The sequence below is a fragment of the Pelobates fuscus genome, chromosome 6 (assembly GCF_036172605.1).
Source record: "Pelobates fuscus isolate aPelFus1 chromosome 6, aPelFus1.pri, whole genome shotgun sequence".
NCBI classification, from domain to species: Eukaryota; Metazoa; Chordata; class Amphibia; order Anura; family Pelobatidae; genus Pelobates; species Pelobates fuscus.
The window spans coordinates 169,952,201-170,096,379 of record NC_086322.1 but is presented as its reverse complement, the minus strand read 5'-3'; the positions used below and the strand labels follow the sequence as shown (position 1 = coordinate 170,096,379).

General features: G+C 41.3%; 2 protein-coding genes across 2 annotated transcripts; one reads left to right on the top strand and one right to left on the bottom strand.

Moving 5' to 3' along the window:
* Positions 1–34,588: 34,588 nt before the first annotated feature.
* On the bottom strand, positions 34,589–54,503 carry ABCE1 (ATP binding cassette subfamily E member 1). Its single transcript, XM_063458474.1, has 17 exons — positions 54,329–54,503; positions 49,324–49,453; positions 47,829–47,914; positions 46,934–47,031; positions 45,391–45,508; positions 43,993–44,130; positions 43,383–43,452; positions 42,194–42,290; positions 41,853–41,942; positions 40,590–40,711; positions 38,848–39,069; positions 37,721–37,780; positions 36,625–36,683; positions 36,271–36,524; positions 36,068–36,190; positions 35,795–35,906; positions 34,589–35,031 (listed from the first exon to the last, which is right to left on the bottom strand). Exons 2-17 carry the CDS (start codon positions 49,424–49,426, stop codon positions 34,984–34,986), a joined length of 1,800 nt encoding a protein of 599 aa, XP_063314544.1. The 5' UTR covers positions 49,427–49,453; positions 54,329–54,503; the 3' UTR covers positions 34,589–34,983.
* A 92-nt stretch (positions 54,504–54,595) lies between these two features.
* On the top strand, positions 54,596–141,567 carry ANAPC10 (anaphase promoting complex subunit 10). Its single transcript, XM_063458475.1, has 5 exons — positions 54,596–54,704; positions 58,698–58,818; positions 60,454–60,544; positions 62,886–63,006; positions 141,027–141,567. The coding sequence occupies exons 2-5, from the start codon at positions 58,704–58,706 to the stop codon at positions 141,255–141,257; spliced, it is 558 nt and encodes a 185-aa protein (XP_063314545.1). The 5' UTR covers positions 54,596–54,704; positions 58,698–58,703; the 3' UTR covers positions 141,258–141,567.
* Positions 141,568–144,179: the final 2,612 nt, after the last annotated feature.

The following is a 144,179-nucleotide window of genomic DNA, read 5'->3' as shown; positions in this document are numbered from 1 at the left end:
CCGGGCCAGGAGTTTTAAAGTTGGCTAATTTATTTATTGCTTCTGTTACTTCATCTTTGGTAATGATCTTATTTAATAATTCTAATTGATCTGGGGATATTTGTGGTAATTCAAGATCTTTTATATAATTATCTATTGACTCCTCCGAAGGTCTATTGGGCAAGTTGTAAAGTAGCTTGTAAAATTGATTAAAGGTCTCTCCTATTTCTTTCGGAGCTCTATATGTGTTGCCTTCATATATAATTTTATCTATACGATTATCTGCAAAAAATTTTTTCAGTTGATTTGTTAGGATTTTATCTGCTTTATTTTGTCGATAATAGTATCTCATTTTTAATTTAATTATTTTCTTTTCTATATTTTCTGATATTTTTTTCTTAATAATCTGTTTGATATTAGCTATTTTCTTTTGCCCTTCTATATCCGGATTTAGTTTGTATTCTTTCGAGATTTTAAATAGTTGAATATATAGTTCTGATAATCCTTTTCCTTCTTTTATTCTGACTCTCTTTTTGATGTTTATACAGTGTCCTCTTATAGTCGCTTTGAATGTGCACCAGGTATTCCAATCTGAAGTATCTTCCGGTCTATTTTCCTCAAAAAAATACTGTGACCATTCTTTTAATAGCTCCTGGTTTTCCATACTAAATAGTATTGAGTCGTCCAATTTCCAAGTAGTTCTAGGGTAAGTATATTTTCCATCTTTTAAATCCATCAAAATAATATTATGGTCTGACCAGACCATTATTTTAATCGCTATATTAGCTACTTTTTCTATCGCTTTCGGGTCTCCTAGGAAAAAGTCAATTCTTGAAAATGAGTTATGCGGCCAGGAGTAAAACGTATATTCTTTGGCCGTAGGGTTCCGGACCCTCCAAATATCATAGAGGTTATTTTTTTTTAATAGGTTGTGGAACATACTTGCATTTCTTACGCCATTTTTATCGGAAATAGTCTTGTTGTTATTACATTTATCTAATACTGTGTCCAAAACACAATTGAAATCCCCTCCTATTATCACATACCCCATAGAGACTTTTTCAAGTCGTTCTAAAATATGGGCGAACAGTCTCATTGGATTACTATTAGGTAAGTAAATATTCACAATTGTGTACAGATCCTCGTTAATTTCACAAATCAGTATTATAAATCTACCATCTATATCAGTGTCCTCATGTTTTATTACTACTTGGAGTGATTTTGAAAAACAAATAGCCACTCCCGCTTTCTTTTCGTCTTTTTTTGAGGAGATTGATAATAGTGGAAAATTTTTACCGAGCCATCTAGTGCTATCTCCTAAGGTCCAATGGGTCTCTTGTATCAGGACCACTTGAATTTTTTCTGCTATTAGGTACTCGTTAAAGGCCCATCTTTTGTGCGGTCGATTTAAACCTTGGATATTAATTGATGCAAATTTAACCATACCCTTGTCTTGTCTCTCTACAGTTCCCCATTTCCCCGCTGCTCACCGCAAAATCTGTGTATGCTAACACAACTGAACTATTCATACTCATCCACCATTTATACACATTCATACTCTCATCTTTATATTGGTCTCTAATCTCGAGAGGCCTTCTTGCATACATAATTTGATGCCTTATCAAGGCAATCACTAAGTTCTACTTAGAACTCATGGGCGGGGTACGTTGGTCGATTGTGGTGGCAGGGGGAGGAAGCATCAAACTTTTACACAATTTCGATTTCGTTCTCTATTAGTACTCTAGAATTCTTATTTCATTATTGCTTGAAATCTCTGATAGCCCCTTCATTATTTTACCGTGTTCTAATCATGGGAAGAGAATATTAAAAAAAAAAAAAGGCCCCTCAATACATGAGTATATATATATTGGTCAATTGTGGTGTACTTTACTGTTTGTGCCTGTATGCTTGTACTAATAAATACTGTTGGTAAAATATGTTTGTGTTATGTTTGTATCATATATCCATTGTGTATCCGTTTAGTAAAATGTTATTTATGTGTTAGTACCTCAGTGGAGCTATTCAGCTTCTAACTATTTCCCCGTGCTAACACGGTGTGCAACATTACTTATGTTTAAACCTATCCACAACTTAAATCGTGTGGATTTGCATATCTAACTACATCGTGGACCCCTATTACGTCGTGCTAATTGCTCTAAGAATTTGAGTTAGTGTACATAGGCTTATCTTATCAAAAAATTACTATACAAAAAAAAACAAAAAAAAAAAACTTATTTCCCTTTATTTCCCTTTCCTCCCCAATCCCTCCTTCTTAAGGGCTTTTTCTATTACGTCAGCTTCTTCTCTTTTAGCCACGCCATGGCTTTCTCTACTGAATCGAAAACCTCCAGCTGATCGTTTATATAAATTCTTATAGCGGTTGGGAAACCCCATGTGTATTTTATCTTATGGGTTCTTAGTATAGCTGTAGCAGATGCAAATGATTTCCTTTGTGTTCTAGTAAAGAAGGACAAATCTGGGAATACAATTATATCTCTGAATTCTTCTCCTTGTGGTTTCTTAGCTCTGCTTACTTTCAGAATTTCCTCTTTAAATTGAAAAGATTGAAAACAGCAGATTATGTCCCTTGCCTTGGTGTCTGGAATATTTTTAGGTCTATGCAGTCTATGGTATCTTTCTGGGGAATAGTTAAATTTCTCTATTGATACCGGAGAAACTGACGGAAGCCAAGCACAGAGAGATGGACACAGGTTTCTTCAGGAAGGAAGAGATTCTTTATTGGATCACCGATCGGGACTCAGAGGGACTAACGTCACCAAAATACAGCAAGTTCTGAGCCCCGGACAATAGTGCAGGCTCCTTATATAGGCACATAACTCCTCCCATATTAAGCTCCACCCGCACATTCTCTTAACCAATCAATACAAATAAGAATTAACTTCCTGCTTGACCGCATGGCTTGTCCAGCACAATGGAGGAGGGGGAATACTACATCCTGTATTCTTGCACATGCTCCGTACACTACTGATCGTATCTTGCCTCGTGCAACCAACTGATCGATACGTCAGCATATGCACGTACACATGCCACGTGGTAATCTCGGCCTACTAAATTTATTTTTACCGAGATTCCACCACATTCCCCCCTTTGATGCCTCTTGATATTTCACAATTACTTGAGGCATCACTTAACCTTGGTTTGCATACACCGCAAGTTACCTTGAACCAGACCAGACTTATCTTATGATGTGAATCTTCAACACTCCTCTTCTTGCATTGGTTCTCCCTGATCTAGAGCCTTATACTTATAAATCGCCATTATCTGTGCAGCAGCCTTCCTCTCTGCTATGTTTTCTATCAGGCTTTGCACAGACCTAACTACTAAGGGTATAAGACACGGCAGGAGTAGACACAACATTAAAATCAGTAGGACTCCACCTACCACTGCCTTAAGCCCTCCAAACCACTCATACCAGCTACCAAACCAACTACTTGGATTATACCCTTTCCATACCTGAGTAGGCACATGCGCTAGTTTAACCATATGGCTAGTAAGCTCAGCTATTGCTTGCCCTTCGTCATCTATTTGAAGACAGCAATTGCTCAGGTTAAACTTCCCACATACACCTCCCTCTACTGCCAATAGGTAATCCAAGGCTAACCTATTTTGGTAGACTGCCGTCCTCATCCTGGTGTTATGCTTCGCTAGAAGATTGAGCGCTTGTGATGTTTCGTTAGTAATAATCTCAACCACCGCCTGTAATCTTATAATACGGTTGAGCATATAAATAGGGGTTCTGTAACCAAAGGTACCGTCCTCAGCCCACGTGGCTGGCCCATAATAATCTATGATACGCTGGGGAGGCCATTCATTATCTTCCCAGGCGCCTATCTCTATGGGTCCCCTTTTCTTCCTATGATTCACATCATACACTTTAACACCTAAAGTCTCACCTGTTTCAATCGGTAACAAGAAGAAGGATGGTTTGAGCATACCCAACACACATGCCCCTTCCCAGTCCTGTGGCAACTCCGAATAGGCTTTCTTACCACAGATCCAGAACAAATTTGCTGGGGCTCTCCAGGTAGATGTGATGGATAAATCAAACCACACATCCTTTAAATTGGCGTATCTAGCAAACGGGTTAGATGGTTCTGAGACATTTGAAGCCGACCACCAAGTTGTATTCTTTGTATCATCATCATAAGCTTTTTGCCCTAGACAAGTTAATTCTCCTACAGAAGTATTATACATTATTCCTTTCCTTGCTATGCAAACATAACCTATGATGGAGGTCTTTAATCTCCACTCAGATTTACCTCTAACACTCATATGATAATCGGCTTGTGTAGATATCAGTTGGTCAACTGCCTCAGAACCGGACATTACCTCCTTTGCTTCCCAAGGCCATTGGTCTCCCATGTTAGTACCTCCACACACATAGCAGTTGGTAACATTAAGACTACCGGCAATACTTTCGGCTAAATCAATAAACAGGTTTTTAGCATTATGGGGGATCTTATTATCTATACTCATCTCTTCATAAAAGGAATGGTATACTTGATGAGTTTGGGAGGATACCGTATCAGTCTCTATCCCTATAAACAATAATGTCCCAGGATCTAAACCCGTCCCGTATATCTGAAACCCAAATAAATTGCCATATTTGTCTAAGAACTTATCGGGGTTATTTATAAGTATATGGATGGGATTACATTCCATAGACTTACAATATGGGCTAGTCGGCAACTTAGTCACTATCATGTCTTTGTCTACTGTCTGTCCCCAAGTCGCCCACCCCACACAAGACCAATATGGGCAAAAGTTATAATCTTTATTTGGGCATCTAGGACTCACATATTTATTTTTACTACTGTGACAAATATATTTATCATTAGACCCATACGTCCTCTCCCATCTAAGATCCCCACATACATTCCACGGCTTTCTACCACTCGATATCGCTTTACACGCATCAAATAGCAGAACACCCGAAGAATGTACGGATTCTAACACCGTCTTATTAATTAGGGTCCCCTGAGGATCTCCATTCCTGAGAGTCAACCAAATTGTACGAGGTTGATACTCCGGACTGAAGCACTTAGGTTCTCCTACTCCTAAATGGCACACACTATAGTCTATATTTAAGTATCTACATCTCGATACATCTCCTTTACACTCGTATTGTGAATGCCAAATTAGGGTTTGGGAAATATGGTTACCTGTTCTCGTAGTCTTAATGCATACCTCACAGCTAGGAGTGTCGGTACCTCTACCTTCCTGAATATAAAAACACATATAAATAAACACTATCAAAAGCACATCTTTCGCCGTCATCCTCAGTCTTCGTCCGTGCGAAGGCACCTCAGCTTCCAGGATGTGAGGGCTGCAGGGAATGGAGTTCTGCTCGTCTTCACAGGTGTCCCTTCGAGACTTTCCTGGCTTATATACTATGTGTTGGTAAGCGGACAGGCTTTATTATGGCCTTCTCACTCACGCACCAAATCCCTGTAACAATAAAATTTTGTAATCCACACGATTCCTCGTTACTCCGACTGAGTAGTGCGTTTTAACCGGATCTTGCAGGGATTCTCTGGATCTGCTGTAACTTGCCAAGAATCGACTGCTGCTGGTTTAACCCTGGAGTGATGTATCCACGGAGGCACTTCGGCTACTTTTATCGCTGTAGGGGTAGACAAAAGAACAACATAAGGACCTCTCCACTTGGGCCCTAACGGTACATTATTCCACTCTTTAATCCACACTTGATCTCCTGGATGATAACTATGAACAGGGGGATAAATATTCACAGGTAATCTATCTTGTACCCATTTCTGTACCTCCTCCATAGTCTTGCCCAACTCTACAACCTGCTGCCGGGTAATTCCTTCTCCCAACTGACTCAAATCCCCCCTTAAGTTACCAAGTACGGGAGGTGGTCGCCCATACATAATTTCAAAAGGAGAGAGGCCCATCCTTCTGGTAGGGGTACTGCGGATTCGCAATAGAGCTATGGGTAAGAGAACGTTCCACTTAAGTTGGGTTTCCTGACACATTTTAGCCAACTGGTTCTTAATAGTTCTATTCATTCTCTCTACCTTACCAGAACTCTGGGGTCTATATGCAGTATGAAGCCTCCACTTTATACCAAGCATATGAGTCAGTTGTTGTAGGCACTGATGAACAAAAGCTGGACCATTGTCCGATCCTATAGAACAGGGTAGTCCATATCGGGGTATTATTTCTCGTAGCAGGAATCTTACAACTTCTCCTGCTTTTTCTGTACGAGTAGGACATGCTTCTACCCAGCCTGAATAGGTGCACACAATTACCAACAGGTAACGATGTCCACCCGATTTAGGCATCACTGTAAAGTCTATTTGTAGATCGGACATGGGGAGTCCCCCCATAAACTGGACTCCTGGTGGCTTTACTGGTCCTTGTCTTGCATTATTTTTAGCACACGTTACACATCTTCGTACAATGGCCTGAGTCAAGTTGGACAATCTTGGTATGTAGAAATGTTTTCTGAGAGATTCTTCAGTACTGTCTCTCCCAGAATGTGTCCCGTTATGATAATTTTGGACAATTTCTACCGCTAGTGATGCTGGTATGACTATTCTTCCATCTTCTAGCTGATACCACTTATTCTCCAAATACTTTCCTGGTTCAGTCTTTAACCACTCCTCTTCTTGAGCTGTATAAACTGGAGTCCATTGGGACAGAGGAGTTGGTATAAGAGCAGCTATATGCCCCACATACTCCTGTCTTCCTGATTCAGCAGCACGCTTAGCTGCACTATCTGCCATCCGATTTCCCTTGGTTACATCACCATCTCCTCTCAGATGCGCTCGACAATGTATGATACCGACTTCTTTCGGCTCCCACACTGCTTCCAATAGTTGTAGGATTTCAGCTGCGTATTTGATTTCTTTGCCTTCTGAATTCAGTAGTCCTCTTTCTTTATACAAAGCTCCGTGGGCATGAGTGGTTAAAAACGCATACTTAGAGTCCGTATAGATATTCACTCTTAAACCTTCAGCCAATTGTAACGCTCGTGTTAGTGCTATTAATTCTGCCTTTTGTGCTGATGTTCCTTTCGCCAGTGGCCGAGCTTCTATCACCTTGTCTATTGTTGTTACTGCATATCCTGCATAGCGGATCCCTTCTTTCACATAACTACTGCCGTCGGTATAATATTGAACATCGGGGTTCTGGATGGGAAAATCACGAAGATCTGGTCTACTTGAGAATACTTCATCCATTACTTCCAAACAATCATGTTGACTCTCAGTAGGTTGTGGCAAAAGGGTAGCTGGATTTAAGGTGTTTACAGTCTCTAAATGCACTCTTGGGTTTTCACACAACATTGCTTGATACTTGGTCATACGGCTGTTACTAAACCAATGATTTCCTTTGTAATCCAACAACGTCTGTACTGCATGTGGGACTCGTACATAAAGTTCTTGACCCAGAGTGAGTTTATCGGCTTCAGCTACTAGCAGGGCGGCTGCAGCTACTGCTCTTAGACAAGGTGGAAGTCCGCTGGCCACTGCATCCAATTGCTTAGACATGTAGGCAACAGGTCTTTACCATGATCCCAAGTACTGTGTCAATACTCCCACAGCCATTCTTCTTTGCTCATGTACATATAAGTAGAATGGTCGTGTGTGATCAGGTAGACCTAATGCTGGGGCACTCATCAAAGCCTTCTTCACATCTTCAAATGCCGTTTGCTGTTCTTGGGTCCATAAGAAGGGGTCGTGCTCTGTACCTTTGATAGCTGCGTACAGAGGTTTTGCCAGTATCGCATAGCTGGGAATCCATATCCTACAGAAGCCTGCTGCCCCCAAGAATTCTCGCACTTGTCTTCTATTCTTGGTTATTGGTATTTGGCAGACAGCTTCTTTTCTCTCTGGCCCCATAATTCTTTGACCTTCAGAGATATGGAATCCCAGATATTTGACAGTTGGCAAACACAACTGAGCCTTCTTTCTAGACACCTTGTATCCCGCCTTCCAGAGAATGTGTAGTAGATCGTGCGTTGCTTGCTGACAGATTTCTTTTGTAACTGCTGCTATCAACAAGTCATCTACATATTGTAACAATACACACTCTCCTGGGATGGACTCGAAATCCAGTAGATCTTGACTTAGGGCTGAACCAAATAGGGTAGGTGAATTTTTAAACCCTTGGGGCAGTCTTGTCCAAGTCATCTGGCGTTTTGAGCCCGTTACAGCGTTCTCCCATTGGAAAGCGAAAATACATTGACTTTCCGCGGCAATTCGGAGGCAAAAGAAGGCATCTTTGAGATCTAAGACTGTGAAGTAAGTAGCCCCGCCCGGAATTAAAGCAAGCAGGTTATATGGATTGGGTACAACTGGATGTATACTAACAACCGCATCATTGACTGCTCTCAAGTCCTGCACAGGTCGATACTCATCTGTACCGGGCTTTTGAACAGGCAGCAATGGGGTGTTCCAGGGGGAAGTACAGAATTTTAGGATACCATACCGTATGAACTTATCCAGATAGGATTGGATGTTCTTCTTAGCCTTCTGCGGGATGTGGTATTGTCTTAGGCTCACTGGATAAACCCCAAGTTTTAGTTCAATTTTTATAGGTGGAATATTGCGGGCCAGTCCTGGTGGGTTGTTCTCTGCCCAAACTCCTGGTATGTTAAATAATGTCTCATCACTCCTAGGGTTTTGGCTAGTCAACACTGTATAAAGTCGCCACTCTTCTTCCTTTGGTACGGATAATGTCATGATACCTGAAGGTCCATTAAACTTTAAGGATGTTATTCCGTTTGGTAGGAACGTAATCTGCGCTTGTAATTTTGATAGCATATCACGTCCCAGCAATTGGACTGGACATTCAGGCATATAAAGGAATTGATGTTTTACTACGTGGCCTCCCAATGTACAGAGTCGACTTTTAAGAACCGGTTTTTCAGCACTTCTTCCAGTTGCTCCTATCACAGTAATAGTCCTTCCAGATGGAGGAGCAACTAGATTAGTAACCACTGAATGTTCAGCACCAGTGTCGATCATGAACGCACTCCTTTTCCCCCCTATTGATACATCGACCATAGGCTCCGCTCGACCAAGGGGGATGGAGCCCGGTCGGTATCAATAGTCCTCCATGACCGTGTCAGCCAATCCTACAAAGTCCCTACCTTCTCTATCGCGGGACCTTTGCGCTGCTGGAATATACCTGTCTTCCCTAACACTTCCTCTGTTCCCATTACTCCCTCTATTACCATTACTCCCTCCGGGGCCTCCTCTACCTCTCGCTCTGCCTCTAAAGTTTCCGTAGCCTGCCCTGGGTAGGTCTCTCTCGTACTGCTCTCTTTGCGGACATTCGTTCCTCCAATGCCCTTCTTCCTTGCAATACGCGCACTGATTCCTACTCAAAGGCTCCCTACTCCATCTACTATCGCCTCTATCTGGGCCCCGTCTATCTACGCCTGCGATCGCTACCGCTAGCATATCAGCCTTTTTACGCATCTTGCGCTCTTCCTCTTTCTTACTTTCTGTTTCCCTATTCATATAAACCTTATTCGCTACCTCCATTAGTTGGGTGATTGACATACCTGCAAACCCTTCTAACTTTTGTAGCTTGCGCTTAATATCTCCGTAAGCTTGGCTGACAAAGGCGGAGTTCACCATTCGGGAATTATCTGCGTCTTCCGGATTAAAGGGGGTATACAAGCGGTATGCCTCCAATAATCGGTCATAAAAGACACTGGGCGCTTCATCGCTTTTCTGAATCACCTCAACTGTCTTCGACATGTTAATAGCTTTTTTTCCTCCGGCTTTCATGCCAGCAATTATAGCGTCTCTATAGGCTCTGAGTTGAACCATATCAGCACCATTTACATTCCAATCGGGATCGGTGTTGGGATAATGTGTTGCGGCCCATGCTGCTGGATTAGCTTGGTTCAAAGTACGGGCTTTATCCTCTAGTGCCTTAATGGCTGCTTGATTAATCCTTGTCCTTTCCTCATTGTTAAATAAAGTCATTAATAACTGCTGGCAATCAGCCCATGTCGGGTTATGTGTCTGTACTATTGAGGTGAACAGATCAGTCATAGCTTGTGGTTTCTCAGTATACGAGGAATTGTGGGTCTTCCAGTTTAAAAGATCGGTTGTCGTAAATGGGACATATACAAAGACTGGGTCAGCATGTGCCATTTGGCCTGCGGCATCGATATAGGCTGACCCAGGATTCAGACGAAGAGGCATCTGATAGTGTTTTAATTGTTGGGCACTGGTCAACTGTCGGGTCTGTATGGGGCTACGTGGAGGGGCGTCAGTCATAGGTTCCAGTCGGGGAGAAATAGGGTATGGGGATATGGGAGCTTGGTTTTGGGAAAAGGTTGTAAATAAAACACTTCGAGCCGAGCTAGATGAAGCTTGACCGGAAGTCTGAAGTGGCGCCAAATCAGGATATTCGTTTTTAATGGGGGTTGGTTCTGATTCCGGAAGGGGAGATTTAGTACGAGGGGGGGTGGATCCTGTACTGGAGGAGGAAGCGGAAGTGGATGAGGGTAATGAGGGGAGGGTTGCAGGACTTCCTGCATTCGCGTCACTTCCTCTTAACGGAAAGTAAGGGGGCGGCAAAGGGATCTCGGACTCAGGGGGCGTGTCCAAAATGGGCCTAGCACCAGTCCTAGTGGACGAACAAGTCCTAGCTACCATGAGGCGACACTGCTCCTCGTGGCATGTCCGGAGCCATTTTGGCGAGTCATTTACGGCCTGTCTCCAACAATCAATATAAGGAAACTGGCCGTAAAGTTCAGGCCTACCCGATACAGCCACGTGTAAGCGCTGTACCAGAGTTGGATCCAAACTGCCACGTGGCGGCCATGCCGCAACCAAAGTAGGCCACTCCCTAGTACACAAAGTGACCAAACGTACAGGAGACATTTTAACCCCAAAATCACAAGTTTTAAATCCCTTTTTAAAATTCTTCACCATACAATCTAAGGGATCCGGAATCGTTGACTGCGACGCACCCATACTTAACAATGGAACGTCGTCGACAATGAATACTATACACGCGTACTATTCAACAGTCACACCAGTTTCCTCTGGCAACAGCACCACGTGGTACGGTTACCAAGTGAAACGTACACAATAACAATAAACACTCAGGGAATTCCCGTACACACACAGCTGTTACACCAGTCACTATATAATCAATATTATGCCCTTTGGCGTAACTATACAGTCACCCACGCTATAATTCTCTATATACGAATTACCCGTCTATAACACACCCCAGTAACATCGTCTTTTACAAATAGCGGTTACAGTACGGTTAGCATAGGTCAAAGCACAAGTTAAGGTCACAATACAATTATTAGTGGTTATGGTGTTAAACATGCAATGGACGACAATGATTAGTACTTATATACAGTGTCAGTAAATATACAGGGTTATGGTACCGTGCACTATAATACAGCAACACACTATTAACACTCTCGCTAGACGGCTGAGCTCGCGCTATCTAACAAGATATACACTTTACTAAACAATCGTTAACACATTTACAATCCCCAACTAAACTATTGGCCAGTACCTTGAATGGACTACCTAAAACTATATACACCCGTTTTGGTTAGCCACACTGCCCAATCACCACATATAGCGAGCTAGAGAACCGAATTTACACAGGCGCCTCTTAGTCGCACTATCAAAAGTCTAGTGGGTTCCAAATTTACACGCCTTCCCACTTAGCCCAGATAGGTTGAGAGCTAGCGAACCGAATTTACACAGGCGCCGCTTAGTCTCCCGGTCCCTCCGACCTAGCGAACAAAATATACACCCTAGAACGCTAGTCTAGACAAGACACCGGTGTCCGGCTAGGGCTATTTACACCAGGACCCCGCCTGACTAACAAAATCAAACGGTCTGACTAAAGAGCGTTCGATCGAGCGGTACGCCTTCGCTCCTTCCCTCCGACAGAGGGGGCAGATACACAGATTCAAACCCCTTTGGGCCTACCGCACAATCGGTATACCCCTAGTGGGTCCTGCCGTCTAAAACAGCAGTTGTCTTACCTCCTCGTTCCTGAACCTGAGTTCACACTCATCGACGGGGACACCCCAGCACTTCTCACGTAGAGGCCGATGATCTCCTGGACAACAGACCAGTGGCGCCGAGACGAAGGGAGGTCCACGCAGAAGTTCAGGGGTGCAGCCGTAGAGAACGTGGGCAAAGATAGACCGTCTCACGCCTCTGCCTCTCAGCTACCGTTGAACGATGAGCTTCCCGGCCAATGCACCAAATGATACCGGAGAAACTGACGGAAGCCAAGCACAGAGAGATGGACACAGGTTTCTTCAGGAAGGAAGAGATTCTTTATTGGATCACCGATCGGGACTCAGAGGGACTAACGTCACCAAAATACAGCAAGTTCTGAGCCCCGGACAATAGTGCAGGCTCCTTATATAGGCACATAACTCCTCCCATATTAAGCTCCACCCGCACATTCTCTTAACCAATCAACACAAATAAGAATTAACTTCCTGTTTGACCGCATGGCTTGTCCAGCACAATGGAGGAGGGGGAATACTACATCCTGTATTCTTGCACATGCTCCGTACACTACTGATCGTATCTTGCCTCGTGCAACCAACTGATCGATACGTCAGCATATGCACGTACACATGCCACGTGGTAATCTCGGCCTACTAAATTTATTTTTACCGAGATTCCACCACACTATCTCTATCCCCCATGCTTTCCATAAGTTTAACAGGTATTCTGGAATCTTATCCTGAGTTATCTTTTCTGAAATATTCCTCAGTCGCAAATTATTGCGTCTAGAGCGATCCTCCAAATCACCCACTTTTGTTTCCATCTCTTTGATTTTTGCCAATAGTTGGTTATTTTGATCTTTCATCAGTTTCTCTTGAAATTCCAAACAATTAATTTTTTCTTCAGCCATATTAATTTTTTCAGTTAGGAATTTCATTTGATTTAAGATCTCCTCTGAGTTCTGTTTAATTTGTTTCATTATTGTTTCTGACTGAGTGTTTAGACATCTCTCCAGGAACTCTGTAGTGACTTGATTACTCAGAGAGTTTTCAGAGCTGTCTAATGTCTGCTCTAGCCTTGATGTCTGTCATTAATGAGTCCTCCACTGTTTTTTTTTTTCTATTGACTGGTGAGAAAAAAGCTTCCTTTTCAGGTTTGGAGTTTTTCTTTTCCCTTTTTAGGGTTGATTTCTCCTGTGGTTTGGAGGCCATTTTCTTAGACAATTTATCAAGACCAAGATGTATTTATTATCTGTAAAAAGGGTATAGTTGTCTGGAGAAAGGAAATGGGTAGTGAGGTAAACCTTCTCCTTGCTTGGGATTAGAAACCAGTCTGACATATATATCTACTCTTCTCTTTTTTTTTTCCACTCTCTCCAGTTGTCTCTTTTTTCCTTCCTCCCTTTTCCCCTTACCCTCTCTCTTCCTTTTCTAGCTTGGTTTCTTTTCCCTCTCTTTATGCGTTCTTTTCTCTTTTTTTCCCCCTTTTTCTTATATTATGCCCTCCTTTTACAAAAGCATAATTATGCCACTTTATCACTTATCTGTCCGGGTGGTTTTGTCTCCAGTGACAGCCTCGCATCCGCTTTCACACTGCGTCCGTCTGTTTACTGCACCAACCCGCCGGACCTCGGGCACGCTCTCCGACGCTGCCAAAAGACCTGTTCTGCTCTGCTCTGCTACTCGCTAGTTCAACGCTTCACGGCTTCCCAACTCCGGCGCTCACACTCCTGGCATTTCTTCTTACAGTGCCGCAGGCCAGTGTCTGCAAACTATAAAGAATTTTAAACAAGTGGACACTGCTGTAAAAGTTGTCCACATAAAGGTGGTAACCCTTATTGAACAAGGGGAACAGTAGGTCCCAAACCAGTTTCCCACTTGTCCCCAGAGAGTCAGGACAGCCAGGAGGGTTCAGTTGAGCATCTTTCCCCTCATATATACGAAAGGCAAATGTGTAGCCACTTTCGCTCTCGCACAGTTTGTATACTTTAATGCCATACCTAGACCGCTTTGAGGGGATATACTGTTTGAACCCTAATCTCCCTTTATATTTCATTAGGGACTCATCAATAGATAAATTTTGTTGGGGGGGTATAAACTTCAGAAAATCTGTTCTGAAGATGGTCTACCAGAGGGCGAATTTTATAAAGCCTATCATATTGAGGGTGATCTCTGGGGTGACAGAGCGTGTTGTCGTTGAAATGTAAGTATCTCAGCAGCAGCTCATATCTTGGTCCAGGCATTGTTTGGGAGAATATAGAAGTCGAACAAATTGGGTTGTTGCTCCAGTAAGAGTGGATTGATGGCTTCTTTATTATCCCCATGAGCATGGTAAGCGCCCAGAATTTTTTAAGTTCAGGGACATCTGTGGGATGCCAAGCATGCTCCCTGACTGTATAGCTACCTGGATTGGTCTCAATAAATTGACTAGCGTATAAATTAGTCTGGGAAACAATCTCCTCCCAGATGGTATCCCCTAAAATAGCTCCATATATTGTGTAGGGGAGAAGTCAACCACATTCACATTAATGCCTGCGTTGGCACTAAAAGGGGGGATGTTGGGCTCAGCTGACTGTGGAGGTACCCAGTCCTCCTCCACATTTGGCGTAGCAGGGGGAGCACAGCTTCTTTTAGCAGCTGGCTCACACACAGATGACGACATGTCACTAGATGTGCTGCTAAACTGACCTGGGTCAAAATCGGACGCAGTGTCAGTGGCGTCAGAGTCTGACGCCAAGAAGGCATATGCCTCCTCCAAGCTGTACATGCGCTGCATGTTTCACACTAACAGACTAAACTAACAAAATACTAAACACAATTTATTTTTTTTTTATATATTTTTTATTTATTTTTTAACACTAAAACAGACTAAAACAGTAATCCCTAAACTAACTCCTGTTACAAAAATCTAATGGAGATTTGGGGGAAGGAAACTGACTGACTACGACAGACTACGACAGTCTAAGACAGTCTAAGACACAGATCTTTAAAATAAAGTTAACCGTTAAGGGCAAAAAAAAAAAATACAGACAGTACAAATGCACTGTCTGTAACAGATCTGGCAGGGAAGGGGTTAAAAAGGGTTGTTTTTTTTTCACTACAGATACTTTTGACAACTCTGGAACACCTGCTGCAACAATATATCACGATCTCTGTCTCTCTCGCCTCACAAAACGCTACAGAGGGGAGAGTGGCAGAGATCAGTGTCAAAGTGAGTGTTTGTAACACCCACTTTGACACCAGCCAATTGTGAGCGATCGCGGATCGCTCACATGCCGCAATTGGCGTTTTCCGTTAGGACGGTTCAGGACCGTCCTCGGTCGGCAACGCAAAAATGCCGAGGACGGTCCTGAACCGTCCTGCGTCCTTAAGGGGTTAATATAGCAGCTGGATTTTCTTATTCCTAGGCCTCTGTTATGCCTTTTAATGCCTTCTATTACTTTGCGTCTGTGTCTTTTAACCCCTTAGTGACCAGACCGCTTTTCAATTTTCTTACCGTTTGGGACCAGGGCTATTTTTACATTTCTGCAGTGTTTGTGTTTAGCTGTAATTTTCCTCTTACTCATTTACTGTATCCACATTTATTATATACCGTTTTTCTCGCAATTAAATGGTCTTTCTAAAGATACCATTCTTTTCATCATGTCATATAATTCACTATATAATAAAATGATGAAAAAAATGTAAAAGAAAAAATCACCTTTTACAACTTTGACCCCCAAAATATGTTATGCATCTACAATTGCCAAAAGTTTCTAAATTTCATCCTGAGTTTAGAAATACCCAATGTTAACATATTCTTAGCTTTTTTTGTTTTTGTTGCAAGTTATAGGGCAATAAGTACAAGTAGCACTTTGCTATTTCCAGACCATTTGTTTTTTCTTCAAAATATAGCAAGTTACGTTTTAACACTATTGGTTAGGAATCCCTGAATAACCCTTCACATGTATATATTTTTAAAGGATTAATTCTCCCAAGTACAGTGATACCACCCATGTATAGGTGTGTCTGGTTCTCTGGGGGCTAAAAGACCGTATTTGGAGGTTTTGCATTCCAGTTTTCCAACTTGGAATTTCCACAGCTGGTCATCATGCACCCATGTTCTATTTGGGACATTTTTGAAGCCGACCAATGTAATTTACCCCCATCAAACCATATATTTTTTTAAAAGAAAACACCCTAGGGTATTTCAATGGTGGTATTTTAACACTTACCATGCAGTAATTCTACCACCAGTCTTTGTCAAACTTTTGGGTAGTAATTCTTTATTTTCCTCTCACATTGTACTTTAGGCATGGATTCTCAGTTCCTGATGTGTTACTGACAAAGAACACCCCAATATGTGTTCAGTAACATCTCCTGAGTACAACCGTGCAGGTTTTATGGGTTTTTGCAAACTTGCAGGTGTCAAATGTAGGGCTTTTCCATGTTTGCACATTGAAATTTGCCAGATTGGTTTGCTGGGCCAATGTATCATTTGAGACCGTATAATAGCCCAAGAATGAAAATTAACCCCATCATGACATACCATTTATAAAAGTAGACAACCCACGGTATTCAAAATAGGGTATATCCAGTCTTTTTAGTAGCCACTTAGTCACAAACCCTGGCCAAAATTAGTATTTACATTTGTTTTTTTTGCATTTCTCACACATAAACTGACATTTTACCAATGATATTATCAGTAGTATAATACATTTTACTGCTATAAAACACTCATTTGTGTAGAGTAATGTCTCAAGAGTACAACAGTACCCCTCAAGTACAGGTTTTATTGTGATTTGGAAGGTTACAGGGTCAAATAAGATTTGCCAATTTCTGTTTTTGTAAATTGCTATTTGCCAGATTGGCTATGTTGCCTTTGAGATGGTATGGCAGCCCAGAAATGAAAATGAAACCCACCATGACATACCATTTGAAAACGTAGACAATCCAGGGTATTCAAAATGGGGTATGTCCAGTCTTTTGTAGTAGCCACTTAACCACAAACGCTTGCCAAAGTTAGCGTTCATATTTTGCATTTGTTTGTTTGTGTGGTTTTTTTTTTACACAAAAACTGAACTTTTACTGGTGATTTCATTGTCGTGATACGTTTTTACTGTTTTAAACATATTTGTGTTGAGCGAAGTCTCCAGAGTAAAACAATACCCCCCATGTTACAGGTTTTATGGTGTTTTGGAAAGTTACAGGGTCAACATAGAGCTTGCCAGATTGGTTTGCTGGGTCAGTGTTGCTTTTTAGGCCGTATGGTAGCCCAGGTATGTGAAATAACCCCATCATGGCATACCATGGCATTTTAAATGTAGACAACCCAGGGTATTCACTTAGTCACAAACGCTGGCTGAAATTAGCTTTTTATTTATAAAGGTACACTATAGTGTCAGGAAAACAAACTCGTTTTCCTGAAACTATATAGTCCTTAGGTCCCCCTCCCACTGGGCTGAAGGGGTTTAAAACCCCTTCAGCCACTTACCTTTATCCAGCTCCGGGCTTCCTTGGTGCTGGTGACCTCTCCTCCCCCTCCGACGTCAGCTCCCAAGGGGAGCCAAATGCGCATGCGCAGCCAGAGCCGCGAGCATTAAAAACGCTCATAGGAAAGAATTTCTCAATGCTTTCCTATAGACGTTCTGCCTGCTCAATGCGATTTTCGCACTGAGTGTCGCAGAAGTGCCTCTAGCGGCTGTCAGGAAGGTCCTAATCTAACAGCCTAAAGTCTGATTTTATGAGATGAGCCCACTTACTTTGGGAAAAAATTTCATCTGGGGCTCTGCAGTACAAGGCTAAATAGGGCCCTGGGATGAGGCACCTGTGACAGGGAGCGGTGCAAAACCAAGCAGTTGGCTAGACTTCCAAATATATATGTGTATTTATGTATGTGTGTGAAACCAGGGGGCTGCACTCACCTGAACACCCGGTCCAGTTCTACTCTCCTCTTTCGGAAAGTTTTGATATTGAAAGAAGGGCGTCTTTCAGGTGCAGCAATTAGTACCCTTCTGAAGGCCAGGGAAAATGTATATCCTCGGCTATACTTACAGAGTTGGGATGCCTTTTTTCCTGGTCTATTTCTAATTAGTTAATCATTCAAATTCCTTCTACCAAGGAGGTTCTAAGTTCTCCAATCCAGGACTTGTCTATGACTTGGCCACATCACCTCAGAGGTACAGGTCTTAGCACTCTCTGTCAGGAGCTGCAGGAAAGGCAAGTTACAGCTCTCTGCCAGCCCCCCTCCTACACAGCCCATCCACTGGACCACCAGGGAATGAGAGCCCCCTCCCTGGCCAGCTAACTAGCAGGGAGGGGGGATGGAAATAAATATAAATTATTTAATTAATTTAAAAAATATTCATAATATATTAATGCCCACCACCCCCACCAAGGCTCTGTATCACACACACACCCTGCACTCATACACACACACACACACACACACTGCATTCATACAAACATACTGCATTATATACACACACACACACACACACACACACACACACACACACTGCATTCATTATATACACACACTGTAAATAAATATTCAATTATAATTTTTTGGGGATCTAATTTTATTTAGAAATGTACCTGTTGCTGCTGCATTTCCCACCCTAGTCTTATACTCGGGTCAATAAGTTTTCTCCGTTTTTTGGGTAAAATTAGGGGTCTCCACTTCAGGTCGACTTATACTCTAGTATATACGGTAGGTCTATTGGTGACATAAGCATTGGGCAGAAGGATATCAGATCTTCAAGGACGATTTGGCATAAAACCCTTTACTGTCTTTCACATATGGAATAATCCTCAATCTGTTAGTGAATTTAGTCATACAGTGGCTTATTCTCTCCATATAAATGAAGAAAGTATTCTTCCAGCTGTAAAAGCCTATTGATTGGAATAAATACTCCGTAATTAAACTTTCTTCTCTTGTCCTAGATAGGTCTTAAGATCTATTTCTATAGATTTACTATCTTGCTTTCTACTAGTAATCTATTTATCTTAACTAATGCACCAGGAGACGTCTTCATGCCTCTATATAAGCCATCAGCAGAGTGATAGTCTTGGCTGTTTTCAGGCTACCAAGCCCTAGGGGTTACAGTACCTGAAGGTCTGTTGGCTCTCCACTAGAGACATTCTCCCTCTTGAGCATCAGTGGCCAAGTTTTCCTGGAACTCATAGGTTAAATGCCTGCTTGGTCCTTAACCAATACTTTTTTAGACATTTTCTTTGGTACATTTGAGTACGTCAATCTGGTAATGTGGCAATAGTGGGTAATCGGTTTTTAATTTCCAATGTCCTTATGAGGTGTGTGTGTGTTTTCCCTTTGCATTCATAATCTGTGAGTCTCGTGTATTTCTTTCCCTTCCTTGGTTATTTCTTGGGCATTACCCATTGTTGTGCTGCCATGGATATGGCCAGGAAAATGGAAAATGTAACCCTAGTTAACGTAATTTTCTTTTCTGGGTCATAACTCATGGCAGCACAAAGATCCCGCCCTGGGATATTGCTGGAAACAAGACTGAGGTTAGGAGGGGTTACTTATACCTTCTGTTTCAATTAGGTTCCTGTCTAATTAGGGATAGGGAGGAGCTACCCATTGTTGTGCTACCCATGACCAGGAAAAGAAAATTACGGTAAATAGGAATACATTTTCCTTTACATGCTGTTGGTTAATGGAAAAGAGCCAAATGAGGATAGGCTCAAAAGCAGAGGTGTACTCTATTTGAGCCTATCCTCATTTGGCTCTTTTTAATTAACCAACGTGATACATTTTAATGTTTGATATAGCAGGTGAGCTTACACCTAATGGCCATTAAAGTGATACTAAAAACCTCCAGTTACTTAAATGTAAATATGGATTTGGGATAGCTCTAGAGTAACTCTCTTCCTTGGTTTTAATTGTATGTATTGGGGCTGATATGTTCTATAGTCATTGCTTCTACACCGGAGTAGTGGGAATTTGAGTGCTGGGCTCTTTTTGTATAAGAAATTGACAATTTTTCTAAATACCTCCGCAATACTGATGATGAATGGCTGCACATTTCAAGTAGGTTTGAGAATATGGCTAAAACTGGACATCTTCACTGGTGCTGTCATTTTTCTCTTGCTTATTATCTTGATTGATTAATCTAAAATTCTGGTCATGTCCACACATTGTTATTTATATAGCGCCATCAAATTCCGCAGCGCTTTACAATGGGTGTACATGGTTTAGGAAACCTGTAATTTTACCTACTACAAATTATTATTTTTCTTTAATAAAAGCTGCAATACTGACAACTAAGTACCGTATATACTCGAGTATAAGCCGATCCGAATATAAGCCGAGGCCCCTAATTTTACCCCAAAAAACTGGGAAAACGTATTGACTCGAGTATAAGACTAGGTCGAGAAATGCAGCAGCTACTGGTAAATTTCTAAATAAAATTAGATCCTAAAAAAATATATATTAATTGAATATTTATTTACAGTGTGTGTATAATGAATGCAGCGTGTGTGTGCATGAGTGCAGCGTGTGTGTGTATGTGTGTGTGCTGCAGAGCCTTGGTGGGGGGCGGGCAATTTTTTTTAATTTTATTATTTTACATTTTATTATTATTTATTTAATTTCATTATTATTAGTTTTGTATTATTATTTCTTATTTAATTATAATTTTTTTTATTATTAATAATTTTTTTTTTTCCGTCCCCCCTCCCTGCTTGATACATAGCAAGGAGGGGGGCTCCTTCCCTGGTGGTCCAGCATTGGCAGTTCAGTGGGGAGAGGAGGGCTGGCAGAGCTGTAACTTACCTGTCCTGCAGCTCCTGTCAGCTCCCTTCTCCTCCGCGTCGTCCGTGCAGCTCCCTCTGTCAGCTCCCAGTGTAAGTCTCGCGAGAGCCGCGGCTCTCGCAAGACTTACACTGGGAGCTGACCGAGGTGCTGAACGGACGGCGCGGAGGAGGAGAGAGCTGACAGGAGCTGCAGGAGAGGTAAGTAAGATCTCTGCAGCCCCCACAGCCCCAGTCTGTATTATGGCAATGCAAATTGCCATAATACAGACTATTGACTCGAGTATAAGCCGAGTTGGGTTTTTTTAGCACAAAAAATGTGCTGAAAAACTCGGCTTATACTCGAGTATATACGGTATTCCACTTCCTGTGGACAAGTACTCAACGAGCTGAAAATATATTTTTAGAAAGCAAGTCACTCCCTGTACTTTAGTGCTATAAAAATATCACTAACTTGGGAACTAGCCCCCAGTTATGACCAGACAACAGAGTATGACAGTAGATTTAATTTTATCAGATAACATATCGGTAATAGAAAAAAGGAAAGAGACTAGTACTGCTGCTGTTACCAAGCAAAATATTTTTTATGGTAAGTCAAATTACTAGTTTATTTAGTTTTTGTTTTTTTAAGTGTAAAGTGGCAATACTAACAAATGGGATGAAATAAGTCAGAATTGGTGGGTAAATTCTGCTCAGGCAGCCACCATCTGCAGCACCTTGCAACAAAACTGTATGTATATTTAGAGGCTGAGATGGTGTGCCTAATCATTAAATTCATGACACCAATATGCAAAAAGTAATAATCAATATCTAATAAGGTTTAACACGATATGGGCGGGCCCATAACCCAGTTCAGCATGAGTATCTTGAACCATAGGAAAGAAATCACACAGAGACCAAGTTGAATATAAGAATTCACACCACACTAGATTGTCCACAAAGAGACCCAATGCAAAATAAGTTTTACTCATTTAAGTTGTTGCATGCATTACTTCAAACAGCTCAGTATCTAGATATATCCGCTTAAGTATACATCACAATTACAGGGGTTTGGTTGTCTCCTCGCTGCACACGACTGGGGGAACTCAGGCAGTCAGACTTGGAGGGACCCTCTCTTCTGGGAACAGCAGAGACCAGCAACGCGCGTCCTTATTACCGGTGGTTAGCTCTCCAAGGGAGTGCCAAATTCTCTCTGTCTTTTATACCTTTTTATGGACAGTCTGTACTTTTCCACCAAGGTTCCTTATCAGTGCAGCCCAGCAAAGACCTTGCACAAGCAGCTGACCAGGCTGTTTAGGACCACCACCAACAACGTCATGTCAGGTCTGTGCAGTTAATTATCTCTTATCTAGAAGCTATCTCTGTACTATTCTCATGATGGTACACATGAGTCTTCAAACAGTTTGTGCTGTGCATTAATAGCTGTGACATCCAGGACTGCATCTAGTGATACTGCCTGTGTGTGCTTATGTGCTTACTGGTGCCATTTTAACTATGAGTTTATTTTGCTCAATAGTGATCAATCAATCATTCCTAATTAATATGGAATATTATCACAGATGGCAACCCTGTAATACTTAGTTGCTTTAAGCCCAATGACCACTTTGGTGATTTGAAGTGGTCATGGTTCCTGGAGTCTATATGTGCAGCGTTTAGCTATAAAATGCTGCACATACGGAGTTTAACCTCTTTGCTTCAAGAGCATCATGATCCAGCCCCAGGACAAGTTTACTGGTCTGGCTAAAATACGTTATATTCATATTCCTGTGAATAAAGAATTGCTTGATTATCCAGCTTCTGCAGCTCTGCAGAAACTGGATGCACATTGCCAAAAAAGCAATGTGCCCAGTGGGGACCCATGTAAGAGAGCAAAATGATTTCCCACATTACTGGGGAACGGGACCATGGTACTGTAGTGGTTATGATGTTTGGAATAACCCTTAAATAAAAGTAGTTTTAAGTAAAATTCCAAGTAGCAACCTTGCAAATCTATCCTGGAATGGTTAAAGCTTTCTCTGTCTGAGAAATAGACATCGCTTCGGTGGAATCGGTGTCAAAGAAGCAATTTAAAGCGGAAATATCACTTTATGGAGATTTTGTATAATTTTTAAAAACCCACGATAATGACATCGCAACTGGAGGGCCGGTGGCTAGAGGGCAAGCAAAGGGGAATTTTAATGATCCTGTTCCTCGTCCATGCTGCCACAGTCTTCCTGCTGGTCGTCTAGGGCCAGGAACTGACGTTACTACTGTACTCTTGAGTATGCGCAAGAATACAGCATTGAGGTTTATGGAGGATCCCACCAGACCGCAGGATTCTCTATAGGTAGAGCCAATTCTTTGCAGCAAACCTGGATTACAGCTGATGGATTGATACTTCTTGACCGGCAAAGTAGTCTCCATATATTTTTGACTGGGTTGGAGTCTGTGAAATTCCAACACTGTCAATAGAAGTAAACAAGGGTGAACTTGGTGGATAGTACCACCACAAAAAAGATCACTCAGTGGAGCGCTAAATTCAATATCTTACCCCTAATAATAATTGGGGAAATCAAATATCGCTTGTATGTATGACAATAGGTATGGTGAAGAGCCTGGAGATAGGCTCAAATCACAGCAGCTTGGGTGTGTATATATATATATATATATATAGAAAACACAAAATATCCTAGTGCCGATATGTATATACAAGTGGGCAATCAAGAGCAGCAGTTCATGAAAAGTGCTCACCTGAATTGGAGCCTGTTATACTAGGCTCTATGTGTAAACGCCAATGTGCCTTTAAGGGAGGCATTACCCCTCTTGAATCAGGATACAGGAAGCAGTGTGTGGATCTTCCACTGCTTCCCACTTGTTTATACATATCTGCACTAGGATATTTTGTATTTTCTCTCCATATTACATCTGTGAGCTGTATATCCGGAGGAGGTTTGGTATAACCATATATACCCAAGCTGCTGTGATTTGAGCCTATCTCCAGGCTCTTCACCATACCTATTGTCATACATACAAGCAATATTTGTTTACCCCAATTATTATTATTATTAGGGGTAAGATATTGAATCTAGCGCTCCACTGAGTGATCTTTTTTGTGGCGGGACTATCCACCATGTTAACCCCTTTTTTGCATCTATTTGTGTAGGATTGTGATATCTGCACGTGTGTTGAGCTGCTTATGTTTTTATATGTATTAAGGCTGTTTGGCCGGGATTTGTGGGAGGGGCTTAAATTAATTCACTCCCCTATATAAGGGACACCCCTTACCTGACTCATATCGCTTGAGGTCAGCATCAGAATGATTTCCACTTCCGGGTCATCCAGACGCCATTTTACCTGATTACTTCATGAGGTTTTCTAAGCTGAGCTGTGTCAGGAATCCAGCCACAGGCTTTACCGGCCTACCACCTTCTTTCTTTAATCCATCGCCGTGGATGGTGTACAAGTGACTCACAAACCATAAGTCGACCTACCCGTTACGCCAGGCATCAGTCCCACGGCAGCATGCACGGGTCAGGTCCTCACTTTACGGCTGCATTTTGTCTAAGTCTGTTCTAAAACCATTGCATTTTCATGCATATCATTCGTTTAAACTCACTTGTTTATATCTGTCACTGGCTCATTTCGAGCATTAGCATACTCCCGAACGGGAACACATTCTGTTTCAATTGCCTAAACATACTAGGCAATTCTGTGCGTGCATTTCGAATCTCACTGCTCGTTTCGTTTTGTTTCCCTGACATACCAGGCTCACGGTTCGTGCAATTTTCTACCAAACGGGAACTAGTTCATGCATTTACTATTGTACTACACACACGTTTCGTGTATTAACAACCCACTAACAGAACTTTGGTTTGTTACAATTAATGTTATTAAGCTATTATGTTCACATATTGTATATTGTCAAACGGGTTTGGATTAAAGGGTATTTTTACCATACAATCAGCATTTCTGACCCCTACTGGTCAACCGCAAAACTATCTTCACATGTCATATACAATTTACCAGCCAATATAAATTACACATAAGATTGTTTTAAACATAAACCATAAATTAAACTCCAGCACGGGCTCAACTTCAGGTTTAATTCACAATAATTTACATTTCACATCAAGACCAACAGTGGTTCTATCAACACTGCCACCTACAGGTCTGTCAAGTACATTGACAATTTTCATGGGGTTTTACAAACACCAAAACACTGACACCTATAGGTCAACAGACAAACAACATTTCACATACCAATCAGTATCAAACTACACTGCCACCTATAGGGCACTCGGCAGATCTCCAGTGCACTTGCATTTTGCAACACCATGTTCACTGACCCCTACCATTCAATAAGACATACAACAATTCACATAGCAAGTAGTATATCAACATCTGGTATAAAAAACATATAATATTACACAGTAGCAGACGCATCTGGATATATGTAACTGGTAATATAGTTCACATACATTTTTCACAGCACGCTGCTCACACAACAGACTTTCCCCTAGCAAGGGGACATACAACATACAATGTGGGGACAGACCACTTTTTCATTTGTACATACGGCACTTAATGGGTTAAGATTGATACATATTGAACCAGTATGGCTACGATGTTTAATATTAACATCACGACTAGTGATGTCGCGAACATAACATTTTCGGTTCGCGAACGGCGAACGCAAACTTCCGCAAATGTTCGTGACCGGGCGAACCGCCATAGACTTCAATGGGCAGGCGAATTTTAAAACCCACAGGGACTCTTTCTGGCCACAATAGTGATGGAAAAGTTGTTTCAAGGGGACTAACATCTGGACTGTGGCATGCCGGAGGGGGATCCATGGCAAAACTCCCATGGAAAATTACATAGTTTTACACAATCACATGGTTTTAATCCATAAAGGGCATAAATCACCTAACATTCCTAAATTGTTTGGAATAACCTGCTTTAAAACATCAGGTATGATGCTGTATCGATCAGGTAGTGTAAGGGTTACGCCCGCTTCACAGTGACAGACCAAACTCCCCATTTAACGCACCGCAAACAGTCCATTTGCACAACTGCAAACTCCCCATTTGCACAAGGTTGGATACCAAGCTAGCCATGTCCCGTTCCTTGTCCTCACTGATGTCATTGAAGGTCTCTTCCTCCACCCAGCCACGTACAACAAGGGTCCCCGAAAGGTGACAACAAGCCCCCTGGGATGGCTGCTGTGTTTGGTCTTCCACCTCCTCAAAACTTTCACCTCTTCCCCTGTTAGATTCCCGTTGTGCTGTGACATCACCCTTATACGCTGTGTAAAGCATACTTTTTAAATTGATTTAGGAACTGCTGCATTCTTTTTCCGACTTGCCGTAATTCGGTAACATTTCAGGCACTTTCTGCTTATACCGGGGGTCTGGTAGCGTGGACACCCAGTACAGGTCGTTCTCATTCAGCCTTTTTATACGAGGGTCCCTCAACAGGCACGACAGCATGAAAGACCCCATTTGCACAAGGTTGGATGCCGAGCTACTTATGTCCTGTTCCTCGTCCTCAGTGATCTCTCTGAAGGTATGTTCTTCCCCCCAGCCACGTACAACACCACGGGTACCAGATAGGTGACAACGAGCACCCTGGGATGCCTGTTGTGGTTGGTCTTCCTCCTCCTCCTCAAAGCCACATTCCTCCTCTGACTCCTCTTCCTCACAATCCTCTTCCAGCGTTGCCGCAGGTCCAGCAAGCGATGCTGATAAGGCTGGTGGTGATGGTGATGGTGATGGTGACCACAACTCTTCCTCTTCACGCTCATCTACGGCCTGATCCAGCACTCTTCGCAGTGTACGCTCCAGGAAGAAAACAAATGGTATGATGTCGATGATGGTGCCTTTGGTGCGACTGACTAGGTTTGTCACCTCCTCAAAAGGACGCATGAGCCTACAGGCATTGAGCATGAGCGTCCAGTAACATAGCAAAAAATTCCCAGCTCCGCAGAGGCTGTCCTAGCACCCCGGTCATACAAATACTCGTTAACGACTTTCTCTTGTTGGAGCAGGTGGTCGAACATTAGGAGTGTTGAATTTCAACGTGTCGGGCTGTCGCAAATCAAGCGCCTCACTGGCATGTTGTTTCGCCGCTGGATATCGGAAAAGTGCGCCATGGCCGTGTAGGAACGCCTGAAATGGCCACACACCTTCCTGGCCTGCTTCAGGACGTCCTGTAAGCCTGTGTACTTATGCACAAAGCGTTGTACAATCAGATTACACACATGTGCCATGCAAGGCACATGTGTCAACTTGCCCAAATGCAATGCCGCCAACAAATTTCTTCCGTTGTCACAAACCACTTTGCTGATCTCCAGTTGGTGCGGAGTCAGCCACTGATCCACCTGTGCGTTCAGGGCGGACAGGAGTGCTGTTTCGGTGTGACTCTCTGCTTTCAGGCAAGTCAACCCCAAGACAGCGTCACACTGCCATATCCGGGATGTGGAACAGTACCTGGGTAGCTGGGGGGGTTGCCGTTGATGTGGAGCAAGATGCAGCAGCAGAAGAGGACTCAGCCGAGGAGGTTATGGAAGAGGATGGAGTAGGAGTAGTATGAGGAGGTGGCAGCAGGCCTGCCTGCAAGTCGTGGCGGTGTCACCAACTGCTCTGCAGAGCCACACATTCCATGCTTGGCAGCCGTCAGCAGGTTTACCCAAAACATAGCCCGCATCCGCCCCTTTCTTACGCAAGATGCTACCAAGGAGCTTGTCCATGCTCTAGTAATTTCCCGCATGGATTACTGTAACCCTCTCCTGATTGGTCTTCCCAAAAGCCGTACTGCCCCGCTACAGTCTGTAATGAATGCTGCAGCTAGACTGATTTTCCTATCCAGTCGGTCCTCTCACACCTCGCCCCTCTGCCAGTCCTTACATTGGCTCCCTGTATCCTATAGGAGTCAATTCAAAGTGCTAACCCATACATTTAAGGCACTGAACAATTCCAGCCCCTCTTATATCTCTTCACTGATCCAGAGGTATGCCCCTCCTCGTACCCTCCGTTCTGCCCGCGACCACCTCCTGACCGCTGCTCGCACCCGAACGGCCAACTCACGCTTGCAGGACCTCTCACGGGCGGCTCCTCTCCTATGGAATAACTTGCCTACTGCCATCAGACTCTCCCCTAGTCTTCAATCATTTAAGAAGGGCCTTAAAACCCATCTCTTCAGGAAAGCGTATGGCCTCCCAGAGTAATCTCTCCCTTACATACCTGTCGCTTGCTCTCCTATGGGATAGTGCTTTGCTCTCTCCTCCAGCTCTGCTTCACTCCTACTTGATATTTCCTATCCTAATGTTTCTAATACCCCACCTCCTATAGACTGTAAGCTCATTTGAGCAGGGTCCTCTTCAACCTATTATTCCTGTAAGTTTTCTTGTAATTGTCTTATTTATTGTTACATCCCCCCCCCTCTCAAAATATTGTAAAGCGCTACGGAATCTGTTGGCGCTATATAAATGGCAATAATAATAATAATAATAATAATAATAGGTGATATACCTGCCCTGACCATGCTTTGCAGACCAGGTATCAGTGGTCAGATGGACCCTTGCCCAAACACTGTGTGCCAGACATGCCATTGCTTCCTTTTGCACAATCGAGTACAGGTTGGGGATTGCCTTTTGTGCAAAGAAATTTTGTCCAGGTACCTTCCACTGCGGTGTCCCAATAGCTACACATTTTTTTGTATGGTAAAAGCTGGCGGGCTAAGAGTTCAGTCAAGCCAGCTGTCAGACGCCGGGCAAGGGGGTGACTTTGTGACATTGGCTTCTTACGCTCAAACATGTCCTTGACAGACACCCGACTGTGGGCAGATGAGCAGGAACTGCTCAAGGCGAGAGACGGAGGGGCGGATGGTTGAGAGGGGGCAAGGAGGACAGCAGTGGTTAACGTGGCTGAAGATGCTGGACCAGGAGGAGGATGGCGGCTTTGAGTTTGTGTGCTGCTTGTACTCATGTGTTGATCCCATAGGCGTTTGTGATGTGCGATCATGTGCCTTCGCAAAGCAGTTGTACCTAGGTGGGTGTTGGACTTCCCACGACAGTTTCTTTTGGCACAGGTTGCAAATGGCATCGCTGTTGTCAGAGGCAGACACACAAAAAAAATGCCACACTGCTGAGCTCTGCAATGACGGCATTCTGGTGGTGGCAACAGCATGCGTTGATTGGCGTGCTGTCTGGCTGACCCCGGGTGCCGATGCATGCTGTCTGACTGTGCCACTAGCTCCTTGCGACGACCTCCCCCTGCTTCCAACTCGTCTCCTCCTCCTCCTCCTCTGTCTCCCAATCTGAACTTTCCCCCTGTTCTTCTTCTCTTCTAGCGGGCACCCACGTGACATCCACGGACGCATCGTCATCATCAACCGCTTCACTTGTATCTGACAACTCAGCAAAGGAAGCAGCAGTGGGTACAACATCATCATCATCACTCCGTACGTGTGTAATGCTGCCTGACTGAGACATATCCCTGTTATCTACATCCTCTGGCAATAATGGTTGCGCATCACTCATTTCTTCCAACTGATGTGTAAATAACTCCTCTGACATACCAAGTGAAGCGGCTGTGGTGCTAGTGTTGGTGGTGGCGGCAGGCGGGCGAGTGGTAACTTGAGAGGTGCCCGAAGCTAAGCTGGAGGAGGATGGTGCGTCGAGGTTCCGAGCGGAAGCTGTAGAAGATTGGGTGTCCTGTGTTAGCCAGTCAACTATGTCCTCAGAACTTTTCAAGTTCAGGGTATGTGACCTCTGAACACTGGGCATTATTCTAGGGCCACAGGGAATCACAGAACCACGACCACGACGGCCCCTGCCTGTCATTTTTTTTTCGATTAGTGGTACTATGCGTGCAAGCTACTGTGACAACATAAATGAGTGGCACTGATGTGACACTGTGCCCTGGCAGGCCCTGAAACGCACATTCGTGAAGGAAACTGACTGCTATGATATTACAGTCCAAAAAGTTTCATTTTTTTTTTAAATGCAAGCTATTGGGACACCAGTGAGTGAGTGGTGGCACTGGGCAAGTGGGCACAGTATACGCTGCGAGCCTGACACACACGCTGGCAGACAACTAACTGCTATTCAATCTATTACAGTCAAAATTGTATTTTTTTTTTTTTTTTTTAATGTACACTACTGTTACACCAGATATGAGTTGCACTGGTGTGACACTGTGCCCTGGCAGACCCTGAAACGCACACTAGTGAAGGAAACTGACTGCTATTATATTACAGTCCAAAAAGTTTTTTTTTTGTTATATGCAAGCTATTGTGACACCAGTGAGTGAGTGGTGGCACTGGGCAGGCCCTGAAACGCACACTAGTGAAAGAAACTGACTGCTATTATACTACATTCAAAAAAGTTTTTTTCGGTTTAAATGCAAGCTATTGTGACACCAGTGAGTGAGTGGTGGCACTGGGCAAGTGGGCACAGTATATGCTGTGAGCCTGACACACAGGCTGGCTGGCAGGCAGGCAGGCAACTGCAATTACATTACACAGAAAAGAAAAAAGCAGACTGATGTTCTAGCCCTAAATAGGGCTTTTTGGGGTGCATTCCTTACAGCAGAGATCAGATAAGTCCTTCAGGACTGTAGTGGACACTGAATACACTAGCCTAGCTATCAATTTCCCTATCAAATCAGCAGCAGCTACACTGTCCCTACTCTCACAAGAATGCAGCTTCGCAATGAATGTAAAATGGATGCTGTCCAGGAGGTGGGAGAGTCTGGGAGGGAGGGTCTGCTGCTGAATGGCTGGAATGTGTCTGCTGACTGTGAGGTACAGGCCAGGGTCAAAGTTTACTCAATGATGACGAATAGGGGGCGGACCGAACAGCGCATGTGTTCGCCGTCCATGGCGAACGCGAACAAGTGATGTTCGCCAGGAACTATTCGCCAGCGAACAGTTCGGGACATCACTAATCACGACACTTTACTTTTCACATATACTGTACGTATTAATATAAGCTTGGTCTATGCCATATTTCCTTATGCCATACGGTTTTATCCATTCAGGTTACAGATACTACTAAAAAACCTATACGGATTGTCAGATTCAATACCATACTACCAGGTACATACACCTGCTCACGTAGTTATCCATCTCTTACCTTCCCTGGAATAGTAATAGCATACTGGCAATTGGGGTTCTAGGGCCCGATAGGTATTACCCCCTTTTTTCTCTGCATTATGCTTCGGTTAGTGGTCCCGCGAGGCCAACACCCTGCCTCACACTCGGAGGCATACACCCCTCGGGCCACTCGTGAGCTAGCCGCCTCGCATTGTTTCACAGAGAGGGCCTCACCTGTCACTCCCCTTCCTATTTTCTTGTTACAGTCACCGAGAGGCCAACATCCTGCCACAACGTTCGGTGGCCACACAAAATCCCCTCGCGCCAAGCATAGGTAGAGCCTCTCAAGCCACTTGGCAACTAGCAGGGCCTCACCAGTCACCAAAAACCACCAAGCCTAATCAGCCTTACGGCTTAGCTAGCAAGCCAGTACAAGACCCCTGGGTACAAATAATAGTTTAAATCTTTATTGTTATTTAAGTATTTCTCAAACAGATGGTGAAGAATTACCTCTTCCTTGCACCCCGGCTAGAATTGATACACCTTCAAGCAGAGGAGATGTTGCTAGTCTAGCAGCAATCAGATCCTGGACGATCCCACACATTACCACCGACCTAAGGAGGGGACAAATCCCCTACCCTGCCACAGCAAGGAAAGCAGAGTTATTCAAACTCCTCCATACATCAACGGACAACACGGAGGCAGGGGAAGGCCCAGCTACACCAACTCAGGTGACACACAGGCCATGCTAGCCTCACTCATAAACTCATGAGCCAAAAAATTTATGACAGACTGGCAATCTCGAGTCGGTCACCATAGCCCTCATGCTACTGTACAACCAGCACCAACCGAAACTCGGTTACCTGGTACAATCAATTCTTATGACACACAAGACGTTAACCCTGCACGTATGATCCCAGCACATTGGGGAAACAAGGCATATATATGTGTGATGGTCAGATCCAGGGATTCCAGGTAAATCGGGAACTGACCATCCCTTGGTTGGGTTGGCATTTGGAATATGTAGAGATGGTTATTTGTGCAGGTACCCATACAGAAGGGATTTTGTCAATGCCCTGTTGTAGTTCTTAGACCCTTAAGTGTGCTATATTGCTCCTGATTGTGATTTGCCAGTGAACCAGACCTTGCTAGTTCCATCCTTGCCTTATCCATTTGTTCCTATTTTCGTGTACCAGTCCTTGCCTAGTTCCTGTTATTGAGTTTCACTCCTGACTCCTTGCTATTTTCTTCTCTATGTTTCCTGGCATGTATTCATTGTCAACCTAGTATTATCCTATCTGAGCATTAATCCAGACCATAATGTCTGGTAATACACCTTATTTGTTTCCCACTGTGCCTTTTGTTATGTTGAAGCTTGTACCTTACTGATAATCCTTTCAGCATCCGGGCAGGTTTTGTGCTTTGTTGCCACATTATATGGTATCTTCCTTCATGGCAAATCGAGAAATATTTCAATCCCAGCCATGCAATGTACTAAAAATAATTTTATCTGGTCTAATGTCTCTGTCTGCCTTTTGTAAAATGTCTATCTGGAGATTATTTTTTGTTTTATTTGTACTGCCCCATAGAGCACAAGAAAGATGAGGGGGCTTCATAGATGCGGCTATTGGCAGATAGTTTCAAGAATAAGGAGTATCTGCTCAAGCAGGATTACCGGTACATTTTGTAATTAATGGTAGAATTCCTCCAGATTAGACATACTGAGCAACCTGGTCTTTCTTTTTATCATGTCACCATAAACTGGATGTCTTTTCTCAGCAGAGGTTGACATTAACAAAACAGGTTTATTTGCCTTCTTTTGTTAATTCATTTTTACGGTTTAGATATATAGCTACGAAATTTCCCATGTATAGTGCTTAATTGTTTACTTTCCTGTTAAGACGTCATACTCTATCCACCTTCCTTTCTTGTATGGGTATGTGACTTTGTTCACAGACTGGAATCATACAGGGATAAAATGGTTCTCCTCCCATTGAACATGAATACCTTATCCCCAAGTGCTGGCATATTACTGGAAAATAAACTACCGGTAGGAGCTAGTATTTTTTCCCCCTCTAGTTCTCAAAGATAGGTAGTTACATACAGCCTGGGTTAAAGGAGATAAACTAGGTGTGGTGTATATTGAACCCAATTGTTGAATACTTTAATCACGAGTGTCTGCAAAATGTGCATTTTTTTTCCTAGTCTTCATATTTTCCTTTGAAAAAGTCTTAAAGAGACACTGTAGGCACCCAGACCACTTCAGTTCATTGAAGTGGTCTGGGTGCAATGTCCCATGTCCCTTAACCATGCAATATTAATGATTACAGTTAATGAGAAACTAACAATTACTATCCAGGGTCATCTACACCTTTAGTGGCAGTCTGTTATCGGACGCTGGACGTTCTAGCGCTCTGCACGAGGACCTCCAGTGTCAGATTTTTTTTTTATTAATGCTTTCCCATAGGAAAATCCTAATGCGAGCGCAGCCATTGCTGCGCATGTGCATTAGGTCTCCCCCGCAAGCTGATGTCGGTGAGGGACGGAGCCTGACCCAGCACCGATGTTTAGGTAAGTGACTGAAGAAGTTTTAATCCCTTCAGCATTGTGGGAGGGGGTACTGTAGGATTCTATAGCGCCAGGAAAACAACCTTGTTTTCCAGGCTCTATAGAAGCCCTTTAGAGGGCTACTTAAAACAGACCTCTCATTCTCACCCCCTTTACTTTTTGATCCTTGTATCTTAATATCCACACCCCACATTTATTTAAATTCATTATCTTTTCTTTCATGTACAGGATCTCAATATCTGGGTGCAGCCATTTTGTTATCCTGTCTATGTCTGCCCTTCTATGGGATAGATTTTACTTATGGATTGTGGCTAAATTTCATTTAGCAACTGAACCTTTAATAAACAATAAGCTAAAGAGGATATAGGCTACCAAAATAGCAAGGGGTCTAATAGTGTGCTATTCACCAAATTATCTTTTTATTATTATGCTCTTATTTTGTAAGTATACATGTTCAAATAAGGACTACATTTTTAATAGCTTCTATGCTAGGTTGACCTCTCCTTTTTCTAGAGCAGGCATAGGCAACCTTCGGCACTGCAGATGTTCTGGACTACACATCCCATGATGCTTTGGCTAGCATTATGTGTGTAAGAGCCTTATTGGGGATGTAGTCCTCATCTGGAGTGCTGAAGGTTGCCTATACCTGTTCTAGAGTGTACACCAGAACACACACCCAAAAAAGTGTGTGTGTGTGTACACATTTATATATGTGTTGATTATTTATATAGCTCCAACTAATTCCACAGTGCTTTACAATATTCATGGATGGGTTTAGAACCTGTGACAAAATTGTATCAATGTATCATTTATCAAATTGAGATCAAGTGCATACATTAAATTTTATTTACATTTAAGCTTCAAAAAATATTTTATGGCAGGTATAAACTAAAATCATTGGCGTCTGCAATGGATGAGACTGCATGTAGTCTGTGAATACAGCAGGCTAGAATTACATATCGTTATAATGAGCTGGCTAACACACTAAATAGATAAAGATTTTAAAGTGGACCTTGTTCACTACCTGTAGACAAAAAGCAAATTGTACATAATTTTATTTTGTATCTTTTAAAATAGATCAAAAGGATGTTTACTCAGAATGATGACAATCACACGCAACACCATATATAGAATAATAGAAGCATGTGTTTTTATGAAACTTCTATAGGAATAGGTGTGTTATGCAAACAAACTCAGGACCAGTCAATTTGAGGTGGATATTTATTTTTCAAAACCTCTTCTTGGGTTAAATCCCTCTTTAAAACAAGATTGAACTCAATGGTAGCAGTTTTATAAACCATATTGTCAAGAAATAAATTTCAAGTGTCTAAAATTGGTGGATATTTGTCAGCATATAGGATGATAAATAACTTATACAAGTTGTTAACCCATACAAATTTATACTTTTGTTTCAGAATAGTGCAGGAATGTGGAATGGATATATTCTCCCCATGTACAACCACTAGGCTGCATTTGGAATATGTACACTAAACAGTGGTACTCTGACAGATTCTAGTTCAATTTAGGTGAATTCTGTGAAACAGCATAAAGTTTCACACAAGAGGCTTTATGTTAAGAATTGATGTTTGGATTGGTGTTTAGTCATCCAAGAAAAAGTAATTTCCACTCTTCTTCTGATCCACGTCCTAATGGGGGAAGACAAGAAAAGTGGTCAACCAGGTAAATAAATGTATAGAGGCAACTCTATAAAACACTTTTCACAGTTTCAGGAGAATATTTGTAAAGTGCACATGCAACAAGCAATGTTGAGCACATAAAGTACCATAAAAGCAATGATTTAAAAAACCCAACAAACAAAAACTGACATTTATCTTTAACCCCTTAAGGACCGAGCCAAAAATCAAAATAAAACGTAAACAAAACTTGGAATTTGAATATATGTCCCCCGCTGTTTGTTCTCATCACAAACAGTGGCGGGCGGCATATATATATATATATATATATGATCTAAGTATATATTATTTCATTTTAAAAACTGTGTTTAAACTTTATTTAACTTTATTCCAGGCAGCAGGGGGACTACCTGTCATTCCAGGCACTCCCCCTGGTCCTTGCGATCACATGGCCAGGGGGATGTGCTATGCCGCCCGCCGACGTTTAGAACCGGGTCCCCAAGGAGTCATAGCACGCCCACAGTCCTTAAGGGGTTAAATCGTTCCTATTCACTCAAACATAAATATTTCAAAGAGACCAATGTGCATCGCTTTTAGGAAAATTAAAGGACCCCTAAAGGCACCCAGATCACTTTCTCAATTCAGTGACCATTTAGTTTTAACAGGAATGTGGATACCTACGTAGTAAGCAAGACACTACAGCATTCGTAATACACACATGTATTCCTAACAAATTTAACTACAATCAAAGCGGACAAGTGAGAAACATTCTTACCTTGATGGAATTCATTTTGTTTATTCTAGGTCTGTAGTTGTTGGGATCTCTCCTAAATGTGATTTCCAGCTGAGACAAAAATTTGTTCATACCAGCCAAAAGGGTCTGAGGGCTAGGGAAAGAAAATAAATTCAACACTGCTACACCATTCAAAATCTTGGTTTTCAGTTATAGAGAATTTATTTAGCTCAACGGTGGTTTGAGAGTAATTTGACTATGTGATATCGCTATACAGATAGATGAATTTACAAATAATAATGTATAGAACCTCACCTGTTTGCTAAAGTATCTTTGGAAGGGATACCGTCGAACACAATGACACGATCAGCAAGGTAGGTGGCCATAATAAAATCGTGCTCCACAATAAAGGCAGTCTTCTTTGCATGTAGTATGAATCTGTTATGAGAGAACGCATTTAACAACTGAACGATAACATATCATATTATTCAGGCAGCACGTTAAACTTATCTAATTACCGTTTTATGACTCTAGCTGCCATGAGACGCTGTTCAGAATCCAGGTATGCTGAAGGTTCGTCAATTAGGTAGACATCTGCAGGTTTACCTAGACACAAAGCCAAGGCAACACGTTGAAGTTCACCACCAGACAATGTCTGCACCTCTTGATCAATAATATTTTCAATCTGCATTGGTTTCATCACATCAGTAACAAACTGCGGGTGGGTATAGGCATCTCTGATTTTTTCATGAAGCAGCTGACGAACACTGCCCTAATCAAACAGAAAGGTATATTACATTAATAATGCATTCAAGATGTATCCATACATATTACAGAAAAATTGGGTGCCATGAAAAATCACCAAAACTTACTGTTGATTTGGGGCTGATCTTCTGTGGTTTGTAGCTCACATTAAGAACTGGGACATCGCCTATGAAAAGGAAGGAAACTTGTGTTATAGTGGACTCAAATTAAAGAAAGGACAGGATAACATTTCCAAAATGTATTCACTTTAGAATAATGCCTTGCTATATACCCCTTTAATATACAGATGCATGGTTAAGATCAGGGCTCAACATTTCAAACTCTAACCTACTTGTTGTCAGCACAAACATATAGAAACAGCATTATGACTTTTGTATTCATACTTCGTTAAGAGCACATGTGTGAAGGCAGAGGTGTACTTCAGACTTAAGCACAAATTCTTTTCAGCTGTGTTTCAGCTGTGTTGAACAAACCAAATTCCTGTTGACTTACTCCCATATGAACACATCTGTCTGACTACACAGGTAAAGTTTGGGCATAAATTTACAAGAATTTGATTTGCAGCTAAAAAAAAAAAAAAAGATTTTCTGTAAGACCAGTTTGTATGAATAAAAGGGTGTATTTGTGTTGAGTTACAGTGAGAGCTCTCTCTATAACACACACACACAGTATGGTAATTCAGGCTTATATGTGTTGTATGGTCAGTGTGTGTTAAATGCACATCTCTTGTTTTTCCTTATCACTTGATATATTCATCTACATGAGAAGTGGCAGATATGATATGATATTTAGAGGAAGACAATATAGTAACATTTTGTTTACTTATATCTCTCCACCTCACGATCGCCACTTCCTCACATTTTTATATTGTACGACCCATGACTCACATGAGCTGAGCTTTGCAGGTGGGTGGGGAACAAATCCTTGGTGTCTACTGCAAGCCCAGTGATGTAATACTTCACTGCTAGGTAATAAAGGGAAGCTGTGTAATGATTGTTACTGGATAACACACAGTCCGAGTAGGATTGCTTAGTATTGCTAGTTGGGGCTCTAATTTGGGGGCAAGAAAACACTTGCTGGACTTCACTGTAATCTTACTTGACTGAGTATACATTCTGATGATCTATGGTATGGTACATATAAAAATAATTACTACAAACCAGGTTTTATTTACAATTAGTAAAAAAATTATTTGATCTTTACCTCCTTCATCTGGTTTCAGCCTTCCAGCAAGCATTCGGATAAATGTGGTCTTTCCAGTTCCTGTTGAAATAAATTAAAACAAAGCTCACATGCTGCAGAAAAACAAACGATTTACACTGTTTAAAGTTCCGAAGTAATACACAGATGAGAAATCTAACGCACATGTTCTAGTTAAGATAACACACTATATAATGAAACCAAAAAACTGCACGATTGTAGAACTGTAGATGTTTCAAAAGAAAAATTAGATTCCGGCATGAATTCAAGTATGAATCTAAAAAGTACATCATGGGGTGTGGCTAACCACTGAGCTCTGGATTTAATAGGGTGAATATCCAAATAATCGGAGACTTGCAGCTAGCATGGGACACCCCAAGAAATCCAACAGTCCTCATAACACGGCGAGTAAGATGCAGACAGTGAAAACAGGCTCACTATATTAGTTTAACGCTAACACAGAGTGCGACTACAACCACTAACATTTTAACCAAAGACTATACTGTGCATTTAGTCTTGATCACGGTGATTAAATCTTACTTCTCTCCAATGTGCGCCAGTATGAGGTTGCAGAACTAAAAAGTACAATGATGACTTTTACTGCTAGAATATTTAACACATTTGTATGCAATATTTGTCAACATATATATTTTTAATTTTAATAATGGACATTTATATAACTATTTATAAGATGTTAATTAATTCAGTTCTTCCATTGTGTAATGGTTGGACTGGCAGGAAAAAGGACTGTAGATACTCTACTTGCATTAATCATTAATAAACAGAAACTGCATTCCTCCAGCTGAGCGGACAACTGGGTGCAAAATCAAATCAGAGGCCAGCACTATCCCAGTACATTAGACAAAAGGGAAAAAAAAGGTTAGAGCACACCAGAGCTAATAAATACATTGATTAAGACACAATATACATAGCAATGCCTCAAGCTTGATAAAGACTAATTTTTGAACCCACTGTTGGGTTGAAACGTTGTTCTGCACATTTTGTCCCAATAAATCTGCTAGTTTATGAGCTCTGGTGTGCCCAACCCTTTTTTTTTTTAATGGAATTACCTATATTAATGTCTCTGTACACAATCTATAACTAAGAAATGTATATTATAGAATACCAACCATTTTCGCCCAACATGACCATGATTTCAGAATCTGTGAACTCCCCAGCTATGATGGCAAGCTTAAAGTCACCCATCTTCTTTTTCATGGAGGGATATTTATACATGCACATCTTTTTTATTTCCTCTTCATTTGCTGTTTCAGCCACTTTAAAAACCAGAGATGTATCTCTGAATCGTAAGTTTTCTGTTGGAACGTATCCATCCAAGAAAATGTTTATGCCTGATGGAAAATTAATAGAGTTAGGAACATAAACACCAAAATGCATACAACTTTCACAAACATTACAAATACAAATTATATGAACAACCTTCTTCAATTAAAATGTGACTTGATTGTTTTCTTGAAGAAATGTGTTTTTCTAGAATATATCCAACTGCTGACAATTTCAATAGAAATAGATCCTCATACAAAAAACATATAAAAACAATTGTCTTTGGAACAATAAAGTGCAGAAAAAATGTGTACACACAAAGTGCAGATGTGTAAAAATGTTACCTTAAAATGTAGGAGATTTAAGTTTCCATATGGTAGCATATAGCATGAGAAGAAAGTTGTTTTTTTTTTTTTTTTACAGTCCAAGTGCTAAATCTCCTACATTTTAAGGTAACATTTTGCACACATCTGCACTTTGTGTGTACACATTTTTTCTGCACTTAAATGGGCCAAAAGCAATCGTGTTTTTTTTGGCGTTTTTATTGTGAATTGTCAAAGGCGATTCTGTCTTTATGCAGCAATCTAATGGTTTATTTACTGTGGCACTTTACCACATTTGCACTTTCTTGCAACATAGAAATAGATCCACTGTGAAACAAAATGTTGAACGTCTTGCAGTAACTATTAAAGGACCACTATAGGCACCCAGACCACTTCAGCTTAATGAAGTGGTCTGGGTGCCAGGTCCAGCTAGGTTTAACCCTTTTTTCTATAAACATAGCAGTTTCAGATAAACTGCTATGTTTATAATAGGGTTAATCCAGCCTCTAGTGGCTGGCTCATTGACAGCCGCTAGAGGTGCTTCTTACTGTGATTTTCACAGTGAGAAGACGCCAGCGTCCATAGGAAAGCATTGTGAAGGTTTTCCTATGGACTGGCTGAATGCGTGCGCGGCTTGCATTCAGCCGAGGAGGAGGAGGAGAGTCCCCCCCCGCCCGGCGCTGGAGAAAGAGGCAAGTTTAACCCCTCCCACCCCCTAGAGCCCGGAGGCACCCTCAGGGCACTATAGTGCCAGGAAAACAAGCATGTTTTCCTGGCACTATAGTGGTCCTTTAATGGCACCTAACATTTTTTAAACCATCTGAAAAAAAAAAAATGGCTTCAGGTACAAGAAGTGACTTGACAGCATCCCAAAGTAATTTGTCCAACTGTTTTAGAATGATTTAACAACTTACCTGGTTCCCCTACTCATCTCATCCTGTGGAATCATAACCTTCATCAGAAGAGCTGGATGCCTACACTGAGCTAAGCAGCTCATGCAAACTTTGCATGTAGTTAATAACCTTATGATTTCCACTTGAGTGAAAACTCTCTAAAGAATTGAATAAAGTAGAAAAAGGCTATAGGTGGTGGCAGGATAACACTTGCAACCACAAGGAAAAAAAACCCAGAAACCTGCACATCCAGAGACCATTTTTGTAAAAATATTTTTATGCAAAACATATGTATTATTGCTTGACAAACTGCTGGTTTCAAGATGGGTTGTAATATTGCACACATATGTTCTATTACAGAAAGTACCATACCTTCTCGGACACTGAAAGGCATGGTAACAACACCATAAGCACTTGGCACACCATACAGGCAGCAAATGAAGTCTGAAAGGTAATCCAGCACACTCAAATCGTGCTCCACAACAATGATGTAACTGAAAAGCAAAAAATAATAATTTAACATACAATACAAAAAAAAAAAAAAAAAAAAAAAAAAAAAAAAGCATAGGGCCAAGTCTTATTACACTACTATAGACAATATCATGTCAAGGAAAAAAGGCCTCTAGCCCGGATCAGCAAAAATAATCCAGTAAAATGTGGGGAGTACCTGCCTAAAAATTGCTTGGAATATAGTTACTGAATTTCATCCTGCCCAGATGCAACCGAACAGCTGAAATCCAGATCACAATGATGGAAACTTATTTATATTATTCTGTACATGTATATTTTATTATTCTCCCACATTTGCTAGTCCTGCCAGTGGGCAAACATTCTGGATTCCTGTATGTTTACCTGCAAAAAGCAGGTGAATTTAAGAAAAAATTGTGAGTAAAAGTCAAAACAAAGTTCTAGATTGTAAATCTGTACAGCACTGCGGCATATTCTGGCGCTATAGCATAATGCATAGTGTTTAAATGAAGGGGTGATCGTATATAATGTTTGTGTTTTAAACAAGGGGTGTGTTTGTATGTAATGTTTGCGTTTTGTGTGTCTGGATGTAATGTTCGCTTTTAAACGCTGGTGTACATTTGTGCATAGTGTTGGAGTTTGAGTGTGTATGTATGTAAAATTTGTGTTTCTGCAGGAATGTGTTTGTACATACACCTTGAAACAGATACACACAATCTAGCAAACACATACATGTTATAATAAGTCTTTTGCTCCCTCCACATACTGTCATTTCCTCTGAGCCTGCCAATATCACAGGGGCCCGGTCAGGACCCAGGAAACTGTGAAAGTCAATTAGAAGGCCCTAAGTGAATGGGCCACCCGATGGGGCATTTCACATCACCCCTGTATGCCTGAAACAGCACACAGTTTGGGAACCGCTGTCACCCATTTTGTTAAACGTTATTGGTGACACTGCATAGGTGGGCTAAGCTGAGAACCAATTTAACCCTTTTTTCCCCTTCATGAGTGTATTCCAAATATAAAACCTGAACTCTACTGATGAGCAGTTAACCGTACAGTAGTGCATTTAAAATCCAGCCTTGTTCTAGAGATAATTCTATTGCTGATCGATCATATGTGTACAAATTAAAACAATACAAGAAAATTAAAAGTATTTTTTCTTACCGATCTGGATCAATAAGAGATCGAATGGTAATGGCTGCCTTCAGGCGTTGCTTCACATCTAAGTAACTAGATGGTTCATCAAACATGAAGCTGTTAAGGAAGGAAAAATTAGACCACTGTAGGATGATACAATTAAATACATGATTTCCATAGGAAGAATGCAAAACAAAATAGAGACCTAATTATTTTCAGGAGCAAGCAGTACAAATATTCCCCAAGGCAAAGCAATATAAGTTTTATCATAGCTTTTTAATATACCAATTCTAGTAAGCTTTTGGGCAGCACTACATGCAAACAAAAGGTTCTCGTATTAGTCAAATGAAAAAATAATATGTTCTTACATATCAGCTTTCTGGATACATACAACCGCACAAGCAAATCGTTGCAACTCTCCACCAGAAAGGTCCTCCACATTTCGGTCTCTCAGATGTGTCAGATCTGCAACAAGCATTTCATTTCAGTTACATGGCTACTATAAGTTTTAGGGGCTATGTGCAAATTCCTCAAGTATGCACACATAGCCAAAAACAAACTAGATTGAATGAACAAGGAAAATCACCCTGAGAGATTACCTGTGCCATGCGCCACAGTGGAAAGGCAGCAGGAGATTAGAGAGGTCAATGCGTGGCTGAAGTCTTGGTGCAGGAAGGAGGGTTTTGGATTCACCCTCAATGTAAACATAGCAGCTTCTCTGAAATTACTAGGTTTACAGCTGCAGGGTTGGAAATAGGGGGACCTGGCACCCAGACCACTTCATTAAGCTGAAGTGTTCCGCCTGCCTATAGTGGTCCTTTAACCCCTTAAGGACACATGACATGTGTGACGTCATGATTCCCTTTTATTCCAGAAGTTTGGTCCTTAAGGGGTTAATTAAATGGAACAGAATAGCAGAACAAGGTGATAATTGTACAATTATTGTAGAACTTCAGCAGTCAGAAGTAAGGAGAGAGAAAACCGTTTTTGAATTGCTCCTCTATGACATTCAGATATTAAACAAATATCTACCCACTTTGCTAGGTGCTCTACCAGCTGAAGCCTTCTTACCACTGATTCCAACAGGGGTTCATGCAGATGCACAAATTGCCCGTGAAGTAATAGTGGTGAGGTATTAGTTTGTGTAAAAAACAAAAACAAAACACACCTGTCTTTGAAAAGCTAAACTTACAAATGCCAACATTTTATCAATGCAGCTACTTTAGAGCCAAGGGTAAAAGAAAATTAAAATTTTGTATGTAAATAAGCATGATTTATAGATTTTTACATAAACGTGGTAATGGAACACTTGCACACTTGAAGCATGTGAAATTCTTCCTTTGAGGTCACTGACCTAGGGTGTTTAGTCTCCGAGCTGTAAAGCTTTTAAAAAATGATTGAGACATTTTATGCAGTTAGACTAGGTACAGAAAATTCTATGAAACCTATGAAACAGCATACTTACAGCAACAAAACAAACCACAAAACCCACACCCAGAGAGAAAAATGACAAATAATTTTGATACAGGATTTTAAAAAAATTCTACATTTACGCACCAAGCTGTTCGCATATTTTTGTCTGGGTTCTCGTTTCATCCTTTCTATCCAAGATAGTTCCTACTGGGCCCTGTGAAAGTAAATTCAAACAATTAAAAATGTACAAAATGAATGTAATACATTTTTATCGAAATTGCAAAAAAAATAAAAAACCCCCAAAAAACCCACATATGTCTGTTAAACAGTTAAATTCATGTCATTAAAATTATTCTAATTATATGAGCATATCCCCTTTAGTTTATTCAATACAGTATATTCTAAATGTTCGCTCCTACAAGAATCTGCAAACACGTTTTCTAAAATTTCAAGAAAAGAGTGTGGATACTTTTTTGGATTTATTTGAATCTTTTTGAAAGGAATACATTTTTTTTTTTTAGGGCTGCCCACAAGCAATTATGCTGGTTAATTGCAACCTGCTCAAATGGTTGCAATAAACCAGTATAATTAAAAGTAACCACAGAAAATGCAGAAATTCCCAGCCATGTTCTTTAAATTCACAAGTAAAGATTCTTTAGTATAGACTTTACATGGTTTATGGAAAGGGATGGTTAAATATAAGAATAAATAAATAAATAATGAAAAAGTGTGCAGTGACATTCAACATACTGACCTTCGCTGCTTTTGGGATTTGGTCCACATACTGAGGTTTAATGATAGCCTTTAAATCATCTTCCAAAATCTTGGTGAAGTAATTTTGCAACTCAGATCCTCTGAAGTAGGTCAATATTTCTTGCCAATCAGGTGGATCCTTTATGGAAGAGCATACGACATGACATTTTTAGACAACATAAATTGTGATTTGTTTTCCATTAAAAATAATTTTTTATTTGCACTTTCTAGGGGTGCATTTGGCTAATCCCTAAATTCAGAAGAAAAACACAATTATCCACTCCACTCTGGAGAGCTCAAGTGCGCTGTTTATCTAGCCATGACATTAAAGCAATCTGACAGAAAAGCTGAAACTCAGGCTCACTATATGGACTCTGGACGCATGACATGCCTATTTTTCTTGATTATCATTTTAATTTAAAGTACAAGTTTTCAGGTAGGTAGTAACCTAACCTAAAACCCTGGAATTCATTCATTTGAGAGATAACAGAAACTGTTTGTACTCCATGGACACTTTGCCTATGTTACACTTCCCAATTCTTTCCCAGACATCTTGCAAAGCATAATGCATAATTCAGCTCCCATAATTTTTAACAAATTGTTCAAAGTCTATCAAGTTTAACACTGGCTGTTCTTTTATGCTGTTGATCCAAAAAAAGACACCTCTCCCCCCCAATTGCAGCCATTTCAAACTAAGCCTCAAAAGGGAACCTGTCTACTATATATTCCTACTAATGAACAAGTTAGCACAGTGGTTCCCAAACTTTGTATTTAATGTTTTCATTTGATTGCAGGGGTGCGTTTGGATGTAATGTTCACTTTTAAATGCATATGTACAAGTATCATTAGTATTGGTGTTTGAGTGAAGGAGTGTGTTTGTATATAATTTCAAATGAAAACAAACCCAGTGTTTATAGACTTTCCTCATAACTAATGTGTTCCATTCACCTTCCTAACTTTGCAGTCCCCTCTGCACTATTTCTAGCTATGCAATATCCTTTTTTAAACTTGGTGAACAGAATTGCACCGCGTGTTCAAAGATGGGTCTAACCATTCATTTGTAAAGTGGCAAAATGATATCTGGTGCATGTGAATCGAAACCCTTTTTATACATTTAAGCACCTTAATAGCTTTTGCAAGGACAGACCAGCATTGCAGACTCTTGCCTAGTTTGTGATTCAAAGTACGTTTCATTTATTGTTATCAATGTTATTGATGGATAGGCTTTTATGAAGACCAAATATGTACAATTACATTCAGAGTGTGTCCCAGAGCGTACAAACAATCATGATGATGAATTGTCAAAGGACATACTGAACTACAATACCAAAACAAGACAAGGCGACTATATAAAATGTGTTGTGCCCAGTATCATAATAAAACAAGCAGAGCTACTTACATCGTACTTTCCAAGGTTTGGCTTTTGCTTTCCAGCCAAAATCTTCAACGCGGTTGATTTCCCAATACCATTGGTGCCAACCAACCCAAGTACTTCTCCAGGACGAGGAGTAGGCAATCTACATGGAAACAAACACATTTTAGCCTGGGTGGATCACAAACAGGTGTTGGATAAAAGATTATAGCAAATTTAAAAATTTCCACTCTCTACTACCCATTGGAAAGTGAAAATCCAGCCCGTTATAAAATTCAAAAAAATTCACCACTTATAAGCATGTCATGGACTCTCCAAGAACTTGCAATTTTGAGCCCTAGATTCTAGACTTCTTGTTTGCTAAACATTCACACAGGTTTACATGTGTCTTGAAATCTTCCTTTTCACTTTGCAGTAGCCGAGTTACACAAAAACTTTAATGGATATGAGCCTTTACATTTGGCTCAATTATATACACATTTGTGGTGTATTGCTTCTAAAGAGTAGTCTTAAAAAAAACACACAAAAAAACAAACTTTAATTTTGGTGCATAGAAAATACATTACATAATGGCTCACAATGCCACAACAGCTGTTGCTAGTCATGCATTATAAATAGAAAGACATTTGTTGGCATGAATAACGTTGCACATTTTGTAAGAAATAAGGGGGGAATTAAACAGTAGTGTAATACAAGTCCGGTTATGTGCCAAAGTGTGTGAAGAGTAATGAATGTTTTTCTGTTGAGTACTTATGTGAGTAGTCTTGGGTAGTCAGTTGTACATTATAAAGACAGTGACGCCTTAGCTCGGATTATAGTGAACCCAGTTTGGTTTTGGCCCTGGTCTGCATATGCCCTTCGTTGGGAGCCTAGTGAGCTCTTGAGATAGTCTTAAGGGGTTTTGTAAGTGTGTCCCTGTTACAGAGTGTTCCTAACAATGAGTGTCATTTAGGATTGTATTCTAAGGTATAAGAGTTAAAGAGTAGTCTTAACAGCAATAAAGAGGAGATAGGAAGTAAAATCAAAGTTTCAATATCTAAAAAATATGACAGAAAAAAAACCTACCATTTAAGTATAGATGTGCTAAAATAGAATTTTAACAAGATTTCTAAAACAAATCACAACCAATTTCTAGCAAAGATTACAATCCTATCAAACAGCAATTTGGTAGGATGGTTGGCTTTTAGTATGGCTCTACATATGCACTTAGATATGACTGCTTACATAACACTGTTATAAATAATTATTTGGCCACGATCAGCTTGAACTAGTTAAGGTTTTCTTTTGTCCTCCATTAACATTGTTTTGACCCTCACAACTACTGTCCACTGCAGCCTTCTGCAGCATTCTTTGTAAACTGTAGAATATGGATAAAAAACCTCAGGTAGACACTAGGGACAGCACAATTGGATAAAAAAAAAAAACATACTTTGATGAAAGTTGATAAATTAACACCTGCTAAATCGCTGCTGATTTGCTCTTGGCTATATATGTTTACAATCTGCTAAGTTAGTGAGGAAGAAGAAGGGGATGGGGGTGGAGATTAATTTAATTTGCACCCACTGCTCACCGGTGAAGCTTAAATGCATTGGCACAGTATCTATGTGTAGTTTCTTTCTCAAGATTACTCGGCAAGTTCACAATGGACAACGCTCCAAAAGGACATTTCTGCAACGAGAAATATTTGCATTTCATGCATACAGAAAAGCACAGCAAAAATATAATGTATATAACCACCACATACCATAAAACCATAAATATAGATTGAGTGCTATTACTGCAGCTTTCCTTGTGGAGACTAATATATTTAGAAGAAGGGGAACAAAATTTACACTTAAAATGTAAATGTAATTTGGGTGCAACAGCGGAAGAGCCTCTATTGGCTGTCAGGAGTGCTTCACGTTTTAATGTAAACATTTCAGTGTGTTCTAAACAGCAATTTTTTTAAATTAAAGGGTTAAAACGAAGAACCACTGTAGCCAGACCACTTTATTGAGATTAAATGGTCTGATTGTCTTTAGTAGCCCTTTCATATCCTTCTAAAATGACTACCCCACACCATCATTGAGCTAATCAGTGAAATGACTCAACTGTGAAAGATTTTACCAATACAATCTGTCTATCACATTATGCATTCATTGCTTGTTTAAAAGGTTACTCCAAGCACCGTGATCACTTCAATGATTTGACATGTTCATGGCGACTGGAGACTGCAGTTGCAGCTTCACAGGGGTGCCATCATCCTTCTCGGAACCAAGTTAAGGGCTGGACGTTATTTCTATGCACAGAATGTATTTATTGGCAGAGAACGCTCAAAGACTTACATTCTTTATTGGCAGAGTACTGGCAAAGACTTACATTCCGAGTCAATTAATGGCTGGCGGAATCAGCATCTGGCTTCTGCAGCTCAGCAGGAGACAATATACATTTAATGCCACAGCAAACACAGATTGTTAGATCCTTACCTTAATACAGATACCGCAACCAATGCACAGTGTTTCAGAAATCCATACAATCTTACTTTGTGGAGTAACTTCTATGCAAAGTTTCCCTGACATGAAAGAAAAAAATAAGGTTATGATTTATTCTTTTGACAGTGTCATACCAGAGTTTGATACTCCCATGAAGGTAGATAAGGCTGTGGTGTCTTTTCCCCAAAAATTACATAATGACAAGTGTACAGTTAAAACTCCAGTGGATCTCTTTTGCTTATGGTGCCCTTTTGCCCTCAAGTATTCAAACCATTTTAGACATGTTTTACTTTTTGCCTGGGGTCTGCTGGGTGCTGCACCCTGCCTCCACTAGCTCCTTTTTGCACGAGTCCCCTCCTCCCCATTTACACAAGCTATCAAACAAATAGTTCATACTTGAAAATAATTAAGACTCATCTTAAGAGTTTACTCACTTTGCCAAATTTAACGTCACATTGCTTTTATCACGTACTCACTTCCTCAGTTTGTTTAAAATGACACTGACACTTCACAGCTCTTTATATGTATTTAACTTATTACTCTCATGTTGCCACTGCTTTTAGTTTATTAGAATTTGCCCTTTTTATTACATAAAAAAAAAAAAAAAAAAAAATAGGGAACACTTTTTTGTGCACGATTTTTGGTAAAGGATATAGCTTAGAAACATTTGCACTGTAACCAATGTAATTTACTAACATTCCATCAGTTAAATGGCTTTGGTTGATTTACTTATCTGTCTCTCAAAATTATCCTGTGATTAGGACGTCATGCATGCTAATTCAAAGGGCAGTCTGCTACATTTAATGGTTATGCATTGGCCAACAACCACAAGCATTGTATAGCATGCCAATTCTGCCATCTGTACAACCAGATATTTTAAACTGAATGCCCCTGTCCAGTTAGGTATTGCATATTTTGTTAAACTGACTGCATGCCTTAGCGGACATGGACACCGACTTGTTTTGTTGGCCCGGTGTTTGACTAGAGTCTATGAAGTCTCCCCTAACTCGTGGGGCTCAGGTGAACTGTAGGGCTGGCAAACGGAGATTTATTATCGATGCAAAGAGGAAAGAAAGTATAATGTACGTGGCTGTGTCTTGCAAGATTATATGGAAACTCCAAGTGAAGGGCAAAAAAAAAAAGGAATTAAATGAGGAAAAAAGGGCAAGGTGGGGGGCAGGAGTATAATAAACATACATGGGCTAAAGGGAAATAAAGGTGAAGAAAAACTGGCATTGCCACATTAAGAAGCCTTCCTGAGATTACATAAGAATCATAGGAAATGTAAGTGGAGAAAAGGCTCAAGATGGCAATATAAGGCAAGCATATCTTTTAATGAATACACTTAAACGATTTCATGACTGTAGCGATGTGCCACTTTTTTCTTAAAAGGGACATGCATCACTTGATTATTTTTTTGTTTTTCTTTTGTTAAACCAAACAAAAAAAATCAACAGGTAAAAAAAAGTCTGTTATTGCAGTGGCTTACCCATTCGTACAACCGGGCAACTCTTCTTGCATTCTTGCCGACATTTCTTTGGCTTGCATTTGTCATGATTTACAATAGCTATTCTTGTAAGCTTGTCTGCCATTTTGGTAAATGTAGTTTCAGCAGGTTTCTGTAAATTAAAATACAAGCCCTTAAGAAAAGAGTGATAAACAAATGTAAGCTATTCCTAGTAGTGTTTGGAAAGAAATGCACAGTCACCATTATTCTGTATGCTTCATATTCATGTTGTAGTTTGTAATGACAATAGGAGGCCCAACACATTTAAGGACAAAGACAAAACAAAGGGCAGCCACAGTTTGGATTAGAGACACACTGGGCATAGGAAAAAATGCATATATGGCTTTTATATTTACCTACAAATTTAAAGGGACTCAACCAAAAACACATCTTACAAGTGACACCAAGCACCAAAATCCACTATATCTTAGTCTTAGTGTAGTGGTCTTAATGCATACATGCTATACATTTCTTCTAGCAACATTAAACATTGCCTTTCTTAAAAGAAAAATGGCGGGAGTGCAAAACCCATAGGGTATGTGAGGGAAGGCCCTGCACATAGCTACCCAGACATTCCATCATGGAGGGATGGAGCAACCTGCACTGTAATTTTTGAGTTTGACTAAACACACACAGCACTCTTAGTTCTCACCCTTTTATGTTGTATGGTTGGAGATGCAGCAACTACACTATTACACCAGTGGTTTTAGTCTATCAGCTCTTTAGGATATACAATGAAATGTAATGCTTAGAGTGCATTTTTAAGATATGTCAACAGCAAGAAAAGAACACCATAGATATTAAAAGCATTATAGAAAGTGGTAGATCCTTATGTGTTGTCTACCTTTTCAGATCCATAAAATGAACACAACTTCGGAAAAAAAAAAATTGTGCTTTTTTGGTATTCATGACCAGTTTGACATTTACCAGGTCTGCTTTGCAAAGCTAAAGTGGACTTATGGCATTGCATGTCAATGTTGAAGATTACTCATTGGTTGCGAAATATCAGGTAAAGCTCTCAGCCAGTGTAATAATGCCCAAAGTTGGTATGCTAAATCAGAAATATGAACTTCAGTCATGGTGATGATGGTGCTGTGATCCTGCCAGAAACAGTATTCGTATTTATAGTGTATGGCATTATTAATCTAGACAGAGCTTGACAACCAGGGCTGATGGATTCTAAGAACCAAGGGCTCAATTTAAAATTCTGGTGCTTGCTTACAAGTCCCTACATAATGCTGCTCCAACCTACCTATACTCCCTAATAAACAAGTATGTCCCGTCGAGGCCCCTACCCTCTGCTAAAGACCTACGTATAACCTCTGTCCGTACTCAGACCTCTAATGCTCGCCTCCAAGATTTTTCCAGGGCTGCACCTCTTCTGTGGAACTCCCTCCGTAAGACTTTCACCCAGTCTCAATTCATTCAAAACAATCATCGAAAACACACTTCTTAAAGAAAGCTATCAATTAAACCTTTAGCAGGTTTTTATCCCCCACCCCCCATGATTCCTCTCCTGCAACTGTCAAAATTACCTACCGTATATACTCGAGTATAAGCCGACCCGAATATAAGCCAAGGCCCCTAATTTTACCCCAAAAAAATGGGAAAACTTATTGACTCGAGTATAAGACTAGGGTGGGAAATGCAGCAGCTACTGGTAAATTTCTAAATAAAATTAGATCCTATAAAAATTATATTAATTGAATATTTATTTACAGTGTGTGTATATAATGAATGCAGTGTGTGTGTGTGTATGAGTGCAGTGTGTGTGTGTGTATGAGTGCAGTGTGTGTGTGTGTATGAGTGCAGTGTGTGTGTGTGTATGAGTGCAGTGTGTGTGTGTGTATGAGTGCAGTGTGTGTGTGTGTATGAGTGCAGTGTGTGTGTGTGTATGAGTGCAGTGTGTGTGTGTGTATGAGTGCAGTGTGTGTGTGTATGAGTGCAGTGTGTGTGTGTATGAGTGCAGTGTGTGTGTGTATGAGTGCAGTGTGTATGAGTGCAGTGTGTGTGTGTATGAGTGCAGTGTGTGTGTGTATGAGTGCAGTGTGTGTGTGTATGAGTGCAGTGTGTGTGTGTATGAGTGCAGTGTGTGTGTGTATGAGTGCAGTGTGTGTGTGTATGAGTGCAGTGTGTGTGTGTATGAGTGCAGTGTGTGTGTGTATGAGTGCAGTGTGTGTGTGTATGAGTGCAGTGTGTGTATGAGTGCAGTGTGTGTGTATGAGTGCAGTGTGTGTGTATGAGTGCAGTGTGTGTGTATGAGTGCAGTGTGTGTGTATGAGTGCAGTGTGTGTGTGTGTGTGTATGAGTGCAGTGTATGTGTGCAGTGTATGTGTGTGTATGAGTGCAGTGTATGTGTGTGTGTATGAGTGCAGTGTATGTGTGTGTGTATGAGTGTTGCATAGCCTTGGTGGGGGGGGTGGGCAATTATTTTTTTTTAATTATTTTAATATTTTTTATTATTATTTATTTTTTTTTCGTCCCCCCTCCCTGCTTGATACATGGCAGGGAGGGGGGCTCTCACTCCCTGGTGGTCCAGTGGATGGGCACTGTGTAGGAGGGGGGCTGGCAGGAAGCACTTACCTCTCCTGCAGCTCCTGTCAGCTCCCTCCCTCCTCCACGCCGGTCCGTGCAGCTCCCTCTGCCAGCTCACAGTGTAAGTCTCGCGGCCGCACTATGACCCCGCGGCTCTCGCGAGACTTACACTGGGAGCTGACAGAGGTGCTGAACTGACCGGCGCGGAGGAGAGGTAAGTAAACGCTCTGCAGCCCCCACAGCCCCCAGTCTGTATTATGGCAATGTAAATTGCCATAGTACAGACAATTGACTCGAGTATAAGCAGAGTTGGGGTTTTTCAGCACAAAAAATTTATATATGGTACTAAGCCCTCAGTGAATACTTTTCTAACAACCTACTTCGTACCCCTACTTTTACCCTTTGTTTCACTATACCCCAACTCCCTCTAGAATGTAAGCTAATTGAGCAGGGCCCTCCACCTCTCAGTTCCTGTACGTCCAGATGTCTAGTTACAATTACATGTCTGATAGCCCACCATTGTGCAGCGCTACGGAATCTGATGGTGCTATATAGATAATAATAATGACCCCCACTTCAGCTTTGAAGTGATCATTGGGCCTGGAGTCTGTATGTGCAGAGTTTCACCATTGATGGCTGCACATTACAGAATTTAACCTCATTACACACGAATCAACATTTCCTATGGGGGCTACCACATCACGTGACGAATTTTACAGCCACTATAGGAGGCTTTAAGCCTGTAGCGCAGGCTTCCCCAAACTCCGGCCCTCCAGATGTTGCTGAACTACAACTCCCATGATTCTATGAAATAAATAGGTAGGCTGAGAATCATGGAAGTTGTAGTTCAGCAACATCTGGAGGACAGGAGTTTGGGGAAGCCTGAATGTAAACATTGCAGTTTCACAAGGACATAACCACTGCAGCTAGGCCACTTCATTGAGATCAAGTGGCATAGTGGACTTCAGTGGTACTTTAACCAGTGGTTTACTTGGGTACGTTTGGCAACACTGATGCTTGTTAACATTTCCTATGATGCTCCTCAAACAAACATCTGGAATGCCATGGATAGTCATTACTGTTCTAGACAAAACATCTAATCTATGGTGTGCACTATGGTTTTTGAATATGTGCTAAAACTCAGTATGAGCTCCTACTTCGAAAAAAAAGAGATCGGATTTTAACGCATTTAGCAAAAGTGCATAAGTCATAGCAAATACCTCCAACACTTAATGAGTTACGAATATGGTAAAAGTGTATTTTAGCATATTTTATTTACCATTTTGTTCACGTGTAGGTTATTTACGATTCTGAGCAACGCACAACGTTGATTTTATTTTAAATAGTCAATCAGATATTCATTCTTAATAGTACATTCTATTAAGGATTTACATCAAGTAGCCATAAAAAAAAATAAAGGATGGAATGGTAAAAAATAAAAAAGTACGCTAATGTGCACTTTTACCATGAAAATATATGTGCAACTCAAAAATAGATTAGAAACAGCTTGCAGACAGTCTATAAATATATGGATTCCCAGTCTTCACATGAACAATAGAAGATATATTAGTTTAACCCCTTAAGGACCAAACTTCTGGAATAAAAGGGAATCATGACATGTCACACGTCATGTGTCCTTAAGGGGTTAAAGCATGCACTAGCACAGGGATAGGCAACCTTCGGCACTCCAGATGTGAACTACATCACCCATAATGCTGACAAAGCATCATGGGAGTGGTAGTCGAAAACATCTGGAGTGCCGAAGGTTGCCTATGCCTGCACTAGTAAATACACTGGGTAAACTCTAGATCAGGGTATGCAATCAGCAGCTCTCCAGCTGTTAGCCAATTACAATCTCTATGCACCTCTGCCAGTCAAGCACACAAGGAATAACCGGCAAACTATTCCCATAAAAAAAGCAAATGCAGGTAGGGGAATTTATTTGCCTTCCCTACTCCACCTTAGACGCTGTCCAGAGTTGGCCCCACAGCTGTTACTGGCAAAGAATGTTGAATTGCAAAGGAAATACACCCCTGTACAAAGGATAGCCACAGAGCTAGACTGTAAACCACCAGCACTACACACACACATATATATACTGTATATATATATTTCAAATATTTTGTTTCCACTATACTTTACGGGCATTCCATTCTGTCCCATTATAGTCTATGGGCATTCCATTTAGTAGATCCCCCTATACATACACATTCTATACCCCCGGCCCCGCAGTGTTTGGCGGTGATAATGAATGGAGCAGCAGACACAGAGCGGATAGCACGGTGCAGGCTGCTCCCCCTCCATGACGGTAACTGTGTGTTAGCTAGCTGGCGGTGTGCCGGTCCCCCTTCCTCCCCCCCATACCCCGTGGGTGACGCACTGCCATCGGTTTGGGCCAAGAGCCAGCAGTGATCCCAGACCCGGCTGGAACCTGGCTCCGCAGGGAACTCACCGCCAAACGATGCTTCGCCGGGGAGTCTAACACCGCTCCAGGAGCGACACGGAAGGTAAAACGGAAGCCTCCACCGCTCCGGTACTCGGCGGGATCTCTGATTCGTTCCTCCCCACCGAAGCAACGTGCACAGCACACGAAGAGAGACCGGCCAAGATGGCCGCCAGCACCTCCCACAGTGTTGGCGTGCAGCGTCGTTGGACGCGGGCGCTGCGTTCCGCGGTGAAACGCATAACAGCGACAGTGATGGGGGGGCATGACGTCAGTAGGAGGCGACCCTGCCAGAGAGGATTCTGGGGGACTGTCAGGAACCAGTTTGAATTGGATTCATCGCTCCTGGAGATGAAGTAGATAGAAAACACTGGGAAACGCTGCTGTGAGAGCTTTACATATTATTTATTCGGTGTCTGTTTATATATCGGCTTCACACTCATAGCTGCTATTCGTGCAATTTACTTAGTGCATAGTGTGGAGCTACACGGTGCAGTGTTACAGGAAGGAAGAGGCTGTGTGATGGCTGTAGTGTGTTTTAATATCAGGGCTAGTCACTACATACGGAATTGTGGTGAATATAAAATGGTTTTGAAGATTTTTTTTTTTCTTTTCCAATTTTTTTAGCTTCAGTGTAACCTGTCAGGGTTATTTGGTAAAGTGTGAATTGTCAGCTATTCAAAGTAAGTTAGGGTTACACTACAAGACAGTAAACCTGGCCACAGAGGCGAATTGACCTTTGAAGGGACAATCTTTGTTTGTTTTTGACTTCAACTTCAACTCAACACTATTTTTTTTAACCTTGTGATCATTTTAATAAGTTTAGAAAGGAAATAGATCTGTATGACTTTGTCATTTGTACCAATATGGACCATAACAGCTGGGTCATTCCCAGCACCTCCCAATAATCCCTCCACTCTGTCGGCAACGTGCCGGACCCGAGCACCTGGGAGACAGCAAATTGTCCAGTTGAGATGATCAGAGTGGGAGATTACCCTATCTATTCTCTTAAAAATAGAGTCCCCTACCACCACAACCTGTCTAGCCTTCCTTATCCTTTCAACCCCACCCGTACTAGAGGGGCTGTTCCTACAGCTGTTAGAAGGAACAGCTTCCTGCACTACAGCTACTCCTGAGCTGATGCTCCCATGTCTTCTCCTTCCTGCCGTATTATGGAAATGACCGAATATGTACAGTCGTAATTCACTGGATAAAGCTGAAAAAGGTAACATGTCAGCTCCTATACCTAAAAAGGCCACGAGCAAATCAAAGTACTTGTGTTGTTTAGGATGTTGTAAAAAAAAAAAAAAACCTGTAATCAGTGCTCCATGGAATTGCTGGAAACATCCAGCAAAAAGAAACTTCCTCATTCCTGTGCTGGTTTCAGGATAATTTTTCAGAGACCTTCGAGTCATTTAAAGATACCATTAAAAAAGACAGCAGAGGGGGGCGGAGCCAGCTGCCATACCGTCCGGACGCATAACGAAAGAGCTCCGGGCCATTTCTAACAACACAGCCTGTATAACTACCTTTCCAGCTACCTTTACCTGCCCAGCGAGAGGACCGGTCTCCAATAACGATGGGACGAAAATCCAAAAAATACAAAGCGGATAAACTTCCAATTTCCGCCGACATCGGGGAACTCCTGAGAAGGCCGCAAGGCGCGGTGAAGCCTGTCATGGCGCCTCTCTCCGACGGGTTGTCCTACTCCCTCCCAGATCTAGATGAACTGGCCACTACAGCTAGCAGACCGAGCGCTGTCTTACCTGCAAAACGGTCAGAAGGTTCACCGGTGACAGAGGGAACCTTGAACGCCCTGTCGGACGACCTCCGCCGTAATATAGCTACTGATATTAACTCCTTCAAAGAGGAGATTAGCGGAGTGTCGAGACGCCTCCACAACGCGAGAGACAACCACGGCCACCCACGAGGTCCGCCTCAATAATATGGAGCTCGAGCTCAACGAGATACGTTGTGAACAAGCCCAGACGCAGAGCCGCTTGGCGGCGATGGAAGACCGTAGGAGGTGGAAAAATGTTAAAATAAGGGGCATCCCAGAGCAAATCGACACGGCAGAAATTCCCCACCTAGTCAGGAGACTACTCACACACCTCTTTTCAGCCAAGCAGGCCAAAATGATGGCCCTGGAGGGATGCTTCAGACTCCCAGCGCCTTCATCACGTTCCACTGAGGTGAACAGGGATGCCATCATACGATTTCAGAATGGTCCGGATAGGCAAGCATTTCTAACAGCACTGCAGAATAAATCACCATACGAATTCGAAGGGCACATGTTACTGTTCTACCCAGACCTGTCCAGAGCAACGTTGGACTGGCGAAGATCCCTAAAACCGCTGACGACGGAACTGATCCGACACCACATACCCTATAAATGGGGCACCCCAAAATGCCTGTTGATCCCCCAGGAATCTGGCAAACTCAAGGTCCAGGAGCCCTCGGAAATCAAGGACGCACTATAACAGCTGGGACTGACCGTGACACCAGAAGGTGCACTGCCAACGACCAAGCCGCAGCCGCACACCTGGAACCCGGCTAAGACTCTCCCGTTTGTGCCAGCAGCTAAGCGGGGCAACCCTGCCTCAGCAGCCATCCCCTGATGAACTAATTCAATCTCAGTACTTCACCAGACTGCTACCGTTCTAACTTTGATAGGCTGACAATAGTTATATGTTTCAGTTATATGTTCCACAGTTATAATATTGTTTTTACAACCTCTTTGATTGAACCCTCGCATTAGATACAATGTCGGCTGACATAATTTCCCCCATCCACTGGCTCAAGGGTAACACCTCTTAACACCCCCCCCCCCCCCCACCCTATGACCTCACATCAGTACCAACGTGTCACCTTATGGGTGTTAGCCTCTTAAGCGCGTAGGCTCACACTGCCCTTACCCCTACCAGGCCAAGAGGCATACGGCCCACACTGCCTATACACTACAAAACCTAAGCCAACTTACTTTCTCATCTGAGGCAATGGGCCAAGAAGGCAACACAACAGGCTATACTACACCTTTTTTTATCGCAGATACTCAAACATAATAGCCTGTAGCTCATGCACCATTTTGCACTATAAAAAATTTGCTGTGCTTTTACTGCCATGCCGTTGTTTGTGTTATATTGAACTATATGTGCTTGCTTCTGCTGTCGTGGCAGCGCAAGTGATGATGTTATACCATGCACGAAAAAAAAAAAAAAGACAGCAGATTTGTTACTATTCAGGAAAAACACACACAAAAAAAACAAAGGCAAGAAAGATCCCCATCCCTGTCTGAGCTTTCATCAGGTGAATGTTCATCTTCTTCCCTTCCGGAGGTTTCCAGTCTGGCTTCAAGTGTGGATGAAGGATTTCCACCAGAAGAAATAAAAAAGTTTATCAGTGAAGTATCAACAGTTCTTCAGGAAACTGAACCTACCAGGGGCGAGGTAAAAGTTTTCCAAGGGTTATGGAACTCCTACAGAGAGAGTGGAGGAACCCAGAAATACGTGCTTTTATTTCCAAGCAATTCAAACTACTTTTTAAACTACAATTAGGTTTTGAGTTCACTACTTTTTGATTTTCAGTGAGCAAACCACTGTTTACATTTTGCAGTCTGTGGTCACTATCTCTCCCTGTTACTTGGCAATGCTGTCCCTTCATTGTAAAGTGAGGATTCCCGATATAACGTCATGATGTGACATTAAAGGGACACTATAGTCACCTGAACAACTTTAACTTAATGAAGCAGTTTTGGTGTATAGAACATGCCCCTGCAGCCTCACTGCTCAATCCTCTGCCATTTAGGAGTTAAATCCCTTTGTTTATTAACCCTAGTCACACCTCCCTGCATGTGACTTGCACAGCCTTCCATAAACACTTCCTGTAAAGAGAGCCCTATTTAGGCTTTCTTTATTGCAAGTTCTGTTTAATGTTCTGTTAATAGCTTGCTAGACCCTGCGAGAGCCTCCTGTATGTGATTAAAGTTCAATTTAGAGATTGAAATATAATTATTTAAGGTAAATTACATCTGTTTGAAAGTGAAACCAGTTTTTTTTTTTCATGCAGGCTCTGTCAATCATAGCCAGGGGAGGTGTGGCTAGGGCTGCATAAACAGAAACAAAGTGATTTAACTCCTAAATGACAGTGAATTGAGCAGTGAAATTGCAGGGGAATGATCTATACACTAAAACTGCTTTATTTAGCTAAAGTAATTTAGGTGACTATAGTGTTCCTTTAAGTGAAAATTTGTCATAAAAGGTTACTGCTGTCTTTTGTACATAACCCTTCACAGGCAAATCATCCTGACTTCTCACAAAATGTAGCCATATCATAGTGTACAAATCTGTTGGTTTAATGCTAATACTTATTTTTTAAACAGTTTAAAATGACAACTCCCAACAAAACACCCCCTGGTGCAGATCCAAACCAGCTGAAGAGAACTGGAACAGTTAGAGAAATTGGTGCTCAGGCTGTTTGGTCTTTGTCTTCTTGTAAACCAGGTATTACTTGCATATATATTTTCACCCAACATTTTCCTATGGAACATCGAATGTATGAAAACGGAAGCCGTTTCCAAATTCCTTTTTAAATGAAGAAACAGCTATATGTAACTAGCTTTGTGTAAAATCGTACTTTAGACAACTTTTTTTTTTTTTTTTTACTTTTTAGAATGGTTGGGAAAGTTAACTTCCTTATGAAAGATCTAAGACACAAGGAACTGGTTAAGAACAGAATAACTAGCAAATCTCCGCTCCATATAGACCTTCTGAAGGAGCTGGCATGTGCTAGTGATTTGACTGACTTCAGTCTGCAGACCTGCACACAAGGGTGGAATTTTCCTTTATAACTTTGATTTTTAGAAGGAAGAAAATATATATATATATATTAATGCAAAATATTATTACATGTTTACATTATTACATATTATTAAATGCTTTGTGTATAATGTGCCTGCTTCTATCACATACAGCATCAAACTATCTGCATGTGAATTTGGTCAACAGACAATAAAGCAAGTTGGTGTTCGTAAAAAACATTTCTAAATGTAAATACATTGTTACAAGATATCTCACCAGTAAATCTATATTACACAGTCTAAATCTGTGTGATATTATTCCTGGGACTAATGAAAGTATTTAGAAAATTGGGCAGACTAGATGGGCCGAATGGTTCTTATCTGCCGTCACATTCTATGTAATGCTAGATGGGGATTAACAGCACTTGATATAATTTCTCATGACAGATAAAAAGTAATCATGAAGAGATACCAAGTGAAGTAAAGCTGTAATGTGTAACTCAAAGGGTTACTCCAAATAACATGACGACTTCATGTTTTGAAGTCTTTGTGGTGTTTAGAATCTGTATTTTATTTTGCTGCTGGAGCTGTAACTCTTCCTGCGGCATTGTGATTAGTAAATCATTAACCAGCAAGACATAAGATTTTTTGGGGGTTGGGTAATGTCATTTTTTTTTTTTTTTAATTCTTTATTTTTGTAGTGCAGATGATAAGAAACGGCTTGTCATGCCCCGACAGCAGTTAACAAGAGAGTCAGGATACACAGTTTACAGGCAATAAAGCAGTACGTTTAAGATGCACCATTTTTTTTTTTTTTTTTGTAGGTAGAACAAGATTTTAAACACGCTTTTTCAATCTAACTAGATCAAGATTGTGGTAACAATAGTCAATGTACGGGTGGTCGTCTAGATAGTAATGCCATTTTTGTGTGTGATCTATGCCTAGAGGGTGATTCATTGGCTGAGATTGATCGGCTGAGTCTCTAATAAATGGCAAGATCGACATCTGGCTTCTGCGTCACCCGCCTGAAAAGGAGCTTGGTGCACAGTGACGTGCCAGGTAAGAGGACAAACCATTACAAAAAGGTTTGCCCTATTACCAGGCAGTGGCACTAGTACTAGCATCATAACCACTACAGCCGAAGTGGTGATAATGCTTGGAATAATAACCCTTTTAAGAAAAATTCTATATTGTCCCTATCACCTGTTCAAGTTTGTAATATAAAACAGCCAAGGAATCTTATTCTACCGGGTTTTATCGCTGGTATGTATGTGATTGCAGAATTTGTACTGGAATTTATACAATTTGAAGTAATGTGTATCTGATTTTCCCCCTAAAGGATTTGGAGTGGACCAGTTACGAGATGATAATCTAGAAACCTACTGGCAGTCAGATGGGTCGCAGCCTCACTTAGTGAACATTCAATTTCGGTATTATTCCTTTCTTTTTGAGGTTGTTTCAATGCTTTATTTGAATTTTAAATGGAAATTTGTTATTGTATTTTATGGTGTGTGTGTGTGTGTGTAGACACTTATCAGCCATAACATTAAAACCAATGACAGGTGAAGTGAGTAACATTGATTACATCATGACAATAGCACCTGTCTAGGGGTGGGATATATTAGACAGCAAGAACAGTCTGTTCTTGAATTTCATTTGTTGAAAGCAAGGAAATGGGCAAGCGAAAACTTATGAGTGACTTTGACAAGGGCCAAATGGGGATGGCTAGACAGGTAGGTTAAAAGATCTAAAAAAATGCCAAGTCTTGTGGGGTTTTCCCAGTATGCAGTGGTTATAGTACGCACAATAAGTAGTGCAAGGAAGGACAACCAGTGAACTGGCATGATGGTCATGGGCGCCCAAGGCTTATTGATTCAAATGGGGAGCGAAGGCCAGTCTGTCTGGCTTGATCACGCAAAAGAGCTACTGTAGCTCAAAAACTTAATGCTGGACATGATAGAAAGGTGTCAGAACATACAGTGCATCGCAGTTTGCGGCATATTTGGCTGTGTAGCCGCAGACCGGCCAGGTTTTTCAATAATGACTTCTGTCCACTTTGGGTAGTGTTCTGCTGGGAAACATTCCTGTGGATGTTACCTTGGCATGTACTACCTATGTAGAGATTGTTGCAGACCACATATAATGTAATGGAGTTCCCTTCAGCAAGATAATGCACCATGCCACACTGCAAAACTGTTCAGAAATGGTTTGAGGAAAAAATAACAGAGTTTAAGGTGCTGCTTTTGCCTCCAAATCCAATTGCGCATCCGGAAGATGTGCTGAAACAACTAATCAAATCCATGAAGGCCCCACCTTGCAACTTTAGTAATCTGCTGCTAATGTCTTGGTGTCAGATACCACAGGACACATTCAGAGTTCTTGTGGAATCCATGCCTCGATGCATCAAAACTGATTTGGCAATACAAGGGGGACCTACACAATACTAGGCAGGTGGTTTTAATGTTGTGGCTGACCAGTGTATAAACACCTTGCTAATATGGTGGCAAAGTGGATCACAGGCTTTTTTTTTTTTTTTTTGGTAGTTTAATTATATAAAAGCTTTATAATAGGCTTACACTATCATACATTATTTGTATATTAAGAGGGAAATAGTTCTAGACTAAAATAAAAAAAGACAGGTGAGCCTAGTTGCCAAAGAATGTGCAGTGAGACCAAACAATGTTCATAATTTCTGTGCCAAGATGTTTTGTCAACTATCCAAGAATTTCCAGCTTGATATGCAAATGAGCACAGACTGGCATTATATTTCAGACTTTTTTTTTTTTTTTTAATAAACAAAACCATGAATTTGGTCACTGGTAGTTTTTCTACAACCACATGTGAAACATTCTATAGCTCACCTACCTTTCAACATTTTACCTGTTTCATGTCTTAATGGGCAGTTATTAAACTTAAGTGTTTTTCTATTAAATGTAATCAATTATCTTTTTAACTTTATGGATATGCATGCTTTCTAGTAATGTGTACACATCTTAACCCCTTAAGGACCAAACTTCTGGAATAAAAGGGAATCATGACATGTCACACACGTCATGTGTCCTTAACCCCTTAAGGACCAAACTTCTGGAATAAAAGGGAATCATGACATGTCACACATGTCATGTGTCCTTAAGGGGTTAAGGGGTTTAAGGACCACTATAGTGACAGGAAAACAAACTAATTTTCCTGGCACTAGGGTCCCCCCCACACCCTCAGGGTTCCACTCAAACTGGGCTGAAGGGGTTAAAACCCTTACCTTTCTCCAGCGCCGGGCTCCCTCAGCACTGGGGAATGCTCCTCTCTCTGCCGACATCGGCTCCGAAAGCGCATGCGCGGCAAGACCTGCGCGAGTATTCAAACAGCCCATAGGAAAGCATTTCTCAATGCTTTCCTATGGACATCCAGCGTCTTCTCACTGTGATTTTCACAGTGAGAAGCGCGGAAACGCCTCTAGTGGCTGTCAATGAGCCAGCCACTAGAGGCTGGATTAACCGTAGTGTAAACATAGCAGTTTCTCTGAAACTGATATTTTTACAGCTCAGGGTTAACACTAGAGGGACCTGGCGACCAGACCACTTCATTGAGCTTAAGTGGTCTGGGTGCCTATAGTGGTCCTTTAACCTTGGCAGCCTAAAAATAGGACTATTACTTTTTTATTTTTAAAACTTCTATGAAATTATTGTGATTAATTTTAGTTGCTGGTGTGATGCTATGCATATATATATATATATATATATATATATATATATTTATTATTTGTTTGTCTTACAGACGAAAAACAACTGTGAAGGCTTTGTGCATTTATGCAGATTACAAGTCAGATGAGAGCTACACGCCAAGTAAAATTTCAGTCAGAGTGGGAAATAACTTTCACAACCTTCAAGAAATTCGGGTAGGCTCCTCTTTATGTTTTCAACTTTTTTTAACAAGATTATTATTTGCTTTTCTTTACCTGAAAGCTTTTTATTGTATTTCCATTTTTGAATGTTTTTTTATTTATATATTTATTTTATTATTTTTGTGAACAGCATCAATAAAGACATACACTATATTATTATTATTTTATTATTTATATAGCACCAGCAAATTCCGTAGCTCTGTACACTATATGGACAAAAGTATTGGGCTGTACCTCTTAATTATTGAATTCATGTTTTTTAACCAGACCCATTGCCACAGGTCTATAAAATCAAGCACCTAGCCATTCAGTCTGCATTTACAAACATTTGTGAAAAAAATGGATCGTTATGAAGAGCTCAGTGAATTTAAGCATGGTATTGTGATAGAATACAACCTTTGCAATAAGTCCATTCTTGAAATTTCAATCCTGCCCAATATTTCACAGTCAACTGTTCGATAGAAAAACAAATGTAAATGGTAATTGGAAAGTGGAAAAGCAGCAACTCTGCTATGAAGCGGAAGACCATGCAGAGTCACGGAATGCTGAATCAGATGGTGTGTAAAAGTTGCCAACGCTTTGCTGATTCCATATCTGAAGAGTTCCAAACTTCCACTGGCATTAATATCAGCACAAAAACTGTGCGGTGGGAGCTTCATGGATGGATTTCCATGGCTGAGTAGATGCATGCAAGCCTCACATCACCAAACACAATGGCAAGCATCAGATCGAATGGTGTAAAGCCTCCACTGGACTCTGGAGTAATGGAAATGTGTTCTGTGAAGTGACAAATCACACTATGCAGTCCGATGGGCAAGCCGGTGTTTGGTTGATGCCAGGACAATATTACCTGTCTGACTACATTGTTTTTCAGGGGTTGGGCTAGACCCCTTTAATCCCTGTGAAGGGAAATCTTAATGCTTCAGCATACCAAGACATTTGGACAATGCTATGTTTCCAACTTTGTGAGAACAGTTTTGACCCCTGGCTATTCCAGAATGACTATTCCCCAGTGCAAAAAACACGGTCAATAAAGACATGGTTCGATGAGTTTGGGGTTGAAGAACTTGACTGGCCCCACAGAGCCCTGACGTCATCCGACGTCTGTGATGAAATCAAACGGAGATTACGAGCTAGGCCTTCTCATCCAATACCAGTGTCTCGCCTCAGAAATGTTCTATTGGGTGAAAACACTCCAAACATTTGTGGAAAGCTTCCCAGAAAAGTGGAAGTGATGAACCACATTCATTTTAGTGTCTGTACATTTAGAATGCAGTTTTAAAAAAACCCCTGTTGGTGTAATGGTCCGGTGTCCCTATACATTTGTCCATATATTGTATATACAATGTCAGAACTGTAACAATCCATCAGCATCACAAGTAGATGCCTTCAGTCAACATTAACAACAGGCCAATTTTATGCTTGAAAGAAGACGAGAGAGCGCAGGAAAAAGCAGGACAGGGCATCTTCTACATTACTGTAGGGTCTCCTAATAGTGCTGATATCCTCATATTTTAACCAAAGGGTCCATGCAGAATAACCATAGCCATTAATCATTTCATTAATAAAATATCTAATGTAAATATTTGGCTGGAGGTAAGTTTCAAATTCATTTGTATAATTATTTTATTTTATTATGTGCAAATTCAAATTTAGTTTTAGATAAAGAATCATTTCTAGGAATCCACAAAAAAGGTATTTGTGTGAAAATGTGCCTTGATTGACCCTTGTATTTAAAACTGACAAATGCTGCAAGTGGAAATGATTTAAAAGTATATTTTAATTGGACTCTGTATGCTGTGCACTCACAATAACATATGATTTGTCAGTTGTAACTCATACTAAGCAAGGACCAAGTTAGATGACAGTTACATTAGCTGGAAAAAAAAATGAAATCAGATGTGCAGGTATTTGTCTTTGCATGTCTTATATGAATTAACTTAAATCAATTCTCCATTTTACTTTACCTCTTGTTAGGCCTAAATATAGGCAGTTGACATTTTCTATTTAAACAACGAAACAAAATTACTTTATCAAGGCGACTGCAGCAGTAAATAATTAAACATCAAGAAACTGCTAAAATTATCTGCAGCAAAGCCGACCTTTGCTGATAAACAAAATCCAAACATATTTTCTCTGTGCAATGACCATTATTTGCCATATGCCGGATTTTTCCTGGTGGAATGTAAGTGAAACATGTCAAGTAATGTTTCAAATATGTGTGATATATGAAGAGGGTGTAGCAGCTTTAGGGATTCTGAGACGTGGATAAATATGTAAAACAAGAGGAAGAGAACCACAAAATATAGTGTAATATTTCTAGTGCAGATTAATGAAAGAAAGAAATGCACTTGCAGTGCGTAGAGCTTAGACTAGCTCTACTTTCATGTGCTTTGGCGGTACAATCCCAGCCTAAGGATGTCTGGTGTGTTCTTTTGATCCAGTATTAAGTGCTCCAAGGGATATGTGGAATAAACTGATAATATAACCAAATCTAGTGCAGTATTTTATTAGTTAAAGGTAAAATTAAAAAAATATACTCAGTCTATAGAGATACAATTTCTTAAAAAACAGCGTAGAGTGGTATAAACCCCCACTTAAACATCTTATTTGCTTGTAGAGGCTCTCTTTGTGTGTTGTATAGGTAAAGACAAGAATAAAAAATATAGTGCTCACTGTTTTAGGTAAAATGTAATAAAAGGGTAAGAGAGGTACTCCGCTGTTGTGCAAAAGTAAATTTTTCTCAGTTTACAGGGCTCAAGTGGTATTTCCCCCACTAAATGGATATGTTTTCAGGCTCCAAACAATCAAGATAGGTCCAGGAATAACATTTTAGAAAATTAAAAAACAAATTTATTAGAAAAAGTATATTCTTAGATAATAAAAATATAATATTTAAAAAGCAATATAAGTACAAAACACTAATGCCTTTTAACGTAGAGGCTTTTTCAAATGCTACATACATCTGAACATACACAGCATTTATAGGGAGCACAATTTCAAATATTACGGTCAAATGATGTCACTGACATGTGATCAGAAAGTACTTAACATTAAAACAATTAAAAACAATGTTTTACATTAATGCACGCATGGTAACCGTGAGCTTATTGACCAAGTAAAATAACAAAACCAAAGTTTATTTAAAAAAAAAAATGTGTTTAAAACTGTGATAAAAATCCAAGATGGCACTGTCATTCAGATCATATTATTGGCACAGCCGCGTGTTGGGAAAGTTTAAAATGTGGAAAAAAGATTAGCTGGGGGTTAGGGCCTTGGAGGGGGGCTAGGGCCTAGTATAAAGGGGTTTGTCTTTGGTTATAATCTCAGCTAACCCTAACTGAAGCTAAAACAAACCATTTACTGTCTAGAAGATTAAGCTGAGTAATCACAGTGATTAAATTTCTTTAGCCGTCAGCTGATTGATGAAACCCACGGTTTTGGGGCTTTAAGGCATTTATGATGGCAATGTATAGTGTAAGTCAGCAATCAGAATGGGGTTAATATATTTTTAATGTGTGATATAATTCCTTAAAGGATAGCGGGATAATGTTCCATATTGATAGTGGCAGTACAAAACAGCAGTTCTTTTCCTTGTGACTTTTCTCAAGCACAGATTTTACTCTAAAAATAATTGCCGGCTGTCTGATAGACCACCACTAAAGGATTTTTTAGAACTGCAATAGTCTTTTTTTTTTTTTTTTTTTTTTTTTTTTAGAAACGGCAGTGTTTTATAATTCAGGACTAAGTGGGACAGGGACATTGCACTGAGACACTTTAATGAGCTGAAGTGGTCTGAGTGTCTATAGTGTCCCTTTAAGAGTAGAGATTGACCAAACATGTCTATTTAGCAAGTTTTAAAGTGATTTTGTTATTTTCATTTTGAAAATTTTAATATACATTGTTTAAAAATATATATATATTTTAAGTTTAATTGAATGTAATAATAAACAAGGAAGAACACTGGGCACGGGTCTATAGTGCAGGCAGATGAAGAGCAACAATGTTTCTGCTCCTAACAGAGTTTTATCAAGGTAGCTATCTTGATGAAAGCTCTTTTAGGAGCTGAAACGTTGCTCCTCTTTATCCTGCAATTTAGATGCTCAGTCCTTTTTCCTTTCCTTTCCTTTTTTTTGTTTTTGTTTTATCACTTGTGCCTACCCAGTCCTTTCCTTTTACTAAATGTAATACCATTATCCTTTAAATTTGGTGTTTGTCTTTTTTTTGTCTCTTTTTTTCAATACTTATCCCCCCTCCTCTGTCTTTTAGTCTGCTCCTATTCTCAAGAAGTTTATTTCTGTTTTTAATTTTTCTTTCTCTGACTTCAGTGTTTGCTTCTGCATGTTTTGTTGAAAGGCGTTAAGTGCAAACATGAAGGGAAGATATATTTTGCTACACTAAGATGGCCTTTAAGTTAAAAAAAATGTCAATAGTGCCTCAGCTATCAAAACATTTTGTTTCTATATTTTTTAAGCTTAATATGCAGACTAATATTTTTTTGCTGGTAGAACACTATGCCAAAAAAGGGGCGTTTGGAATTAAGCTATGCATTGCTAAAACAAACATGCAAACAAAGAATGCCTTACACCACTAGAGATTGGTAAGATGCGGTTTTATTTCACACTGAAATGTGCCTGTTGCATGGGTAAAAAGGATCAGCATTCCAGTTTATATATTATACGGCTCAGCTGAAAAAGATTTTCACTGATATTTTAAGGCCACTTGGGAATTTTTATATGCATTTTCCTTTCAAGATGTAGACTCTTCCTGAGTAGGCAGAATATGAAAATAAATGTTAAAATGGAATCCTTGGTACACACAGCTGTGTGCCTGTCCATGTGAGTGGTGTCTGGCTTAAAATTTGTATTTATAGAATCTGCATTTATGATTAGGTTGCTGACAATAGTAATTCAGTACCATGCTAAAGTTAAATTACTCCACAAATGCAAAATAATAGGGTATTTAAAAATATTCAACATGCCAAGCAACAGTGCCTTCAAAATATTACAAAGGCTGAATAGGAATGTTTAGGATCAAATGCCAAGTTGGCACTGTAGAATTTCTCAGTCTGCCTAGACAGTTTTACATTCATGCTCTGATATCAGTATGGAGAATTTACCAGTATGAATCGTGAAAATAGAGTGATGGTGAGATAATGACATTTTATAATTCACACTTAATTGTGATGGTGACAGGTCTATTCTGTTTGTTATTCATATTCACATTAAAGCCTTCATATATAATACATCCTAAAGATAGTGTATGTGTATTTGTTTCTTCTTACTTCGTAAAAATGAAATGTGTGTTTTTGTTATGCAATCTACTGGTTGTAAGTTTTATTTTAACAAGAAAGTGACTAAAGGCACCCAGACCACCTTAGCTCATTGAAATGGTCTGGGTGCAGTATCCCCAAGGCCCTTAACTGTTCAGTGGTAATTATTGCAGTTTTTAATAAATATAAATAATTGCCTGCCAGGGTTTACTCCACCTCTAGAGGGAGTTCCGGGTGGTTAGGCGACTTATGGTCATGCTATGCATGAGGACATCCAGCGTCCCCTAATGGAGGAAGTCCTAATGCGAGTGTAGCGCATGCACATTAAGGTAACCCCAGCCAGCTGACATCAGTGAGGCGGAGCTTGAACCAGCACCGGGGAACATTTTTTTTAACCCCTTAAGGACCAAGCTTCTGGCATAAAAGGGAATCATGACATGTCACACATGTCATGTGTCCTTAAGGGGTTAAAGCATACTGCACCATGCAGGAAGGGGGGCACTATGGGGAGCTTTAGTAAGAGGAAAACAACATTGTTTTCCTGGCACTATAGTTTCCCTTTAAACGAATTACTGTCTTCAAAATAGCATCATGTAGTGCTTTGAAATTGTATTGACACTATTGGAATTTCCAGTATTTTATTATTTTTATCATTACAATAAGATATAGTTTTATGTAATGAACAGTCTAGGGATTGACCGATATTGATTTTTTAGAGCCGATACCGATAATCTGTGAACTTTCAGGCCGATAACTTACCGATATACTGTAAATTTACAATTTTGAAAAAAGAAACTCTTTCTAAAGGTAAATGCACAAAATATACATGCCACATGTAGTGGATGCAGTGTGTTTAGACAGTGGAGCTGTGTGTGTTTGTGTAGTGTGTGTGTGTAGCGGATGCAGTGTGTATATAATGGATGCAGTGTGCATTTGTGTAGTGTGTATAGTAAATGCAGTGTGTATTTGTGTAGTGTGTATATAATGAATGCAGTGTGTTTGTGTAGTGTGTATAGTAAATGCAGTGTGTGTGTATATATAGTGAATGCAGAGTGTGTTTGTGTAGTGTGTGTATAGTGAATGCAGTGTGTATATAATACATGTAGTGTGTGTGTATAGTGAATGCAGTGTGTTTGTATAATGTTTGTGTGTTTCTGTAGGTATGTAATTTGTGTAAAATGGGGGGTAGGGGAGGTAAGTAAGAGCTTGCTGTGGGCTCGGTGGTCCTGGTATGTATTTTCGGCAGTATCGGTATCTATATAGGCCGATACCGATATATTGCCGAAAATACCGAATATCGGCCAGACTGATAATCCGTCAATCCCTAATGAACGCTTTCCCTGGGCTTTCACACACTGCATTATCTCTTCCTTGATAATCTGCTTATTCAAGAAAACTTCAGATTCTTATTTGATGTTAGCAGTAATGAATCCTTAGACATCCTTTAATCCAGTATTTTACTAAAACAGTTTAAAAGGTGTCCAGTTAAAGTATAGATTGGCTTAATGTATGTAACTGTGGATCCATTGGCTTGTATATATGACCCAGGGCTCTGCTGATGTTTAGACATGGCTTGAATTGATTCCATTAGTGTTGACATTGAGTCTGTTCTCATTTACATCATAACTATACTTGGTCTGTAACATTGCTCTTGCCTCCACGCGATGAGGACTGTGGCTGGTCCCCGTCCCTTTTTTGCTTTTTTTCTTCCACTTTTGTTTCTTTCTCTGCCTAGGGTCAAATTTACTTTTACACTAGCTTACCAGTCATTTTCCTAGTATGCCCTGTGGACATTCTTGTCATAACCAGCCCTTCTAGACCTCAAACCTGGATCCACTTTCCATGATGTAATCAGTGCTATAATAATTCTGTTTAACAGGTTACATTTGTTAATTTACTGGCATGATTTGGTGAATTTTCCTAATTGGCTTTAAGCACAAGACTTTTCCAATAATAAGTGTCATATGTCTAAGCATACATCAGTAATGTATGTTTAGTGGGCTCTATTGTGCGGAAACAAAGTTAAAAGGTTTAAGGACACCCTTGAAAATGTTTTGTAAGTGATGTACTATGTGTTTAAGAAACTCTGCAGAGATCATTTATTCTGCTTCAAATTGTATATACACATGCAGGGTTATTCACTAGAGTGTAAAATATCCAGAATTTAAAGTGCATTTCAAATTTGAAGACTGAGTGGAGATGTTCTCTCCAAACCTAATCTAGCCCACCCAGCCAAAAGCCTTTTCAATTCATGACTAGTGATGTCCCGAACAGTTCGCCGGCGAACAAAGCGTGTTCGCGGTTGCGAACACACGCAATGTTCGGTCCGCCCCCTATTCGTCATGGAGGTGGGAGGGTCTGGGAGGGAGGGTCTGCTGCTGATTGGCTGGAATGTGTCTGCTGACTGTGAGGTACAGGGTCAAAGTTTACTCAATGATGACGAATAGGGGGCGGACCGAACATCGTGCGTGTTCGCGACCGCGAACACGCTATGTTCGCCGGCGAACGGTTCCCGGTGAACTGTTCGGGACATCACTATTCATGACATTAAAAAAAAAAAATCAGTGGGCTTCTTTGCTTTGTTTCCCTGCTATGTATTCCCTGCTTATTATTACTTTTATTTATAAAGCGCCAGCAAATTCAGCAAAGTTGTAGAATAGGTGCAATTAAACTAACAGACATGTTAAACAAGTTGGGTACACAGGAACAGAGGGTATAGTGACACGAAAGGTAAGGGTAAGGTAGAAAACTAGGTTGCTAGTAAAGTATTTATACTGAAGGCTTAGTGGGTGATTTTATTTTTTTTATGGCAGTTGCAAGAAAGGAATCAGGGTGTTAACAGTTTAATATGCTTTCCTAAAGAAGTGAGTTTCTTCATTGATTTGGAAGCTGGGTGGAAGTCTAATGGAGCAGAAAAGGGAGTTTCACAGTAATTGTTAGGATTCTATCCTGACAACTCAGTTCTATGTTCGTTTATTTCTGTTCCTTTAAATCAAGTTCCTGTTCTCCACCACTAGTGGCCTCCCTAGCGACTAGTCACCACCAGTCTCTAACCTGCAGAGCATGAATCAAGTCTACTATAAAAAGCCACACCCGACAAAACCAAAAGCCTTTATATTGAAGTTGATTTTCTTACGGAAAGACTTCAGATCCTGTGAAGCAACCTGTGATTTACCTTCATTGCTTCCAACCTGATTTACTACCAATCCTGCTCCATATCAACCTGGATTGCTCACAACCCTACTTTATCCTGCCAACCTGATATACTATTAGTCCTGCTCCATACCAACCTGGATTGCTCACAACCCTGCTTTGTCCTGCCTACCTGATATACTATTAGTCCTGCTCCATACCAACCTGGATTGCTCACAACTCTGCTTTATCCTGCCTACCTGGATTATACAAACCTGCATAACCCCTATCTGGACATTGCTGCTTACTCTTATTTACAAGGTGTTATTTTCTTACCCTGAAACCTTATTGTTCTTTATACCGGTCTTGCTATTTTACCTATACTTTTATCTCTAGATTTCTCATTATTTACAACTAACCTGTTTATTATCTTTATAGGGCATTTTGCCTTAAAGGGACACTATAGTCACCTGAACAACTACAGCTTAATGTATTTGTTCAGGTGAGATCTATAGCTCCCTGCAGGTAATCTAATGTAAACACTGTATTTTCAGAGAAAATACAGTGTTTACATTTATTGATAGGAATACCTCCAGTGGCCATCACTCAGACGGCCACCAGAGGGACTTCCTATCATGCAGGGCCCTAAAAAGGCCCTGTACACGTCAGACGTTTGAAAATACGTCTGACGTGTGCAGGAGAAAGAAGGCACTGTGTGCGCGCTTTCTCTCTCCAGCCTGTCAGAGAGGAGAGGGGGCGGGCAAAGACCGCGAGCTGAGCTGTCAGTCAGCTCAGCTCGCGGCCGCGCGGATGCGCGGTAGTGCGCTGAGGACTTCAGAGGGCGGCATGAATGCCGCCCTCTGAAGTCTGTGCGCATGTGTGGCGAAGCCACGCATGCGCACAAGAGAGCAATGACGCTTCCAAATGGAAGCGTCTGATTGCTCCCTGCTCGCGCCCGCCTATTTCGTCGTTTTCACGAAATGGGCGCGGCTTCACGAGGCTCCCGGCGCTGGAACCAGGTGAGTAAACAGGGGCTGCCTGGAGAGTCCCTTTATAGTTATTTCTCTCACTTTCCTTATTATTTCTCTGATAAGTTATCCTGATGTTATGACAATACCTACCAATAAAAACTTTTGTTAACTCTGGCCAAAGCCTCCTATCTGACCTGAACAACATCATGACCGTAATGATGCAGCCCTTGAGAAGTCTTGAAGACGAGCATCAGAGCTGGTAGTAAGGATAGAGGATAGACGTAGGTCTTCGGCAAAGTGTAGGGGCCTAGACGGGACATACTTGTGTATTGGGAAGGCAAGTTTGATCAGCATTAAGTAGAGATTTGTAAGCAAGTACCAAAATCTTAAATTGAGCCCTTTATTTTATGGGAAGCCAATGTAGGGACCGACAGGGGGGGGGGGGGGAGGGGAGGGGAGGGGTCAGACGTGGGAGGTGCATTTGGACATGAAGATGAGCCTTGCCGCTGCATTCATTATAGACTGTAAAAGGGCAAGTTGGGTACACATAAGACCACTGAGTGGCAAATTGCTGTAGTCCAAGCGAGAGAGGACAGCGGCATGGACCAACTCAGCTGCGTACGGTGTTAAATTGGGGCACAAGCGCGCTATGTTTTTGAGATGGAAGAGGCAAGATTTGGGGGTAGACTGAACATGAGGGGTGAAGGAGAGGTTGGAGTCAAAGAGAACACCTAAGCAGCGAGCCTGTGAGGTAGAGCTGATGGTAGCACCGTAGACTTGGAGAGAGACAGACGCAGGAGTAGCAACAGTTGAGGGAGGAAAGTTCTGTTTTGGACAGGTTGAGTTTCAGGAAGTGAACAGCCATCCAGTTGGAAATAGTAGAGAAGCAGTTAGAGACACGAGTCAAGAGGGGTGGAGAGAGATCAGGAGAGGACAGATAGGTTTGCGTGTCATACGCATAGAAATTTTATTGGAATCCAAAGGAGCTGATGAGTTTTCCAAGGAAGGCAGTATAGATCGATAACAGTAGGTGGCCAAGGATAGAGCCATGGGGAACACAAACAGAGAGAGGGGTTGGGGAGAAGATGCGGGCCGGAAAATGAAGGGAAGAGAAGGAGAGGGGCCCAGGCAAAAAGTCACTCCATCATTTAACAAATCTAGTGCTTTTTTATGTTAGGTTGCCAAATTTCTCATAGCATAGCAGCTGTATTTCTCAGCCCAGTGATTTACTGGTTTGTGAGCGGCTTGAATTTCCTCCAGTTTTAATCTGGATATCATTAAGTGTTCTTGCATAGCAAGACCACTTAATGTTATCTCACATATATATTATTATTATTATTATTATAGCCAAATTTACCACCCTAACTCCTCCCACAGTTTTTACACTACATAGACAAAAATATACCAAAACGTGCGGATTGTTCCCGATTGGTGTGCTTTTACTTTGTGGAACGTTTCGCCGAATGGTTCACGATATATCGTCGTTCTCGAGGCAAAATTGGTCCCATAGGAATGAATGGCAAAATGTTCAAAGCTAGAGTGGGAGCTGGCAAAAGCTGAAAAATCAGGACATGATTTCTAAACTGCCACCACTCCCTCATTTTCAAGCCCACCTACACAAATCTTATATCAAAATGTTCAGCTATCCCTGCTGCCACTAAAAATGTCCACGGCTAAGCCTTAGTAACAATATGACCATTTGTTTGCAACTCACACCGTCCATTGGCATTCATTGAAACTCCACTCTGCAAAGCTCACATTTGAAAGGCAATTTCTAAACTGCGACTGTGCCTTCATTGGTAATATCTCAGAGACATACTATGCATCAAAATGTAGGTCTGGGTCTTGTGATTCTCACAATATAAAGCTCTTCGCTGTAGGATTTATAGTTGTTAAAATACGACCGTTTGAAGATGTCAACCGCAAAAATACTCTGACCTGTGCCAGGCTGCAGCAGCAAGTGATGTCATAGACAGGGCCTTTTGTACACCTGCTAATGTTTTTATAAATGTCTGTTTTAATTTAACTGTGAAACACTTTGGGCAACAACGTTGCAATTAAATGTGCTATATAAATAAATAACAGTTACTCCGCCCACTCCAGTTGTAGACTACTAGTGGAGGCAAGAATATCTCACACAATTTCCCCAGAAATTGTAGCTTTTATAGTTAGAGTTTGCTGTTTCTGTAGTCTGGTATATGTTTTTTTTCCTAGGTAAGACTGTGTACATACATTTTTCTCCCTCTTTTTACCAAAAAAATATATTGATTTTCTCCCTGATCTCCCCTCCTCCCCTGCCACAATATAGACCCCTGACACACACACACAATGCCTCACACAAACTCACTGCACCCCCTCCTCACACACACAGACCCTAACACACACACACACTGCACCCTCACACAAACACACTACACCCCCTCATATACACACACACACTCCTCACATGCACTCTGGACCCCTCTCACAAACACCGCATCACTCACACACACTAAACCCCCTCATACACACACACACACACACACACACACACTGCACCCCTAACACACACACACACAGAACCCCTCACACAAACACTCTGCACACCTCACACACTCTGCACGCCTCTCACACACACAGAACCCGTCGCACACACTGCACCCCCCCCACACACAGCACCCCTAACACACACACACAAATCCACACAAACACACTGCACCCCCTCACACATACACACAAACACACAGCACCCCTCACACACACACTCTGCACCATCCACACACACAAAGAGAATCAGTTCCAGCCATCACATTAGGAGTGAGTTAATTAAATGTTTGACCAATGTTTGACCAAATACCGCAGGCTAATTTTTAAGGTGATAATTTTGTATGGCCCGCGAATTATGTTTTAAATATCCAAATGGCCTTTGGCAGTCAAAAGGTTCCCCACTCCTGGCTTAAAGGAACACTATAGTGTCAGGAATACAAACATGTATTTCTGACACTATAGTTCTAAATATGCAATGTAGGCTCCCAGCCCACCCTTGCCCCATAGAAAAGATTTAGAACTCCCCTTATTTTCGGCACTGCACAGGTTTCGTAGCGGCTGAACCAGCCCTTGCTCCTTCGCTGAGATCATCAGAGTTTATAATCTCAGCCAATCCAATGCTTTCCTATAGGAAAGCATTGGGAGGCTATTGTTCATGCACTGCAAAAATCCGTGCTACGCCAATCAGTATGTCCTCATAGAGATGCATTGAATCAATGCATTTAATACACAGAAATGGAATAAGCGCTAGAAATATCTTGGTATATAAAAGTGTACCTGATTATAAGGGATAACCTCAACCCCTTATAAAGAAGGGAAATATATTATATATTGTTTTGTATTTTGCGGAACCAAAACACAAAAAAACCTTTATATATTGTTTTGTGTTTTAATATATTTTTTAAAAACAATGCATCTCTATGAGGGACATTCAGTGCCTCCTTGCAGAGTGTGGAGATGCTAAATGTCAGTGCTGCATATTGTGCAGCACTGACCCATGAAGCACATCTAGTGGCTGTCTGAGTGACTGCCACTAGAGGTATTCCTAGGCAGCAATGTAAATACTGACTTTTTTCTGCAGGGACATAATATACATAGCAGAACGATTAAGTTATCCTGTAGTTTTTGTGACTATAGTGTCCCCTATAAACAGCTCAGGGGTGTCATTACCCAAGAAATCTTGCTCTTTTTGTGACGAAATCTGAACAACCAATTCTGAATAGTTTAAGATGTTTTCTACAATGTTACTTTTCCCTCACTGGTGTGTTATTGTGCTTTAGCTCTGCAATCTGCCCCATTAACGTGTCTCTGTTTAACCAACTTAAGCTTGATGTGGAATAATAATTTTATTTGGGAAATATATCCTAAACTGTACATTTTCATGATTAAATACAACTATTGCCTTATAAAAACTGAGCATGATTGAATTAGCTGAAAATGTGTGACATCCTTACCTCTCCAAATAAAGAAACTGCCGCAATATATTGGTTCTTTGTAAGCTAAATTGTCCTTTTTGGCTTCCACTAGGTGTCAGGATTGGTTTGGTTTTCAGTGCAGCGAAGCTACATATTTTTTTTTTTTTTGTAACCACTGAAGCTAAAATGTTTGGAAGGCTGGTAAAGTCTTCCTAATTTTTTAAATTTAGAATTGTTCCCTATGCAAACCAGCTTCAAAGTGGAATATACAAGCAATTTTGAGTTCACAAAATTTACAACCGGAACTCCAAATGGTAAAGGAGTAGTCTGCAAATAAAAGGTCAGAAATAAACTATGATCCAATACGTTAATCTTTCCAGTGTCTGGACATCTGCATTGTTAGTAGATCTGCAGATGTGGGATAGATCTACAGTGTTGCTTTATGATCAATCGGGTCATGTTTTCCAGGTCTTAGAACAAATTGTTATGCATACTTGGAAAATGACTATAAAGAGATCACTCGTTTTGTTTGGTGTCTAGTTGTGGAATACCTGTCAGAGTTTAATATATAATGTTCTAGTTGATGTACTGTTATGACTTGTCTTATTTGTTGGTTTACACCAATTTCTGTAGTCTTTAAATTGACTGTATTCTTATTATTCATTCTCTGTTGCCTGCTATAACAATTTGACAATTTTATTGTTTAATTGGCATTATGGCTTCCTGGCACTGACTTAGGTTTAATATACCAACTCTGTCTGTTGCCTCATTAATCACACGTTTTTTAGTACCAGTTATACGTTTATGCCAGGGGTGTAACTAGCCCCAGACACACTCAAATAATTCAAATAATTCTGGATTGTAAGCTCTCTCGAGCAGGGTCCTCGTCAACCTAATGTTCATGTAACATTTTGTAATTGTCTCATCTAGTGTTAAATTTCCCCCTTCATAATATTGTACAGCGAGGCGGAATATGTTGGGTCTATACAAATGATGATAGCAATAATAATAATCTCTGAATGTGCAGCATTTCAAGCAGAAGCTCTTCATATCCACACTCCTACCACCATGACCACTTCAAATCACTGAACTGGTCATGGTGGTTAGAGTAATTCTCTCCAAGCCAAAATATGTTTTGAGGGGTGGTGTCCCTCTCAATAAATCTTTCACTTATTGTGGCACCTGCAGTGTTGGTCATATTTATGTACTTTACGTAGGATTTACCGTATAAGCCGACCCGAATATAAGCCGAGGCCCCTAATTTTACCCCAAAAAACTGGGAAAACTTATTGACTCGAGTATAAGACTAGGGTGGGAAATGCAGCAGCTACTGGTACATTTCTAAATAAAATTAGATCCTAAAAAAATTATATTAACTGAATATTTATTTACAGTGTGTGTATATAATGAATGCAGTGTGTATATGAATGCAGTGTGTGTATGAGTGCAGTGTGTATATAATGAATGGAGTGCAGTGTGTGTATGAGTGCAGTGTGTATATAATGAATGGAGTGCAGTGTGTGTGTATGAGTGCAGTGTGTGTGTATGAGTGCAGTGTGTGTGTATGAGTGCAGTGTGTGTGTATGAGTGCAGTGTGTGTGTAATGAATGCAGTGCAGTGTGTGTAATGAATGCAGTGCAGTGTGTGTAATGAATGCAGTGCAGTGTGTGTGTATGAGTGCAGTGTGTGTGAGTGCAGTGCGTGTGTGTGTGTATGAATGCAGTGTGTATATAATGAATGCAGTGCATGTATGAGTGCAGTGTGTGTGTATGAATGCAGTGTGTATATAATGAATGCAGTGCATGTATGTGTATGAATGCAGTGTGTGTGTGTATGAATGCAGTGTGTGTATATAATGAGTGCAGTGTGTATGCAGTGCAGTGTATATGTATGAATGCAGTGTGTTTAGAATGAATGCAGTGCAGTGTGTGTATGTGTGTGTGCAGTGTGTGTGAGTGTGCAGAGCATTGGTGGGGGGTGGGCATTTTATTAATTAATTATTATTTTAATATTTTTTTAATGTTCATTATTTTTTTTTTAGGTAACTATTTTTTTTTCTTTTATTATTAATTGTATTATTTTTTATGTTATTATTTTAATATTTTTTTTCTTATTATTATTTGTTTTATTATTAATATTTTTATTTTTTCGTCCCCCCTCCCTGCTTGTTAGCTGGCCAGGGAGGGGGGCTCTCACTCCCTGGTGGTCCAGTGGATGGGCTGTAGGAGGGGGGCTGTCAGGAAGCTGTAACTTACCTTCACCGCAGCTCCTGTCAGCTCCCTTCTCTCTCCTCCGTCCGTGCAGCTCCCAGGTCAGCTTCCTCTGCAACTCTCGCGGCCGCGCGGAGCGTTGCCACGGTAACTCGCGAGAGTTGCAGAGGAAGCTGACCTGGGAGCTGCACGGACGGAGGAGAGAGAAGGGAGCTGACAGGAGCTGCGGTGAAGGTAAGTTACAGCTTCCTGACAGCCCCCGGTCCTTGTCTGTATTATGGCAATGAAAATTGCCATAATACAGACAACTGACTCGAGTATAAGACGAGTGAGTGTTTTTCAGCACAAAAAATGTGCTGAAAAACTCGTCTTGTACTCGAGTATATACGGTAATTAGGATTCTGTTGTATAAATGCAATGCATGCAATGTTCTTTGCTGCCTAGCTGAGGGCTTGACATATCCCAGGTCGCCATGGCAAGTAGGAATTTTGTCATGCCACCTGGGTGTTTGTCAGCCCATTTAGAACTGGCTGTTTTAGATCCCCCTTCCACCAAGGCAGGAATGGAGGCGGGCAGCAAGGGAGCTGTGATCTTTTTGCTCTTCTTGCTCTGCTCTGTCTCGTGCCCTGCTGTGATGCCTGGAGCCGGAATATGACGTCACTCTGCCCCTGGCATTTCTAAATGGTGTGAGCAGAGCAAGAAGAGCTTGACAATTACAGGATCACAGCAGCCACACTGGACCTCGGGGAATGATCCACTCCAGCTCTCCCATAAGTATGGAGGCTGGCACCTCTAGTGCCACTAGAGGTGTTACTAGGCAGCGATGTAAACACTATCTTTTCTTTTCATTAACCTGTACTGGTTCTGGTGACTATAGTATTTCTTTAACAATTGTATTTTTGTTGTTGAAGATATAATGTTGCCGGCGGAGCCTGGGTACCGAGCCGTGCAGACGCACCTGCCATGAGCTCCTGCTAGACAGGCTGAAAAACGGGGTAAAAGCGGCAGCTACATGGTCCAGGGACCTTCAAAGGTGCACTACCCAGGTCAGGGGTGCACAGCAAATCCGACAGATACCACCCCGGGGCTCGCCGGAGCCGGGGAAATAAACAAACGAATGCGGCCTACTGGGGCTGGAGCTGGGGGGAGGCGGCCGCTCTCCCCGGCACCAGGGCCCTCAAGCGACACTACGGCAACCTACCCCCCCCCCCTATGGACCGGTGGGGGACATCCCGGTCCCCGCTGGACGACTCGGCAGGAGCGAAAAGCGGACAAGCAGGCTCCACGGCATGCAGGGGCAACAGGCCACCAGGGCCCTGTCAAAATGGCTGCCCAGCAAAGGCCCCAAGAGCGGAGCGCCCACTCCAAGACCCTCAAACCTCAACAAGAAAATCTTGACTGGCTTTGCAAGAGGCTCTGGGACATACTGCATAGCGGGGGAAGAACCTACCACGAGGCAGAAACAATCGTAGCCTCTTGGCTCAGACCGGCTGCACGACGCAGCCACTATAGGCACATACCTCGGGCCTCCAAAGCGGCAGTCCGGCTACGCAGGTTCCAGCACTCCTCGAGGCGGGATACGGTGCCAAGTCTCTCATATGCACGCTCTCATTTGCTGTCACACAAACCCGGGACTGCTACACAGGCCACCCGTACGGAGCACTCACCGGACAGGACCATCACTGGCCAGCGCAGTATGAACCAGCTCCCCACCGCCAACGCTGCAACACAAGGGGCTGTGCGGCTGCACATCCCCCGAAGTACCACCGGAGCTGATTCCGGGCGCGGCGACACCATGTGCAGGGACCCCGAAGGAGGAACTTACTATGGCACTGACCGGGACTTACCAACGAGGGGCATAGGCTGACACACCTATAGCATAACCTCACTAGAGCCATTTTTTTTTTATTTTACTCATTCCCAGTGGAACTAAAGCCTTTTAAGCGCTAAAGTACAATCTTTTCTTGTTGACACTACTTTTATGTATTAAGCTTCAGTTTCAAACATGCCCTACAAGCTCGCTCAACCTATTATTTCCCATCTTATGACCTATGTGTTTTGCTATTAGCTTAAGTGTACCAAACATGTGCGGTTTAATGTTGATTGCATTCCTCTTCTCTTTTTTTTTATTTTCTTTTTTACTGCCTCTGTTGAAACTAGCAACCCTACTTCAGCACCCTCAGGCACCTACACTACCATCTTGGTTACTCACAAAAGCGAGCAGTATAATCCTGTCTTATCATAACTAAACACGACTTGCACCCAAACATAGTATTACTCATACTCAAGCACACTATATTTAAACTATACTTTTATTTGTTATTATCTACTGTCAGTCTAGATAACAAACCCGTGGGTAAATATGTATGACATGCTTAATCTAGACCTGCACCTATAGCTTATAAGATACTCCTCTACTATAAAAAAGAAAATGTGAATGAAAAAAAAAAAAAAGATATAATGTTGCCTTGAAAAAGTATTAATGACCAACATTTTACTCTGCTGTCTTTTGAAATGACTCTGTTAAGAGGCACTGTATGTACCATAAGTGCTGCTTCCAATTGAAGTTATTATAGTGTTTGGAGTCCTCTGGCGCTGTCCTACCTTTTAACATTTAACACTTGGAAAAAAAATAATATTTTTGGAGTCACATAAAATTTAAATTTTGATCCACAAGAACTCAAAATGATAAATCAGTTGTTGGGATAAAAAAAAAAAAAATCGATCCAAACTGTCTATATAAAAAAATAGTGTGTCAGGGAATTTGCTACGTTGTCATTCAGTAATAGCGATTCTTAACATTCATATTAATGCTGACAGTTATCACTGAATATATTCCAAATATACAGATGGGGAAAAGAAAGGGGTATCTTCTGACATTGCAGTGAAGGAGAGAAAGTCGCATAAAAGCTATGGATGGGTGAGTGATGTTTGTACGAAGTATCAATGGCCCCACAAGTAGGCTCGGCCTCCTGAAGCAATGTATAGTGGGCAGAAGAAAGGACAGGGCAAGGAACATTAGATAGTGTAAACTATGTACATATTAGAGAAGGAGATGGTAGAGAGCAGATAATGGTAAAGAAGAAAAAAGATGTGCTCAGGGAAGGGGAAAAGAAATAGGGAAAGGGATATGGGGAAAAGGATGTCTCCAGAGGCTAGCGAACCTAGTCTTATAAAGAGTTGAACTTTTATTCAGTAAGAAGTGATAATATGCTCAAAGCCTGTATGGCCTGCAAGAGATAACAGAGTCAGAAACAAAGCCAAGGTCAAGTACGAAGAAACACAACTGAACACAACAAGCGCTAAAGGGAACTGAAACAGAAACCACGATAGGGCAAGGTACTAAGGGAAAAAGGTGAGTATATATACCTTAGCAATTAATTTGATTGGCCCCTGTCATATCCACACCCCAAAAGGTGAGTGTATCTGGAATGTGGCATGACTCTTGCAGGCCATACAGGCTAAACAAAGCATGGCACCTAGCGAGAGGCCTACTGATAAACTGTTCGTTGATATTCCCGAGAGACGGGATATTCTGTCATTGTATCATGACACTAAAACTGCTGGACATCCTGGTATTTCCAAAACGGTGTCAGCTGTTTCTCGATATTTTTGGTGGGATTCCTTGCACAAGGATGTCACTATATAGGTGCTTGTACTACTTGTGCCTGTATGAAATCTTCACGTAGAGTTCCTTGTGGGCTGTTGCATCCGTTACCCGTTCCTGAGAGGTCTAATCTATCCATGGATTTTATTGTTTAATTGCCCCCTTCAAATGGTAACACAGTTATCCTGATGATAGTAGATCGGTTTTCCAAGATGGCTCACTTTGTGCCTCTTCCCAAGTTGCCCACGTCCAGGGACCTGGCACTTATCTTCGCTAGGGAGGTGTTTCGGTTGCATGGCATTCCCGTATCCATTGTGTCCGATAGGGGTAGCCAATTTATTTCCAGATTCTGGAAAGCCTTTTGTTCGGAAATGGGTATTTCTCTCTCGTTTTCTTCCGCTTACCACCCCCAGTCTAATGGAGCTGCTGAACGAGCCAACCAGTCTCTGGAGCAGTACCTTCGTTGTTTTGTGTCCCACCATCAGAACAATTGGGCTGACCTTCTTCCTTGGGCTGAATTTGCTCGGAATAACGCTACTCATGATTCTTCCGGTAAAAGCTCTTTTTACGGTTTCTATGGCCGGCATCCCGTTGTTCTTCCGGCTGCATTCTCCTCACAGGGCATGCCAGTTCTGGATGAGCATTTGGCTGGTTTGCGTAATACTTGGGAGCAAGTTCAGCGTTCTTTGGTGGATTCCGCTGATCGCCAGAAGGTTCAGGCTGACAAGCGTCGCAGGGCAGCTCCTTCTTATGTCGTGGGGGACAGGGTTTTACTTTCCACGCGAAATATTCGCCTCCGGGTGCCTTCTATGAAGTTGGCTCCCCGCTTTATTGGTCCTTATCGTATTTTGCATAAGGTTAATCCTGTTTCGTATGCCTTGGGTCTTCCTAAGAACCTGCGTATTCCTAATGTCTTTCACACCACGTACGCAACCGCTATACCCGGCATACTCCTCCTCCCCCTCCTGTCTCTGTGGAGGGTCATGAGGAATTTGAAGTTGCTGCTGTTCTTGACTCTCGTTTCCTTAGGGGTCGACTTCAGTACCTGGTGCATTGGAAGGGCTATGGGCATGAGGAGCGCAGTTGGATTTCCGCCGACGCTGTTCACGCTCCTCGCCTTGTACGCTCTATCCATTCTCGTTTTCCTGCCAGGCCTGGTCCTCGTGTCCTCAGGGGGGGTACTGTAGCGGTACTTACCCCTTCCAGGGGTCGGCCGGGGTCCTCTGTTCGAGCCGCGTGCGGTCCTGCTGCTTCACGAGCCGCGCACGGCTTATCCGACGGCTGTAACAGAAAGGCGGGCAGTGACCGCGAGAAGCGGTCACGTGTCCCGCCTGACTCTAAGAGCGTGCCGCGGGTCTCGGGCGCGCTCTTAACCCCTTAAGGACCAAACTTCTGGAATAAAAGGGAGTCATGACATGTCACACATGTCATGTGTCCTTAAGGGGTTAAAGGAACAGTGGAGAGCCTAAATTGGAGAAGGTCTCCCATTGGCCCCTGTCATGCCACATTCCAGATACACTCACCTTTTGGGGCGTGGAAATGACAGGGGCCAATCAAATTAATTGCTAAGGTATATATACTCAACTTTTTCCCTTAGTACCTTGCCCTATCGTGGTTTCTGTTTCAGTTCCCTTTAGCGCTTGTTGTGTTCAGTTGTGTTTCTTCGTACTTGACCTTGGCTTTGTTTCTGACTCCGTTATCTCTTTATCCTTATCTGCTCTGTTTGCAGACTTGCTGATTTTTGTGTACCAGACCTCGGCTAGTCCTAGTTTATGCTGTCTCTTTGTGCCCTTGACCTCGGATCGTTCCTGACTCTGTATCTCTCTCCTTTACGTCGAGTCCAGCCATTCTAAGGTCCGGTAGACGTATCTCGTCTCTGTGCTGTCATTTTTTAAGCTGAATCATGTGTGTTGGGGTATATCACCGTTACACATGGGTAGCGGCCAATTGCCAATTTTTTTTATCACATATATTCACTTTCCTGGTTTCACAAACATATCAGCTGATCACCTGTCTCGGTTTAGTTTTCAGGCTTTCTTCCAGACTCTGCCCACCGCTTCCCAGCTGGCTACCTCTGCCCCGCCAATCCAAGACATGCTCATGGATTAAATGTCTTATTTGACTCATGCACGACACATTTTCCACCTTGCACTCTCGGTCAACACTAGGAAAACATACGATAGGGCTTTTCACATCTTCACTAAGTTTATAGCGGAATTTCAAGTTCGAGACATGTTTGCTTTGGAATCTATACTGGGGTTCACTTTTTTTGCCACCTTAACTTAAAATGATCTTTTAACACAATTAAACTGTATCTTATGGGCATCCAACACCACATGCTTCTACGACACCCTAATAACATTGCATTCCTTTCATCATATCAGACAAAGACCTTCCTAAAAGAAATCCAAAAGATAAATACACATGTACCATCTCAAAGACTACCCATCCACAACGAAACATTCCATTCACTTTCCGATTTTATTAGATACAGCTCCTTTTGAACATATAACCAATATAGTAATAAAAACAGCCATCTACCTAGCGTTCTATGGCTTTTTACGTCCAAAAGCATTCACCACTAGAAAAGTAACAGCCACAGAATACATGAAAAAAGCTGATATCCACAAGACCTTAGATCATTATGTACTCTCACTTCATCATTCTAAAACGAGCCCAGTTGGACATACGGTCAATATACCTCTGTTCCCTACTCACAATAAATGGTGCCCCGTAAAGTTCTGGACACTTATTTTAACACTTTCCAAAAACAACCACACCAATCATTATTAGAACTTCACAGCTCCGTCCTTACTAGGTCTAAATTCATGCTTTATGTTCGTTTACTGGCTTGGCCTAAAGGCAAACCTTTTCTCAGGACATTCCTTCCGCATAGGGGCAGCATCATCCGCTCCCTCCAACCACATTCCAGCTCACGTAATACAAGCTGTGGGATGCTGGAAATCTTCCGCTTATACTCTTTACATTCCAAACCCAGTTAAAGGACCACTCTAGGCACCCAGACCACTTCAGCTTAATGAAGTGGTCTGGGTGCCAGGTCCAGCTAGGGTTAACTAATTGTTTTATAAACATAGCAGTTTCAGAGAAACTGCTATGTTTATCAATTAGTTAAGCCTTCCCCCTAATCCTCTAGTGGCTGTCTCACTGACAGCCGCTAGAGGCGCTTGCGTGATTCTCACTGTGAAAAAAAGGTAAGTTTTTACCCCTTTCCAGAGCCGGGCGGGAGTGGGTCCCTGAGGGTGGGGGCACCCTCAGGGCACTCTAGTGCCAGGAAAACGAGTATGCTTTCCTGGCACTAGAGTGGTCCTTTAAAGAGTTACGGCAAGCTTTTCGTGACTTTTCCAAATAAGTGATGTTTGTTATATGAATAAATTTTGTATGGTACACCTCTTTTTGCCTTCTTTTATTACAGGCCTACTGCATTGTCGGTTCTAGCACACCACAACCGACTGGTGTCATTTGGACTATGTTTATTGGTTATAAATTATGCTATGTTACCTTATCATCACAGCAATATTGCCCCAACTACAAATTTAAGGCCTGGGCCTGTAGTTGTGGGAGGGGCTTATTATATATAATAAATGTGTAGATTGGCCCACAGGCTGATTAATTACTTGGAGTCTATCACAGTAATCACGTTGCCTTAAATAAGGCAAGCGATCACTGTGATTGACCTCCAGGATAATTATCCAGACTGGGAGACGGTCATTGCCTATTTCTAGACTGCCTTATTGCTGAGGCAGTCCGCAATAGCCAATTGGCCGCTAACTTCGGCATACAATGCTGGGGCATCAGATGTTTTTCACACCATAGGTCGGTTGTGATTGCCTCTCACTATGGTCTTATGGCGTGTGAAACCCTTTCAGGCTGTGACTGGACAGCTACTTCAACAAAATAGCCTATTCTCCCCTACTGTGGTGAGTCTGGCTTTCTAAAACCCACTCGTAACGGTCATGGTGCATAGTACACTGGCCATCACAAAGTGCATAAGCAGTTGCTCTCTGTGGAGGCCGTCACAAAAGGGTGACAGAACCACACCAAGCACAACAAAGTGAGTAATTTTGGGGAATTCACCAAATGATAATGCATTGAAGGATAGGGGCCCTGCAGAAATAAAGAAAGGCTTATATTTTTTCCCCATATTTATCTCCTCCAAACCCCCCCCCCCCCCCTAAAAATAAAAACTGGTGCGTCGCTGCCCGAGGTGCCCCTATGCGCTAGCCTCTACTGCTCAAACTAGAGGAATGTCACAAAGACCCCTGGAATAAACTGTAGGAATTCTGATTTGACTACACTATTATTGACATATCATTTATTGGTCTTTGTCTAACAATGAGAACACTTCAAATTAGTCACAGCATATTGGAGTTAATGCCTGAAATAAAAAAGCTATTTCATTTTTATTTACACATTATGTATACAAGAGGTTGATGATGGCTGCATATCTCAGCAGTGTATACAACTTATTAGAAGTGTCCTTACTGCCCTGTGTTACACAGCTCTATCACACAGATCAGTGCTGTAGTTTATACTTATGTTATGCTTATCTGTCCTTCAGTGTTGTCTCTGGAGCTTTCTGAAATGAACTTCATGTTTTGTTTTGCATTACATTGTATGTTTGACATGTAGGAGACAGGTCATGGAGAAGAATATTTGTGCCTAACTTCCTACTGGATTGCATAGTTCATCAAGCCTGCTATTTAAAAAGTTATCTGGACATTAGTATATGTATGTGGATTAGGAAATGGCCACCGTGAAATTGTTTTTGTTTGTGTTTTACACAATCCTTTCTGTGTATCTACATTCATGTAAAGCCACATTTAATGACTATATTACCACTTTCTGGAGTCCCTGCATCTTTGCTTTCATTCTTTTGCTTTTATTTGTTTATTTATTTTTACCATTTTGTAATCTTTTTAGTTATCCCTTCTTCTTTTTTAAAAAACAAAACCTAATTAAATCCTTTTTTTTTTTTTTTTAATAAATCATTTTTGCTTTTTGATATTTCAGAGCCTTGTTGGTGCCAGGACCTCAATTTTCTATGCAAGCATTCTCAAATGCACATTAAATTAAGCACTGTTAAGAAAGAGAGCCCTTTACCCCTGTTCCCATTTGTTCTAATCAGGTGGTTACTGTGAAAGAAAACTTGGGGTCTCTTGAGGGTGACAAGAGGACATCTCAAGGACAGAGACATACTTAGTCCCTTACATGGCTGCCACTTGTAAGATTTATTTTCTTTCCAATCTCGATGAAAGCCTGAGTGCCACTCACGCCCAGAATGAGGATACACCGTTGACGCTACCTTACCACTTTCGCTCTGGATGTACACCCGGCATAGCAGAGCGCACCAGAAAATGGCGCAGAAGAAGACGCTGTCTCTCGCCGGCAGAGAAACCAACGCGTCAACATCTGTCAGCTTCTACCGCTCTGTGCAAAACGCAGCAAGCCACACTCAAGCACACCACCAAGCCTGAGCCTATACAAAAGCTGGAACCGAACACCTCTGGCAAGCATCCCTGATGGTTCTGCAGTAAGCCTCCACCTCCGCACGCAGACAAGCCTGTCATTGGGGCACTCAGGACTGAGATCTGGGATGGGTGAGTACCACTGTGGGAGACCCTTGCAGGCATAGGCTGAATGAGACTCACTGGGACATGATGTCATGTTTTTATAAAAGTGACATAGCCATGCCTTCTACACAAGATCCAAGACACCCTTTAATTGTTGGACAGTATGCTTAGTACTTGGGTCTTAACCTTCTGCTTTACCAAAAGCTGCAACCCTATAGATTCTTAAACAGTTCCATACCCATACCTATGGGGAGACCATGGCAGCTGTAGATGGGGGCCCCATTAAAAGTTACAGCTAATAGTTGTTGCAATGTTATGCCTTGTTACTCTATAACCCACACAAATAATACCCGTCTTGTGACCCCACAATCTTACCTACTGTCAGTATGTTAATCTTAATCAGTACCTCGTCTGCCTTAACGTTGGCTTAACTCTTGATGAAACTACCTTAAAATATAAAATGTGTAATGTTATGAAGTGACCGACGCGCTGGCAATCGCTGTTGAGGCATTGCTTGCCTTGTTGTAATTTTCGTACATGACAAAATAAAGATTATTCGAATTGGCAACACAGACCTTGATTTTAAAGAAAAAGAGCCATCGGTCGTTACCTACTGTTAGATAATTGTACTTCAACTGTACATGTATTTTTATGATATTGCATAATGTATACATAATAAATAATGAACTCAAAATAACTGATGCAATCTTTGGCTTGTCAAAAATAAAAATCTTGAGGGGCGGAGCCAAGCCACTGAACCGAGCGGCCGCGTGTCACTAAGGCTCCGAGCCGACGAACGCTTATATAGCCGCATAATTGGGTGTCTCTAACGCCCCAAACTACCGGCAAATCACCCCAAGCCCTGACCCACCAGCCATGGGGAAGAAAAACAAAAAGCTGAGATCCGAAAAAACGCATATGGGCATGAATATCAGCGACCTGTGGCACCAGGCCCGGAGTAGAGAGGAGCCCAAGATGGCCGACGGCTCAGATGCAGACACAGAAATCTCGGAGGATTATACCCTGGGAATGACTGAGGGGAGCACAGTGGAGTGGCAGACCACCAAACCCCCATCTCTCCACCAGAATTTGCTCCGGTAACGACCGCAATCATGAGGGAGCTCCTCGCGGAACTCAGACAGAACTTCCAGGCCGACCTGGCCCAACTCCGACAAGAGGTACGAGGCCTAACAAACCGCATGGGGGCCATAGAAAGTGACGCCCGCAAAAATACCCAGCATACCGCCCAACTTCAGCGGGCTGTACAGGAGCTGCAGGCACAACAAGCTAGAACCGATCAGAAGCTGGCGGCGGCGGAGGACCAGAGGCGCAGTCTAAACCTCAAGATAAGAGGTATATCAGAGGAGACCTCGGAGACTGAGATACCACACCTGCTGCGGCGACTCCTTGCAGCGCTGCTGCCACCCAAGCAGGCAAAACAGGTGGGCCTGGAGTGGACGTTCCGCCTGCCAAAATCGGCGAAAGCACCGAGCTCGGCACCAAGAGATTTACTGCTGAGATTCCAGAGCAGCAAGGATAGATTAGCAGTTATGGGAGCTCTCCGAAACGACTCGCCTTACGCCTTTGAAGGATTGCAGCTGTCGTTCTATAGGGACTTCTCAGGATACACCATGGCATGGAGAAGATCACTACAGGCCTTCACATCCCTGCTCCGAGCCAAAGGCATCTCATACCGATGGAAATTACAACACATTGTGGAGATCCAACATGGGAAGCGAGCGACCTGCTTCCTATCTTGGGACTGCCTAAGGATGCCCTGAATACAGCCAAACCACACACCACGGTCCCAGCAACCCACACATGGAACCCTTTTGTATCCCAGGGGACACAGCCAGACTCCTATGTGGCGATCACCACTTGAATGGCCGTGGACACTCTGCAGAATCCGGCGGATCCCAAACCACTGGGACTGGTGGCCACACCAGCAGTTGACGCTCAAATGCTCTGATGGACTTTGCATGTGTTATTTTATGTTCCTCCTTTGGCTCTACTTTAACTTTATTTCAACTTCCCTACCCTCAGCACACTCCTGCTCCAGTGTATTCCACGTGGGGTCTCCCACAGGGGAATGCCTAGATTAACACTTATGTAGACAGACATAAGAAACAGGGGACTGAGACCCAAGACCACCCCTCCACCCCACATGTAGCAACGGGCTAACTCACGGCTTCCAACACAACGGTATCGGACACACAACACAGGCACAATGCCCAGTCTCAGGTCGGGCCTGGGGGCACAGCGGTGCCATCGGGAGCCCGAGGCGCAAATCAGGGACGAGACACCACCCCTTCGGAGCCACCTAAACTCAACACCGACCGGCACAGTTTAACCCCCTATGACCACGGGCCCCAACGCTGACCTAGTATAGCCCTACCTTCAGACATACAGCAAACACCCTCACCCACAGACTACCACCATAGGCTCATGGCGCACACCCAGAGCTCCACCTAAACATAGACGAAGCACTAACACCCCCCTCTCCCCAGAGGGGTATTCCACCACACGCGAGACGACCACTAGCCCTCATAAACCCCTACCTGACTTAAGCCAACTGTAACTCATGAATACACCTCTAAAACCTCAACTGTGCTGTCCATCTACAGGTCATAACGTTATATCCATATACCTGTAATGAGAAACCTATCAATGATACTGTTTGTCAATGATCCCTTATCTCTGAAGAGAAACATAAAGAGTTTATATTCACTGTCAACACCATTATGACGACTGGGTAGATAAGCTAGCCTGCCAGATGTTAACATAGCCTTCACCTTTCTATAAAAATAAAAATGTGCAGTTCGCTCAGTGCCCAGTACAAACCCATCGTTGTTATATGAATGCGTGCTATTGTGGCACATTGTTCATGCTTGTTATTCTTTTGCACAAGTAAAATAAAGAATAAAAAAAAATAAAAATAAAATTTCATGTTTGCACTAACTGCATCTCTATTAACTAATGTATGTTCTGTGTCCTTAAATAAGTTTTAGATTTTTTTTTTAAATAAAAACTGAACTAGAATTGTGAAACCTAATGTGTAAGCAGTAATGCATATGCAATTACTGCCCAAACTTTAAAAAAAAGGCAACAATAAAAAGCACTCCTTAGTATATATACCCCCAATGAAAACATACATGCATTTAATTATGCATTTTTCCATTGGAGGTATATCTAAAATAGCTTGCAATAAAGGTACAATCTCATAGTAGCACATGCTAAATTAAGATCCGTGGGCAAGTACATTTAGTAGCATGTATGACTTAATGATAGTCAGAACTATATAGCGTGATTCTATCATCCTACGGAGCCAGACATGAAGAAAAACTAAATATATATTCAAAGAAATTTCACTGTAAGGTAAAAGATGTAAATGTAAGCAATGTAATAATTAAAATACATGTAAAACAATAACAGTGCTGTTCATGTTGACAGTTTGCTGGACTTAGGTGAGGCTTTTCTGTGCACAAATGGTGTAATTTGGTCTATGGACCACGAAGGATGGGTCATCACTGATCTTAATCCTTCTGGTAACCCTGTCACCACAAGTAGTTAGGAGGCTTCCAAGAGATGGGTAACATGGTAGATCTTGCTGCCTTTTTCCACTAGAAGCCGGTGTGTGCCCCACTTGTAAGTAATATTATGGTCCCTGAGTAGTAGTGTGATTGGCCAGAGTGACTGCCTTCATAAAATAGTATGGTGGGAAATGTCCCAGTAGAAGGTAAGTTGACAGCACTCAAAGGTCACTGAGGGAGTACCCCTGGTTGCACCCATAATAACCCCTCTGTCTAAGTCCAGCACAAACTTGATGAGAGCATAATTTGGCGCCTGGAGGTGCCCTGAAGCCCTTTGTAAATTTAAAACAGTAATCCAACATTACAAATTTTGCCTGTTCTTTAGATGTACTGGCCTCAGTGACCCCCCTGAGCCGCACATTTCTTGCTTTGGTCCTGTCCTCCAAATTAGCTGTGGTTGGACAGATCAGCACTGCTTTTCTATATGACATTAGGGGCCGTGTCTGCGCCACCCTCGTGTTCCAAATCTTCCTTCACTGGCAGAATTCAACCAGTAACTTAATATCAGTAAACCCTTAATGTCAACGTTGGTTGAAGGGGCAGTATTCCCAAGTGTAGTGGTCCCTTGAGTGATTCTAGGTACCAGGGCAAATGTGGATACATCAGCCAGTAGGCTGTTTTCATACAAGGAAGCTGAAGTATAGGACTCTGTGGGCACCATTATAACAATCTCGGGCCTAATGAGCTGTTGCAAAAAAGTCCCAATATCTTGGTATCTGGAGCCCGGATCGACCCGGTGCTTTTTCAACTTCTTCCCCATTGGTATTAGAGTATAAAGAAATGCAAGCCCAATTCGTGGGTGCGGTAGAATGTGCAGGTATGTGCCAAATTTAGCTCCAGCAACATGTGTCTGACTGGCTGTGGCACTTGCTTTGCCCAGCCATTGTATTATTAAAACCCACGTGCATGTGGTTGAGTGATATGGAAAAATTCCATATGCAACTGAGCTCTAATTCTAATTTTTCAAATGCATAGTTATTACATTTGTTCTGAAATTAATCTGTGACATAACTGGTACAGAATGTCTCCCCATCTTTTCTAAGCTCCTTTGCAGAGTAATAACTTCCTGAACTTCTTTATCACTTATGTACATCTTTGTGTGTTAACCACAAATAATGAAGACCATTTTAGAACTCACCTCCAGATGATGGACTTCCGAGGAAAAAGGAAGAATTATTCAACTATATAGCTGTAATTACATTGTTGGTACCCAGTGCTTACCTTTGATGTATTGTGCATTAGTAATTTTAGTGTACTATTTTTACCATATAGTGCATAAATTCCGTAAGTACCAAACTTGTAACTGCTATGAAGAAATTTGCAGTATGTTTGGAAATAATGGAATAAGTAATGGAATAATCCATTTATGCATGTGTTTTCTGAGATGTAGAATAAAATATGTGTGGGAGTATAGACAATCCAAAATAAGTCCAGTTATGTGGTTTCTATTAAAGCGCCAGCAAATTCTGTTTCTCGTATTTATAGGATCATCTTTCCTGTCTTCATTTGTATAATTTTGTTCACTGATCATTATATAGACCTAGTGTCCAGCAATATTTTTTTCAGTTATTTTGTAAAGCTGCATTATCCATATTTGCTATGTGCTGGAGACATTCATTAAAAAGGCACAATCTGAGCTCCATATGCATTACAACTCATTGCGTCTGTTATAGAGCAGAGAATATTTGTACACCATCTCCTCAGTATGTGTCAAACTTCTTTAACCCCTTAAGGACACATGACATGTGTGACATGTCATGATTCCCTTTTATTCCAGAAGATTGGTCCTTAAGGGGTTAAAGAGCTTTGGTAAGAAATACTTCTCCCAGTACCAAATCTAGTCTCTATGCTACTGCTTGTCTTATGTGAAAGATACATTCTGTAATAGCCCAATGACAGTTATAGGCAGGTGAGAGAGAAAGTGTATTTTTTTTTTAATTTATTTTTTTACTTCTAATGTGCTAGAATCACCCCCCACCCCCCCTTACGAAACTGATTTGAAGGGACATTTCACTGCATGTAATGTATTTCTTTCCATTAAGGTTATATCTAAAAACAAATTGCAAAAGCTGCAGATCTCTTGTCTGCAGGTTTTGCATGCTCTTCCCTTCTAATTTAGCCCAAGCTTTATATGGCTATTCACTCACAGACCTGCCAATTCAGCTTTGCATGGCAGGTGCTCTGGACAATTACTGCCTGTTGAGTTGAGCTCCACTTAGCTCACCAACCAGGAAGTAGCAAAAGCTGTTGTCTTACTGACAACCAGGGAGGTGTAACAAGTTTAATTCATAAAAGTGTCAATTTCTGTTGAACTCTGCACTTTTTGTAAAATGAAAAAAGAACATATTCACATATAAAGCACTTCAGCAAGGTGTTTGGGGTGATCCTTTAAGATGTAAATGTTTAAAAAAATACGTAGATATTAATAAAGTATGGGAATGCTACGCTTTCACCAGTCATTTTCAGCAGACATTTTATGCGTGCATTGTACATACCGTATATCCTATTGAACACTGTAGTTCAGTAACACACTTTCTGTCAAAATCTGTCTAGCCTGAGACCGTCCTGGCTGTACATTCATTGAAGCAATCAATTGAAGCAATTTGTAAAATTAAATCACATCAATGTGCAATTTGTGTGAATTAAACAAATAGCTTCATTGCACATGGCAAACCTAGCTGTGGTTAGATTCATTATTGTTATTGGCATTTATATAGCACTAACTTAATCTGCAGAGCTTTACAATGTTCTAAAGGGAGAAATTTAACAATAATTTAGACCATTACTAAATGGTACAGGAACAAAAAGTGGATGGATTAAGCTACTTGTGGAAAGTGATTGACCTGTTTATTTATTTATCTATTTATTTGTATGTATTTATTTTGATCATTTATATTGTTAGAATGTTAGTTGTTTCTGCTTATTTTCGTTCACTCTTTTTCATTTTTCCTCTTTGAAATTGAAGACTTTTTGGCTGATAAGCCACATGGTGTAATGCGGGCGGAGAACAGACTGTGCTGACAGATAAATACATTGCTTAAATTCAGCTCTATACATTTCCAGAGTTACCCGCCTTAGAAACCATTTAGTTTATACATTTATACAACTGTTTACTCTGTATGAGTCAAAATAATTCTAATCTCCAAAATTTTTTTGAGACCTTCGTAGGGAATAACTGAAGGGCAAGCTATTAAGGTTTCTCTAAGCTTTTGCTCATTCTCAGAGTTCTCATATTCTTTTTTTTTTTTTTTCTATTGCAATGTGTTTATTTAAGATCTGCCTAAGTAAAAAGGGTAACCCAGACGTGGACTCCTTGCTTAGTGTGCCTAGAGGGGTATTGGCGATACCTCGTTGATGAGGCCCAAAGAAGACCCAGACAATTGGGTTTTTCCATTTCGATTGAAAAAACCCAAGGGCGAAACGCGTCTCGAAGCAAGCATCAGCCCCAATTTTGGACAATACTTTATTGCTTTTGCTTGTTTATTTACTTTTTTATGGTAATACTTAACAAATTTATTTTAAGTCCCACCGGCTGCAACTCCGTCTACTTCCAGTAAAGAAGGGTTATCCCCCTTTAGTGGGTAATAGGCGTTTACACTCAGAGCCAGGTTTATTTATAGGCTCTGGCAAAGGTGAGAAATATATATTCTATTTACCACTTCACACATGGTGCCTTATATACTACAGTAGAAGTCCCTTTCTCTGCTTTCACTTTGAGTACAAGGAAACCAACGAGAAGAGGGAAAGGTGTCACCTAAGTACACCAAAGCGATCGTGATTTAAGCCAGTCCCATTCTTGGCTCTCTATTTGTGAGCGTGTTTTCTATATATTTACAGTGTATTCCTTGTATCATTTGTACTTCACCATTAGAATCTTTTTTACATTTTTTAATTTAATTTATGTAAACTGTATGTTACATGCCTTTTGAGGGTGTATGTCACCTTATCACATCCCTTACTTGCACTATATACTACATTCGGTGGATAAGAGAGACTTCCACAACAGTGTTGTAGCAGCTTATAGCTTATATAGTGGCATTTCAGACATTTTTTTATTTTAAGCGCCTAATTTAATGCACAGAGCACTTTTCAAAGATAGTTAGGGGTTGCTGTATTGCTCATGCAGAGAGAACTTGCCAACATTTTAAATTTGAACTGTCCTTTTGAGCGAGATAAGTATGATATGTAAAGGGTGTTTGTTCTTTCTGCAATGGCATAAGTGAGCAAAACATTTTTTTGAGATCTGAGCCTAACCTCAGGGCAAGTTGAGGATTCTCTAAGCTTTGACTGTTCTCATATTCTTTGTTTTTTGTTGCAAAATAATAGTAAGTGTGCATAAAGTAAAGTAAAAAAGCATATACTCTGCTTTATATACCCTATTAAAAATACTGCATATATGAAATTGCTGCATATGTTGAAATACTATCAGATGCAGTGATCGCCCAATATAATGCTTTTCAAATGGAAACATTTGACTAATGCTTCCCTATTGGAGCTCTCACTTGTGTATACTGTATATTACAATTGAGTGTCTGTGTGTCTGGCGGTGTTCCGTCGAATATGTATTCTGTTTGTTTAATATGTTAAAGAGTAATGTAATATTACCAACAAATATTCCTTAACAGCTGAAGTTTACGATTAAAAATATGTAAAAAGAAAAAAAAAAAGCTGTGAAAATGAAGTGTTGCGTAATTTACAAATTAATACAACATAGAGGGGGAAAAGCATGCAATTTAAAATACTTTGTGACATTGGATCTTATGTCCAGGACCATTATATAGAATAAGGACTGGCTTCAACATAGCTAAAAATGCAAATAAAGTATTAGGCACAAAGAGCCTTATTACTCAAGGAATTATTCTTTGAAAGTATCTAATCCATACAAAATCACATGTAATATACTCAACACGCTAAGATTTCTTTACACTAAGCAAGTCTGAAGGTTTGTTCCTTTTCTTAGGAAACTCCAACTCTAGAATGACTGATGGAAAAGTCTGTAATCTATCTAACCTAATTTGTGCTGCCTCATGTGAATCACAGACATCTATCACATATATTTGCATTGTGATCTATTGTCTGTATTAGAGATGTTACCCTGCTGGACTATTGTGTCTTTTATATGTATTTTATTATTTATTAAGTCCACATGTAGTTTATGTTGCAAGACTTTTTGGACCTTATTATGTTTTATTTTTTATTTTAATCTACTGGTTTATTGTACTTTTTTTTTCATTTGATGTTTGATTATACAGTTCCATTATATTACAATGTTATTCATCAATATTGATGAACAGAGAACAAAATACAAATGTTCACTGGTATGTATTTCGTGTTCAGTAATTATAATAAATAATATATAAATAGACATTTATAAGAAAATGCGAAAAGCAGGTAGCAGATGTAAATTCTCAATATGTTTCTGCAAGAAGATACTTTTGTTTTCTTCCTTGAAACAAAATAGACACGTCTGAAACAGGCTGAGAAGGAAGATCACTTTACTGTTATTGAATAAACCCCAAAATTATACAAACCAAAAGTAAACTTTAAATCTGCAATAGAAACAAAATGGTGTATTTTATCTAAAACTGTGTAATACAATGTGTAATAAGGGATTTTGTGGTTTTACAGCTCAGTGCATGTCCTCGAAAGCTGTGCGCTCAGCAACGTGGGTGGCAGGTTATCCTACTATATAATGTATTGTAGTTGGCTCTCCGCACTTGTGAGAGTTAGCGCTCAGCCATTCGTAAAATTTTCCCATTGTTCTATCATGTGAGACCAAGGCTGTTTTAAAAATGTCCCCAAACACTTGAAAAGCTTCTAATTAGAAAGTATTAGTTCTATTTTATAGTTAGATTTTACCTGTTCGTGAAATCAGTTTGTTTTTTTGTGTCAAATAAAAGCAACTTATCATTAGTAGTTTATTTATTTTTAAAGTACAAATGTATAATTAACATGCATTTTATTTATTTTTATTTCTACTTTATATTTGTAAATGTAGTTTTCTTTTGATGGACTTTCTCTTTTGGCTGCTATTACATTTTTAGCAAATAATGCTGTTCCTAGTAAGAGTTATGAAAGAAGGATAAAAAAAGCACTTTGTGTGAGGTCCTTGTAAAATAAACCTCTGGAACGTTGCGTTATTTCTGCATTTTTTTTTATTTTTTTTTATCATTCGTGCTGTCCTCTTAGTGTTGTGAAAGATTTAGTTTGGTGTTAGGAGCACATATCTTTTGAGTAGACAAGTTGAATGCGTTTTTCTTTTACTATAGCTATTGTTTATTAGTTTTGTACCTGTTTTTTTAGAAATTGGCACCAACTGAAATAAACAATTATGTAATTTAAATTCCATTGTGCCAGCACCTTAAGGGCACTATAAAAAAAAACAAAAAAAAAACTTTCCTGCTGTGCTGTATGTAGTATGCGTATGTGAACATCAGTGCCTAATGTTCACACATCATTTTTCACAGAATGTTCCCCTTGGAATAAAGGCTCTGTGTTAGCAGAGAGCACTGGGACACTTGTTGTTCCTTGTTTGCAAAGGCAGCGGATTAATTTTGTTTTCACATTTGCATTTTAAGAATGTGCTCTTTCCACATTTATCTAACACATGTTCTCTATTTTAAACCATTAATATTTTCTAAGAAACTTGCAAAAAGTTTGTCTGGTTGCTTAAATGTGTTGTATGTATAAAACAAAATTGAAAGTATATTTAATTACATTAAAATGTGTACATGTGTGCGTGCATGTTTGTGTGTACCAGATCATATTTTCAAGCATCTTCATCACATAAGCCATGCATTGACAGTTATAAACAAATTTTATTTTACATTTGTCTAAACAAGGGTATTTGTATATAGCTGGCATACTGTATATATGCTAAGCATCTTAAATAATGTGTTTCTGAGATATAAGCATTATGGAAATAATTTGAAAATGCTCAAAAATCTTGTTTAGGAGAAAATAGTATATCAGGAAATATTTTTTTTTTTCATGGGTGTTCTACATTACAGAATGACAGCAGTGTTATAATTGGGATAGTTACAACTATTTTATCTGAACCTATTTGCTGGCAGTGTATATTGCAATAAAATTGCAATATAAACACTTTTAAAAATTAAATGTTCTGCGTACTTTAAGTCGTTTAATCTTATTAAGCTGTTCAGCATTGTGCTGAATTCATTGGCAGCCAAGGTTGTAGAAGACAGTAAGTACAGGATGTTGGCATTTGAGAGCATTCAAGTCACATTTGTAAATCATCAAGTATAAAACACTTGAAAGTCATAATAGGAAACCACATAGTTAAAACTAGATTGGTTATTTAATTTCTCAATATATCAAATGTACCTAGAACGCTAAAGGAATCTGTTTGAATTAATAGATATTTGAATCTTAACCTGATGAATGTAAAAATATCCAGAATCACAGTTGTGATATATAATTGAATCTGCAGTCTTTCTATTCTTCTATTTGTGTGTTTTATGCTAATAAAATAGCAAAACATCAATCAGGGACCCCACCAAAAAAGTAAATGTTGAAAGGGTTCAAAACCCCTTTAATTCACTTACCAGTGCCTATATCCGTCAACACTTGGTCAGGCTTCTCCTTCACCAAATTTGGCAGATTCAGCCTTTCTCATAGGAAAGACTTAATGCTGACTTAATGCTTTTCAATGGGGGTTTGTATGATGCTGGACGTCTTCATGCCAAGCTTGAAGACGTCCATCATTGTTTCACGGAGTAAAACACTGTAAAACTGCAGGAACCTCTTCTACTGGCTGTCTCGTAGAACAGGGAACAGGGACAGTGCATCCAGACCACAATGAGATGATGTGGTTTGGTTAAATGAAAGTCCGTGGCACTAAGCAATGTTCCCAACTGATGGCAGAGATAATTAAGACATGCTGCATAAATCCTTCTGTTTGTGTACAATTGTTATCTGCTCACATATATATCTCTCTGATGTGTCTATTTCATGCTCTTTGTTGCGTAACTTGCTTTTGTCAGCTATTTATGATGAAGTCTCCCGTTAGAAATTCCTGCAGAGAATGTATTTTCTCATGGCAATTTTGGCCTCCATGCTCGAAGCTTCTATGAACGTTCATAGACTTTCCACCAGGAATTCTACTTTGCAGGTTCTCCTATACTCTATGACTTGTGAACTGATCATCTGTTCAATGTTCCAAGACAAAGCTTTTAATGTTAACATTGTAGCTTCCATTTTATTTGCCCCAGGATTGACAGCATTGTATTGAAGGGACACTCCATACCCATAAGGCACTTTAACTTGCTGAAAAGCTTTCTGTGTGAAGATTAGTTGTGGGAGGGGCATGATTTCCCTACTTAAGGACTGCCAGACCCCTCCTCATTACCATTGTTGGTCTGGCGATTTGCATACCTGGACTTCCGGCTGCAGCAGATCGCCATTTTGCTTACCTTTCCTCGTGGATACCTTACCTGCTCTTAGAGTGCCTGCCCGTTCCTGGTTCAAGTTTCCAGCTGTCCAAGACCTCCTGGATATTTCCCCTCTCTTCTGGTCGCTTCCGCTAACTGTTTCAAAGCCGCAGTAACAGTGAGTTGGTTGACCTTCGCGACCCTGTCGCAGGCGCACTGCGTCATCACGGGCCAAATCTATTTCTCATATGTACCTCTATTTCATATGCCTTCATATAGTCTTTTGTTACGAACGTACAGTTCGGCAGTTTGCTCACTATTTTACTGCTTGTCGGTTCGTATACATTGGCTTTTGTACGCACGAACGTTACTTATGATTTGCACAAACATGTCTGTTGTAGTGTTTCGTTATATTGGAGCGTTCGGTTGTTATGCGGCTCTTTGCTCCTCTTTTGGGGCCGTTCGTATAATTACAGCCGAATGAATGCCCTATTATAGTAATAGGAATTCCTTGAGTCCATGCGGACATTCGTATAATTAAATGAATATTCTTGATAGGCTGCTGACCTCTAGAGGTCATAGGGGAGTACTACACGTTATATAAATTTTGATCAAATACTTTGTTTAAATTTTAATTGATCAGCGTATTGTTGCTAGATTTTGTTCTGCTAATTGATATGTTATAAACAAGCTGTTTTATAGGTTGCTGGGCTTGAATCTTCTTTTTGCTGTGCTTCTGAGGTTTTTCAAGTCTTATAGGTTCTGGTTGACTCCGATTTCAATTGTCCAAATCGCTTTAGGTGGGTCCTGTTATTTTCTTTTCAATTAGTAGTCAGTTATGCTCTCTTGAAGTTCTAATAAGAGTGATAATATATATATATTACAGATTGAAGTCACTCTGCCATTTCACTATCATCTCCTCCCTTTCGATTCCTACAAATTTCACATCGGTTAGGGGTTTAGATTTGTCTTGAGGATCCACAATCTGACCCTCTCTGCTCAGATAACCTAATTGTTTCCTTTTTATGTTATTAGGTGCTATGCCCTACTGGTTATACTACCACTTACGCTCAGCCTGGTTCATTTTTAGGCCTAGTCGATCAGCTGGTAGGTATCCCATTGTAACCGCGGCTGGTTCCCTTATTTACAACTATAATGTCTTTAAAGCATAGAACTCAGTAGGGCTAACCATACAGATATCTTGGCCATAATGTTATATAGTTAGTAAGAGATCCTCTATTTAACATATATAAATAATTGAGAATACAATATAAAATAAGGATTGTCTTGGAAGCAATAGTTTTGTCTTTTTAGATATTTATTATATAAAAATATAAATATAGACATGTAAAATCCATTATAGCAGAGTTTATAAGATTAAACTAAATGCTTGCAAATATCATTAATAGGTTAACATACCCTTCTGAACATGTCATGTCACCCTCTCTGTCATTTTAAGATGGAGCAGCGTCTGTCTCCAAGTCTCTCCCCTGTCTCTTAACATTTAAAAGTACACTTATTTATACCTTAGGTGTGTCCATTTTAGGGTCACTGTAGTTCATATATGAAAAAGTAAGTTTTTTACTTTATTAATTTTAGGACCTCCCTTAACTTGGCAAAAATACGAGTCCATAACTAAAGGGTGTATACGTCATGGAAATTTTCCTGACTTAGGTCAAGATGGCATCTTAAAGTCTGAACATTATATACTAAGGTTACCACAGTATATTGTGTACTGAAAGTCATAGCATAGCCTTGAAGCTTGTTTATGCATTATTGTTATTGTAATTTGTCTGGGACAAAATGTCGCAAACATATTATGCACTGAGGTTATTGCTTAAAGAAACATCTATGAAAAACAATATGTTCCATTTCTAACACCTTGTCAGTTTGCAATATCTCTTAAAGACAAAGTACACAGTTTAAGAAATACAACATTTCATTCTAAAGCTTGTAATATTTGTATTTGCCCATAACACCATATTATTTTATGTTGGTTTACTACTATTTACAGTCACATTATGGGTGCTACTTGATTACCATTACTCTCGTAGGTATTGCTCGGGTTTCATCTACTCTGTCCTACTCTATATCCATCTGATACGACAGGTGTCTCCAGTGGTCGTTACACTTCTCCCCCCTCCCCATCCTGCAACTACTACTAGGGTAAGACTTTGTCTACTGGCTGTTAGGTTTCAGAGTCCGCCTATTTAGTTTTTCTGGCCTTCTTGCCTAATCCTAGTGGTCCCGCAAGGCCAACACCCATCCTCATACTCGGAGGTACTCATGCCCAATGGCCACCTCATAGTTAGTCACCTCGCATGGTGGTATAGAGAGGGCCTCCCCCTGTCACTCCCATGCTATCTTTTGCTTTACTGGTCACCGAGAGGCCACTACCCCGCCACAATTTCAGTGGCCACAAAATCCCCTCGGGCCAACACATAGCTAGAGCCTCTCATGCCACTTGGCAATTAGCAGGGCTCCCCTCTCCCTTATTAGATCATTTCTCGCCACTTGGCATTAGATGAGCTAGCCAGTACGTTATCACTTTGCTTACTTATGAATCTTTTGTTCTATCCTAGCATGTCTGAACTACCAGAAGCTATTGCGGGTTTGTCAATTCCCTGCAAGAATTTGTCAATTCCTGAGTTCGTCCTTGCTTTTGGTATTTATCGGGACGTGGTGTGCTCAGTTTATCTTGAACACAGAAAGGACCCGTATTTACACAGGTTGGTGGACCTGGGGCATAAGTATGGAGGTACATCATTTTTATGATTACCACAGATCATTCTCCGCGAAGGCATCTGCGGCCCTGGCTCAGTTCAATTTTCAGACAGACTGGAGTCAGTTGGACACGGAGCTGTTTTGCAGGCGCGTCGCGGGCCTCAAGTCCCCAGCTTGTGATATTTGCTCTGCGTCCTCACATGCCACAAACCTATGTCCTAATACCCCTGAGCTGAGTGCTACCTTTCCTTTCCCTCAGCTAAACCTGAGAAAGTGAGTAAGGACAAGCTTGGCCGTAATATTGTTTTTCTGGGTAAATCCCTGATTTGCAATAACTTTAATGCAGCTTCGTGTGGAATAAGCGCTTGCCAGTTATTGCATGTGTGTTCTCTTTGTTTCAGGGCACATGCCAAGACGATGTGTCCAAATAAATTGTTTCCCAAACCCTACATGACCTCAATCAATGTGACTTGTCTTGCCGACTTACTACAGAACCATCACTCACCCAAATTGTTTTTGGTTTTTGGTGACTGGATTCACGGAAGGGTTCCATACTGGAATAATTTACATGCCATTCGCTATTTGTAGAATGTAAGGACCTACTGTCCGCCCTTGCCAATCCAATAGCGGTAAACAATCTGTTACAGATTGAATTGGATCAAGGTTTCTTACTTGGGCTATTCAGTTCCTCACCTTTCTCAGTATGGAGAACTAACCTTATTGGGGTGGTCTCTGGTAAAAGTTCAGCCAAGCAAAGGTTGATTGTCGACCTCTCTGCTCCCCACTCTTACACGACCCACAGTCTGAACGCTCTCATTCCTTCAGAGGAATTTTACCTGCAGTATGCTACTATTGATAATGCCATTGACGCAATTATGACAGCAGGGAAGGGGGCATAGCTCAGTAAGACGGACATCATTAATGCCTTCAGGCTCCTCCCAATCCACCCTTCTTAGTGGCATCTACACGGTGTTAAGTGGCAAGGTTCTTATTATTTATTCACTCGTCTCACTTTTGGTGCAAAAAGTAGATCCAGGATTTTTGATACCTTCGCTGAGACTTTATGCTGGCTACTGCTCAATGTCTGTAGATGCCCCACAGTTATTCACTATTTGGATGACTTATTGACTCCCGAGAGTAACTTATTTCCACCTAGTAGCCTGAGAACCACGATCCAGCTGGGGGTACCCGTCTCCCCTAAAAAGACACATTGGTTAATTTCCTGGGTATCACGCTAGATTCGGTTAATATGCATTTCCTGATTATCACACTAGATTCGGTTAATATGCTTGCCAGTTTGCCTAGAGATAAGTTTGAGTGCATCCTATGCAGCATCGATCTATATCTCTCTGCTGGATCTTGTCATTGTACAGAATTACAGTATCTGCTAGGCTCCCTCAACACTGCCATGAAAATTATCCCACAGGGCAGGGCTTTCATATCTAGACTGCTCAATCTGTTTCTCTGCTTTTTCTGATATTTCCCGCATTTCACTAGACATTCCGGCTATCTTGGATTTACACATGGGCAGGAATTTCTCATGAATGGAATGGGAAAAGCATGTTTATCCCTTTACTTACCTCTGACTTCCTTACTATTTTCACAGACACAGCTGCCACTTCAGGCTTAGCGGCTATTTTTGGTGATAATTGGCTTTGGGGGGGGTTGGCCTATAGAAGTCTACAATGTACCAGTTTTTTCCACCACTTCTGCCCTGTTTGAGCTCTATCCTATTGTAGCTGCTGCAGTAGCATGGGGAACAGCTTGGTCAGGTCAGGCGGTGAGATGTTTTTTGGACATCTTGGCCACCTGCCATATAATTAACAAAGGTCGGTCTAACTCTCTGATCATCATGAGCTTTCTGAGGAAATTGACCTGGCTGGCGGTTCACTATAATTTCTTCTTGGTATGTGTGCATATTCCTGGCATTCAGAACGTAGCAGCTGATCGTTTGTCTCGCTCTCAATTTCTGGAATTCCACAAAGCGTTACCAACGGCGGCCCTGGTGGCTACCTGGCTCCGTCATGGCAGGACATGACATTACATAGTTACATAGTTACATAGCTGAAAAGAGGCTTGCGTCCATCAAGTTCAGCCTTCCTCACATATGCTTTTGCTGTTGATCCAAAAGAAGGCAAAAAACCCAGTGTAACGGATCACCTGGCACCCCGACTGGGTACCTCCGTTAATGGATGCTCCTAGTGCTTCCTGAGGACTCCAAGCACTCTGGCAGACACCACAATCACCGAATCCGAGAAACCTTTAAATTCTCCCAAGCATATGAATGCTGTAGACCATTGAATAGGAACCATACGAATAGGCTTGTACTCCTAGCAGTCATCTGGAACAGCATGCAATAAATCCTTCCCCCCAATAATGAGACGACACATCACTTTGAGGGTAAAACAGGAACTCTGGACTGGCTCATCCAGCCTGGCTTTTATTACAATAATACACATACAGTCCACACCCAGGGGGAGGCATAAAATACCCAATCACATACATGGTTCAGCCCACACATCCCCTCCCCTCAGATAACATTAAACCCAATTATCCGGTACACCTTTTCAGCCAAGTTCTGGATGCACCCCAAAAACAGGGGGTACACCTTTAAATCCAGCATAGCCCTTATTCAGGGGGACAACATATTCAAAATTCAAGTCATTCGGATGAACAGTTCGGCAGATATGGGGTTCCAAAGATTTGACCGACCGCATGGGTAAAGTATCCGAAAACCGTTCCATGCATTTTGGCCCTGCGGTCGGTCACAAACAAGGGAATGAAAACAGACGAATTGCCTGTGTTATAGAGCTTGGAGAGGGTTTGAATGAATTCCCTTGTTTGTGGGGTTCTTTCTACCGAACGGCGGGTCATTCGGTAGTTTCTATACGAATTTCTGGAAGTATGGAGGTCTCAGCGGTGTTTGCCTAGTCAAGTGTCCGATTTTAGTTCCAGACACTCGACGGCAAAACACCGCTGTTCGGTAGTTTAAGATGGCCGCCGCCACGTGTTTGTTTCTCGAATGGCGGCCACCCAGAGGACAAAGCATACATTACACTGATTGCAACATTGTTGCAAACGGTAATTGGAGGCACACTTATTCCTGGGTGGTCTGGTTGTTCGGTAGTTTCACTCAATATACTGAATGGAGTGATTCTACCGAACAATCAGAGAATGCTGCATACATATAACCCAGGTTAACTGAACACATAAATGCATACATGATATTAAAGGACCAAAGGCAGTATTACTGTAATATGCTCCACAGTCTTAAAGGTACAGTATCCCAAAAGTCCCAATATGTCCATCGATGATTTTAAAGGGCCAGTAGCAGCAATATAAAGTACAATATGCCCCAAATACCCCAGGGGCCATAGTCAGCAGGTAGGAGGCTAGCAAACAGGCTTCTCCAGGGCCCAGTGGCGAGGTTGGTTTCGCCACACCCAGTCTGAAGCGCTTCCAATTTTGCAACAAACTAGGAAAAAATTCCTTCTTGACCCCAAAATAGCAGTCAGATGTCTCCTTGGATCAAGCAGCTATTAGCCCACTAATTAGAAATTGTATCCCTGTATGTTATGTTTTTGCAAGTATTTATCCAATTGCAATTTAAACATCTGTATAGACTCTGACAAAACCACCTCTTCCGGCAATGAATTCCATATCCTTATTGCTCTTACTGTAAAAAAACCTTTTCTTTGCCTTAGATGAAATCTCCTTTCTTCAAGCCTAAATGTGTGACCTTGTGTCCTATGGCTATATGAATAGATTTCCAGATAATGGTTTGTACTGGCCCCGAATATATTTGTATAATGTTATCATATCGCCTCTAAGGCGCCGTTTTTCCAAACTGAAGAGATTTAAATGTTTTAACCTTTCTTCATAACTAAAATGCTCCATTCCTTTTATCAATTTTGTAGCTCATCTCTGCACTTTTTCTAGTGCCATGATATCCTTCTTTAGAACAGGTGCCCAAAATTGCACAGCATATTCAAGGTGTGGTCTTACCAGCGATTTATAAAGAGGCAAAATTATATTTTCATCTCGAGAATTTATGCCCCTATTTATACATGACAAAACCTTACTGGCCTTAGCAACGGCAGATTGACATTGCATATGGCTACCTAATTTGTTGTCTTTAACAATTCCCAAATCCTTCTCGTGTGTGGTTATCCCTAGTTCACTACCATTTAGGGTGTAAATTGCTTGTGCATTCTTAACATTGGATTCAGAGATCTGTTAACTCATGGCATACTCCTTTCACAACTAGCTTTGTCTGACAATACTAGAAAGTCCTATGACAGGGCATTCCGTATTTATGACCGATTCTTGTTGGACTTTCAGGTTGTAAATAAACATTCAATAGAAACTATTGTAGCTTTCACTTTTTTTTTTAATTCTTTATTTTTCGAGCGAAAGAATAACAAACTGACGGGTACAACCACAACAGTTGTTCCCCGTGACATTATAACTAAACAAATGCAATATAAGACATTGTGGTGGTTAAGTTCGCCAATTTTTTTTGTGTGGGCTGAAAGGTTATAGTGAGGTGTGTGTCTGGATGTTAGGGAGTGTGGACCACTCATCTAGGTGAGGGTATCAGCACTCCACTTGGTTAGCCGTGGAGCCAGTAGAATAGAGGTGCCCGGGTCGTTGTAGTTGAGTGTTTTTATATATATATATTTTTTTTTTGTAAGAGTGTTGTCTAGGCTGGGTAGGGATCTGTAAGAGTGTGTCTCTGCCGGGTACCTTGAGGTGATCGGGACGATGGTCCGTGGGTGTCAGTGGTTTTGGCTCGCCGGGGGCCATTTCGGTGTATAATGTGCTGATTTCTGGTTAGTGTTGCTTCAATGAATCTGGACTAGGTCTAATGTTGAGGTGTAGTCGTTTAGTGAGAGTTTAGGTGTCGACTTTCGGTCATGTAGGAGCTTGGGTACTTTATCTAGTCTATCTGACCCGGCAAAGTGCCTGCTTGAGGGGAGCGTCTCTTTGTGGTTGCATAGCGCTATCCCGGGAGGTAGGGCTCCTATGTTAGTTGTACCCCATGACCCGGGGGGGGGGGGGAGATTCTATATCTTCTGAGCAGCGAGATGTGTGTGTAGGGTGTGTCATATCGTGTATGTTGAGCCTATTGTGTGAATGTGTGGCGGCATAAAGGTATTCGTAACAGGTAATGCGGTAATGGTTAAACACAATGGAGATATGGGATATGTGCATATTTCTTTGTGGACATATTTGAGAGATTTATGTTGCCAGTGGGGGTTTGTTCAGCTCTTGGTTCCCCGTTTCTCTCTGGGTGCGTGGTTCGTCATGGTAGTACTTGTGGTCTGAGGGCTGGGTGGTTGTGTTAAGTTCTCTTCATGTTGGGAGATTCCCAGCGTTGCCAGCATTGCCGGGCCATCCTTAGGATCAGTGGCCTTGTAATGTTGTCCATTTTTTGTTGCCCATTGGTAAGCGATTCCTGCTGCGTGGAGGCGTTTGGTTATGGGTTGCATTGTTTTGCGCCACACCAACGTTGCCCTGCTTAAGTCCTGGAAAAAGGAAAGTTTGCACGTTTCGAATTCGTAAGGTGTGTTTCCACGAAGTGCAGCTAGCAGTCCCAACTTGTCGGACATTGTGTGGCATCGCAAGATGAGGTCCCGAGGAGCTGTCTGAGGAGCTTTTGGCGATTTGGAGATTCTGTATACCCCGTCGAACCCAAACGTTTTGGCCTGTCTCATTGGTAGTAGCGTGGCCACCAGGCGTCTAATAAAATGGGCTCTTCTATCGCTATTGACTCATTTACCCCTCTGATTTTGAGGTTCTTGCGTCTGCCCCTGTCGTCAAGTATGTTTATTTGTTTTGCCATATTTGCCTGTGTGGATTGCAGTTGTATACTGTCTTCCATTGTGTTGAGACACTGTCTCAGGTCTGTTACTTCGGCCTCTGTCGCTTGAGTTTGTGCTGTTACTTCTTGCACTTTAGTAGAGAGCTTTGCCAGATCAGCTTCCCACATCTGCCTTAAGTTGTGTTGGAGGCCTGTCAGCATCGCTTGGATGTCGCTTTTGGAGGCAGGTGTGTTGTCCTCCGGGCCCTGACAAGGCTTCAGGGGTTGGGGGCTCTGTGGAGGGCTGTCTAGTGGGTCCCCATCTTCTGGTGGTGATGGTGGGGGTGAGTCCTCCCGGGGGGTCTGGGCCCTAGCTGCGTTTGGCATTTGCAGTAGTTGGCCTATGTCCCGCTGGGGTTTTGGGGTTGATTGGGGTATTTTTTTTGTACCTTGCGTCCAATCTCACCTCTAGGTGGAGTGCCGAGGATGTATTCCTCCAGATCTAGTGTGTGCCACTGCAGGAGCCCTCCTGCGACTTCTCGCTGTTTCCCGCCCGCGAGGTAGGCCCTGCCGCCTCGGCGTCTAGTTTTGGAGCCCGGGGGCAAAAAGAATGGCATCTGCAGAGTCCGCCAGGTGTGCCGCGGGTGATAGCGTATCTTGTTGCTGTCTATGTAGCAGGATGGCTGCGATTTACCCCCGGATTAGGTTACAACAACACGGAGCTCGGGGAAATGGCGTCTGCTCCCGTGCTTTAACTTTTTGCCACCTTTAACCCCTTGAGGACTGGACTGGTTTTGCGATGTTGTACATTTGCAACCAGGCCTCTTTTTTCACTTTTGTGGTGTCTGTGTTTAGCTGTAATTTTCCACTCTCTCATTTACTGTTCCTATACAAATTATATATTGTTTTTTTTTAGGACAAAAAGGGCTTTCTTTACATACATTATTTATATAATCCCATGTAACTTAATTTAAAAAAAATATGATGAAAAATTGAAAAAAATGTACTTGAAAAATCTTTCTCATCTACAAAAGCAAATGAAAAAAACTGCTAAATAGATTCAAAATGTTGTGCTGAGTTTAAAAATACCCAGTGTTTACATGCTTTTTTGCATTTTTTTTTTGCAAGTTATAGGGCTATAGGTACAAGTAGGATATTGCGGTTTCAAAACATACATTTTTAAAATTTATCAATAGTGACATTGTAACACTATTATCTGTCATAAATCTCTGAATAACACCCCACATGTACATTTTTTTTTTTTAAATGTGTGAAAAATGCAAAAAAAAGTCACTTTCACTGACAATATCATCACTGTGATATTTTTTACTGTTTTGAATCACTAATATTTGTATTCAGCGAAGTCTCCCGAGTAAAACAGTACCCCCCCATGTACAGGTTTTAGGGTGTCATAGAACATTACAGGGTAAAATATAGATACAAAAAAAGGAAGGTGTAGCGCTATATACAAATATCTAATAAATCCAAACTTTCTAGAAGTATTCACTTCCCAACTGGTCACAGGGTGATGATATTATTTCAAGTGTTCTGAAAAGAAATTAAATCCTCATAGTGTAACTCTGTGATTCAATATATAGATATACAGTGTGTGTATAGAACCACTCACATATTGTAGAGCTTATAGCCAAGCTCAGGTGTACACGCTTTCAGGTCCGTAAAGGCGACCTTTTTCCCTTCTTCAGCTCCAATCTTTTTTTCTCACGATGTAACTAGAGCTCAAGCAGAAGGTATATAGTACAGCACAGTTTACCAATATTTCATCAGAAAGAGATGTAGATGTTATACTCACAAATAAGGAGCCACTTTTTAGGCTCAATTTCAGCACGATGTGTAGTTAAGGACTACACTCCTATAGAGCAGGAACCAATAGCCCAAATGTTTGCAAAAGATAATTATTTTATTAAGTATTAAAGATCTAAAATTGTAATGGCCAATTACAATCTATACGAACAAATATACTATAAAAACAAATTAATAACTATATATATAGTACAATGGGCATAAAGGTGATAATATTGCAATTCCCAGGACGCGTTTCGCCAAAAATAATATCGGCTTCCTCAGCTAGGTGCAAAAGTTTTCCAAGTATTCCTCCTACTGTCCGGAGTCCTGCTCTTATACCTTAGTGTTCAGTTTTCAAATCAGCATTCAGCTGTTTTCTGGCGCGCTCATCTTCCCGCCTTTCCGGCTTGCTCCGTGTGCGTTCCAAGCCTCCTTCTCGTTACCGTTCACTTCTGTATTTGCCGCCTCCCCGGCTGGCTCCGTGTGCGTTTCAAGCCTCATTCTGGCTCCGTGTGCCTTTCAAGCCTCATTCTGGTTGTCATTCATTATCGCTTCTCGGCATTCAGGAGAAAAGTTCATTTGTTTACCATTATCCCTGTGGAACTTGTGAACCTCGATCTCCCCTATCGAGTGTTCTTGCAGATATGCAATATTGTATATAAAAAAAAAAAAACGGAAGAATATATACACAAAAAAAGACAAAGACATTAAGAACAAAAAAACATTTTTTTCCCATCAATATATACTTATGTAATTTCCGATCTTTATCTCTTTGGAACACTCCAATATTAGTATTCCTGCCTTAGAAATAAATGTAAATACAGTCCATTGGTATCTCTGACAATAAATGAATCCAATATAGAATATAGTGTATAATAAAATTCTAGATTAGTTCTTTTAAATGCCCATTCACAGATATGCCAAAAAAAGAAAAAAAAATTTTCGTAACAATGTTTTTCCAAAAGTGCATACTTACGGTATATTCTCTGGCTTGTCCGTTCTATCTGTGTGAATTCTCAAATAATGAAATTCGCTCAAAAATGTAAAAAAAATTGATAAAGATGTAATAAAAAATATAGTAAAAAATGTATCTTTTGGGTGTCTTGATATAAATACAACTATTAAAAATAGAGACAATATGGTATCGTAAAAACTTCATTCTTAAAAAATGAATCTTCAATGTAAAAAAATGATTAATCTAAAAAATGACAAATTTCGAATTCCGAATTTAAGCCATAGGGGATAAGGGTATTTAATTCGAAGATCCATTTCATTTCTTCTTTTCCCACTCTACTTAATCCTAAAAAGTTGCTGCCTAATGGTGATTGATTGTGATGTATTTTATAGTGGAGAGGTACACTATGGTTATCTGCTCCCTTCATTATATTTCTGCTATGCTCCTCTATCCTAATGTGGAGTGGTCGACTAGTTTTACCCACATAGTTTAGACCGCAAGGACATTGCATAACATAGATTACATTGTTAGTGTGGCATGTAATAATTTCTCTGATGTCATATTTCTGCTTTTTATTCTCAAATTGTGTCATTTTTCTTTTTTTGTTACCAGTTCTTCTGCATGCCAAACACTGGCCGCAACCAAAAAAGCCCTTTTCTTGTTCTAAAAAAGTATCTTTCCTTTTTCTCTCCTTAATAAAACTCGATGTTAGGATACTGCGAAAATTTCTTACTCCTCTATGAATGAATTGGGGTTGTGGTGGTAGTATCTTCTCTAGCATTGGATCCTGACGGAGGATAGGCCAGAATCTTTTCACAATATTCCTAATTTTAAAATTGTCGGTACTGTAATTGCAAATAAAAGGTACTCCTTCCATCTTCTGTTGTGTACGGTCTTTATATTTTAAAAGATTGCTTCTTTCTATCCCTTTAACCTGTACCCTTGCTTCTTCTAATTGAGGGTCCTCATATCCTTTTTTTAAAAGGATAGTTGTATTTATATCAAGACACCCAAAAGATAAATTTTTTACTACATTTTTTACTATATTTTTTATTACATTTTTATTACATTCTTTATCACATTTTTTTTACATTTTTGAGCGAATTTCATTATTTGAGAATTCACACAGATAGAACGGACAAGCCAGAGAATATAAGTATGCACTTTTGGAAAAACATTGTTACGAAAAATTTTTTGTCTTTTTTTGGCATATCTGTGAATGCGCATTTAAAAGAACTAATCTAGAATTTTATTATACACTATATTCTATATTGGATTCATTTATTGTCAGAGATACCAATGGACTGTATTTACATTTATTTCTAAGGCAGGAATACTAATATTGGAGTGTTCCAAAGAGATAAAGATCGGAAATTACATAAGTATATATTGATGGGAAAAAAATGTTTTTTTGTTCTTAATGTCTTTGTCTTTTTTTGTGTATATATTCTTCCGTTTTTTTTTTTTTTATATACAATATTGCATATCTGCAAGAACACTCGATAGGGGAGATCGAGGTTCACAAGTTCCACAGGGATAATGGTAAACAAATGAACTTTTCTCCTGAATGCCGAGAAGCGATAATGAATGCCAACCAGAATGAGGCTTGAAACGCACACGGAGCCAGAATGAGGCTTGAAACGCACACGGAGCCAGCCGGGGAGGCGGCAAATACGGAAGTGAACGGTAACGAGAAGGAGGCTTGGAACGCACACGGAGCAAGCCGGAAAGGCGGGAAGATGAGGGCGCCAGAAAACAGCTGAATGCTGATTTGAAAACTGAACACTAAGGTATAAGAGCAGGACTCCGGACAGTAGGAGGAATACTTGGAAAACTTTTGCACCTAGCTGAGGAAGCCGATATTATTTTTGGCGAAACGCGTCCTGGGAATTGCAATATTATCAACATTATCACCTTTATGCCCATTGTACTATATATATAGTTATTAATTTGTTTTTATAGTATATTTGTTCGTATAGATTGTAATTGGCCATTACAATTTTAGATCTTTAATACTTAATAAAATAATTATCTTTTGCAAACATTTGGGCTATTGGTTCCTGCTCTATAGGAGTGTAGTCCTTAACTACACATCGTGCTGAAATTGAGCCTAAAAAGTGGCTCCTTATTTGTGAGTATAACATCTACATCTCTTTCTGATGAAATATTGGTAACAAACTGTGCTGTACTATATACCTTCTGCTTGAGCTCTAGTTACATCGTGAGAAAAAAAGATTGGAGCTGAAGAAGGGAAAAAGGTCGCCTTTACGGACCTGAAAGCGTGTACACATGAGCTTGGCTATAAGCTCTACAATATGTGAGTGGTTCTATACACACACTGTATATCTATATATTGAATCACAGAGTTACACTATGAGGATTTAATTTCTTTTCAGAACACTTGAAATAATATCATCCACCCTGTGACCAGTTGGGAAGTGAATACTTCTAAAAAGTTTGGATTTATTAGATATTTGTATATAGCGCTACACCTTCCTTTTTTTGTATTTGTATTTTGTGTATGTGGGAAGATTACATTTGGTGTAACAGCTGCTATTAGTTCTTCATATATATTTGACCACACTAAGGGTTTGTAAAAAAGCGCCAGTATATATTTTTTATCTATAGGGTAAAATATAGTGCTAGTAAATTAAATTATCTGGACTTTTGGCCTGGGTTAGCAGGCAGGTCCCTCAAATTGCAATCAATAAAATTACTTAATTACCGTATATACTCGAGTATAAGCCGACCCGAATATAAGCCGAGGCCCCTAATTTTACCCCCCAAAAATGGGAAAACTTATTGACTCGAGTATAAGACTAGGGTGGGAAATGCAGAAGCTACTGGTAAATTTCTAAATAAAATTAGATCCTAAAAAAAATTATATTAATTGAATATTTATTTACAGTGTGTGTATATAATGAATGCAGTGTGCGTGTATGAGTGCAGTGTGTGTGTGTATGAATGCAGTGTAAGTGTGTGTGATGCAGTTTGTGTTTGTGTATGTGTTGCAGAGCCTTGGTAGGGGGTGGGCATTTTTATTTATTTTTTTAATTATTATTTTAAACTTTTTTTGTTATATTATTTATTTATTTGTTATTTTATTATTATTTTTTTTATTTTTTTACGTCCCCCCTCCCTGCTTGATACATGGCAGGGAGGGGGGCTCTCACTCCCTGGTGGTCCAGTGGATGGGCTGTGTAGGAGGGGGCTGGCAGAGCATTTACTTCTGCAGCTCCTGTCAGCTGCCTCTTCCTCTGCGCCGGTCCGGTCAGCTCCCCTGTCAGCTCCCAGTGTAAGTCTCGCGAGAGCCGCACTATGACCCCGTGGCTCTCGCGAGACTTACACTGGGAGCTGGCAGAGGTGCTGAACAGACCGGCGCGGAGGAGAAGGGAGCTGACAGGAGCTGCAGGAGAGGTAAGCGCTCGCTGCCACCCCCCCACTCTGTATTATGGCAATGTAAATTGCCATAATACAGACACTGACTCGAGTATAAGCCGAGTTGGGGGTTTTCAGCACAAATGTGCTGAAAAACTCGGCTAATACTCGAGTATATACGGTATGTAAAAATATTACATAAATACGCACATAGAATTTAAATATATATGCATATTTATATATTTGAAGTCTACGTGTATATTTATATAATTATTTATGTAATTTTGTATATGGACATATGTATATTTTGTATTTTTATTTATTTATTTATACATAGATATATATACAATTTCATTCTAAATGTATTTTGATATAAATATATACATATATAACTATCAAAATACAGTTAGAATAAAATTTCATATAGATATATAATTTTTTTTATTTTTATTATTATTTTTACATGTTTTTATTTAATTCAAATTACTTACGGTATTTGTATTTTATAATAATATATATATATAATTATTATATATATTATATATATATATATATATATATACACGTGTGTAATTTAATTATAAGTGTATTTTTATATTAATATACCGTATATACTCGAGTATAAGACGAGTTTTTCAGCACATTTTTTGTGCTGAAAAACCCCCACTCGTCTTATACTCGAGTCAGTTGTCTGTATTATGGCAATTTACATTGGCATAATACAGACAAGGACCGGGGGCTGTCAGGAAGCTGTTACTTACCTTCACAGCAGCTCCTGTCAGCTCCCTTCTCTCTTCTCCGGTGCGTGCAGCTCCCAGGTGAGCTCCCTCTGCAACTCTCGCGAGAGCCTCGGGGTCAGAGCGTTGCCACGGGTTACCGTGGCAACGCTCCGCGCGGCCGCAAGAGTTGCAGAGGGAGCTGACCTGGGAGCTGCACGCACCAGAGAAGGGAGCTGACAGGAGCTGCTGTGAAGGTAAGTAACAGCTTCCTGACAGCCCCCTCCTACAGCCCATCCACTGGACCACCAGGGAGTGAGAGCCCCCCTCCCTGGCCAGCTAACAAGCAGGGAGGGGGGACGAAAAAATAAAAATATTAATAATAAAACAAATAATAATAATAAAAAAAATATTAAAATAATAACATAAAAAAATAATACAATTAATAATAAAAGAAAAAAAAATAGTTACCTAAAAAAATAACATTAAAAAAAATTAAAATAATAATTAATTAATAAAATGCCCACCCCCACCAATGCTCTGCACTCACACACACACACACTGCATTCATACACACACTGCATTCATACACACACTGCATTCATACACACACTGCACTGCATTCATTCTAAACACACTGCATTCATACACACTGCACTCATACATACACACTGCACTCATACACACTGCACTCATATACACACACTGCACTGCATTCATTATACACACACTGCATACACACTGCACTTATACACACACATACTGCACTCATACACTCATACACACACTGCATTCATTATATACACACTGCATTCATACACACACACACACTGCACTCACACACACTGCACTCACACACACTGCACTCACACACACACTGCACTCACACACACACTGCACTCACACACACACTGCACTCACACACACACTGCACTCACACACACACTGCACTCACACACACACTGCACTCATACACACACACTGCACTCATACACACACTGCACTGCATTCATTATACACACACTGCACTCATACACACACACTGCACTCCATTCATTATATACACACTGCACTCATACACACACTGCATACACACACACACTGCATACACACACACTGCATTCATATACACACTGCATTCATTATATACACAAACTGTAAATAAATATTCAGTTAATATAATTTTTTTAGGATCAAATTTTATTTAGAAATGTACCAGTAGCTGCTGCTTTTCCCACCCTAGTCTTATACTCGAGTCAATAAGTTTTCCCAGTTTTTTGGGGTAAAATTAGGGGCCTCGGCTTATATTCGGGTCGGCCTATACTCGAGTATATACGGTATGTACATATTAATAAAAAAATACACTTAGTATGACATTATATATATGATATATAGACATATATTATATACATATAATATATCTATATATATATATATATATATATATATATATTTTTTTTTTTTTTACTTTAATTTTTTTTAATGATTTTACACTAGCAGGGAGACTGCCTGTCAGCACAGGCAGTCCCCCTGCAGGCAGACACTAGGACACCTATTGTGACCATGTGATCGCTCTACAATAATACTCCAGGTGGGCCCTCTTTTATTACAGGCCTACCTCATCGTCTGTTTCGGCACACCATGGTATGGTATAAGTTATATACGGTCATGACGGCTTTCTATGCCCTGAACACAAATATATCTAAATATGGGTCACTGCGCGAGGGGAATATGGCGGGGTGGGAGGGCCAGTGATCCGCAGGGAGCGTACCATGCGGCCCTGCATTTTTAAAGCCCATTTTTTTGCAGGGCAGCATGTTACGTCCACCAATGTTGAAGGGTTAGTTGGGTTTTTATTGATCATTGTGTAATTAAATTTTTTTTTATTTGACTGTTTAGTGTTGATCATTTTGAGTTGTGTGTCTCCAGAAACATTAAAGTAGCTTGCTGCATTGCTTTATAGGTGCGGAGTATCCTATATTAATGACATTTTATAAAATTGCCAATTTCTTTGAGTGCTCTGCGTGTTCTAAATAATTAATGAAGCACCCCCTGTCTGTCAATTAAATAGGGACGTTTCTTTCTCCTTCCATTACCTCCTCTGAGCTAATGGAAGTGTCAGGCACTATCTACTTGACCGCTCCTGCCTCCCTTCTTAAACCTCAGACCAGTGTCCCAACCTCTGATCAGAATGCTTATGCACAGAAGGAGACCTTTGGAGGCTTCTCAATGCGGAGCCTCTGATTGGCTATTTCCCTGTGAAGATACTGAAAGTCTCTTCCGAGGGAAAAATGGGAAGTTTTGCAAACTCTTAAGTTATACCCCCAATGAATAAATGCATACATATGTATGTATCCACTAAGGGAATATCTACTAAACAGTGGTTTTGAACATTTTTATTTGCCCATTTGGAAAGTGGCGTGTTCCGTTAATACTCACACCTCACCCCTCTGCCAGTCCTTACATTGGCTTCCTGTATGCTATAGGAGTCAATTCAAGGTACTAATTCACACCTATAAAGCACTGAACAACTCTAGCCCCTCTTATATCTCCTCACAGATCCATAGGTATGTCCCTTCTCAGGCTCTCCGCTCTGCCCGTGACGACCTCCTGTCCGTTGTCCGCACCTGTACGGCCAACTAACGCTTGCAGGACTTCTCGCGGGCGGCTCCCTTCCTATGGAATAGCCTGCCTACCGCCATCAGACTCTCCCCTAGTCTTGCATCTTTTAAGAAGTGCCTTAAAACCCATCTCTTTAGGAAAGCTTATGGCCTCCCAAAGTAACCTCTACCTCACATACCTGTTTCTTGCTCTCTCCTAAAGGGCAGCCCACCTGACTGCAAATTCCTGTCCTAATGTGTTTTACACCCCACCTCCTATAGAATGTAAGCTCGATTGAGCAGGGTCCTCTTCAATCTATGGTTCCCGTAAGTTTATTTGTAATTGTCCTATTTATAGTTAAATCCCCCTTTCATAATATTGTAAAGCGCTACGGAATCTGTTGGCGCTATATAAATGTCAATAATAATAATAAAATATTCAAGTGTCTTCTTCGGCTCAAAAATAAATATTAAAGGGATTCTTTAGTGCCAGGAAAACAAACCCATTTTTCTGGCACTGTAGAATCCTGGAGTGCCCGCCTTCCCTCCCACCCCCCATCCCGTGCTGCTGAAGGGGTTAAAACTCCTTCAGTCACTTACCTGAATCCAGGCTCTGCCCACGCTCCCCCCCCGCTGACATCCGCCGGCGGAGGAGACCTAATGCGCGGCAATGGGGCTTTCCTATGGGGATTCCGGCGACGCTGAAGGTCCTCATGCATAGCGTGAGGACGTCCAGCGTCGTTTGAGGAGACCTAATGCGCGGCAATGGGGCTTTCCTATGGGGATTCCGGCGACGCTGAAGGTCCTCATGCATAGCGTGAGGACGTCCAGCGTCGTTTAGACAAATGTCTAAGAACCCGGAAGTCCCTCTAGTGGCTATCTGGTAGACAGCCACTAGAGGAGGACTTGACCCTGCAAGGTAATTATTGCACAGTATTACAGTGTCCCTTTAAGATCTGTTGCCTGTATGCTATGTTCATCTCTTTTTCATTCAGGCTATGGGGCTATGTGTAATTTTGTCTCCTTTAAGATGCACAAATGACCCTGTTTTCACAAGGAAATATATGTGCTTGTTTTAAGGGGAATCAGGCACTCTTCCTTATCCCATCATGGTGACTGCATGCATTTTTGTTTCCCAATGTCCCAGAAATACTTCACAGAGTAGTAACTCTTTTATTTTTATATTTCAGACTGAATTACTGTATTATGTCTCTAATATCTTAAGTTCATATTACAATGTCAAGGAATATTTAATAAGATGCAAATTTCACAAATTCACCATTTTCTTTTGGGGAAAAAATTAAAGCCCAAATATTCCTACTCCATGTGACTCACTGTCTGTCTTTGTATGTTCTTTTATGCTGAAAATATATCTACGGAAGTTAGCTGTTTTTCACATTTGCTCGATCAGGATACAAAGTTTGTTTGAATAAATACATTGAAAAGACTTCTGGCTTCTGGTCTATATATGGACGCAGGTTGCGCCGTGGCAAGTTCCACATTACTAATACTCAAGGGGTGAGTGCCAAATTTTTATTTTGTGTGTGTGTGTATATGTATGTATGTATGTATGTATATATATATGTGTGTGTATGTGTATATATATATATATATGTGTGTATATATATATATATATATATATATATATATATATATATACATATGTCTGCCATTTAGGAGTTAAATCACTTTTGTTTCTGTACATGCAGCCATTGCCACACCTCCCCTGGCTGTGACTCACACAGCCTGCATGCCTGTATTCTATCTGTAACTAACTGCTTTCCAATGGTTATAACTTTTTACAAGGACTTATATATTATTATTATTATTTATATAGCGCCAGCAAATTCCGTAGCGCTGTACAATGGGTGGACTAACAGACACGTAATTGTAACCAGACAAATGGATGCACAGGAACAGAGGGGTTGAGGGCCCTGCTCAATGAGCTTACATGCTAGAGTATACTAGCCTTTACTTAAGTGGACATATATAGAAGCAGGAATTGAGACTCTTAAGTAAGCCGAATTTGCTCTATCTATCATTATGAATCATATTTAGGGCTGTAGTCTAAGAGTAAGTGCAAACTATAACACATCTTAATAGTGACACCTTTAGACTATCTCCACATTTTGGAGACATTTACCTTAAAGGGACACTATAGTCACCCAGACCACTTCAGCTCAATGAAGTGGTCTGGGTGTCAGGTCCCTCTAGGGTTAACCCTGCCTGATGTAAACATAGCAGTTTCTGAGAAACTGCTATGTTTACATCTGGGATTAAGCCAGCCTCTAGTGGCTGTCTTCCGGACAGCCACTAGAGGTGCATCGGCAATGATTGAGGCATATAATGCCTCAGTCACGCAGAGCGTCCATAGGAAAACATTGAAAAATGCGCATTCGGCGCCGGTGACGTCAGACAAGGATTCTGACGTCGGCAGGGGGAGGAGAGGAAAGGGAGCCCGGCGGGGGAAAAGGGTGAGTAGCTGAATGGGGTTTTAACCCCTTCAGCCCCGTGGGAGGGGGACCCTGAGGATGGGGGCACCCTCAGGGTACTATAGTGTCTCTTTAAAGTTCAACAGTGCTATATCTATCCCCCCACTTCCTTGTAATACTACAGTACTATTAATATTTGCAAGACATCTTTAACTTAAGTTTAACCCCCCTATTGGCAATCACTAATAAAAACAGCAATTTAAGGGGTATATTTTGCTAAATATTTAATTTATTAGTCAGAGGCTAAGCTTAAGGGCTTTGGAACTTTTAACCTGACTCCAGGAAAGGTTAAAGGATCTTAACATGTATAGCTTGGCGGAAAGACGAGACGGGGGGGATATGATAGAAACATTTAAATACATAAAGGGAATCAACACAGTAAAGGAGGAGACTATATTTAAAAGAAGAAAAACTACCACAACAAGAGGACATAGTCTAAAATTAGAGGGACAAAGGTTTAAAAATAATATCAGGAAGTATTACTTTACTGAGAGGATAGTGGATGCATGGAATAGCCTTCCAGCTGAAGTGGTAGAGGTTAACACAGTAAAGGAGTTTTAGCATGCGTGGGATAGGCATAGGGCTACCCTAACGATAAGATAAGGCCAGGGACTAATGAAAGTATTTAGAAAATTGGGCAGACTAGATGGGCTGAATGGTTCTTATCTGCAGTCACATTCTATGTTTCTATGACTCCTCCCAGCATCTTTTGGTTAAGTGTCTATTCAATATTGTTAATTAAATATCCAGTCAACACTTATACACAGAGTTTCTCTGTGTGAGAGTGTTTTAGTTTCATTTTTTTTTTTTTGTCTGTTACTTTGTAAATATGGTTTTTATTGACGAAAATGCAGATGTGTACAAGCATGCAAAGTTGATGAGGAGACACGCAGGTCTCATGTGTAATGTTATATATCAATGCATCATATTCCTACGGGCTCGCAGGCCTCGTTTTCATTAGGTCGTGTTTCAGTACGTTTGCCAGCTTCCTCTCTTCCCATTTTCCTTTCCGCTGCAATTCCCCTTATCTGATTTGTGTACCTGTGCTCAGGGTGTTGTTCACCTTCTGTTAGGGTAGGTAGGATTATCTGGTTATAACCTGGGAGGCTCTGTCCCCTAAGTCCCCTGGGTTCCTGTATTTATTGGAGTCTTCCCCATGTGTGTTTTGTGTCTCGGGATCCTGTCCTATGGTAGGCTCCTTTTTTTTTTCTTTTTTCTGGGGAACGTGGGGATTAGTCGTAACGACCTAGATGTCCTGCAGTCTCCCTCCCCACGTCTCTGCCGTCTAATATTATGTGTTTGTTATTGCTTCCATCTAGTTTGCAATTTTCTTGGTGGTCATTGTTCGGGTAGTATGCAGTGGTCGCGTGTGTGGCCTTTTCTAGTTGTTGTGTGTTTGCCTATGTGGGTTCCTTGCTCGTGGAGATAGTCGGAACCTTTTGTTTGTTCGATCTAGTGTTGGTGCGGTTGACTCCTGGTTTTATTTCCTGTGTCGATCAGTGTGTGTCAGTGGGTATCTCTACCTCTATCTATACATGTGGTGTTGGCGTATCGTGGGGCCATGTCAGTTGTGGTGTCCCAAGTTTCCCCTGTTGTGTTATTGCTTTGTGTCCTCCTTTGTCTGCGGCGGCTCTCCACATTTCTGGGTGAATTTAACCCCACGTGTCACCTCCTGAGCCCCAGCGATATCGCGGGTTTCGCTCGTCTCCAGCTCCACAGCGGTATCCAAGGGTGTCGTCCCTACTTGTGACCTGCTCAAGGGTGTCGTCCCTACTTGTGTTTGTGTGTTGTCTCTGGTTGGGTCGGTGAGGGGGGGAGGGGGGAGGACATGTAGGATCGGTTGGGGTGGGGGGGCAGTGAGGCTGAGGTGTGCGGGTCGCCCTCCTGGCGCGCCCGGGTACCCCGTCCCCCCTCTTCTGTGTGAACTTTACTCTGTGTCTACCTGCGCTTCGTCTCCTACACTTTATATAATACCCACGGTCTCCAGATTTCCGTGTGCCGTTCTCCTCTTCCCAACAGGTCTGCTATCTTGGCTTCTGCAGTACGTATTTCTTCCACTTTGCGTTTCCATTGTTCCGTTGGGTGGATCCTCTTTCTTCCAATGCAGTGGTATCAGGGATTTCGCTGCATTCAGCAGATGCCTCATGATCGATTTTTTTTTTTTTTTTTATAGGTAGAAAGGGGTTGCTCCGTGTGATGTAAGAGGGCTGCTTCCATTGTTAGGTGTGGGGGGTCATCTAGTATGTCTTGTATTTCATGATCTATGCTCCTCCAGTATGGCTGAATTTTCGTGCAGTACCACCAGATGTGCCGTATTGAGCCAGAGCCCTCGTTGCATCTCCAGCAAGTGTTCGGGATAGTCGGGATGTATCGGCTGAGTAAGGATGGTGTGCGATACCAATGCGCTAGCAACTTGTAGTTTACCTCTTGGAAGTGGGAGCTAGTTTCGTCTTCGTTTGTTTGGCTAGGTGCTGTACTGCGAATAGCCTGAGGGTGCAGTCCCTGGCCTCTCTTCCCGGTATAAAACCGGTCTGGTCTGAATGTATTAGTTTCATCAGGTATGTTTGGAGTCTCGTCGCTAGCACTTTGGAGAAAAGTTTTACGTTGGTGTTAAGGAGTGATATTGGACGGTAATTTCTGACCTCCTCCGTGTTCTTACCCGGTTTTGGGATGACCGTGATGGTTGCAGCTAAGGTTTCCCTGCTGAAGGTGTGTCCCTCATGTATGCTATTTAATGCCTTAGTTAGATGGGGTATCAGAATGTTTCCGAATTTCTTGAGGTATTCTATCGGGAAGCCATCCGGTCCTGGCACCTTCCCGGTTTTTGCTACCTTCAGTGCCTGTTTGTATCTAGTTCTTCTGCTTCCTCTGGTGTGAGGGCACCTGGTTGAAAGTCCCCTAGGTAGTCTGTCGTATCTGTCTTCGTCGTGGTTCGGGATATTCCGTCTTCATCTCTACATGTATTGGAAATAGTTTCACTTTTTATTTCTAACTATAGGGGTTAAGCCCCGTGACACTACTGGAGTGTCTATCTGGTGACTTCATTCAGCAGGAGGGGTCCTTGCAAGTGCAGACCGCCCTAAGCTGAATATCTATTAATGGATACACTTAATGGTAGTGCAGCACTGCCCCAGGAAACACCTCTAGGAGCCATATGATGAGTTTCCAGTGGAATTATCCCTAGGCTGTAATGTAAAGACTGCATTTTCTCTTAAAAGACAAGGGTATACTGCATAAAGCCTGAAGGGAATGATTCTACTCACCAGGACAAATACAATAAGCTGTAGTTGTTTTGGTGACTATAGTGTCCCTTTAAGCTAAATTGTTTTGGTAAAAACAGAAAATGCTGCAGGCAGAAAGAGCGCTTGATTTGAAAACAGTTGCAAAATAGTGAGCTTTGTCTGGGGCTGGCAGTCTGACCCAACATACATAAATATGGCTGTCAGAAATGGGAAAGTTATAAAATTATTTTTATTTATTTAATAAAATTTCAGTATGCCTGTAAAAAAAAAAAGAGAGATGGTGTATTAACATAAAGATTATAAAATATATTAAAGCTTTCATTATGTAGTCCTTTTAACTTTTTGAGTTTTTGTTTTTGAATCTTTTTATTCTAAAACTGTGTGTTGCCTTCTGTGTTGCTCTGTATATTCTCTGCCTACTGGGTCAGTTTTATCTAGGGGTTTCTTGTGGCTTGTTGTGCCCCAGTTATGAGCATTCCTGCATGTCCCAGAGGGCCATCAGTCAACCACTTTGACTCATGTTAAACAGCTCAAACAAGTCTGCGAGTGCTTTCCATGGGATGTGTGCTTTTTAACTTCCACACAGCCATGCCAAGAATAGTGTTTAGTGCAGTGGTTGTCAGGGTACCTGAAGTCTCTACCTCGGACTAGACTTTAAAACGGCCGTCCTCTCAGGGGGGCTGATTCACCCAATCCTCACAGCTCTCATAGGCGTTCACACGCCGGCCGCGATAACCCCGCTTCCTTTTATGACGCGGCGCTCAGGAGCCGACGTCATGACGGCAATCACATCCCGACCTGTCAATCTAGTTCTGAACAACGAATCAGGGCTCGGCAAGGGCGGAGTCATCAATTAAAGAACCAAGGTATAAAAGAGGGATGTGTGTAATGGTTCATTGCCCTGTCGTGGTTCTAGCTTGTCTGGTCACTCAGTGCTCTTATTACTATTGTCTATTTGGTTCTGACTCTGCTTGTACTTTCGTTCCTGTTTATCTCTCGTGTCCTTTGACCTCGGCTCGTCTCTCGCTTACCTGTTCTCTCGTTCCCTCGACCTCGGCTTGTCTCTGACCATTCTTTGCTTTCTCCTTACGTTAGTCCGGCCATTCTAAGGTCCGGTATACGTACCTATCTCCTGTTTGTATTCTGCGTGTTGGATCCCTGTCCCGATCCTGACAGTGGTGTAGCATGGGTTGCCAGCTCCCGGGGCAAAGCAAGTATTACATCCCCCAAGTCATGTACCATTAGCACTCCCCACGTCCCTTAACGGGAGATTAGATCGCATAACTCCTCCTTCTCTACCCGTCTTGTCTCCGTGATGTTTGTGACATTGATAGTTGCGTAATTTTTCAAATCTACCTCATGCATTAAAGTAAAGTTTATAGTCTAAACAAATTACTTTGGATGTGAGGTGGATTAAAAAAATACACAACACAGCTATCAGTGGCACACACATTATAGAGATGAGGTGGATAGTTAAGGAGGAGTGAGGCTATCTAGACAACGGACGTACCGGTATTATACCATTTAATCTTCAAATGGTTAAAGGGAATCTCCAGTGCCAGGAAAACAATCCGTTTTCCTGGCACTGGAGGGTCCCTCTCCCTCCCACCCACCAATCCCCGGTTACTTAAGGGGTGAAAACCCCTTCAGTCACTTACCTGAGGCAGCGGCGATGTCCCTCGTCGCTGCCTCCTCCTCCGCGACGCTCCTCCTCTGCATTGCGTCGGCCGGTGGGCGAGACTGATCCCGCCCACCGGCCGAGGAGACCTAATGCGCATGCGCGACAATGCCGCGCATGCGCATTAGCGCTCCCCATAGGAAAGCATTGAAAAATAATTTCAATGCTTTTCTATGGGGAAATGAGCGACGCTGGAGGTCCTCACACAGCGTGAGGACGTCCAGTGACGCTCTATCAAGAAAAATCCTTGCTATAATCCAGGAAGTGACCTCTAGTGGCTGTCTAGTAGACAGCCACTAGAGGTGGAGTTAACCTTGCAAGGTAATTATTGCAGTTTATAAAAAAAAACTGCAATAATTACACTTGCAGGGTTAGGAGTAGTGGGAGTTGGCACCAGACCACTCCAATGGGCAGAAGTGGTCTGGGTGCCTGGAGTGTCCCTTTAAAGGACCACTATAGGCACCCAGACCACTTCAGCTCAATGAAGTGGACTGGGTGCCAGGTTCCTCTAGTTTTAACCCTGCAGCTGAAAACATAGCTAGAGGCGCTTCCGCGATTCTTACTGTGAAAATCACAATGAGAAGACGCTGGGCATACATAGGAAAGCATTGAGTAATGCTTTCCTATGGGCGGTTTGAATGCACGCGCGGCTCTTGCCGTGCATGCACATTTGGAGGTGATGTTGGCAGAGGGTGGAGAGTTCCCCAGTGCCGAGGGAGCCTGGCGCTGGAGAAAGGTAAGTGGCTGAAGAGGTTTTAAGCCCTTCAGCCCAGTGGGAGGGGGGCCCTGAGGGTGGGGGGGGGACCTAATAACCCTATAGTGCCAGGAAAACAAGTTTGTTTTCCTGGCACTGTAGTGCTCATTTAATCGTACAGTTAATAGACACTCCTCACTTACCAATCATGTTCCGTTCTTACAACCTGGTCGGAAAAAAATTGGTAGGTAAGTGAGGATGCGCTAGCAAGCATGCGCAAGAGAGCAGGTCTACGTTCAGGAAAATTACATTACATTTGCAAGCTTTTCTGCTACTGGTAAAAATATATGGATGGACTAGGTACTTTTTTGCTCAAAGAGAAATATGCTCTTGATAAATCACAGTAACAATTTACATGGACAAACGAGATTCTAAAATGTAAATAAAGTTAAATGTAAATATTCGTTCAAAAACCGAATACTATGCTATAAATTGTGCTGGGCTTTTAGAATGATTTATTCCTGGTTGTCTTATGTTTGAAGTAGTGCTACCAAGAAATCCTGTTTTGTTTTGTTTTTTGAATTAGGCTTATCTGCTCCATGTACATTGAATAAAATTTGTACTGCCCGCAGAGACTATGTAGTAGTTTGAGCTGTGCCTAAGGTTGGGCCAGATGTGGCTTGTAAATTGTTGAGCCCTGATTTAAATTATTATAATGATGTATTCAGCATTCCAGTACTGTGATCAATATATTTCTAGTGTTCATGAGTAATGCTGTGTCTACTTGATATGTTACTGGGCGGTGCCTCAGACTTTTGTAGTAGCAATTAAAGTAAACTGACCAAGCAATCCAAACATGGCAGCAGAACATGCCAAGCAATCTTCTTCTTCACAGCCAAGATAGAGGGAACTGAGCCAACAGACATTCCTACTTAAGCCATAAAAGATAATTCAAGAACCATTTCTTGACACTGTCCTCATATGCATTTCTAATTTACCATGAGGATATGTTTAATGTGTCTGCATACACAGACATTTCATGTACCGTTGTGTGTGGCACAAGCTAAGCAGCCAAGAGTGCAGTTCCCGTAATTACTTCCAACATTGACATCAGTGATTCCTTATGAATCAGCTGCTGTAAGCCACTGTGGTGTCTGACATAAAGTGTAAGACAGAAGGCAGTGTGTAGTTTCAAGGAAACAAGGGACATAATTAGTATCTCTTGTTATTATCAAATATTGTAATGCCCAAGTTTCCTGTTAATATATATGAAGGTCATTTCAATTATTTTTTTCATTTTTTTTATTTTTTTCTCACCCATTTAAGTAAGTTTGTAAATGACTGTGTGAGACAGGAAAAGGATAAATTGGGGGAAATAAAAGATTATATATTAGACAGAGGCCAGCATAGTAGATAAGCTAGCCCAAAGTAACATTTGGAACGCGGGGTGGAATACAGACTTCAGAAATAAGATTACAGTGAAAGAGAATAAAAGTATACAGAATTATGGGTAATGAAGAACAGTTTATAACAACAATTACTGTGTATATTTGTTCAAGAATGCTGCTTACTCCTACTTATAACAAGTATTACTATTTATCACTGTTAACATTTCTCTTTCTCCTTTTTATGAAGCATTTTAGCAAAAGCCTAGTAATAACCTGTCTTGCTGAAGTATAAGATCAACTGAGAATGATTCATATTCAAACATATCCAGAACTATGTTCTGTGTAGTGTATCAATACTCATGATTTTTACAGCTTACTTTTTATAAAACTTATATTTGCTGTGGAAGATTGTATTACTATAAGTAAAAATAAATAAATTGTATTACTATAAGTAATTAAACTTGAAATTAAAAACAAAGGAATGACCACTGGCATTAATAGTGATATTTTAGAGATAAGGCCAACCACACACAAAGTTATACATTAACAAATTGAGCATGACCTCCTTACTTTTATTAGGCACTGGTGGTAAGGGCCGGCCTGATTAAAATAGGAACTGATGGATCTCCTCTGAGCTCCGGCAAACTCGGCCTGAAATAAGCACTAAACCCGGCAAAATCTAACAAAAGCAACCCTACGGGACCCCCGATCACACACAACGTTATGGGGCACAAAACTAAGAAGCAAAAAGCTGATAAACCTAACCTAGGCATGAACATTGGCGACTTATGGCGGCAGGCACATGGAGCCTCACAAGCCAAGATGGCGTCTTACCCCGACGACAGCTCCGACTTATCGGATGATCACACCCTGGAGTCCGGAGACCACCTCTTACTGGATCCTCCACGACCAAAAGTGACCCCAGCGCCACCCCCGATTAAAAATGACTCATCGCCGGTAACCAAGGCCGACATGCAAGAGCTGCTGGCGGGCCTTCGGCGAGACATACATGCGGACGTGGCCGCACTCCGCGCTGACCTTCAAGGCCTTACAGGCCGCATGGGAGCTCTGGAAACAGACTCCCACAATGCCAAACAACTAGCAACTCGCCTGCAATCAGAGCTGCGGTTCCTGCGGGAACACCATACCGCTCTGGAAAGAAAAGTCACGTCCATGGAGGACGCAAGGCGATCCACGAACCTCAAGATCAGAGGGGTGGTAGAGACGGAGCCGGACGCGGAATTACCGCACATCATGAGACGCCTCCTGTGCTCAATATTACCCCCGAAACAGGCAAAAATGATAACACTGGAGAGCCTGTTCAGAATACCTAAACCCCAGAAAGCTCCTAACGAAGCTCCCAGGGATCTGATAGTCTGCTTCCAGACCAAACAGGACAAAGCGGCGGTAATGACTGCCTTACGTGGACACTCACCTTATATATTTGAAACCTCTTCCCTCAATTTTTATGCGGACTTATCCGGGGAAACGCTAAAGTGGCGGAGATCCATACAACGCTGCTTCGCTCACACACCATCACCTACCGGTGGCGGGCAGCCCAAACCCTGATGATCACCCACGAGGGGAACTCTTACCCGGTTCACAAACTGGAGGACGCAGCTTCAATCCTAGGGAACCTGGGCCTCCCACCCGACTCAATCCTCAAAGCCGTGCACCAACCGACGAACACACAGCACAACTGGGACCCGGCGAATGTCACAGTCTTCGTACCCAGGAGACCGCCTATGCCACGGTCACAACATGAGTATACAACGAGACGGAGAGACGACAGCATACCAGCTGCTCAAGGCAGGTCGCACCCCACATTTCATAAAGACGCGGTCAGGACAGTTACTGCAAAACCTAATAATTAATGACTGAACTAAGCTTACCATATAATGCTCGCAAAGTGGCAGCGATATGCCTAAACCTAAATGCTCCAATTGCCATGGACACTACATACCCTATGCTATGGTTATATTTCATTTTATTCAGATAAACTATACTCTTTAAATGTTGGGATATAATGATGTGTGCAAAGCAGACCCTACTAACAAGCCTTCTGATGCTGGTCTATCGGACCATACCACCCCCGTTCCGGCACCACCCTGCCTGACATTAAGACGCAAAGTTATCTCTGTCCCTCTGGTTGGATCACATTGCCTTTTGGTGTTAATTTTATTTCTGTTCTTTCCCTTTTTTCGTTTTCTTTTCTCAAAACTCGTATGAACTCCGACTGTATGCATAACCTTGCAAGCCCCTTCCAATTGCTCCAACAGGAGATCACAGCCCCTCTGTGGCATCACTCGAGATCAAGCGACCACTAGCTAAACATATCCATGTATAGCCTAGTTCAAACCCATGCATGCTACATTGGTTCTTCAACATACGCAGTGCTTATACCTTAATCTCTACAGCCAGGCAGTCTACATAACTTAATAGGCATAGTGTCTAAATGTTATGTTTTATGTACATTTTTATCTTAAACAGATCGCTACACGCATACTCACTGCATGTAACCTACCACAATGCAATAGACTGACTTATGAGGTCGAGCAAGCTATCAGTAATCCTTATGTGTTTTCATCCTAGTACACGCCTTGTCTTAAACCTGTATTATACTTAAAAAATTGTGCACAGTAATCTTTATGCCATGTTACTACTCGTTGTTGAATGGTTTTATGCAGCTATTGTGGCGTAGCAGACCAAAATTTTATTTTCTCGTACACAAACAAAAAAAAAAGAAATAAAAAAAAAAAAAAGGAACTGATGGAGATGCAATTTCTTTTTCTTTTCTTTTTTACCACTTTTCACATGCTCTTGCTTAAGTATGGAAACTTAAGATGGATGTAGGGGAACAAAACTGGTGTGGACGGGCTGACCATGAAATTAGTTAAAGGAACACCGTAGGCACCCAGACTACTTCAGCTCATTGAAGTGGTCTGGGTGCAAACTCCCACCACCCTTAACCCTAGAGTGGTAATTATTGCCGTTTTGAGCTAGCTCTTGCTGCTTCAGTCTCTAACACTGTGGAATGTTCCCTTTCTTCTAAACTCACTACACTTTTTCTCTGTCCCAGACTGTATAACAGGGAACTTCTTCCTGCTAGTAAGGTTAGGAGAGGAGTGGACCAGCAAGTGCTAGGGGACAGTCCTTAGAAAGCGTAGAACTAGCGCATAATTAGACGCGTTTTTGCCAAGCTCAGGGTGCTCTCTGCATTGTATGCCCTTGGTGGACCATCCTGCATGGTTGGCAGGCAGCCTGATGTGCATTCATGCTTGGTGGTATAACGGTTTTTGGTTTTTCTGTCCATAAGATTCTGTAATTAGGCTCATCATAACTGTCAGCATGAGGCCCAATGGGCTCCTAATCCGGCCTTGCTGGTGGTAAATAACATTTGACATTTGTTCAAGAGAGATTAAATATGCTTTTGGGAGGTACACACTGGTAGGCACAGCTAATACATATTTTATGGATCTACCTTACTACTTTTATTATAACCCACATCTTGGCAATGTTTTGGAGACTAGCCATTGCTATAGTCCATTATCCAGTATTGAATATTCTCAGTAAATAATTTGGGTTCATGAATCAATGTGCAAATCTTTACCTTTTATTGGAATGACTGATAATATGAGGTCTTCCATATGGTGGAGTCAAGCATAGGTAGTGTGGTGGACTGCTTCCAATACACGGGTATGAGCCCTTTGGCCATATTAAGTATCCAAAAAGTCAGGGATATTCTGTACACTGACGAACTTGTTAGAATACAAAAAATGGGTCCGCGCTAATCAACAGAAAAGGGCAGCAACCCTAAAAGGGGAATCCCTCTAAACCCTTTAGAGAATATACAGAAATAAAAATATTTTTTTTAAAAGGCCTGTGCCAATAGACAATATATAAAAAATCGATTTTTGGAACAAACAAGAAATAAGTCAATGTGATAGTCCTTACATATAATAGTCTCTTGATAGTAGACATTTTAGTCTTTGGTACAGCATTGACTTTTTTTGGGGTAGGGCAGCTGTCTTTATTTTCTTGTTGATGTATATTGAAAGACAAAAACAGAAAGAGTGTAATTAGTGTAAAAGTGATGTATATGATAAAAAATAGTTCAAACATACTCACAAATATAGAGCAGACTAACTGCTCTATGATGACGCGTTGGTGGTTTGATCCCCACCTAGGATTGCTTTGGAGTAGAGATAAAAGATGTCAGGAACTATGAAAACAATATTAAAACTAAATAAATAAAGGTAATTGGCACAGCACATAAGTGTAGTGACCAAAATCCTTTAATAGTTGAAATACAAAGTAGTAACATACATTAAAGCGCTTTCACTTGAATGACTTTTTCAAATAATGTAAAAACATACACCTGGCTAGAGAGGGTTTAGATAGGCATAAAACCAATTAAAATTGGAACCAAAAACACAGTGTATCTTTTTAGTACTGACGAACTTGTGTTGGTGTGGTGTATTAACATGTAGGCATGAGTAAAAGGTGGTGGGTCACCTGAAAATGTTTTGAGAATTTCCCACCAAATATGAAGAAAGGTCCACTACACTCCCTGACATAGCCAGCATTGGTTCTTCTGTCTGGTAACAATTGTGTGCAATAGGTGTGATATTTTGTACCAAAGTGATTTACTGGAATTGGCACAGTGTAGTGTAAGATCATAAATCTTCTGCCATTGCTTAGGTTTGATGGAAACCCCAAGGGCGTCCTACCATTTTCCAAAAGAGTTTTGGGAAGTAGCAATGAAAAGCGATATCTCATGGTCTATGGGGTAATGACCAGAGCAGAATGCTTTGAACGAGGTTAAGTCGCAAAGCAGTAAAGGGTGTTGTGGTAAAGAGATTAATTGTCTATCCCTGAACTGCGTCATGAAGGATTGGTCAGCCCCTCCCTTAGGGTAGATCGAGGTTTTACCTGTCTTCCTGTATCAAGTGTCGTACCTAGGGCAGTGGCCGTCATAATAGTTGTTGAACAATCTTAGCTTAAAGTGATGGTGAATAGGCCGATTTGTGTATTTTGGGAAGCAGAGGGGAAGGGAAAGACCTAAGCCCCCATTTAAGTGCCACAGTCTGTCACACTTATAGGGTGGCCTATAATAATGAATGTGGTACAGCTACTGTTTAACTATGCTCTAGATCCATCCAGATCAGTTCTGCCATTGGCCTACCCAACTACGGCTCCAACTTCTTTCCATAGTTTATATACCCCATCTTTGGCCCACTCCACAATCCGTAATAAGTGTGTTGCCTGGTAGTAACATTTTGAAGATCTCACACAACACAACGTGTTGGAAAAAGCCAGGGCTGTGTAGCTAATGCTGGGTTGCTCTTCTGCCAAATGTACTTGGTGATGAGTGCCCAAAGGGATGTAAAAAAAAGGTGTTAGAACTATTGGCTTGAGGTTTTAATGTGTGGCAAGCTTTAAAAGAGTGTTCTGGGTAAGAGGTCGATCTTAATGAGTCTGACCTTGCCAAACCAGGAGAGGGATGGCATTGACTCCTTTTTGATTTTGGCCAAATCTATCAAAGAGTGGTTGGAAATTCATCTGGTATCAGTGGCAAACCTTCCTTGTCAAACACACCTCTAGATATTGAATGGAATGATCCGACCACTGTAATGGAAAGCTATAGCACTGGGTTAGCCTGGGCTGTGTGTACAGAATCATTAAGAACCGTGAATATGGACTCATTTATGCGCAAATAAGCTATAGTCTCTATGATATTAGAATGGGTGATTTCTGGGTTTGTTACAAAGAAGTGGAAGTCATCAGCATAAGCAGCGACTTTGTGCTCTGTGTTACCTGCCAGGGGGCCTGAAATGGTCGGGATTTGTCTGATTGCATTCAATAGGGGTTCAAGGGTGAAGCGCACCGGTAAAAGTGGGCACCCCTGTCGAATAACATTGCAGATGTGGAAGGGTGCAATGAATCCATTGCCACACATCCGAGCTGTGTGTGTAGAATAGATGGGTCAGATCCAGGTAAGCATGTGTGGGTCCAATCCTATTTGTTTGGGTTTCTAAGAGGAACTCCCAGTACACCATGTGGAAGGTCTTCTCCACATCTTTTGAGAGTAAGAGTAGACAGGCAAGATTGATGAATACGGAAGTATGTTGTCTCTTGCCTCCTATTTTGGAATTGGTGGCAATTTTGGAGTTGGTTCCTGAGTCAGGAATGCCATTTCTGTGCCATTGGATCTGTGAGCGAGTACAGTTTAGAATAGTAATCATGAAGTGCGTCTGCAATCTTATCAGGAAAATAAAAATAAAGTATGCACTGGTTTATGTGAGTGTTTGTGCAGCGTGTCAACACACTCTACTTCCTGAAGAAGAGGTGCAGGAATTAGGCCTTCCTGGCCTTCTTTAGCACCGTTGCCTTATCAATAAAAAAAAATTAAAACATTACCGGCATGACTCATGTGTTTCCCAGATGGAGAATGGGACAGCATCACCATTGTCATTCTCATGAAAGTAATGGTTTATTCTCGACTAAGTGTCTTGGAAGAGCAAGTCAACGGATAGTGGACATGTGTTAAAGTCTGACAGCAGGGTAATAGGTGCAAGGTCTGACATAATCGACGTGCCTATGGTGGCTTGCTTCAAGTTGGCTAGAAAGTAATGAGGAAGAAAAAAGTAGTCCAGTTTGGAGTAGGACAAAGTTAGGGTGAATTAGAAGGTGTAGTCCCCATCATCTAAATGTAGAGCCCTCCAACAGTCTACTAATCTTTGGTCATCCAGCACCACATGTAAGATGTACTTGGGGATTGAGAAAGTGCTTACAGAGATATCCAGAGAAGGGTTAAGAGGTTCATTAAAATCGCCTCACGGGACTAGGTATCCATCCGAGTAACTAAATGAGACCTGCAGTGCCACCTTTAAGAACTTATCTTAATGGCGACTTGGGATGTAGAGGTTCGCAAATAACATATAGGATCTCGCCCTTTACCATGACATATCTTCCTTCCTGATCCGCCAGAGTCACATTGAAAAAAAATGTGTGATTTATGGAATAAAATCATGGTACCCTTGGATTTCCCTGATGGGTTATTAATGAAATAGTGATAATTGATTGGTCAGTTTAGGGACCTGCCCCTCCTGGAAGTGAGTCTCTTGCAGTTAAACTATGTGCACCCTTTGGCGTTGACATTTTCTGAGTAATCGCTTTACAGAAATGTTAAGGATCTTGGAATAGAGGGAAGTAATAGTGGCATGAAGACACAGAGGAAGTTTGTTAGGTGAAATTGAACTATTTGTATCCTAAGCAACTGTGCTGAAGATTGTTTACAACCTGAATGGTGTCGAGCTGTGTGATGTGAACAAAGCAAAACAATTCTCAGTGTTATGTAACATACTTAGTCTGCCTGTGTGTGTGACTGTCTGCTTGTAACTGTGTTTGTCTGCCTGTAACTGTGTGTGTGGGTGTGTCTGCCTGTAATGGTGTGTGTGGGTGCGTGTGTTTGCCTATAACTGTGTGTGTATGACTGTATATAACTGTGTGTGACTGCCTGCCTGCCTGTAACTATGTGTGTGTGCCTGTATTTATGGGACTGTCTGCCTGTAACTGTGTGCCTGACTACCTGTAACTGTGTGCCTGACTACCTGTAACTGTGTGCCTGACTGCCTGTAACTGTGTGCCTGACTGCCTGTAACTGTGTGCCTGACTGCCTGTAACTGTGTGCCTGACTGCCTGTAACTGTGTGCCTGACTGCCTGTAACTGTGTGCCTGACTGCCTGTAACTGTGTGCCTGACTGCCTGTAACTGTGTGCCTGACTGCCTGTAACTGTGTGCCTGACTGCCTGTAACTGTGTGCCTGACTGCCTGTAACTGTGTGCCTGACTGCCTGTAACTGTGTGCCTGACTGCCTGTAACTGTGTGCCTGACTGCCTGTAACTGTGTGCCTGACTGCCTGTAACTGTGTGCCTGACTGCCTGTAACTGTGTGCCTGACTGCCTGTAACTGTGTGCCTGACTGCCTGTAACTGTGTGCCTGACTGCCTGTAACTGTGTGCCTGACTGCCTGTAACTGTGTGCCTGACTGCCTGTAACTGTGTGCCTGACTGCCTGTAACTGTGTGCCTGACTGCCTGTAACTGTGTGCCTGACTGCCTGTAACTGTGTGCCTGACTGCCTGTAACTGTGTGCCTGACTGCCTGTAACTGTGTGCCTGACTGCCTGTAACTGTGTGCCTGACTGCCTGTAACTGTGTGCCTGACTGCCTGTAACTGTGTGCCTGACTGCCTGTAACTGTGTGCCTGACTGCCTGTAACTGTGTGCCTGACTGCCTGTAACTGTGTGCCTGACTGCCTGTAACTGTGTGCCTGACTGCCTGTAACTGTGTGCCTGACTGCCTGTAACTGTGTGCCTGACTGCCTGTAACTGTGTGCCTGACTGCCTGTAACTGTGTGCCTGACTGCCTGTAACTGTGTGCCTGACTGCCTGTAACTGTGTGCCTGACTGCCTGTAACTGTGTGCCTGACTGCCTGTAACTGTGTGCCTGACTGCCTGTAACTGTGTGCCTGACTGCCTGTAACTGTGTGCCTGACTGCCTGTAACTGTGTGCCTGACTGCCTGTAACTGTGTGCCTGACTGCCTGTAACTGTGTGCCTGACTGCCTGTAACTGTGTGCCTGACTGCCTGTAACTGTGTGCCTGACTGCCTGTAACTGTGTGCCTGACTGCCTGTAACTGTGTGCCTGACTGCCTGTAACTGTGTGCCTGACTGCCTGTAACTGTGTGCCTGACTGCCTGTAACTGTGTGCCTGACTGCCTGTAACTGTGTGCCTGACTGCCTGTAACTGTGTGCGTGACTGCCTGTAACTGTGTGTGTGACCGTCTGTAACTGTGTGTTTGTCATTATCTGCCTGTAATTTTGTGTGTGACTGTCTGCATGTTTGACTGCCTGTAACGGTGTTTGTGTGGTTGTCTGCATGTAACTGTATGTGTGGTATATAACTGTGTGTGACTGCCTGCCTTTAACTGTGTGTGTGTCTGCCTGTGACTGTGTGACTGTATGTATGGGACTGTCCGCCTGTACCTGTGTGTGTTTGTCATTTTCTGCCTGTAACTGTGTGTGTGACTGTCTGCCAGTAACTATGTGTGTGGCAGGAGGGTAGCACTGTGAAGACTTTTATTATTTTTTAGTCAAGGAAAAATGCAAAGAAAGAGTGTAAGTTGGTTGTGGTATGACGTTCACGTAGGCCTCTAAATAAAGAGGGCCCACCAAGAGAGATTGCCCCACATTTCTTTGTGTAATTTTACATTTTATTATTTAAATGTGTGTGTGTGTGTGTGTGACAGACCGCCAGCCACCCCGAGCACCATAAGCACTGTACTGGAACACCATAACCACCGTAGACCCCACAAACCGCCGCTGTTGGTTGGGGTCTCGCCGTCCTCCACCCACCCTGGACCCAAGACCAGGATCCAGATTCCAGTAGGTAGACATCTCCTGGTCCAGAGAGCGTAGCAGGAACAGCTCTGATAAGAGCTAGTGATTATACTCAGGGGAGTATTGTGATATAGCAATCCCCAGAGTGAATGTAGTACCCCAATCGCCCAAACATGAGCCAAGACTTCATGAAGGAGTAAACAAATCTCTCTTTAATGGGAGCCACACTGGTCTTTTATGCAAGTCCCCAAGCAAGGTGTACGCCCACATGGACCTTTTTGGGGACAGGGACACAAACTTACAATGTAAGGCACTCCCACACATAGCATACAGTCCCTCCCCTCTGCCTGAGAGATAATTGAGTCAGATAATGTATTAACCCAATTATCTCCAGGCAGAAAAAAAACACATATATTACAAAACCCCCAAAACACATAAAATCTCCACAAATATTACATCCCCTGGTAGCCCTGATCTGGGGGACCAACATATCCCAAAACCACCCAGATCGGTTCAGGAATTCTATAGAAGTCTTATTTTGACCGACCACACGCATGGTTTCATGCCAAAAACTGTTCCAGAGAATCAGGCTGTGCGGCATAAAAATTATGTTAGTCCAATAAAAAAAGGTATCATTGCATACTGCAATACTCTGGTATTTTGGCATCTTGTATATGTGTACATATATGTATATATGTATATGTATGTGTATATATATATATACAGACGAAAGAGGGGTTATCAGCACTCCCGGGTTTTTCAAATGTTTTTTTATCGGATGTGTGTCAACATATAGAACTATGTTGACACACTTCCAATAAAAGACAATTTGGAAAACCCTGGAGTGCTGATACCCCCTTCTTCGGCTATATACAAGATTGTGCTATCAAGCACCGGATGAAAAGATAATAGTAAATAGGAGAGCAAGACTGTCAGTGTTACCCCAACCCATTTTTCTTCTCCAATGCAGCATGGTCAATCTGTATATAAGAATAATGCTTGGAACATGCAAAGATCTGTGAATTGGTTAGCTCAGGGCACGCCAGATCCCATGCTGAGAAACCCAAAAGAAAACTTGCGTAGTCTCTCCTGTAGTCAAATTTGGGAGCCTCCTGGCCTGGTGATTTTTCTTCTCTCTTCTCCTTGGCCTCTATGGTAGAACTTGAGGCACCCCTGCAGATGCAAATGAGCGGTAGAAGTCAAGAGGGTCTGGGCAGAGCATATTGAAAAGGAGTAGTTGTAGCCAATTCCCCATTTTTACTTAAAATCTTGGTAGGACAGCAGAGCTTTTGGACCCTGTGGTATTAAAAAAACATTAGTCTGATAGCCATTGTCCACTGTTACCTGATCCTTTGCATAACCAGCTGTCTCCTATAATACTCTCCTATAATCTAAGGTAACAGAGGATAGATCCGGGTACTGTTTTAGCAAATTCCCCTCATACACCTGTTTAGGTGCTTCTCATGCTGACCTGAGCATAGCCTCCTTAAAAAAAATTGGGCAAGGCAGCAGATTACAGGTCAAGGTCGGCTGTCGGGCCACCCCACATTTTTTCATCCTTAGTCTATGTATGAAATCGAAACATCACTTCATCTTCCATTAATAGGAAGAGTGATGAGTTAGAGGAAACCAACTCACAGGCGTGAACACAATTTCTTTTCCACTGTTTATAACCATTTCCTTCATTGATGCTCTAGTCCAGTGTTTCCCAACCCAGTCCTCAAGGCACACCTACCAGTCCAGGATTTAAGGATTACCCAGTTTTGTCTAAGGTGTTTTTAGAAAAAAAAGAAAAAACACCTTAGACAAAACTGGGTAATCCTTACATCCTGGACTGGTAGGTGTGCCTTGAGGACTGGCTTGGGAAACACTGCTCTAGTCCATTTCACTGCTCTGTATTAGAGATTAGAGAGCATGATAACCTGTGCTAACATTCATGGACTCCTACTCACCAGTTTTCCAGTGCAGACCAGGAGGATAGGTTTAAGTGTCTCAACCAATTTCTCGTTTCAAAAGCCTTTAGTTGTCAGTCGAAATGTATCAGATACCCGGATCTATAAAACAGGAAAAGTTATTAACTTTATTTTTGTCCCCTAAATTCACTTTTATACACTTGCATAAGTGTTTTCCTTTACGTTTAATAGAAAATTAACAGTTCATTTTTTGTTGCAGTCTTCCTCTTTATCCTTTTTCTATTTTTTTTAAACAAAAATGTAAATTAATCATTTATCAACTGCATTTCATGGCGATTTTGTTTACGTCACTCCTGCCACCAAGCTTGTTCAGTCTGCACTGCACCTTTTTTTCAACATTACTTTTCTCTAGCTATTTGAACTAAAAATCAAACTTTTTGATCTACTACAAGAAACTGCCAAAAATGCAGAAGTCATCTCCTTACATGGTGGTCTTAATGTCTCATAACTGTTTGCTGCTATAAAAGAGCTTTCTTCCTACAATTGACTCTTTCACTAGGATCCATTCTGCTTGTTTTTGTTTGGGTTTTTCCTTAAAGCGTCCCTTGTAGGGGCCCTCCTTTTAACTCAGCTGGAACTTTGGAAGTTTCTTTTGGATCAGACATCATCTGCCTTTTGGAACTACTGCCTCACTTCTACAAGTTTGTCTTCTTTCTGCATAAAACTAGGTGGCTGGTGGCCAGTTTCTAACACTTTAAGTGTTGACAGGTATGGTGCTATGGCTCAGCCGTGATATCTGTTAGAGGACAAGTGACTATAGATTTGAGGGCAAGCCCTTTTTTTTCTGCATGACATTTGTTATTCAGAATCTTCCAGACAGGAAAGCATGCATATAGATCTTCTGGCAAGATGCTTCATTTTTCCAAAGCTAACCTTTTTCTGTGTGACTTTTCCACATAAAGATTTTTTTCCTTTTTTTATTTTTATTAAACTAAGTTATTCATACGTTTACCTCACATCTACATTTTATTTTCTGCATCTTTAATGGTGAATTCAAGCAAAATACACAAGTCACATTTTAGTTAACTCCAGGTAAATAATAATGTTACCCAGAACAGGTTTTACATTAGCACTTTATTCGTTTAGGCAATCTAATATACAAGCTAATTGAAGAGCAGAAAGCACGTATGAAAAATCCATAATTTGTGCAGGATAAGTATGCATATGAGAATACCAAGGTGTAGTGGACTTTCACAGGAAGAATTTCTTCCTCTAGAACCAGGACAACTTATGTATCCCCAAATTAAGAAGATAAGGGGAGAGAGATGATTGGTAAATTCAGATGTATTGATAGAAAAATAAATAAATACACCCATGTTCAGATAACACTTTTCAACCTCAGACGAAGGCTTCCAGAGGCATTTTAAACCATCACTGTAAACATTGCCATTACTGCAGAACAGCAATGTTTGCAGTTGCAGGGTTAAAGGAACATTATACTGTTAGGAATACAAAACTGTATTCCTGACAATAAAGTGTTCCTCTCCCTCCCCGCGACTCTCTTTAACTCCCCTTATTCCAGTGCTTAAGTCCCTCGTCACCGGCTCTGGCTACACCTCCTCTGACATCCGCGCCAAGGGGAAACCTCCTTACTTGCATTATGCCTTCCCCATAGAAAAAGCATTTAATCAATACTTTCCTATGGGAATTTTTAGTACACTAGACATCGTCATTCATAGCCAGAGGACGTCCAGATTTTTTTAAGAGTCAAACTCTGTGAAACTGCCGGAAGTGACACTAGAGGCAGTCTTTACCCTGCACTATATAGGGCTGTATGTTTCATCCAGTTATTGTCAGGACAGTACAGTGGCGCAACACGGGGGATTAAGTTAAACACAGATAAAATATAAACTAAGAAAAAACTTATTACCGGGCCTTCGAATTGCTGTAATTAACATAAATAGAATAGCCAGTAATTAGCCGATGTCAGGGATACAGACAGGAGCAAACACGGAAAGTCGAAAGCCAAAGGGTCAGATCCCTGCAGTGTTGGAAAAAGGTGGGTAAATTACCTTTTTAATAGGACAGTAATGGGGTACCAGGGGTCCTAAACAGCTATTTGGACATATAGTGTTCCTTTAATAAAGATTCCATACTTTAAACTTTAGAAAATTCCTCAATTTGCACAAGTAGTAATAAATAAAGTAAAAATTTCTTAAATCATATTCAAATAAATTACATGACCGTGGCTTAATTTGAAGTCCGGTACCTTTGTTTAAGTTTCATGCAGCAGTGGAAGATGTTAACTCCTCTCCTCATACGTAAAGTATATACCACTTCTGGTGCTGTGTTAAGTTAATAAATCATTAATTGATTTCTGGTTTGTTTTTTTCTTTTCTCTTTTAACCCCTTAAGGACACATGACGTGTGTGACAAATTAAATTATGAACCTCTTTTCTTTGATTTACTATAGTGTGTACAAAAATTTATTTTTCTAATATTTTTTCTTTTTTTTCTTTAACAGCAACTCGAATTGGTGGAACCAAGTGGATGGATACATGTCCCTTTAACTGATGCTCATAAAAAACCAATTCGTACCTTTATGATTCAGATTGCAGTTTTGGCAAACCATCAGAATGGGAGAGATACTCATATGAGACAGATTAAAGTGTTTACACCAGTGGAAGAGAGCTCTATAGGCAAATTTCCCAGGTGCACAACCATTGATTTCATGATGCACCGCTTCATCCGATGATGATCAAGACCCAATAAATGTGTAAAATACACGACCTTGACTTCTCAAATAAGAACATTTTTTTTACCATCATTATTGCCTTTTGTTTTAAATATATGTAATGTATAGTTTTACTGCAACTGGGACAGTTGCAAATATTTTTACTTTTCTGGCAGTTTTAATTAATGGAATCTACAGGCTGGAAATTTGTCAACATTTATTTGTATCCTAGTATATGCTTCTTAGTGCTAAATTTAATGCAATCTTTGTTCCAGTAATGTTTTAATTTTAGTTTTACTTTTTAAATAAAATTGTTGTGTTTACATTTTTACCCATGTCCACTTCTGTTTTCGTCAAAGCATAGATCCAACATGAACAATACACTGTTCACAATGAGAATGTTAATGCTTTGGAAGTTTACCTGTGCTTCCATTATTATTGTTTCCGAATGATTTTTGATATTTATTGCATTGGCTAATATGTTACAAAATATATTAATTGTTATCATCTCATCCAATTTAACAAAAAAAAAATTAAGCTTGTTTATTACCGTATTTTTCGCTCCATAAGACGCACTTTTTTCCCCTCAAAAGTGAGGGGAAATGTCTGTGCGTCTTATGGAGCGAATATGAAGCTTTACTTACCTGTCTTGTAGCGTGGGCCGGCTTAACAGTGCGCACCGCGGTACAGGAACTTCAATTTCAGGTTCTGGTTTCCGGCGGGACTGAAAGGAAGTGCGCACTCAGTTCCAGTACCGCGGTGCGCGCTGTTAAGCCGGCCCACGCTACAAGACAGGTAAGTAATTATGGGACAAGGGGAGGGGAGAGGGTGTGCACTATGGGACAAGGGGAGGGGGGAACACTATGGGATAAGGGGAGGGGGGAACACTGTGGGGGGAGGGGAGGGGGGAACACTGCGGGAGGAGGGGAGGGGGGAACACTGCGGGAGGAGGGGAGGGGGGAACACTGTGGGAGGAGGGGAAGGAGGAAACACTGTGGGAGGAGGGGAAGGAGGAAACACTGTGGGAGGAGGGGAAGGAGGAAACACTGTGGGAGGTGGGGAAGGAGGAAACACTGTGGGAGGTGGGGAAGGAGGAAACACTGTGGGAGGAGGGGAAGGAGGAAACACTGTGGGAGGAGGGGGTTAAAGAACACTATGGGACAGGGGAGAAAAATCACTATGGGACAGGGGAAGGGGGGTTAAAAATCACTATGGGATAGGGGAGGGGGGTTAAAGATCATTATGGGACAGGACAGGAGAGGTGAGTGGGTGGTAAGGAACACTATTGGACAGGGGAGAAAAAAAAAATATTCTGAACAAACTTTCTCATAGTAAAAAACACTATGGGATAGTTTGTTCAAAATATTTTTTTTTTATGTGTTTCCTCCTCTAAAAACTAAGTGCGTCTTATGGAGCGAAAAATACGGTATATCTTTTGAAAACATTAATTTTCGTTAAAGTTACTGATATTGCTTTGCAATGTCATAAATAATTGGCAAATGTCAACAAAATAATGCACCATTCTTTGCAGTTATTGTTTAGATTAAAATTGCAATGATAAATGTCATTGGAATTAAATTATTATATTTAATACCTAGTAGTGACAGTAAAGAGTGTAGGGAAAAATACTAATGGAATGTATGAGAAAAGTATACTGTAGTATTCATAAAGTGGATAGTCAGACCCATAATTTTATGTAGATTAAAGTTGAATCCAGACATGGTGGGAAAGTATACAGGTGATACTGGAAAATTTAGAATATTGTGCAAATGTTTATTTATTTCAGTAATGCAATGTAAAAGGGCAAACTAATATATGAGATAGACGCATTACATGCAAAGCAAGATAGTTCAAGCCGTAATTTGTCAAATCCTCAATCTCAGTAAATTAGAATATTACATGCAATCAATAAAACAAGGAGTGTACATAGAACAATATCGGACCTCTGAAAAGTATAAGCATGCATATGGACTCAGTACTTGGTTTGGGCCCCTTTTGCAGCAATTACTGCCTCAATGCGGTGTGGCATGGAAGCTACCAGCCTGTGGCACTGCTGAGGTGTTATGGAAGACCAGGATGCTTCAATAGCGGCCTTCGGCTCTTCTGCATTGTTCGGTCTCATGTCTCTCATCTTTCTCTTGGCAATGCACCATAGATTCTCTATGGGGTTCAGGTCAGGCGAGTTTGCTGGCCAATCAAGCACAGTAATCCCACGGTCATTGAACCAGGCTTTGGTGCTTTTGGCAGTGTGGGCAGGTGCCAAGTCCTGCTGGAAAATGAAGTCCGCTTTCCCATAAAGCTCATCTGAGGAAGGAAGCATGAAGTGCTCCAAAATCTCCTGGTAGACGGCTGCGTTGACCCTGGACTTAATGAAGCACAGAGGAAAAAGTGAGTGCCCTTAAGTGTTAAAATATAGCTTTTAATAGTATAGTTAAAATTAATGGTATAAAGGCTATACAAATAAATACAGTGGATGCTATGTACAAGGATCAGTCTAGTATATAGATATACCTAATGAAGGTGCTGAATGAACAGTTGTCACTAGAATGACACAAAATATAAAACAATTGTTACAATGATCCATACAAATAGAATGTCAGTGAGGGAAACAAAGACTCACACTTAGTTTTTGCTGCAATCTAGGTCAAAGTAAGGAGGTCCTGTTCAAAAGTTTTCAGGATCCTTCTCCTAATATTGCATGCAAAAACCGCAAGGTTTTGCAATAGAGTAGCTAGATAATTAATCAATAGATATAGAAATATATATGGTGAGTAGAATCCCTAAAATAACATATTGGCTACATATAACAATGATTTAGATCAGTTACCCATGCTTGGTTTACATAAATATACAAGCATGGAATATATATGTAGCCGGTACAGACAAAGATATGTCTGCACCATCAATGGCCACATTCACAGTGCTTCTTGATCGTAAAAGAGG

Bases quoted from the DNA above. Each gene is read 5' to 3' on its own strand.
- ABCE1 (XM_063458474.1), bottom strand. From the start codon at position 49,426: ATGGCAGACAAGCTTACAAGAATAGCTATTGTAAATCATGACAAATGC. The intron at 47,915-49,323 runs GTAAGCCACTGC...CTTTCATGTCAG, and splicing joins TTGCCCGGTTGTACGAATGG to GGAAACTTTGCATAGAAGTT. The intron at 37,781-38,847 runs GTTGGTATTCTA...TTATTTCAACAG, and splicing joins GGTCATGTTGGGCGAAAATG to GAACTGGAAAGACCACATTT.
- ANAPC10 (XM_063458475.1), top strand. From the start codon at position 58,704: ATGACAACTCCCAACAAAACACCCCCTGGTGCAGATCCAAACCAGCTG. The intron at 60,545-62,885 runs GTATTATTCCTT...TTTGTCTTACAG, and splicing joins TTAGTGAACATTCAATTTCG to ACGAAAAACAACTGTGAAGG. The intron at 63,007-141,026 runs GTAGGCTCCTCT...TTTCTTTAACAG, and splicing joins ACAACCTTCAAGAAATTCGG to CAACTCGAATTGGTGGAACC.